The sequence below is a fragment of the Oryza glaberrima genome, chromosome 9 (genome assembly GCF_000147395.1).
Source record: "Oryza glaberrima chromosome 9, OglaRS2, whole genome shotgun sequence".
NCBI classification, from domain to species: Eukaryota; Viridiplantae; Streptophyta; class Magnoliopsida; order Poales; family Poaceae; genus Oryza; species Oryza glaberrima.
Window position 1 is genome coordinate 12506666 of NC_068334.1, and position 144179 is coordinate 12650844.

Consider the following 144179-nt stretch of genomic DNA (forward strand, 5'->3'; position numbering starts at 1 on the left):
ATACCTACGTGGTACATCTAGTGCTTGTTTGCAGTTTGGGAGATCTAGAGATGGACTTGTTGGTTATGTGGATTCAGATTTTACTAGAGATTTGGATAGGAGAAGATCGCTCACGGGTTATGTTTTCACTATTGGAGGATGTGCTGTTAGTTGGAAGGCAAGTTTGCAAGCAACTGTTGCCTTATCTACTACTGAAGCAGAGTATATGGCTATTTCTAAAGCTTGTAAAGAAGCTATTTGGCTTAGAGGTTTGTACACTGAGCTTTGTGGAGTTACGTCTTGCATAAATATATTTTGTGATAGTCAAAGTGCAATATGACTTACAAAGGATCAGATGTTCCATGAGAGAACAAAGCGCATTGCTGTGAGATATCACTTTATTCGAGGTGTGATTGCTGAAGGTGATGTCAAGGTATACAAGATAAGTACTCATGATAACCTAGCTGATATGATGACAAAGCCAGTTCCTGCTACTAAGTTTGAGCTTTGCTCAAACTTGGTTGGTGTTACAGTATAGTCCTAAAGACTATTTGGCGCGCGGTGATTTTACCTACATGAGGTATTTTTGGTGATTGACGTTTTTATGCTACAAGAGGAAATTCGTCTCAAGGTGGAGATTGTTAAATATGTGATCCGAATTTTGGGCCCACAATATATTCGGATTAGTTTCCTAGTAGAAGTTCCTATTAGGTGTCTTTCTATTATCCCCTATATATACTCTTGTAAGCCGTACGGGAAGGGGTGACGTTCCCATTGTGATTCCCCTACGTTTGTAATCATCTCCTCTATAGTGATCATTGCCGGTCGGCGCCCGTGGTTTTTTTCGCAAGGGTTTTCCACATGAATTTTTCATGTCTCCGTTGTGCATCTATTTTCATAACAGGATTTGCTGTGATTTTGGCTGCGTTTCACGGTGGAAAGTACGGGGTGGGGGTGGGGGTGGTGCGCGCCGCGCGTTGGTTCAGCGGCTGGGGTGGCGTTTTTTTGGCCGGAACCCGGAACACCGGTTGCTTGGTTGGTTCAGCGAGTGAGCTCAGACGACGAGTGCGCCGCTTGACACATGGTCTCGTACTCTCGTGCAACGAACGAATGGTGGAATAGAAGAATATATGAATTCGCTGGTTGACCTGATCGTTTTGCGGCGAGTCGTAGCACACAATGCGTCTCCGCCTCGTGCACATCACTATCAGAAAACCGAAAGAAGAGTCAGAAAAAGAATGATCCTATATCGACCGCCCTTTCTAACTGATGAGGGTCTCACCGTCTCAGGGAAGACACGTCAAACATTTTCTTTTTCTCTCTCTCTGAATTCCGGACGGTGCAGAATGCTACTATGCGGCTCGCTGCTGCTGCCCCTCGTTTCACTGTTCGTGCCAGCTAAACTTCCGCAAGGCGCACACCACAACGTGAGATCGTTTTCAGGTCTCGTCTGCGAGCTCGGAAAGACGCTGCGCTGAGCCAATTTGCTTGGCGTCGTGGACGCCGCGGACAAACGGCTCAACGTCCGGCCGCCAGAGAGCGCTGCCCTGCTGCCCCTGCAACAACGGCGAACTCCCCTGCGCACAAGAAGACGATCCCATCGTCCTCAGGAGAGGAATTGGTGCCGCGTGTGAACCGGATAGGCCGGGTCAAAGCAAAGCTCCATCGCTGTCTGCGTCTCGGGGAATCTGACACATGTGAGCAATGACTCGTTATCCCCTCGCAAAATTTTTAGTATTAAATATATAAAAAAATAATTAATTACACAGTTTATGTGTAAATTGTGATATGAATCTTTTAAGGCTACTTGCTCCATGATTTGATAATATTATGCTACAGTAAACATTTGCTAATGATAAATTATTTAGGTTAATTCGTCTCACAGTTTACAAGCGGAATATATAATTTATTTTTTATTAGTTATATTTAATACTTTAAATGTGTGTATGTATATACGATTTGACACGCGAAAGGATCTAAACACCCCCTCGGTGGAGTACCGGAGTAGCTCCCTTTGTTTACATGTGTCCGTCAATCCGTGTGTGGGGGCCGTGTGGGGGATGTGGTTGGCCGCTAGCGAATTGGGCGAGTGCTTTATTTATTTTTTTTAAGAGAAGGATATTTTTACCCGGTCTATACATCCGTAACGTTTTTTAAATTAGAAACTTAGCCTATCGAATAAGAAACTTAGCCTTTAAATAACTTAATCTGAAATTCGCTCATATAAATATTTAAATACTAGACCTTAAAATACTACTTAGGTCACTGCAATTAATAGGCTACATGCCCTTTTACCTGGTAAATGAATTGGGCGAGTGTAGGGGGTGTCCGTGTTTATCTTCGGTGTCTTGCTTCGCCTGGTAAATGCACTGTCACTTTTGTCACTGCCTGAATTCTCACTTGCTCAGTGTCAAATACTGGCTGAGCCGTGGCAGATTGGCCGATCAGTGTCAAAGTGTTGCTATGTGGAGACGGGGAATAATTAATTATTTATCACTCTTATGAGCAGTGATAAAAAATTTGTCACTGAACCTATAATATATTATAGACACATAAGAGCTCACATATCATAAACAGTGAGTGACAAATAATTAATTGCCACATCTTAAAGTGGCAAAAAAAGTTAAATGTCCCGCAAAGGGCATTAAGCAGAATGAAGACCCACCGCATTTCTACCCAAATCGAGACATGGTTGAGCGGATTGTTGCTATCATTATTTATTTAATTATAGAGATAAATTAAATATCGTAATAAATAAACTTAACAAATAATATAAAATAGATATTCTTAGCAATATAATTACAGAAGAAAGTTCTTATAGAAAATGTATTTTTAGAGCGTGAGTAAATAATCCGTTTCAACAATCGATAAATAATTAAAAAAGGTAGGGCATTAGATTAGGATGAAATCCAAGCTTAGGACAACTATATATCACTCAACTTTGGTGCTTAGTGGCCCAAAATATAATATTTGCTTGGAGACAAACGAAAATTTAACCCCATCTGAGGTACAGTTTGGTGGCATTCATGCAAGTATAAGCTTAGTCCATTCCTAATCACCAACCCGCTATTAAACTGTTAGTAGCTTCGATTATTAGGTCACTAACCTGTCATGCCGCGTGGCTACGTTGTAGACTAGTTTAATTTACACAATCTACTTACCAAGTACCAACTGGGTAGCTCTTGTCTCTTGTTGTGAAGTACATTTCTTTTGCCACATTTTATAAAAAAATAATGATGGCGGTTCATGGCATAATGATGAGGCCAGACTGTTGTTAGTATGTTAAGCATTGGGCATTAAGCAAAATGAAATGCTTAAGAGTTAAGACAATGGCTTGAAAGACGAATCAAAATTTAATCGCATCTGAGGTTGTGAGGTGGCATTCATGCAAATATCAAAAATTCAGTCCATCCTATTCACCAACCAGGTATTAAAGTACTGTTACAATCACTATTATTGGTTACTACGACATCAGTAGTACTTAGGTTAGTAACTTGGCATACATAGCACATGGCTATGTGGTAAGATTAGTTTAATTAATCTGGATTGCAAAAGTAGGTTCCCGTCCTGATTCTTTCCCCCGGGTAGCTCTTGTCTCTTGTTGTAAACAACACTAATCACTTGCCATCTTCCCTTAAACAAACAAATGACGGTTTCATAACATAATCCCTTGTGGAGATGTGGGCACTAAGATTATATACACACACATATGCAACAAAGTATTGTTAGCACTGAAGAGTGCAGCAGCAAAGACATCGATCTCTTGCGACTTTAAGCAGCCTAGAGGGTGCCTTGCAGAGAAGGTTTATTCCTTGGGCTCAGTAGAAGTGTAGTAGAACACTAGAACATGTTCTCCTTTTTCTTTCACCAACAAAAGGTCCCCCTCTGGCTCCATATGTTTTCTTTCTCCTTTGTTGAGTACTCCAATACCCCCCTCATGTTCTTCTGTTCAATGCTCTGGTCATTGAAATACGCATATACTTACATTACTAGTCCCTAAATTGAACGTACGTGTGCGGGCCAAGAGAAACATCCGGTATGGTGATCTATTGATCTGGGTGTATTGTAACACTTCAAGCGCCTGCAAAAAAGGATGGCTGATGCATCTATTTATGTTGCAACAATTGCAAGTTGCATCTCCCTCTATTCAAAATTTTAGACAACTAGTCATTGTTTGAAGTAGTTTATCGAGCGGATTATCTATTTAATTGCAATGATAAATTAAATAGTTTAAAAATAAACTTAACAAAGAAATAAGTAGTCTAAGTAATACGATATAATAAAGTTTTTTTTTAGAAAATGTAATTGTAGAAGCTGGATCTATAATAATAATCTAGTGAAGTAGCTAAAAACGTACTATTTTAGAAGTGTGTTTATGTATCTGCATTGTAAATATTCTAAGACGATATGTTCTACAATTTACTAACTATTTGTGATTGTAGCACTGATCAAATTTTACATTTACTCATTAATACTTCCGTTATTTCAGTTCTCAAAAATGAAACAGCATGCTACATACCCCAATTGCAAAGAGTGGCCTCATCTTGATGCATACTCATAATCCGACGTTCTTGGAACAAACGCAAAGGACACAACAATGCATGCTCCCAATCTCCCATATGCCGAGTTGCTAATTCGATCAATCAACGATGTATTACACACATCAACCCAGCAGCACGCCATGGCGAACGCTGAGATTCCCATCATGGCTTCTCTCTGCAACTTGGAACACATGTAGCCATGCAAAACATTGCAACATATGTTTGTGGGTGAAGGGGATCATTCAGATTCCATCAGGCTGAAAGCTAAGCTATATACCTGCATATGATGCACAGATGCAGGATCGTTTGCTTGCTAGATCTATAGCTAGTTCACATCACTGACTGATCGTTATCAGTAACAGAAATCATTTCACGCATTGCCGTTCTGCAGCCGCAAGTGACGATTAATTATTGCATGTGTTGAACTCGACTCTCTCCTGGATGAAGCACTGAGCTGAAGAAAGGCAGGTGCAAAAGCAGGCAGGGAAGAAAAGGCAGGCAAGAGAGCTTTACAAGAGCCAGGTGCACGCTGAATGATATCTGCCTGAAAAGTTTCAGTTGTTCACACCAACATGTGGTAATTACGAATGTAGTAGTTAGTATCAGTTGTTCACACCAACAAGTGTTAATTACTACTTAATTACTAGTAGTTTCCTCTCACAAATCCATCCATAGCATCATTCATTCCTTAACTGCATCATGTGTTATTTTGGACTCAATGAAATGGAATGTTTAACAGTTGAATAGTAGTAATAGAGGAATGATTTGAGGGTGCAAACGAATAAATTGATAGCTACAGTACTATAAAGTATAAAAATATATTTAAAATAATATTAACAAATCTAGACACATATATACATCTATATGAATATGGGAATGTTAGAAAGTCTTACATTGTGAAACGGAGTAAGTACTATAAAGTATAAAAATATATTTAAAATAATATTCTGAAAAATATATGGAGATTTTTTTTTAAATATAGTACTATCTCTGTTTTAAAATGTATCTATTTCTAACACAATAGCTTGTTCCAAAATAAAACTATTTTTTCACTTACCTCATTTCAACTAATCACAACCATTATCTTTTATCTACTTTCTCTTTTTAACTAAGTACAACATTCTTTCAATCATTCACATCTACTTTCTTAATATTCATATTAACTAAAAAATGCTCACATTTTGGGGCGGAGGGAGTAGCGTTTAGAAACTCGTATAGTGTGTGTTTTACTTGTTATGTTCCATCCCATTATAAATGGGGAAAAGAACAAACCAAGCAAGAATCTGACAGGATATACTCTTCTGGCTTCAGAATCTTGACAGATATTGCAGTAGACAGTAGTGCATTAATCTACGACTTTGTTTGCAAAGTGTCATTTTTGCTAGATAATGTAATGCAAAGCGACTTGTACACACCTGCTTTGGATAGGAAGAGGTAAGCTTGTGGAAATGGACACATACAATTTTCTAATTCCAAATTTTCTAAAAAGTATAAGTTTGTAACCACAGAATACGGTTTCTTGGGTTTACTTATACGTCTGTGTATCGGAAAAGCAGAGCAAACTTTAATCATGCAGCTCATAGTGGGTTCACACGTGGCTTCATCTTTCATTGGATCCCCAAAAGTTGATGTTACATTTGCATGAGGAGAATATACGATTGATTGTCATGACAATTTGCTCACGAAACATCTCTCCAGGAAAGCTTTTACCTTGCTAGTACAAAATTCAGAATGAAAATGGCGATGCTTGCCTGAAAACATTCAGAAATAACAAATCATAAGTATATACAAATCTCGGACCCATAACACCTGCATTACTCGTTTTGAATGTAGAGGCTGGGTATTTTAATCCATTTTTCAAGAAAGCTAATGCATGATTAGACAGTCCAAAAGATGCAATGGTTCCTCTCTCGTAGATACTAAAGCAAGCTTGACTGATGCAACAATAAGGCATGAGTTATGTATAAAACCTTTTATGTTGTACATGCTGAATTATCCGTGATTTTCTCGCCATATAATACGGCTTTGTATTAAGATAATTTGCAGGGGAAAATTACGACAAAGACAGAGCACAAAAAGGTGTATTTGTTGAGCCGTGTGAAAGCAAGCACTCGATGAGGTTTTTCATCGAGGCTAAGCTAAGCTGTCTTGGAGCAAGAAGTCTTGGCTCCTCCCCTGCTTTTCTGCTGCTCTGCTTTGTGTTCGATTGGACCCCATGGAGGATTGTGCTGCAGTGCTTGGACAGGCAACGCATGCAGAGAGACAAGCTGCATCTTGCGTGCTTTCCAATTTGGTTTTTGGTTTTTATCCTATCATTGGCTAGTGGCTTTTGCTTCGCGCTTTACAAACAATTTCATTTCGAGCTTTGTGGTTTATTTGTTCTCTTGTTGTTCTGGACTTTAGGTGGTTCAGCAAAAGCTGATCGATAGTTTCTCTTCGTTTTTAAGGAAACACGGCACAAACACAACACTCATATGGATATGTGCACACCCTACAAATACATGCACGCACATCCGACCCTTTGATCATCCCAGCAAACAAATGTCTTGATAAATATGTTGCCATTCATTGAAAACATAATTAGCGTAAATATGATCATGTTAAAAACATCAATACATCTTTTGATGCAGAGACCAAAAGTTAATTCCATTACCTAATTACTACCTCTGTCCTAGAATACTTGTCGCTTTGAGTTTTTGTTTGTAACTTTTGATCTTTCGTCTTATTCAAAAAATTATGGAATTATTATTTATTTTGTTTGTGATTTGCTTTATTATCAAAAGTATTTTAAGTATGATTTCTCCATTTTTATATTTGCACTATTTTTTCAAATAAGACGAATGATCAAATGTTATAAGGAAAAAGTCAAAGCGATTACTAATTTGGGATGGAGGTAGTAGATGTTAGGGATTAATCCTATGTGTTCAGCTTGTGTTCTTCAATGTAACTGAAACAGAAAAAGAAGTGAGCACAGTAAAAGTAAAATCCCGTTGCTAGGTAGGAGTAATAAAAACGCCGTAGACTTGCCAAGTTGCCATGTAGGCCAGCTCAGCTTGTACAGTGTACAACAGATTGTACAGCTGCTTCTCGACGATTCATCTAGTGGTTGATATGGCCAGTGCAGCTGTTGCGGATGGTTCTGATCACGCAATCGTCAATACGGATCGTACATTTGGTACTTTGATACGAAATTTAATGATACGTACACGGTTCATACGACGTATTGGATGGGAGTACATTTTATGTGGCTGATGTACTGATGTGATCCATGCATCTTCCATTGCACTTCACGAGCCATGCGGTATCACATCAGATCAGATCAGATCAGGACCGTTGGATAAAAACGATCATCATCACTCAAACTGATCTGCATGTGTAGATTGAATTGAACACAATGATGTACCAGATACGGTAGAAGATGATGCGCATTGCATTTGTATAGCCAAGAAGCAAGGAATCCTAGATACCTTCATTTCAACCATGATTCAATGAGGAACCCCCCTTGGAGTGCAGAGTTTCGGACTGCAGATAAGTGTCATTTATTACCGTGCGAAATGATCTCTTTGTTACTAGTACAAACACCACTGTTACAATAATACAAATGTTACTGTCAGGCAAGAGTTTTTCAACGTTCTACAAAAACATGTGCCGGATACAACAGAATAGAAGGTTGTTAATTCTTTTCAGGGGCGACTATGAACTAGACAGGCTTCCCATTCAACTTTGGGAAAGGATCTTGTTTGCTGAGGACAAGAACTTTGCTCTTATGAGCAAAGTATCCTTTAATGAGATTCTTGTATATTAGGCACGCCATGATGCACTCCACCTGATAGCAAGGAGTAGACAAGGTTAATATATCACAGAGAAGTAGTAGGTTTCAGTTCGAAAATGAAATGTGTGCGCTGTCAAAGAGAACCTCATCCACGTCCATGTCAATTTCAAGCCATTTCAAAGCTTTTACAACGACTTCTAGCTTAATTTGATGTGCCTTGGCTGGCTCCTTCTGCCTCTGAATGATATGGCTGTAATAGGCATAGCAAATCAAGAAGGGAATTGGTCATCACGGAAAATGAAGTATGACAAGTTGACAACGACCACTTTAAGATTGCACTCACATTTTCTTAACTAATCTCTGATAGACTTGAAGTTCAAGCTTCTCCAATACAAGGTAGACACCAGATTTTAAGAATCTTGCAAAATAAACAAGCAATCAGGGACAGTCGATGGACTGAGAAAAAAAAATCAGCAAACGATACCATGAACTTACTGGTCTTCATGCCTTTCGAGTGCTTGCCTAAGAAGCCTGAGATCTCCTCTCTTAAGTGAGGTCACAACAACTGCATACTGAAAGACTAAATAAACACTTGTACAATCTAAATGGGGTATCTGGGAAAATTTCTATACCAGTACTGATAAGAAGCTGTGATGCCCTAAAAACGAAGTCACATGTTTACAAATCAGACTTAGCTTCTATACCAAAACAGCTTACAAATAGAAATGGAAATTATACCCATGCTAGATATTGTTGTAATTTGAGGAGAAATAATAATGAATACTAATAGCAAAACCAGCATGAGCCGAAATGGAAAAAATGAATGGAAGGTTTATTTTGCTATCTGAGGAGAAACAGAATCAATCATGATTTAGAAGTTCAACTGCCAATCATAAATTCATAACATAGAAGACCCCATGACTAATTAATTATGAGGAAGGTCATAATTAATGGGGATAAGGTTGGAACAGTGAGATGAGAAGAAAGTTGATGGGAGGTGGTATGCTGCGAGTCTAGTGGAGCTTACAGGGATCACAAACTATCATTCTTTAAACTTCGGTGCCTATTCTTTTAACCAGTGTACATTCTTGTAAGTAAATGTGTGCATCATGTCAATACTCACTGCTGTCATCCCAAAGTTACATCATTTCGATGAAATGTGATTATATTGGTAGAAGATAAGAGAATATCCAGTGCATGACTATATTGTTCTTTGCATCTACTGATACGGAAAATATACAATTGCCACTAAATGCCCCTAAATCTTGCTTCTTGCAAAAGAAAAACAACAAGACATATGACAATGGCATCAGAACCTAGTCTTTTGGCTAAGTCATTGACATTGTAATGTCACAAGGGAAATCTAATGAAATATTTCGGTTATGGAATTAACTTGCAGAAAATCAAGATATGTTTTGTAATAGAAAATGAGACAGCTAAGTGCAATTTGCAATTTCCCTCCAAATTAAGCAAGTGTACAAGGATATATACCTCAAGCAGATTGTACCTCTCCAGTAGTGTTATTCTTGGCAAAACACCTATTGAAAGCTTTACTGGGATAAGAAACTTCAAAATTCTCCTATAAAATTGAGCATTGATCAGAGTTCGAACAGGTTGCATCATAAATTATATGCTAGAAAACTTCAAACCCCATGTAATACAAGTACCTCAAATTTGACTCATACTGAGGACTACAGTGCACCAAAGCATAAGTTAGCTTCTGATCTGCCTGATTTCAATTGAACAAAACCAGGAAAAAAAAAACTTTGGTATCAGTGGTCTCATCATTTTGTGTGCAAGTACCACAACCGTGTCGAGAGGGAGAGAGAGCTTACAACAAGAAAGTTCTCATTAAACACCTCTAATCTGCCAGTATAATACATATAAGTGACCTGAAACATTATGCATAATCAATAGTTTATTAGAAATGGCAAGGTAATTTTAAGTCTTTAAGACAGAAAAAGTTACCAGATTTTTGCTATCTTACCTTATCTTTCACTGGAAAATCTTCAAAATCAAAATTCCTGGCAGTTTCAATACTTCTTATGACACTGCGACAAAGGTGAACTGTTCCAAGCTGCATAATTTAAGAATATTGTTATATCGAACTATAGAGTACATACATGTGGTTGTGCATAGTACACTTCACTATATAACAAAAATATATGTATTTGAGAGTACCACTTTACAAGAAAATAATCCTTACTCTGAAGTAAATTTTAAATAGCTGGCAGGTAACATAGAGTGCTCCAATGTGTTTAGGCCCTTTAACCTGTAAATTTGGAAATAAAATAGCTTCAAAACACAATCCAGACAAGCATAAACATAATCCATGAAAGAACAAACACAAAGAAAATTTTCTGTGCAAAACATCATGGTTTAGGTTGCAACCGCTAAATGGTAAGGAACTATGAGCTGGACAATCTCTAATTCTAACATCAATGTTCCAGGCTTCCCGCCATCATAACAAAAACCACAAAACTCCCTTCAATTCAATTATCGTGCTTACGCAGCTACTTATTACCACTCAAGAAAGAAGAATCATTTTAGAGTTTCATACCGCAAGTGCACCGAAAACCTTCATCAGGAAGGACCCAGCAGCCTGCAGCTTGTCAGGGTTCTTCCCACTCGTTGCAAGCTCCCTATCTGCCTATACATCCAAGCAAAACAAACAAGCTTCCATTAGGCATGAGCTGAAAATTTTCACATTAACATAGCCCAACCACACACACACCATGCTCACCTTCTCAGCCAGCAGCCTGATCTCCAGCGCCACCGTGTGCATCGCCTCCATCGCCCATGGCGTCTCCCAGTTCCGGAACTCCTGCAAGAACGCGCTGCAACCAAAACCACATCAATCTTCCACGAATGCGAAAAGAAAAAGGAAAAAAAACATGAATAAATCAGGGGTAAGGTAGTGAGGAGAGAGGGATGGGGAACGAACTTGGCGGCCTTCTCGAAGGGGTAGGCGTCGGCGAAGCGGCGGAGGGAGTGGGAGTGGATGGCGCGGAGGAGCGGGGGGAGGAGGTCGGAGAGGTGCGGGTAGCGGTCGGCGGCGAGGCGCGGGAAGTCCGGGAAGGCGGAGAGCGCGTCGGAGAGCGGGGTGGGTGCCGGCGCGGAGGAGACGGCGAGGAGGGAGGCGAGCGCGGCGCCGTCCGACGAGGAGACGGAGTCCGCCACGCGGGAGAGGTAGTCGGCGATGCGGCGGTGCGCCTCTCCCATGCTCAGGTACGCCGCCATCTCCGGCGCGGCGGCTGCGGCGACGCCGGGGGTTGGGGCTTGGAGGGTTTGTGGTTTCGGCGGCGGCGGCGGCGGCGGCGGCGTCGGAGTCGGACGGACCCGAAGAAGGGCGGTTTCTGATTTCTGAAGGGTGGTGACGATCGCCGATCCTGGCCGTCGAATGGGAAATCGATGCTTGGGGTAGTTTTGGTTTTTGGAAGCGATACCAGATGGATTTGGGATTTGATTTTCAGTAGATAAAAACATTTTGGCCGACATTTGATAATTGAAAGCTTTATTATTGCAAATGTAGTGTACAAGAGGCCAATAGCAGAGAAAAAGGGATTTAAAAAGGCAGATATTTATCAGAAATTTTAGAACTATGACACAAAATAAGAAAAGTTATACGCTAACCGACAAGAAACCGTTGAAGTTAGGATCTGAAGACGTACCACTCCATATGCGATACTCATGTGTATCTCAGAGAAGACAAAAAATAATAAGGTAGTAGTTATAAAAAGCCACTATTGGGATTGGAAATACATCAATAAAAGAACACTTGTTTTTCTCACTACATCATGACACAATAGTGCGAGGGGATGGTTTGTGGCATCTTTTTTATGGTGTACTGTACTCCCTTTCAGTATGTTTTTTTTCTTGTGCAATACTAATTTGATGCACTACACCATGTTCACATCACGAGCAATATTTGTGTGATTTGCCCTCGCCCGTATGGTTGCCTCATATTGATTAAACTATATATTTGACGGTCCCATTATATTTCTTCAGTTTTCATTGGAAGGAAGAAATTTTGTTTGTTGAATCCACGCTCCATTCATTCTTCCATTCCTCTTGTTGTGGCCAATACATTTTCGATTGTTACCTTTTAGTTTCCACTATCAACTTATCGGTCGTATTTTGTTATACGTAGAACGACCTTGTTGTTCTCTTGTGGCCTCCACCAAACATTAGCCGGTTCTTATTGGCGACAAAAGTTTGGCACATCTAATACAATTTTGGTCAATTGTCCGGTCTATCCCATAGTGTTCAGTGTGCGATAGTGTTGCAACTTGCAAGTGATCATCAAGAGGCAAGGGGAGCAAGGATTAATTTGGAAATTGGAGGAACCGGCCACAAGACAACTGTATCGGTAAGAACTCAATGTTAGCTTGACGAATGGCTATGTAGACGTTTGGTCGGCATTGTATCATAATGATTAGAATGAGAATTGAAAAATCAAGATTTATATCAATCGTCCCTTGTCGCTTTGGCTTGGTCAGAGTGTCAAGAAAATACATGTATTTTTTGCTTGATCTTGCTAGATCTCCCTTGTCGCTTGGATTAGCCTTTAATGTACAAAGTCATATGTCAATAGAAAAGACAAGAGAAACTAGATATGCATGCCTTTTTAACACTAACTAAACCAAACAGGATGCTCGTACGGTTTCAAAGGATTTGCAATTTTATCCTAAATCATTGAGATACATTAAATAAGTTCATAGCGCAATATCATGCTAACACATACTGTATAAATATAAAAGACCTTGTATGAGGTCTTCAAATCATGTCTCCATGGAGACAGATGAAATATGAAGAAGAGAAGTCTTGTAGATGCACTAGCACATAAAAGTTATTTGCTATCATACTTTTTCATCTCCCTTTAACCAAATTATAAGAAGCTAACTAAAAATCTTCAATGTTTTTAATTAAAATCAATGATCAAAGTTAAAACTAATAAAATCTATGAAAGCTACTCTGATGTGGTGGCCTCTTAGGTCTAGTTGCTGATGCAGCCGAATAGCTAGACTTTGCAGTGCAGCCTAGAACACTACAAGAAGTTCTACAGAACAATCCCATATGTTAAAAAGATAAATTATTTAAGATGACCCAAACAAATATGAAAAAAATATCAGACACAAAAATGCAGCTTAAGGCCATGTTTAGTTCCCAAACAAAAACTTTTCACCCTATCACATTGAATATTTGGACACATGTATGGAATATTAAATGTAGACAAAAAAAACTAATTACACAGATTGCGTGTAAATTGCAAGATAAATCTTTTAAGCCTAATTGCACCATGATTTGACAATGTGGTGCTACAGTAAACATTTCCTAATGACGGATCAATTAGGCTTAATAAATTTGACTCGCAGTTTACAGGCATAATCTGTAATTTGTTTTGTTATTAGACACGTTTAATATTTCAAATGTGTATCCGTATATCCGATGTGACACGTAAAAACTTTTCGCCCCTAACTAGACATGGCCTAAATAGCGAAAAAAGTTTCTACATGTCTCATCGAGCTTATAAAAAGTCTTTACATTCACACATATTTCTCTCCACCAAAGTCAATCAAATAAATACTCATCAACCATTCCGTGTGGAAAAAAAAACAAGGAACGGCCACCAATCATTCCAACGATATCACATCATGCAACCAAACAAAATCAACAATAGCAGAACGAACATTTCTCATGCATTCACTGTCACAACCCATAAGACCATAATAACCTGCTTAACCACAAAAGAACACTCTTGTCTTTTAGCCTCCTATAATAGCTCATCCCTGCATCATCATCATCATCGGCACGGAGTACAACGAATCAATCACCCGACATCCGTTGCATCGGACGGCGCAGGATCGCCGGACGCCAACCCGGATTCAAAACCTTTTCGCTACATTGAGACTGTGTTTAGTTCCTGAAATTGGAGATAAGTTTGGGGAAAGTTAGTAGTTTGGAAAAAAAAGTTGGGAGTTTATGTAATAAGTAGTAAAGTTTTAGATGTGATGTGATGTGATGAAAAGTCGGGAGTCTGTAAACAGGGCCTGACTGACCGCTCCACCCCTGCGAAATCCCCAAACTACCCCTCTTCTCGTCCTTCCCTTGTCTGGACGGGGGGAGCTGTGGCCACACCTCCTCCCCCGCCTCCTCCTCTAGGGTTTCCTCCCAATCCCCTCCATGGCCAAGACCAAGCAGGGCAAGAAGGACGTCGAATCCTACACCATCAAGGGCACCACCAAGGTCGTCCGAGGTACGGGCCGCTTCTCGCTTTCTTCATTTCCGGCCAAGATTTGGTCTCTTTAGTTTCTTGATGAGGGTTTGTGGGTGTGGAAGTGGGGGATTGCGTGCTGATGCGGGCGTCGGACACGGAGAAGGCGCCGTACGTGGGGAGGGTGGAGAGGCTGGAGACGGACGGGAGGGGGAGCGTGCGGGTGCGGTGGTACTACCGGCCGGAGGAGTCCAAGGGCGGGAGGAGGCAGTTCTATGGCGCCAAGGAGCTGTTCCTCTCCGACCACTTCGACACCCAGAGCGCCCACACCATCGAGGGCAAGTGCGTCGTCCACTCCTTCAAGAACTACACCAAGCTCGACAACGTCGGCCCCGAGGACTTCTTCTGCGCCGCTTCGAGTACAAGGCCGCCACCGGCGCCTTCACCCCCCCCCCCCCTCTTGATCATTGATTGTCTGCTTGCTGTGATGCAATGTGGGCTTTGGTTGTACTGATAATGGTTGGTGGTTTTGGTTTGGGGGTTTGTGTGTGTGTGTGTGTGTGTGTGTGTGTGTGTGTGTGCAGGTACTGCAAGTGCGAGATGCCGTATAACCCGGATGATCTAATGGTGCAGTGCGAGGGATGCAAGGACTGGTAAATCACTTGGGGACATCCTACCTCTCATACTGCATCTGACTGACCGAAGGGTATTTCATGCCCGTCATTTTTAGGAGGAAGTATTGTAGACTCATAGTTCACAGATGAGCTAACTTTCATTTAAATGTTGTCGCCGTGTTGCTTTCTGTCCATATATCTAATTCCTTAAATATTGCATAATGAGAAGTTTATCTTGTCCCCAGTTTCTTCCATTTTACATGTTATAATTGAGCTTTTTCTTCAATATATCTAATTCCTTATTTTGCATAAAAGTTTATCTTTCTTCTTGGCAGACCAAGTATAGGTCTTTGGGGACCATTAAAGATAAGAGCAGGGTGCATGACCATCTGAGGTTTCTTTAGAACTTGATGCTCTGTGCCTAATTATTCTCTGCCTTTCTCAAACATAGAGTATAAAGTGTCAGTTACATGGTTTTCTGCGGATGAGATATATGACTCAAAGAACACTTTAAAGATAATATTGCCGATGGAACGTGCTAGTTTCTTTAGTGATTGTAGCTGCTTTTACATTATTGTCTTGAGCTCTGTTTTGGCAATTGGCAATTTGGCATTTATATTGTTCTTTTGCTTGGATTTTTGAAGTATTGGCTTGGGCTCTGTTTCCTTATGGGATACATTGGGGGTGAAGGTGCCGTTCGTGTTCTACAATATTTGTATATTTTGTCTAAGAAGAGTTTAGAAACTGACATGAGTACATGACCAAGAACTTTTCACAATTCGTGCCCTTTCCTAATCCCCAATAAATGAGTGACGCCTGTTGGTAATGAAACTGCCATCTCGTCCATACATCAGTGGCAAGTATCTAACCTACCTAGGATGATGTCAACAAATACATACACGGTGTATGAAGTTGTAGGCATTTAATACTACACGAATGCACAAAGTAAACATCATTACAAGCATTGATCAATTTACATACTTATTGATGTTTCAATTATATCTGTCCTGATATTATGATAGTTATCTTTCTTTTTTCCTACTTCTGAAAGCAAACCTATTTTAAACGGATGAATGGGTGATTCCTGTGTTGCCCTTCAGAGTGTTTGCTGCAACTAACATGCTGCGTTCTGTCGTATTTCACTGCTCACCAGGTTGTCTGCTGAGCATTTTTTGTGTGTACTTCATTGTTAGATCAATCAACTGTTACTTTTCTTTAATATACAAAATGTTTGGCAACATAAATGCTCTATTCTGTATGCCTATGTGTTGTCATGCACTCATGCTACACAGTTTCCAATTTGCTGCACCATTTCTCCATTTTTTTTCTTGTTTATTATTGAATATTCAACTTTTAACTTGTGCAGGTTCCATCCATCTTGTATGGGAATGACCATTGAGCAGGCCAAAATATTAGATCATTTCCTGTGCGCAGATTGTGTCAAAGAAAATGGTACGAAGAGACCTTCAAATTCATATCCAGCATCATCAAATTCTGATTCTAAGGTTGGTTACTTAAGCTCTATCTCTTGACTGACTGTCTACTGATGTTCTGTTTGAAGATAACTTATCTTTAATTCTTTATAACTTTAAGTGCAGTAGAAATTTGATTTCATTGTAATTACACTTAAAATAACTAGTGTCTTGTTTTTGCTTCTCAATTACTCAGGTCATTATTTGATGTTGACGGAGAAATACTCAACTTCTTTTTCAAACTTTGCTGTCATGAACTCCCTGAACCGATGCATGCATATGTGGGGTCTTATGTTCTTGCATGTCTTATCCTTGTCAAAACTAGTCCACGGTATTGACATCAATTTATCGCTTTCTTCATTATGATTTTTCTTGCACCTTATTTCCCGCACTAGTAAGTTGATGAGCATTATGTTTTCAATTTCCCATGGACATTTGTATTAGGAAGAAAGGCTATTTACATTGCCTTTGCACAACATCAATTTCCCATCGGGCAGGCTGGCTGTTTGGTACGGGTATTTGCCATTAAAAACCATTAAGAGCGGCGGGCTGGGCGGCCGCTCGGCGTGTCCACGTCAGCGATTATGTTTGCAAAAAAGCCCTCCAGTTTTCTGTAATTACATATATGCCCCTCGCGAACAGTTTTTTAGAGAGGAGAATCCGCGGATAAGGACCTATATGTAAAAGTGGAACACGTAGGGCCTTTTTCGCAAAATAGCGCCCACTACCTAACACCCCAAACCCTATCCGTTGCCGCCCGCACCCTCTCCCTCTCCCTCTCTAGCGCCCTCGCCTCCGCCACCCCTCGCGCCGCCACCTCCACCATCGCCGTCGCCTCGCCTCCGCCACCCCTCGCGCCGCCACCTCCACCATCGTCGTCGTCGTCGCTGTCGCCACCCCTCTCCCACCGCCGTCTCCGCCATCGTCGTCGCCGTCGCCTCGCGCCGCCACGGCCGCCGCCGCCTCCGACTTCCCCATCGCCTCGCGTCGTCGTCGCTGTCGCCCGCCCCCGCCACCATCTCCGGCCCCCCAAACCCTAGCTGCCGCCGCCCGCTCGTTCCGACGGGGATTCGGAGGGGGTCGAGGGGAGGCAGAGGCGGTGGCGGTCGGCGAAGAGGACGACGATGGCGACGGCGGCAGCGGCGGAGGAGGCGGACGCGGCGGTGGGAGAGCGAGACGGTGGTGCTGGCGGTCGGCGAAGAGGACGACGATGGTGATGGCGGCGGCAGAGGAGGAGGCGGATGCGGCGGCGGGAGAGCGAGACGGTGGTGATGGCGACGACCCGCGCACTCTCCCATGGCAATCTCAGGGGAGGTGTCGGGGACCACGGCAACGCTGGTGGTCATCAATGGATTCACGGTCACGATGGAGACAGTCGGGGACTCGCGATGCATCCTGGACACGTAGGGTGGTGAGGTGCAGCTGCTGACCGTCGACCACTGCCTGGAGAAGAATGCCGAGGAGCGGGAGCGGGTTACCGCCAGCGGTGGGGAGGTCGGCCGGCTCAATCTCTTCGGTGGTCAGGCGGTACCAATTCGCTCCTGAGATAATGGCCAGATTGAAAAAGAGAGGCTTCCTTTGTGATGCATTGTTGTGTGACGCTTTGTTTTCGGTCGGCCATGTCCTGCTTTGTGATGCATTGTTGTTTGATGCGGTTCTAGGTTGGCCCTCTCCGGTGCTGGACAGGTGGCATGTGCCTTTCAAGATCTATCGGGGACATTGATGTCGGGGAGTTCATTGTGCCGATTCCACATGTGAAGCAAGTGAAGGTGGGTCGCTATTAGAAAGTGGATGTAATTTCTAGCTTCTTTTTCTACGGTGTATTGTACTATAATTTCTTTTTCAAGGTTGTCACTTTCTTACTTCGGTAATTGCAGCTCTCAAACATTGGAGGAAGGTTGATCATCGCATCAGATGGTATATGGGATGCACTACCCTCTGAAGCAGCATCAAAGGTTTACCTGCACAACTGGCTGCAAAGCTTGTGGTTAAGGTAATCCTGCATGTGGCTGTTCCTTTGTAGTACTTATACATGTCGTTGCTGGTGGTATTTGGGATACACTCAATTACAAACTTTAATATCCATTTTTACGTTTACTCATGCAGCAGGCTCTCAAAAAAAGTGGGCTTGGGTAAACTCTTGTTGCATAGCAAAATGCAAAGTCATTGTTTCTGCATCTTCATATATATTAGTGGAACAATAACTATTCTGTACATGTGCATGACCTGTATAATTCTTAGTTTGTCGCACGGGCACATGTGCAGGGACGAGATGGTGGCACGGGTATAATTCTTAGTTTGTCGCACGGGCACATGTACTATTCTGTACATGTGCTGGGACGAGATGGTGGCACGGACATTCCTGGTTTGTTCATTTTGTATACATTCCTAGAAGAATGGAGTGGCGTAGCATGTTGACCTTAACTTTTTAGCTTTCTTTAAGTGTATCATCACTTTAATATGTGTTCAATTTATTGCCATATATATCACCATTTTTTGATGCTTCAGTTTGGAATGTTAGTTTGTTAAACATTGGAAATGATCTTTTATACAGGAAGCTATCTCCGTACCCTGGAAGAGTTTATCAAGGAAAACAACTAAATTGTACTTTGCCATGAGAGGTGAGGATGTCAGACTTTTATGGCAGTTTTATTCATTAGTGCAGTTTTATCTCCCCAAATACTCAAACAAATTAGCCAGCTTTCTAACCTGTTGCTCCCTTCCCCTGTCGAGCTCGTCGCAAATCCTTCGATAATATTCATGGATGAGCCTACATCTGGACTTGATGCAAGGGCGGCAGCAATTGTCATGAGGACGGTGAGGAACACCGTTGACACAGGCAGGACTGTTGTCTGCACCATCCATCAGCCTAGCATTGACATTTTTGAGGCCTTCGATGAGGTTAGCTGCAAGTAAACTGAATGTTCAGAACTCTGATTTTTTTTCTTCATGTTTTCGGGAGTTATCGCGGATTGAAAAAATACTCTTCACTCTGGTGTAGCTGTTCCTGATGAAAAGAGGTGGAGAGGAGATATACGTGGGTCCTCTAGGACACCATTCTTGTGACCTTATTGAATACTTTGAGGTAACTTCGCTTTCTTCTCTGAAGTTTTTTTTTTTTTTTGTGCAGCCACCTGAATGGCCTAATCAGAATTGAAATTCAACCTGGCATTTCTTTCCTCCCCTACCATTTATGACACACTGATCTTGTGTTGTGTGACTGTGATTCACTGATTTTTTTTTTTTTGCTGTTATTGTCAGGGAGTCGAAGGGGTCAGCAAGATTAAGCCAGGTTACAACCTGGCAACATGGATGCTGGAAGTGACCACGCTGGCACAGGAAGACATACTGGGGATCAGCTTTGGAGATGTCTACAAGAACTCAGATCTCTACCAGTAAGCCATGATCCATTCACTCTTTGCTTCTTGTCTCATAATTAACCTGCAGACACAAAGTTGTGACAAAAGCTTGGATTCATGGCATTGTTGCCATTGCAGGAGAAACTAGAGCTTGATCAAGGGCATCAGCAGCAGCGTCGGCGTGGCGTTCTCTGTCAAGGGTGTCCGGCGGGCAGCGCTCGAGCTGCGGCGGTGGTCGGAGAGGGGGGCGGCGTCGGCGGCGGCGGATGAGGACGAGCTCGAGGCCGTGGACGACCGCTGCTCCGTCCTCCGTTGCGTCCCTGCTGTGTCCTTCGCCACCCTCGCCGACGGCCGCTGCTCCGTCCTCCGTTGCTGTTGCCGTTGAAGAAACGACGGTGGTGACGGACCCGGCATTAGTGAAGGCGGTGGTTGCGGCGAGAAGAGGTAAATCACTGAATATTGGTAAATCTCTCTCTCTCTTTTAGAGGTGTGCATCCATAGCTAATTGGCCACTTTGTTGAAATGTAAGTCATATTCTTTGTTCTATTGCATGAACAAGTGAGCAAGAAGAAAGAGATAGTGCATATGTCACAAGTTTGCATCGTAGTAGAGCAGTATGATTTGATTCATCTTTACAAAGTTACAAACAAGTGGTGCTTTCAGATATTTTGGTTCAGATTTATCGTGTGTACTTAATATGAAGGGCAAATCCTTTGTTTATTTTGTGTGGATTGAATGTTCACTGTTTTTTTTCTTTATTTTGTATTGAATTTGCTTGAGTCCCTATCTCTGGAATGATTTATGGGATAACTGTTCTAGGAGCATCACGAGCAAAATGGTCTTGATGTGTTGCATGAAAAGTGTATTTCCTACTGTTTTTCCTTCTCTTTATGCTGCACAGGGTGCATCAGTGATTATTCATAGTGCTCTTGTTGCCCAGATGGGAGGAGGGAATGTGAGCCTCCCCAAAAATAACCTGAAAAGTACTCTATTTCACTGTGTTAGCTTTGGTTCGTTCTGTTTGTTGCCATGTTCATTTGAATATGTCAGAGGACATTTAGCGTGTTACTACTATAATTTTGTGATGGCTTTGCATGTCAAAATTGATGGGCATGGCTTATGTTTTGTTGTCTTGATATCAGGGGGAAAAGGGTCCGGTGATTCAGGCGCTGCTGTTCGTTGGCGGGATTAACAAGCTGTGCCAATTGTTCTTTGGATCTTATCTCCTGGGTCTGATGGAATGGTTGTGCCCTGTTGTCGTACCGAGATTTTGCGTTATAATGCCTGGCCGTTACAGCGATGGAGCAGATCCTCATGCAGCTAGTGTCCAACTTACCTCTCCCTGTGTATTAGGAGTGCTACATCCTCATGAGTTTCATCCTGTTTTTCATGAGGTGCTACATGATTGCATATTTAAATATATGTTTTTATGTTTACTGGTGTTCGTGTGCTGAGGAAATTTTTTATCATAAGGATATAATTTATCTGATAAAATAGATGTGATTTTGGATTCAACTTGCACAACAGACAAGATGGCCGTGATGTAGTGCATGAAAAGTGTATTCCTTACTGGTTTTCGTTGTTTTTATACTTGTCATGTACTTTCTCTGTGCATCCTTATGCCTCTCATCTATAATTGAATGATTCAGGTTTTTGGTCTAGGGATCCCTGCTGTTTTTCCTGTGTTTGGGAAGCTCCATGCTTATACAACATTTGGTTGTACAGTGTCGCGCTGTGTAAGTGGATATGGGTTATATGAGTGCTGTGTGTGTATGTTGTATGAGATGATTAATTCTCTGCTGTTTATTATGCGGCTGACGTATTGCCTGTGTGGTTAACTACTGGTTGCTAGCTAAGGGGTGTAGGTAGAAAATGTGCCTGACATGATGCTTGCCAAAAGTTGTTCCAACCAACGTTCAAATCACACGCTAGGCCTCGCATTCTCTGTTCTTGTTAGGTTTTGTTCAGCAGATTTTAGAGGAATTATATTCGATGATTTTGACAAGAAACTGCTATTTGTTATTGCTAACAGCGAGGTTGTCCCCTTTATTTATCGTATTTGTATTTAGCAGTATTTATTGCATTTTTAATTTATTATGCATTCTGCTCACAACATATGCAGCGTTTTTATGCTCCTAGCTAATTTTGTTCTGTTTGTTTTTGTACTCTTTATTTCCTTTTCCTCTTCGATTTATTGTACATGGTAGATCATTTGCTTGTGGATGCTCTGTTCTTCCCCAAGGTTTTTTCCCGCACCTTCTACCTGTTATTTCATTCATTTATTTTTTTGCCCTTTGTTTTGCTGATACTGTATCAGCCGTGGTTGCTGTGCTCATATAAATTAACTTTTTATTTTTGTTTACCCTATTTCACAGCATCCTACCGTAATCAAGATCAGTAACAAACTAATACTTGATCAGATCTTGGAACAGTTGCATTTTAGGATACAGAGTATGGAACTTCTCGACTTTATGGGGAATTCATTCTATGCTGTTATCACAATAGAACCAGTTCAGCAAATAATCGGCGGTTGTGAAGGCCAGCAAATTTTCTATGGAGGTGTTATGCCAAGCTACCATGCTGCAAGAGAATCTGCATACCCCTCTCTGTCGGCAGCATCAGCTCGTGAAGGAGCCAAGATGCATTCGATGAATGTGCTGCTGGAGGAGCCAATCAGGATGACATCCATCCTCGAGCGATCCAAACTCGTAAGTTCTCTCTCGTGCTTGAATGCTTTTATTTTGCTTCAGTTTTGTTTGAGGTTTTTTTGTCGGATTGGTTGATGAACCCTAAATTCGATTGATCTGCGGAAAAAACACAGAGCTTCTTCCCGGCGATGACCAAGATCGTGGGGACACTAGGGCCCAAGTCGCACTCCGTCGACACCATCTCCTCCTGCCTCAAGGCTGGCATGTCGGGTAATGAACCTGCTTGCGTCGCCATCTCCTCCTCTTAGCAGTGGCTGCTCGAGCTGTTCTAATCCTCTTGCGTGGTGTTGTGTGGTGTGAATTGCAGTGGCCTGATATGATTTCTTGTGGAGAGACGCCGAGTACCACCAGGAAACCCTTGAAATCCTCAAGCTCGCCATCAAGTCCACCAAGAAGCTCTGGGCCGTGAGTCCCCCTCCTCACCACCTTCAGATATACTGCAGTTCGATTTATTCATGGTCATGGTCTCTTAGTGTTGCTTTTGTTGTTTTTGCATACTGACATTTGCGTTCTGTACTCCATTGGCAGGTCATGCTTGACACAGTCGGCCCAGAGTTGCAGGTGGTGAACAAGAGCAAAGCCTCCATCTCCCTGTTATTCTCACCCCTTACCAGGGGCAGGAGGCCTCCTCACATGTACTGCCAATTAACTTCGCTGGGCTTGCTAAGGTAATACCTTTCAGTTCTATTTTTTCCGGAATCTTATTAGGCTGTGCATGAATGATTGCAAGCGGATAGGTAATACCTTTTTGTGCAAAATTTTATTATGCTGTGTACGAATGGTTGCAAGCAGACATGTCCTTCTTTTATAGAACTTACTATTTTGTCACTGTGATTTCCAGCATATGCTCAGTTTGATATAAAAAATGACATTTTTTTTTGTTCTTTGCAGGTTGTGAAGCCAAGTGCCACAATATTTGTTGGGCAACGCTTGTTCACAGGCAATGAGACTACTTCAATTTGGTTAAGACGTAAAAAATATTCGGCATACTGCACTTAGCGTTCTGCATTTTTTTTTTCCTTATGTCATTGTCAGTAGAATTTACTTTCTGCCCAAATTTTCTGATACCAAAACTCTAATTTGCCTTGTTTAGGTTTCAGAAAACAAAGCCGAATTTACATGTCTACACTGGTATCTCCGAAGTGCCTCGTTTTCAACGTCAAGAATCGTCAGATGCTCACCAATCTGAACGGCCATAGCGTTATGTTCCTTAGAGGACTACTCGTTAAGGTGTTCCTACAAGAACTACCTGTTAAGGTGTTTGTTAGCTTTATGGTTCAGTATTTGTGTCCAGTATCCACCATGCAGCTGTTTCATGCAAATCCTTTTGTATAACAAATATTCTATAGACTCTTAGCTTTCTAATATTGCTGCTCTTTCCATCTAATAGATTTGTCAGTTTATAGTCATTCCTATATTACTTACGCTACTGTTCCAGCGTCAGCATCCCACTGCAGATTAAAAGGGTGCATTGTGTTTCTTATTTTACTCTGATTTATATATGTGCATGTGGCGTGGGTTAGACTGAATATTTTGTTTCATTCACTTAGAATGATTTAAGTTAGATTAACAGCTTTGTTTTTACACCTTTCTTTGAATGCCCATTTCGACGTCTGTTTTATTAGTTCTAGCAGTCATTCTACCGTTAATTGAACATCAGTCCAACCAAGATCGGGCTAAAAGCATATGGTTCTGGGCCTAAATACACACTGCAAGGACATATTCTGCTAATCACTCATCAATGCTTGCTAATTACAGCCTATTATTACCCAGGATGACAGCACTCTGATCCGACTGAATTTCTTCCAGGCGGCGCGCCAATGGCGCGCCCCATCGTCTAGTTTGGTAATCCTTTTTTTCTCGCTGAACGATCTAGTGAATGATGCAACTACGGTTACAGATTAATAAAGCGCGTCAAATGGCTTCTCTCAAAAAAAAAATTGATAGGGTGCGGATGCTGATGCAAATAAGATTATTTCGGATATTAAAAATGGCACATACACGATGTGATAATGGATTAAAATTGTGAGGTGTTATGTATATACGCAATCAACACAGTTCATAGGTACTATTGATGTGTAGGGGTAGTGTTGTTGTTGTGGAAGTTGGGGAAGCTACAGCCGTTGTCAATGGAGTCATGTGGGCTACGACTGATTAACGTCACCTCGCTGTCGTCGGTTTTTTTCCTTTTGAAAACTCATGTATTTATTTACATTACTAAGGTTACGTAATACTAATACATTAGCAATTACAATGCATAGAGCACACATATGGACTATGGCACATCCTAGTTTTCCAGAGGACTTTGAAAGATTTGAAAATAGAAACAATCGAGTCCTTAGTAATGTAAATTCAAGAAGCTTGATTCCAATATAGCTTAAAATAAGATGAGTTGCACATGATTGAACCACTGTACTATCCCAAAAGGGATCTCACACAAATGGATTTTTAGGCGATGGCATACAATGTGATATTTCAGCCACATCATAGAAGATTTTTGCCAAAGCATTAGCCAAAGAAGACACAACAGAAGTTGTTCCAAAGGTCTAGCCCCAATCCATGACACCAGCGAAGCAAACATAATAAGCACAGCAAGATGCAAATGAACCCGAAGACCGTACCCAAAAGGGGCCTCCATGCATAGGAGGTCGGGGTCAACTTGGGTTGGCTCGACACCATTAGTCGCCTCATGAAGAACTTCCACCGAAGATGAAAAAGGCCTTCACCCTTGGAATGAGCTCACCAGAGATATAGGTGTAGACCGGTGCAACCTATTCTCGTGCAGATCTGGAGGCATTCTAACCAGTAGAAAGGACCCGTCGACGTAGTGACTCATCGGTGGGATCAAATCCCATAGTGAACTCCATGATGGCAGCACCAATGACCAGCTCTAGAACAACAAGAGCAAGATCGACTAGATTAATCTAGACAAACGGGAGAACCCGACTAAAACAACAACTACTAGTAGGATGGTACCTAACCCCTCTTTCACTCTTCGTTGGTGACAAATCTCCAGAGAGAAGGATGAAGAGGGGTCGGAGGGATGAGAGTGCTACTGTTGGGGAAATTTAGGAGAGACCTTGCATGTTTCCCTTGTGGGTTTACCATCCGGGGACTAAATTGCCCGATGGAAGATCTACTTGTTTTGGCATTGGAACCGTTGTTATCAAGTGACAGAAGCTAAAAGGATGTTGCCTCGCTATATGGCGTCATTGGGAAATACGTTGACATGGGAGTGTGGGACATTGTGTTCCATTTTGTGTTGGGGCGCATCATCGTTTGCCACTCAGCTCGATAGAGAGCAGAGTGTTTTCCTTGGGCGCACGTGTGAGTGGGCGCGCTAACATGAGAAGTTATGTAGAGGTGGGATTGGAGATCATGAGGAGGAGACAGAGAGGAAAGATGAGAGCTAGCTAGGTTGCAAGAGGGCACACGGAGGTGGATCGACTTCTCCCCAGGCGTCGACAGCGACACTTGCAAGAGAGCAAGCCGTCTTGCGTGACGAATCCAACGGCGCTCGAGGCTCTTCTCTAGTGGCGGCAGCGACTCTCGGCACTAGAGGTCATAGGGGACGGTGACCCTAATGACAGTGGTGGCGGCCATAGAGGGCAAATCATGATTTGTTCCTGGGTACATAGGGCCACACATAAGCGTTACATAGGGCAACTCTCAATGACTCAAGTTAGAAGTCATACATAGAGCATCAGGCATCTGAAATTGGCCCATTTGGCTTTCCGCGGACAGCCCATTTGGCGGCCCGACGCAGGATAAGATGGGATCGTCCGATCTAATGGATGGTCTCAATTGATCCCAACCTAGATAAATACCCGGTAGCCAAAACCCTAACCCTAAATTCATTTCTCCCGATCCCCTTGCTCTCTCACTCCCGTCATCGCTGCCGGCAAAGGGAGGGGGGGGGTGCCGCAACAAGGAGAGGAGGACGGAGTGGGGCGAGTGGAGCGTCAAAGGGGATGTCATCGCCGCCGAATCTGCTCGTGGGACATCCCCTTCGATGCTCCACTCGCCCCAATCCGTCCTCCTCTCCTTGTTGCGGCACCCCCCTTCGCTGGCAGCGACGACGGCCTCCTCCTCCTCCCCCATCTTTTGGTGTTGGGCGTAGGAGCAGGCGACGGTTGGAGCGGGTGCTGCGGCGGCGGACACGATGACGACGAGCGCGGTCGAGGGTGGCGGTAGTAGGCCCGCTGGGCCCCAACATCCCCTCCTTCTGATTTTATTTTTTGATGAATGTTTTAAGAGATTTCCTTTTGCTGTTTTTTCCTCTTTTTGATTTTCCCCTTCCTATGATTGAATCTGTGATGAATTGGCTGCCCAATGAGGTGAATCTGCGATGAATTGGCTACGAATCCATGGGTGGTTTATTGGGTTTCTCTCTTTCTTTTACATCGCTAACAAAATCGGATTAAATTTTCATCACTTAAAAAATCAGTAATCATAAATTTTAAACCATTTATTAATTTTTTTATCCTTCTTTATGCGTCGTTGAACTCAATAGAGACTAAATTAGCAACTAAAGACTAATATTAGCTATGTTTTAACTTGTAAAAAATATGTTGTTTTCGGTCCTATCCTGACCTGCATGGCTGCATGTCAACCAAACTGTCAAAAACAAATTTTAAAAAATTTGCAATGCACATTAAAACATCATATATCAATTAGAAAACATAAAGAGTCAAATTATATGTAGAATATTTAAAAAACAAATAAAGACTCTATTTCCAAAATAATATTCCACATGTTTCTCGTAAATTGCAATTCTCACATGTGAACATGGAGATACGAGAAAAGAAAGCACCATGAGCTATTTTTACCGTCTCTTACAATCTTTCTTATTACAAATAATTATCCTGTAATTATGGTCAGCTAGCTAGTACTAAAATCAACCCATATACTATAGTCTACCCTCTCCAATCCCCAAAACTCTCTTGCTTCTTCTTCTTGCCGCCCAATTTCATATGACCAAATATTCATACTAGAGATGATCTTCTTTATGCTAGATGGTGAGTATGACTTTGGTACAAATGCTGCTTCACCATCACGAACAATAAGGTCAAATGGATGGTCTCAGGCCACTCATACAACTTGGGAAGGAAAACCTTGTTTTGCATCGACTTGAACTTAGTCTTCCTCATCATTGTTGTGTATGTTCCCGTGAACAGCGCCCGTCCTTCCCAGGTCTCTAACTTGTCCCACTCCATCGTCGTCTCATTGAGCTTAGTGACATGGATAGGTGCACCATTGTAGCCGACGAGGACAGCCATGAGCTCACCTTGGTCCGACTCAAAGAGGTGGCTGTCAACTTGTTGGTGGTCAATACCAAAGTTGTCAGGTTAACCAAGAAGTCTAAAATTATCGGTGTGGCTACATGGATCATACACCGCCAGCTTCCCATCTCCACCAAGAACGTACAGCAAGCCATCGTGGAGCACTGGGTTGCTGATCGGCGCCGCCGGAATTAGCTGTGTCCCTGCTTCCACGTTGAACTCCGTTCGGTCGAGCGGGTGAGCTGTAGCGCCAGGGTCGTGTTGACGCAGTACACCCTCCGCGAGCCATCGTCGTATACGATGAAGTCGTAGGAGTAATGGGGCGTACACGGCAACTCGTATGCGACGCTCGTCAAGAGATCGATTTGGGAGATGGAGAAAGGTGAGAACAACGTGATGCGTTGTTCGTTGGAGCAGAAGATCCTGGTGGCATCATTGGACGACGCCGCCTTCTGCATAATAACCTCGAAGTAGGGGCTGTAGTACCTGATGGTGGCTCGGCCGACGGGAGCAGCGCTGCTGAGTAGGAGCGGGGTGATCCACGCTGGATAGAAGGGCGACACGGCGGAGCGCCAGTGCCGGCACGTCAGCGCGAAGGAGGGGTGGCTCGACCACCCGAGCCGCTCAAGGACGAGGGCGAGCATATCCGACGGGAGAGACGACCAGTCCCGTTCCGCCGCCATCTCGCTTCCCTTTTTTTTTCTTTTTCTTTTTTCCCGTACGTGGGATGAAGTTCGACGAGTAGACGTGCGTGTCAGCAATGGCCATCATACGTATATATGCAGCGTTTTATTATGCACAAACGCTCGATGTATGGGTCGGTTTCAGCTTGTAACCCGTCGATCGGGTTCTTATTGGTTGCCAAATTAAAAAACGCTGCTGCTTAATTCCTTTTCCTAATTTAATTACCGGTGCAGATTATGGTTGGTTCTAATTGATCTGATGTCGTGTAGGCGTTCATATACTTATATTTTCCAAGGTAATTCGATCGGGTGGAATCTTTTTGAGTGCATATAGGAGTACTTATCTTTATACAATTGCAGTATTTGAAATAGAAATCATGAGACAACACGATCAGGCAGCCGCAAATTAAATTAAACTCTCCTTATATATATCGTGTATAAGTAAGACACGGCACAAATACCGGCCGTCTCTCAAACAAGAAAAGATCGATATATCCACCGGAGTAGTTCGATCGATCCGTCGAATTCATGGAGGAGAAAGACAATAATGAATGTCCGTCGTCGTTGGATCCCAAGCTTGCTCCTCTGCTGTTGTTCGGCGGCGGCGACGGCGACGACGACGACGACGACGATGCCACCTTCATGTACAGCGTGCGGACGAGAGCGCTGCTGCCGAGGAGGTCGACGGACGACGACGACATGGACGCCACGATGAGAGCCCACCGGCGATGGACCACGGCACAGGGCTGGTTGCTCATGGCGCCGCGCCGCGGTAGTTCGCCCTCACCGTGCACGGCGACTTTCCTGTGGGACCCTTTCACCGGCCGCCGGATCGCCCTGCCTCCCGACCACGACGACACCGTTCTCACCCACGGCTGCGACCGGATGTGCCTCCTGTCACGCCGCCGGCCCACGGACCCCGACTGCGTCGTCGTCGTCATCGACCTCGATGACACGGTGCTCTGGTATTGCCGCCCCGGAGACCTCCATTGGGTGGAGCATCACTACCTCCAGCCCGGGACGCCTCACCACGAGCACCGTGACTGCGTCGGCTGGGCGATAGGGAACCTTACGGCGATCGATGGCAAGTTCTACACCGACTTCACCGACCACGTCGCCGTCCTCGAGTTCTCGCCGGAGCCCGTGTTCACCGTGACCGCCGTCGACGGCGACCACAGATGCCCAGCAGGGTATACGCGGTGCACCGGTAACTTGGTAGAATCAAACGGGGACCTGCACCACGTTTTCTTCTCTCACCCCATCGGTTGCAGCCGGATCGTTGCGCGCGTGAGCGTTTACAAACTTAGCGTGGCGACGCAGAAGCAGAGATCGGCGTGGGTGAAGGTGGATTCACTGGATGGCAGAGTATTCTTCGTTGGGATAGACAGCTTGGGAGTTGGAGCGTCACTTGATGCAAAAGAAACCGGCTTGAAAGGGAATTGCATCTATTACTGGGGTATCAATGGCAAAGTGTTGAATGTATACGACATGGAACGAGGAACTACGGTTGTGATCAATCCCGGTGAGAATCTTCCGTATGACCAGTCACCGCAAGTCTTGATGCCTACCCGATGAGTGTTTCTTAGTTACATTCTAAATGTGCAGCAAAAGCAATATTGGTTTGGCTATTCCATATTTAACTTTTACTGAAAATATCCATGCGTTGTACTGTAACGGAAAAAAAACATAATCACCACATTGAATTTAAAGTAGTACTTTTGTCCACCGGCTCCCGCGATAACTAAGGTTTTATAGAAGAATAACTCGCATTGTATTAAACATGTATAGTAAAGTAGCATCTATTGTTATGTGTTTTTATTTGCTACCCATGGACCATGGTCGCCAAATGGGCTAGTGAGGCGATGACGTGAAATAAGATAATGATTGGCCATTTGATGGCAGAGATGCATATTGACACGATTACACGAACCTATAGATCAAGTCCCCCGTGAGAGGAGTGGCCGAGCATGGCGGCGACCTCAAATCCCTTGAGGGGACTTGGTACATCGAACTAAGCCGTCGTTGTCGCCATCGATTCCGGCCACCGCTGCTTGCAACAAGACAACCTATAGCTTCGCTGTAAGCTCCTCTTCATTTTCTCTTTTGGTCGCAGTCGCAACCCAGCCGAGACACCGTTCGCCGCCGGCGATGCCGCAAACCTCAATGCCGCGCCGCTGCTCTGCTCCCAGCCGTCTACACACTGACATGTCGGCCCATGTTCATTAGCGAGTAGAGACCCAGCTTAGCGAATGTTTAAATCATGTAATGTTTTAAATGTAAAATGTGTTAGACTTACATGTGGGGTCATGGATTTGAATGTAAATATGTTAAAACTTGTGGACTATTAGGGCATTAGCAGTGCGTCACTTGTATTTGCCGTTCCTCATGGGCCACATAGACCAGGAACGTTTTAAGCTACATATTCCACAGTGCAAATTAGTACCATCTTATTTTTACTACTACTTTTCAACTCTCCCTCTCTCCTCTTTTTTTTTAATTTCCACATGAGGAAATCCTCCTCTCTCTCCTCCATTTTCTTCCCCCACCAGAGGAACCGAGGCTGCCGGGCGGCGCGAGGCGCTAGCGGCAGATCGAGGGCGGCACGCGGCATGAGCGGCGCCGGATGGCCCGAGTAGCGACGCTGACGCCGGGCGGCCCTAGCGGCGTCAACGGCAGATCGAGGGCGGCGTGCTAAGCTTTCTCTCTCCTCCTTATCGTTTCTTTCTCTCTCTTTCTTTCTTTGTCTTCTCCTCTACTCAGGAGCGCCCGAGGGAGAGGGAGCCGACGGCCGGGCTCGGCTAGCGCTGGGCGACGGCATGTAGCTCGCACGGCCGAGGCGGCGGTGGGCAGCCATGGGGAGAGTCGCGTGGGGTGGTGGCATGGCGCCTCGGCGACGCGCGGCTTGGGCCCAGGCGGCGGCCGGGCGCGACCGAGGTGGACGCGGCGCGGTGGCACAACGAGCACTGTGTGGCAGCATGGAGGAGGCCGGGGGCGTCGCGCCGGGCAGGAGTAGGTCGGGGGCGCCGGTGGCTCATTGAGGCGCGAAGGATCCGCCGGCGTTGGAGATGGGAAGGGCAGATCCGGCGCCCCCTTCCCCTTCCCCGCAGGCCACGGATCCTGTCGCCTCTCCGTCCCCCACGCGCGTGGAATGATCCGGTGCCCGCTCCCACTCCCGCGTGGATCCCGGCCACCGCCTGTCTGCCCTCACGCACGCGGATCCGGCGCCGGCGCCCCTTCCCACCGACAATGTGGGCCCACAAGTCAGCCTGGTGGTCCAGTGTGAACGAACACCACAGTTGCTTTCTTTTTAATATGGTATAAATATTGTACTCGGTGAGTATGAGTTATAATGTAGTTACTCCTTCCGCTCCATAATATATATGATTTTGGGAGAGTATATTATAGCATACTATAGCTGCTTCTAAATATTCTGAGGGATTTTCTAGTTAAAAAACTGTAGATACAAAATTCACTTTCGGATATATAGAAGGAAGAATAAAAAAGATTACGATGAAGCTCCCGTTTTCCATTGGAAGATAAAAAGAAGAGAAGACTACCGCATAAAAGTATGATATATGAGTATATATACGACGTATACGTTGAGTGTAAGTAAAATATAAACAATTCATCACGTGTAAAAACCTAAAAAGTTTCTGAAACATCTCGTCATCTCACAAGAGAAGAGAGAGGAAAGTATCTGGAATTACAGTACCATTTTTTTTCTCGGTAATTTTGTGATTGGTCTACTCTTACAAAACGCGGTAATTTCTCGGAGTACGACGCGTCAGGTAGGTGACAGCTTTATTGCGTAGACCAGGCTCATGGACCACGTCACCCGATCCAACCCGGCCCACTCGCATCGATCCTGTACACCGCGTGCACCGGTGCATGGTGCAGTTGAGGCTCGCAATAAATCGCAAAAGCCTGTGGCCACATCTTATCTTTTCCATCCTTTGCATCAGCGTCGTACGACTCTCTCGGCCTCCCCTTTCTTTCTTCCACCGCCAAACCCTAGATCGCCGCCGCCGCCCCGGGGGCGCACGCAGGGCCGGCCAGCACCGTGTGGGGGAGCGTCCGGCCGCCGCCGGGGTGCCTTGGAGATCGATCACCTCGCCGCCGTCGACGGCTTTTCTTCGCCGGATGCGCTCCGTGGCGGTTATCAGGACTCCTTTTGTCGAGATAGAGAGGAAAAGCTCCCTCTCGATCTGCTGTTGGATCGGAAGAACAGCAGAGAGAGAGAGAGAAAGCTTAGCGGGATGATGGTGCAGATCCCGTGGATCTGTCGCCGGGAGGTGACCTGGATCGGTGTCGTGCTCTCGCCGTGTGGGTGAGATTCACCGGCGCCGGTGCCTCGGATCCTCTTCGCCGGCGGCGTTGGGCCCCCGATCCGGGAAGAGAAAAAAACTCTTCTTTTTCCACCGGCAAACCCTCGATCGGTGCTGGCGCCGCCGCACGGTGGGACGGCTACCACCGTCGAGTCGGCTCCCTGGCAGGCTTGGCACGCCGGATCCGGGGCGGCGCGATGGTGTTGTGCTCTCGCCGTGGCGGGGATATTCACCGGGGCCGGGTGCCTTGGATGCTCTTCGCCGGCGGCGTTGGCCTCCGATCCGCGAAGACCTGGGGTAGATCTTGCAGTCCTCACTTTTCATGTCAGCTTCCTTCCGGCAGAAAAAGCGCCGGAGACCGCCGGTCGCCGGTGGCTATGGATATCTGATTCCTTCTTATGTTTCCGCTGCAGGATATCACTGTTTTTTTTTACCATCCGGAGAAAAGCTCTCTGCTTTGATTTGCTGCTCTTCGGTTCGACCGTGAGCTTTTTCTGCGAGCATCGTGGTCTCTGTGGATCCATTGTAAGATATTCACTAATTCATTATAATTGTTGTGTGCGTCGGGATCTAAGTATTGAATCTAATGACCATTCTGCAACGTTCTTGTAGCTCTGAGGTCATGACGACGACTTTTTGCCCTTTTGGAGTTCACGAGAGATTTGATTACTATGGAGGATGTTGCAGTGCTTAAGTCATGAAGTTTTTTACCACTACTGCCGAGGAACCTCAGTCTCTGTTAATTACGGAAGGGATGAAGTTTTTTACCACTACTGCCGAGGAACCTCAGTCTCTGTTAATTACGGAAGGGGGTTATCTTGTTATGGTGTTGTTTGTATTGGTCAGACATCCATAATTCCGTCGCTTCAGGAAGAACACACATCATTTTGGGTGTCCGGTACCAAATGTTGTTCATTGCACCCTCTGAGTTGGTCTTTCAATGGTGTCAAAGTGATGGTTTTTATCCCTTTAATCACTGGCGACATATAGTGTTACCAACTGAGCTAAAATGCACGGCCTTTCCAGTACTTCAATTGTTCTGAATTTATGCGGATTCACACCAGGATTTGGAAAGACTGTTACTATGTGGATTCACATGAGGATTTTGAAAGACGTTCGTTTCAGAGGTTGGAAAATGTTTACATTCATGTTCATCCAGCTTTCTCTGGATATGGCCGGTAATCACAATGGAGGTTAGTTATCTGTATCTACCTAAGTGATCTGTATGATTCTAATGATGGTACAGGTCATATGCTGCCTCTAGATAAACCTAACTCGAATGGATGGATTTATGAGTGTTGATAGTTACAATATTGTTTGCTCGGTTATATTTTAATGCACATGATGTTTTTTTCCTTTAATATTGTTGAATAGGTTATCTAATTCTATGGTTTGCATGGTTAAATTCTTTGGCACCGGAACTGTATCTACATAGATAGCCTAATCTTGAGAAGGATCACGATTAGTCTACCTTATAGGATCACGGTAGTAATGCTTGATTAACACCATGATTAGTTTACCATTAGGCCTAATCTTAAGAATGAAAATGATTGATCTACCTATCCGCCGCTACTGTATGCTGGATCCTCCGTGATAATGGTCGATGTTAAGTTAATTGGTAAAAGTCTAGCGAGAGAATTATTATTTTTATTTATTTAGTGACTTAAAAGGTGGAAATGATGAAATTATTTACTTTCTCCATGGGTTTATTAAACATTATTATATTATCTCGCAAAAGCTTTATCCTGTCACATCGATTCTCATGAGTAGTATTTAGACTGTGGGGACATGTACCTTCGTTAGGATCACTGTATTAGCCAATCTGAATATCTGATATCCTGATCCCTACTCCGTTCCTATCCCCATATCCAAACCGACCACAAGGGCATATGTCAGCCCAAACCGGCCACAAGGGCATATGTCAGCCAGGGTTTACCTTTTCGATTTCGAAGTAAAAACTGCTTCTCACCGGTTTACCAAAATCCGACCAAAAACTGGAAAAAACCAACGACTTTTAGTCGACACTGTACGGAAACCGGCTAATACCGACCAGTTTTCACAAGCCGAGACCTGGCGGTTTCATAAAATCCTACAGGTTTTCGTGAAATTCCATCGGTTTTATGAACCTTGATGTCAGCAAACCTTCGGTCTTCTATTGAACAGAAGAGGAATTTCATAGAAACCGAACCATTTCTATGTTAAAATTTATGTAAAATTTCTACCCAAAGGTTCTCAGCCCTTCTGATTTCCTTCGATAGACTGCCTTAAATGCCATTTAGTCTGATCTTTGGTTAGTCATACTTCGGATGTCTTTTTTTTTTAACTCTAATAAAGTACAATGTCAATTTTTCTTTGGTTAGTCATACTTCGGATGTCTTTTTTTTAAAAAAACTCTAATAAAGTACAATGTCAATTTTTGTCGTGTGGATGAACATGATCTAATTTTGTTTTTATGTATGAACATCATCTATTGATACATCTTTGCTTACTTTTGCCAGATCATCTAATCATCGTGGAATCCTTGAGAGAGATCGCGTAATGTGATAATCGTAGAGAGAGATCGTGTGATGGGGTTTTTAGTGTATCAAGACAAATATGCAACGAGCAATGATTAGGTATTCCTACTTTCTCATTTGAAATTTAATTGTATTGGCATGTGCTTTTCTGCTAACAATGAGTATAAAAACATGATAAATTTACATTACGAGTACAAACAACTCTTTTAGAAAAGTATATCAAGTGGTCACATTACACCTTTTGGTACGGCCTTGTATGCAACACATTGTTCACAAAGTTCACACATTGTTGAAATTCTATTATATTTGTCAAACTTTCGTAAAATTTTATCAAAATTCTGGTTAGATTTGAGTTGTGAAAACATGGGCAAAGTTGTTATCAAGATCCTAGATATCAAAACAGGGCAAAAAACACGAAAAAAGTTGTACTTGGATTGTTTTGTGGTAGTAGTCTAGTTTTAGTTATTATCATATATTGGCATAAATAGATCGAAGAACACAAATAATCCAATAACAGGACTACTATGCATTCCTTTCCCCTCTATCAGTTGCCTATAACGCCATTTGAGGAATACAACCTATACTTGAAAAGAAGATAAAAAAACAGGCGGATATTCTAGGTCATGCTTCAGTCAAACTATTACGAACCACATCCCTCATTAATCTGCAGGATAGATATCATCTGCGTGTAGTGAACATTGATAAACATTGAGAAGCTATAATAAAGACACTAGTACTTCCCCCCTCCAACTCTGTTTCATTAATGAGAAACTGCTGAGCATCAAAATTTCTAGTGTGTATAGAACAAGAAATAGTATAGAACACATCAAAATTGCTGAGTTATTTGCAGAATACTGTAGAACAAGGACAAAAATATAACAGAGTGCAAAACTTTGAATCATGAGTTATGCTTATGTCCATGTGTAGTCATCCTCGCTTGTACTGAACACCTAAAACCTCCAAGAGTCCTCACTTGTACTATACACCTGAAACCTCCAAGAGTCCTCATACTTCTCACCTCCAAGTGTCTTCATACTACCGTATTGCTATATGAAAACAACAAAATGAGTTATTAAATAGACATCACGATAGCTGGGTCAGCATAATGGATGCAGTATTTTACTACGTCAACATAGTACACAAGGAGTTACCACATTTAACATTTTATTCGAACCTCCAATCATCGAACGGTTGCTAGATCCAACCAGTAAAATCCAATGGCCTAGGCATTGTACTGTAGATTCTACAGGGATATAGTAAAATCCAATGGCCTAGGCATTGTACTGTAGATTCTACAGGGATATGAGTGTGGAAGGTCTTAACGTATCTTCTTATCGTGAAGAAGCCTTACTTCACTAAGAATAAGGATTTTAATAGGATGCACATAACCCACAAATAGGTCAACATAGTAAAATTGACTTCTAAGTAGTAACCATAATGAATGCACAGTATTCACATTTAGACATCAGTTATCATACTTTAAATTTGCATCACATAACTGCATTCAGTTAGTTGACAAAACATGATCAAGCACACATTATTGGAGCAATTAAATCATTGTGCAGGAACATATTTTATCACTCAAAAGTGCAAGGCTCAGACCAGAGCAGTGTAGGATTTGAGCAATTACATCAATGTGTAGGAGATAGCAACATATCTTGTCAAAGTGTGACTACAAGACCAGCTCAATGCAGGATTTGAACCAGATTTGTGCAGGATTTGAGTTGTTTAAATCAAAGTGCAGGAGATTGCAACATGTTTTGTCAATGTGCAGGTTACCATATCAGATCAGTGCAGGATTTGAAACATATTAGTGCAGGATTTGAGCTATTTAAATCAAAGTGCAGGAGATAACATGTATCGTCAAAGTGCAGGCTACCAGATCAGATCAGTGCAGGTCTCAACCAGATTAGTGCAGAATTTGAGCAGTTAAAATCAATTTGCAGGACTTAGTAACAAATTCTATCAAATTGCAGACTACTAGATCAGAGCAGTGCAGGATTTGAGCAGGATTTGAGTAAAATTGTCATGTACCTTCGATAACTTGTTGCCCCTGTGGCCCAGTCCATCAAAACTTCTCTCCCTTCAGTCCAAGGTAGTATGTGGCCGTTTTGCTTAGGTTGAACTTGTCCTCGCAGTCGATGAGGTGGCGCATGCTGGGTTGAACGAATCCTGGCTTGCTGGGCTGTTTAAGCAACTTGCTTAGATCCTTGCCACAAAACCAGCAATACAAGACACCCTGCTGCTTGCGCTTGCCCTTGCCCTTGCCCTTGCCCTTGCCCTTGACCGCGCTGTTCACGCCGACCGCATCCCCGAGCTGGCCCACAACGCCGACGGCCTGGACGCCTCCTCCAGCCGAGATCTGGGCCCCGACGTCTCCCGCCACGAGGCCTCCCTCCGCCGAGATGTGGCCCCCGACGCCGACCGCCACGACGCCTCCCCCCGCCGGCATGTGTCCCCCGCCGCCTCCCTCCACCGAGATGTGGCCCCCGACGCCGACCGCCACGACGCCTCCCCCGGCCGAGATGTGGCCCCCGACGCCGACCGCCACCACGCCTCCCCCCGCCGACATGTGGCCCCCGCCGCCTCCCGCCGCCGAGGTGTGGCCCCCGCCGACTCCCGCCACGAGGCCTCCCTCCGCCGAGATGTGGCCCCCGACGCCGACCGCCACGTCGCCTCCCGCCTCTGTGATCTGCGCCCCCTCGCCGATGGCCATGTCCGCTCCCGCACCGATCTGCTCGCTTCCTACGAGCACCTCCACCTCCACGATTTCTCCGTCCATCTCACTCTCTCTTACCCTAGATGACTCACTTTTTTGTTTTGAACGAAAGAGATCTCACTTTTTTCTGCTCCTCTCTCCAAGAAATTATCCTAAGCGAGAACATTGGGTTGGTGGATTAATATAGCAACGGATTCTAGAGTTAGATTGGTTGGTGACCATCCGATCGAGGAGGTGTGCCCTGTGACCGTCTGATCGCAATCCACCCATTCAGATGCGATAAGAAATTTTGTGGAGTCGATGAATTTACCCTTCCACTGCCAGGTGGGACCACAGGTCGCCTGGCCCGGTTGTCTGTCTAACATAGTAACGTAGGGCCCAAGTAAGCCACCCTCTCCTCTCACAGCTCTACAGCTGTCAGCCCTGGGCCCCACTGCTCTCTCCGCGCCGGACGGTGAGCTTTAGTCACAGAAACGGCGGCGGCCGCCGCGGCGAGCTTTCTGTTCCGTCCATTCTCTTCTCTGATCCCCTGGAATTTTTTTTTATCATTTATACCATCTTATTAAATAATTCTGAATACATACCGTTTCAAATTTTATTTTCAAATCTGAACCATGGCATGACCAAATTATACTCCACGGTGGATTTACCCATCACGTTAAAGTGTTGTCATGTCAGTATCATTGGTGTTGCTGCAGCGCCATTTTGGAATAAGTTTATTTTGGGTCCCTCTATTTATCGCCCAGTCCGATTTTCATCCCTTCATCACAAAAATGGGTTCAACGGGTCCTGCCACTTCAATCCCCAAATCCAAGATCCAGGCAAGCACTTCCGGTTGTTCAAGCCCTTGACAAGCCAGTTGTGGCAGTGGTGGTTTCCGGCGACCACGGCTGGCTCATTTGGTGGCGGATACAGTCGACAATCTTCGGAATTCCTGTGGGGTGGTCATTGCAACGACTTTGCTCGTCAGTTCTCAAAATCCTGAAGGGTCAGCAAGCCATTCTCTTCTCAATCTCCTCCGTTGTGCTACCAAGACAGCAATTAGATCATCATCATCCTAATGCTTCCTGGATTAAGGTTGGTTGGATATTGGGAATGTTTTTCCTATTGTTTCCTTGTGGCAGTAACCATGCAGGGTTTTTCGTTCGGGTTGAGCATAGATCGCCTATTAGTCTCAATCAGCAGGATTGCAGTCAGTGCTCCTCAGATTCAACGGAGAACTATGTGGAATATTTGTGTTAAGCCCGGTGAAGCACACTCCAAAATGTACGGCTCAACAACGAACCTCAAAATTGTGCCGTTCATGTGCAGGCAGCTGAAGAGGATTACTGGTTTGTCAAGCGGAGTGCATGCTAAAAGAGGTCTTTGGATGTAATCGTCGTGGCAATGCCGCAGCTTTCTGTTGATCACATCCTTTACTGTCCCATGGTTCCATTAGAAATTATGTTTCCTTTCTTGAACTACCCTTCATCTTTAGAGGGATAGTTAAGTACTTTATGTTTCATCTTTTGATGATGTACTGTGAATTATTTCTCTAATGCTGTCTCCTTAATAAAAAGTTTGCGTGTTTTAAAAAAAATAAAAATATATGCTTAAGTTAAGACATGCATTGCGAACTACTCCTGCGTGCATATGGATGTATAGGTTCACAATGTCCAGCAGTTCAACTAATGAAGGTGGGTCACATCAGAATTGTTTGTCGTGGTTCCAACTTCGTTAAAGATAACTATGTTAATCACAGCAAATCAACAAAGTACGTGCTACTAGTATGAGTTGATTTTTCTCTTTACCGTCTCTTATCTCTTCAATTCTCAATAGTGTATCTTATTCGAAATTTATTTGAACCGTTAATTTTCATTTGAAACTAGTGTATATATATGGTCGTGCATTACTCTAACCATCTTGTTATATGCTATGTATGTGAAAATATATGAATTATATTAGGTACACGTACTATTTTTTAGAGTGAATTTGATAAAACCCTACCTACTATGATCCAAGTTGAAAAAAAATATATGTACATATAAATTTTGAGACTTGATACATAACCTCACTTTTTATGGTCCTAAAGAGTCATGGTAGCCCCCTCATATTTATATTAGTTGTCTTAGATTTTAAATGTTTTAGAGAATAAAAATAGCCAGGAGTCTAGTTAAAAATATAGATTTATTTTCTATGTGCAATAAACATTTATTGCGAACTTTGCATTCATATGTTAAACTAAATTTACACAATGTTATTATTATTATTTACGCCATCTTCTCTGGTGTTTTTAGCAAGTGTTATTACCTATTGTTAATTTAATCATAGGGACTTAATAAAAAGTACAATAGAATACTCATTTTACTGTTTTTTCATATTATAGCAAAAGTAGGGAGATTAGAAATAATTTTCCTCAAGCCTTTTTGCAATTTATTTTCGAACACCATGACTGTCGGTTTCAGCTGCGATGTGGGTTGCTTGGAAAGATAGGGCCTCACTGGTTTAAAAACTTATTATAAGCTATAACAACTTTTTAGTGATAAAAAATAATTTATGTGTATAAACGGCTTATTATGGAATAAAATTTAATTTGTAGTTAAAACTTTTATATATTTGTTCGCAGCGACTTAATAGCAAACACTAAAAAATACGTTGAAAATGTCTTAAAATCAACATCCAAATCTAGTTTAAAAATTTAAAATTTGGCTTTTGCTTTGACTTAATAGGTCAATCGATGAGGCTTATAATTTTATTCATATGTTCCATTTGCAATTTTCTTTTTCACTTTCTTTGCATACTTACCTAGTAGTCTCCGATCAGGTTCCCATTTTTCTGATTTTTTGAATTTTTTTTCTATTCACTTCGTTGCTTGCCGCGTGTTATATGAATTTTCTTTCTAATTTCCTTCTTGTTGGGTAACCGGTTGGATATTTATTCAGGTGACGTATCCGGTGTCTATGCATGATGGTCGATGCTCCCCGCGTATACGTGCCGGTGATCTCTCATTTTTTTTTTTGGCTGTGTTTTGCTCAACCGGTTCCACCAATGCATGCCCGCTTCCTGGAAAAATTAGCTGCTGTAGTAAGCAAACGCACAGCTAGCTGCTTGTGCTTGCCTCGTGCCGACATGCACTGCCTCGTGCCTGCATGCGTATTATGCGTGCTACCATGCATGGCCACATGTTTTCTCGTAGGCTAGCTTTTCCCCCTACGTGGCTCACTGAACGCCGCTGCGCTTGTGCCATACCGTAGTACATTTCTGTTTCTTGCTTCTTAATTAGTATTTCTTTTTTCTGATTTATCTTCGTAGTGTTTTTTTCTCGCTTTAATACCTATTTCTTTCCCTATTTAAGCCAGCCTCTCGTTCTTTTCTCATCCATGCTTCAAATCAAACTTCCTGTCTTTCTTTAGTTTGTAGTTATTTAGCTGGCCGTACGTGCTCTTTCCTGTGTCGCCGCTACTTCTCCCGTCGCCATAGTTCTCTGAGCCTAGCATCGTCACTACTTAGTTCAGCTAGAACAACGCGAGTGCGAGACGTACGAGCTGCTGTAAGTCGATGATTCAGGCGGTGGCATCTTGGCGCAGGCCTAGCTGGGCGTCGGTGAACCAGACGAGTAGCTCTGGACGCGCCCAACAGGCCAGGAACTCTCGTGTGGTTGTACTTGTGCACCTGAGGCGCTCGGCATGCGTGCGAAGCTCGATAGTCAATTGAGGTGCCTCTGCTTGTGCGAGCGTAACATGCTCGTGGTAGACTCCTGGTTGGAGATTTTCAGGCAGACATGTCGATCGTCAATGTCCGCCGAAGCGTTGGCCTCCATGATGACAGACCTGTTGTGGCTGGTGGGTCCTGTTGTGGGTGAAACTGTGGCCCTAGCGCATCGGCGTCGAACCCGAGCTTAATATATGGTGGCACGAGTGCGAATGAAACTTGCCACATCTTTTACTTGGCCTTCTGCACCATTCGTAGTATCTCCTCTCTTTCTATCTTTCTATCTTTGTAGATATAACAACCATATTGGTTTAGCATGCTATGCATTCTTGCTTTTAGGTGGTAAAATCTCGGATAACTTTTTTAAGTATCTTCGCCAAATGCGGTTGTATTGGTTTGATTCGCTTTGATTAAATTTGAAAACACACCAGTTTCACCAAAAAGCTCATCATAGCTTATTTTCTTTTTCTCTTTTTGCATTCTTTTCACCGTGATTTTCCCAAAATTTACAACAGTGCAGACAAGATAGAATATTATTTGTGCTTTCCTCTTCTATCCCTTTATGCCAAAAAGTCAATTATTTGTTAGCACATTGTTGCTTACACAAAATCTTTTTTTATCTCTTGAACAACATGCAAATGCTGCAACTTGGTAGGAGTAGCTAGAGAATATCATGTCACCTATTTAATCGTAGAAGACTACAATAAAAGTAGTTTAGCGCTCCAAAACGACTTTACAGAATAGCTTTTCGTTTGGAAGATGTAACTTTTCATCCAGTAACCGTCTCCTGTAATGAAACCCTGTAAACCATTATTAAAAAATATGTAATCACTCCTGTTCAAAAGTTTTGAATGAGGTTAAACTTTTATAATTTTAACTATCAATAACTTAAAAATATTTATTTTAAATGCACTAGCTATTTATCTTATAAAGTACTACTTCAGAATATAAGCATTTTTAGAGTTGGACATGGTTATTAAGAAAGTAGGTAGAAGTGAATGGTTGAGGGTTGTGATTGGTTAAGGACTAATGGTGGTAGGTGGGAAAATTGAATGGTGGAGAGTTCTGATTGGTTGGGAAGAGAATGTTGGTGGAGAAGTGGTTATATTTTGGGATAAATCTTGAAGCTAAAAGTTGTTATATATTTTGGGACGGAGGGAGTATAATAAAAGTATATATATATATATATATATATATATATATATATATATTGCATATATTATAATAGAAAAATAATATAGTCAAAAGATATATTTTAAAATCGTGTCATGACCGGAGGAGTAAACTTTTCTCCCATCATAAAATAAGACGGCTCAACTATAGAAATAGTTGCAGCAGAGATGGCTAGTTATGAGTATCTCAGTTATTGGAATGTTAATTGTGAAATTTGAATCCTATGGTTAACCCGTTGCCATCGTACTGTTGTATAGTTTCAATATACCAGGTATTATATAAGTTAAATCATTTCCATAGGATTCCTAAGAGAATCGGTAAGTACGCATGCATATTTGTTCTGTTTTCTTTTTCCAGTTCTGTTGTTCACCACTGGAGAAAGGGTTTTTAACTCCGGTTCACACCCTGTAGTTCCAGTTAACCGGCACTATGAATCGTTTTAGTCCCGGATGAAATAACCGGGTGTAACATCAACCGGGACTAAATATAGTAGCGCCCTCACCAATTTGTTTTCTTTTTTTTCATTTGTTTTTTGTTTGCATATTGATTTCGCGTCAAAATCACAAATCAAATAAACATTCACAGATCTTTGATATCACAAATTCACATCCTCAACAACAAAATTAATCATCCACAAATTCACGAAAAATAATCATAAACAGCACCACGCATTTACACAACAAAAAATCAACATAACACAAATCCGCCGCCGACCCCTCCGGGCCGTCGCCGCCCACCCCTCCGCCCGCCCGCCCACCCGCCACCTACCGCTATCCTCCCCTCCGCCTGCCGCCGCCCTCCACGGCCTTCATGGCGTGCTGCCATGCACCACCGCCCGCCACCACCTGCCACCAAGAGAGAAGGCCGTGAAGAGGAGAAGAAATCGAGAGGAGAAGGGAGATGAGTCTGGAGGGAGGGAGAGCATGTGAAGGGATAAGAAGAGGCGAAGGGATAAGACGCGCGCGGTGGACGAGAAGATAGTGTCTCGAGAGTGGAGGTGTGCGGCTATATTGTTTTTTCAATTATGATCCCAGTTGGTATAAACAACCAGGACTAAATATCTATCTTTAAACCGGACTAAAGATAGTGGGGCCGGATGACTTTTTAAACTGGGACTAAAAATGATCTTTAGTCCCGGTTCTAAAGATGAAAAAGTCTTTTTTGCCAACCCAGCAAAGATAGTTTTCCACTAGTGATTACGTTTCTATAAAATGCATGCTATAGCGGTATATATAGCCCAAGTCTCAGAGCTATGTATTCTTACACGTGTACAACCTAATGTTGAAATGGTGGTTGAATTACCGACTAATTTCTTCCTGTATAGTATGTTGATAGTTCCGTGGATTAGTTTTAAATTACGACTGAAAATTTAAAGAGATACACATCCATATTTGAAGAATTGAAGATAAAAATTATGGTAAAGTCACACGTCTCAGTCTATAAAGTAACTTGTATTACATATGCGATAAATCAATATTATAAAAAAATAAAATAGTATAATTACCCATTCATATTTCTAACCGCGCAGCGTCACACTGCGCGAACCCGTCTAGTTATCTCTCATGCACTTGTGCGGGGAGGAGCTGGAAAGCTCCGGAAGATCAGTTTTGCCCCTTATTTTTTCACTGATACAATCCAACGGCTTCCTTTCTCTTTTCTCCTTCATCCGATGGTCCAGATTATTTTAGCTTACGTGGGTAACTTAGGTGACATTTCAGGGGTCACCATTCACTTATAAAGATTTGTTTCATCCATGCATCCACACCACATGTTCAGATCTTAATCTTAACTACTCTAGAATGTTTTTGGGTTTTAAGTTCTAGATGACCAAAATTTCAAAAACATCCCAACCAAGGCCGAATTGCTTGGTAGCAATTAATGCCCAACTCAAATGGTGAAGTACTCAGGTGATGTTTAAATCTCCTGAAAAGATGAAGATATTCAAATGGTGAAGTACTCAGGTGGTGTTTAAATCTCCTGAAGAGTAAAGATTAAGGTGGTGTTCTTTTCTCAGGAAGATGAAGATGTAGATTAAGTTATTTTTACGCAAAACGATTAATATGATATTTTAGAGTAACTTTCATATAGAAAGTTTTCGCACGAAACGTACCATTTAACCGTTTAAAAACATGCTACGAGTATCCAAAAGTTTGTCCAACTTTTATTGGAGAAAAGAACATGGCCTCACTCCAATCCACACTATAAGGCATCTTAGTTTCTTCATTTATCGCCTAAATTTCCTAAATTCATATATAAGTTTAAATGAAACACATGTAATTCATTTAAAACTCAAAACATTTTACACAGTGAAACGAAGGAATTACCTGCGACTTTGTCCCAGAGCAAGTTCAATAGTATAGCCAACTACCGGCTCCAACTCAGCTATAATTAATCTAATAGCTCATTCATACAATAGTTACATACTACACTATTAATACCTAGTCACACCTGTCATAGACACACTGCGTCTTGGAGTCCGTGCTACAGCTGGCTACAAATCTGTAGCCCGCTGCTCTTCTCTTTCCTGATTTATCTTCTTAAAATATGTTTGCAGCTGGCTTATAGCATACTACTCTACCTGCTCTAACCGATGGATGCAACATGAGTGCAGACGAGACGACCATGGGCCCAGCAGGTTCCTAGTAGTAAACTTCGTCGTAGTGGGACCCGGAACCCACTCAGACTCGGATCGTCCCAAAATCGAAACCAAAATCCACGCGTACTCCTCTCGCGACAACTACCTCCCCCAACCCCAACGCCCCCCTTGAAAGCTCTCGCCACGAACTCCACGTCTCCACCAACGACTCCAAGCCACGCCACCGCAACCCCCCCTTCCCCCACCGCGCAAGCCTCCTCTCGGAAAAAGTCGCGGCGCCCAATCCCCGCGCGACCGCCGCCGCGATGGCGGCCACGCGCCACCGCGGCGGGGGCACCCACGCCGCCCCCCTACTCGTCGTCGTCGTCGTCCTCCTCCTGCTGTACTTGGGGCGGCTGCCGCGTGCCGCGGCGGTGGGGCTTGGGGGTGGCCTGGGGGAGCTGATGACGAAGGTGTCGTTCAGCCCCGGCGACGTGCTCCCGGTCCTGCCGAGGCAGGTGTCGTGGCCCGTGATGAACACGCTCCACAGCGCCGTCGACCTGCTGCCTTCCTTCGTCGCCGCCGTGGCACCCGAGGCGGCACCCTCCGACGCGGCGTGGAGCGGCGCCTGCTTCGCCCGGAACGAGGCCGCGCTCGAGCTCACCCCCGGAGATCGGAACGGGACCGAGCTGGGCGGCGCCGTGCTCCGACTCAAGGTTTTACGCCCCCACCCCTTCTTCTCTTCTGCCCCCAACTCAGAATTGGAATCGCGTCGCAGGGGCGGTTTCCGCCGGATGTCGTGGAATTAGGTGGAATCGGTTGGGAGTGTGGTTGTAAATTGGCTCAGTGTAGGCGTGGGGAGTGATTGGAGCTATTGATGAATAGGGGGGGCTATGGGCGATCACGGATGCTTTAGCCTAAATTAGGCAGAATTGCTTTCACGTGTAGTTGCAGCTTGGTTGTACATTAGGCAGAATTAGCTCAGTTTTGCCGGGTGTCGTGGAATTGGGCAGAATTGATTGGGCGTGTGATTGCAACTTAGCTCAGTGTAGGCGTGGGGAGTGATTGGAACTATTGATGAATATGGGGCTATGGACGATCACGGATGCTTCAGTCTAAGTTAGGCAGGATTGCTTTTGTGTATCATTGCAGCTTGGTTTTATATGAGAATTGGGAGTGGTAGAGGGTATGAATTGATGATGCATAATTGATTGCTAGCTGGTTATGTAAGTAGCAAAAGCTATTTTTGTAGATACAGTTGCATTAGTGCTTGTTGTGGTGAGGATTCAGGGTTACTGGGTTAGAGACCTTTCTGTCGAAGTTGCACTCTAATTAGGCGATTAAAATTAGTATTGTCTTTGGTGGAACGTGCAATTTTGTTTTTGAAATTTCTTTTTGGTTGTATTTATTTTGTTGGGTCAAGAAAAGAGATCTAAGCTTTTGAATGATGTTCTCGGTGTAGTTCTGTTGATGCAAATTATGAAATTTGCTTTATACAACTGTAATGTCAACTTTGGTAGAACATGTAACAATGATTATACATGTTAGGTGATTCATAGAAAAAGGTAGAGTTGCAACATCATGGTTACTTCTGATGACTATTCAAAAGTTTTAATACTTTCTTGTTCATGCAAAGTGCATATCAAATTATCAGCATTGGCAGTTAAGATGATTGTTGTTACTATGAGTTTGTTCTTAACACATTTTATTTGTTATTGTTATATGCAGACTGCTTCAGCTAAGAGTTGGACATGCATGGATCTCTATGTGTTTGCAACACCATATAGGATAACATGGGATTACTATTTTGCTGCTCGGGAACACACTTTGGAGATTAAATCATGGGAAGAAGAAGCGGAACTGGAATATGTGTGTTTTCTTCCCAAAGTTTCTTTCCCTCCTTTTTTTTACCACGCAATATCTTATCAAATTAATCTCAATGATATAATCTTTCGTGTTTGTGATCAGGTGAAGCAACACGGCATCTCTGTTTTTCTCATGCCATCTGGGATGCTTGGAACTTTGTTTTCTTTGATTGATGTCCTACCTTTGTTTTCAAATACTGGTTGGGGTCAACATTCCAACTTGGCCTTTTTGGAGAAGCATATGGGAGCTTCATTTGAGAAACGTTCTCAGCCTTGGATTACTAATATTAGGAAGGAGGATATACATTCTGGTGATTTTTTGGCTCTATCGAAGATACGAGGACGCTGGGGTGCGTTTGAGACACTAGAGAAATGGGTGACTGGTGCGTTTGCTGGGCACACCGCAGTTTGCTTGAAAGATGAGAAGGGTGAAGTTTGGGTTGCGGAATCAGGCTTTGAAAATGAAAAGGTATAGTATGCTGAACTGCCGTGCGTCTTGAAAGTTTGCATGATATTGCCTACATGTGATATATGTGCTAGCATTGAATATTGATCATATCCTATTGCTTTCTCTTTTCTTTTTCTATTCTTTGTGTTGAATATTGATCATGTTAAGCAATTCACTAAACAAGTAAACAGTATTACTTGTTATGCTTCTGCTCTGAAATTGACACTTTTCCTCTTTAAACTCGTCCCTTTGGTAAAAATAATGTTGAGCCTGTAGGCCAGCTAGAGGTTTGAACTTATTGTCTGGGAGGTTCATTTTAGTAGTCAATCTGCAGTTCTTGTGTTAAATCTTGCAGCACATGCATTAATTTTCTTGTTCCCCTTCAAAACTTATACATTCATTTTATTCCTGTGCATAACATTCGCATTTGTGTATTTTTCTTGATGATACTCTGTTACAAATTACAATTATAGGGAGATGAAATTATTGCTATAGTTCCTTGGGATGAATGGTGGGCAATGGCACTCAAGGATTCGTCAAATCCTCAGATAGCCCTTCTACCACTACATCCTGATATACGGGCCAGATTCAATGAAAGTGCAGCATGGGACTATGCTCGAAGCATGGTTGGAAAGCCTTATGGCTATCATAACATGATATTTAGCTGGATTGATACAATCGGAGACAATTATCCACCTCCTCTTGATGCAAACCTGGTAAGTCTCTTTGGTCTTTGAAAAACATGGTTTATCATCTTTGTGTTTGATATTTTAGTTTCAGCATCGCCAGAGTGTACACATGTTCTATTGTGATCTTTTGTATACCTATATGGGTGCACACTATATCTGGATTGTGCTCTTAACATAAACAAAACTACTGAACTATATGGGGTTTGTTGAGTGATGGAGCATCCTGATGCATCCAAATTGATTCAATCTTAATTTCTGTAACAGTACTAGTCTTTTTTGTATATTGCTAAGTTCCATAATACATTGTTTTCAGGTGATGGCTGTAATGTCAATATGGACTAGGTTACAACCGCTTTATGCTGCAAACATGTGGAATGAAGCCCTTAACAAACGACTTGGGACTGAGGTCTGTGAACAACTCTGTGCATTGTAATGGATTCAGCTTTATAAAAAATGGACTGCAGTTCTGTGAAACTACTCTTTACCACAATTCCTACTTTGGGTACTGATATTGCACTAATAAAATCTAGGGTTAATTGGATCCATGCCACTGCAATTTTGCTAAATTGAAAAAATGCCACTACTATTCGTTATATCGGCTACATGCCACTGGAAATTTGTAAAATTGGAACTATGCCACACCCGTCGCTTTTTCCATCCTCCTCTCTCACGCCGTCTGTTCCCGTCCTCGTCCCTCTTCCGCGAGGAGGCGGAGGCCACCTTGCGCACCTTGTCCATCGCGCCGGCGATAACGACGACGACAGCGCCGCGGCGGAGCGCCTCGCCGCGTGCCACCGGGCCTCCCCGCTGGCGGTGTTGCAGGCGGCCATGTCGAAGCGGGGGCTCGACATGCGCGTGTCGGCGCTCATCAACAACACCGTCGGGACGCTCGCCGCGGGCAGCTACTACGACAAGGACGTTGTGGCCGCCGTCATCCTCGGCACAGGCACGAATGCCGCCTACGTCGAGGACGCCACCGTCATCGCCAAGCTACAGCCCACGCAGCTACCAGCATCAAACACCATGTGCTTTGGTGGATCTTGACTGTGTCGTGTGCTGCTTCGCCTTGATTTTTCCGCTCGGGGGGTGGATCGAATCTTTGGGTTGAATTCGGGGTTTTCTTTGAGCGAACGGCTGCTGAGATCTGGGGGATGGGTTGGGGGAGTAGCATATGCTTCGATTCGATGCGAGTTCCTGGTTGCTCGGTGCTTGAATTCACTCAAATCTTGAGTTGATGTTGGGTTTAGAGTCTTATGGACGAGAGGTGTTTGTTGTTTCAGATTTGTTGGGTTGGAGCGGATGATGATGGCGAACGCGAAGCTACCCAAGCAGGCGCTGCTGCCGCCGTGCAGCCCGTTCCCGACGGCGGCGGCGGCGGGGCCGTACGCCGGCGACCACGGCCGGGCCGGCACACCGCCGGTCGTCGAGTGACTCGTTTGCGCTGTTCGACGGAGGAGGAGGGGGAGGAGGGAGCGGGTTGGCGGCGCCGAGCGGGGCGAAGCTACTTCAGATCCTGAACATGCGGGTGGGGGGGGGAGCGGCGAGCGGGTGGTGGCTTCGGGACGGACCAGTCGGCGTGGAGTCGCATCCTGCCGTACCTCACCCGCGACCACCTCGTCGTGCTCTACCACCTCGTCTGCGCCGGCAGCGTCAACCCGAACCACTTCGACTTCCGCTGCTACGAGCCTACGACAACCTCGACACCTACGTCAACGACCTGCTCGCCATTCTCGGCGAGCTCCGCATCCCGCGCTATGCCTTTTTCGGCCACCCGGGCGCACTCCGCGAGGGCCTCACCAGGCCGGCGTGCGTATAGGAGTAGAAGGGCGGCGGCGAGGGTGGCCCGGTGCGAGCCCCGCCCCGCGGCAGAGCGGCGTGACCGCGTTCCCTGCCCGTGCATCGATGCATGGCTGACGACGTGGTGCGCGAGCGGGCAGGCCTGGTGGGACGCGGCGAGGCGCTCCGCCGCGGCGCCGTCGTCGCCGTCGCTATCGCCCACGCCAATGGACATGGAGCGCAGGGTGGCCTCCGCATCCTTGCGAAAGAGGGACGAGGACAGCAACGAAGACGGCGTGAGAGAGAAGGACGGAAAAAGCGACGGGAGTGGCATGGTTCCAATTTTACAAATTTTCAGTGGCATGTAGCTGATATGATGAATAGTAGTGGTATTTTTTTAATTTGGCAAAGTTACAGTGGCATGGATCCAATTAACCCTAAAATCTACACTGTCGAAATTATCTGCTAACCCTACGGTGATGTTGTCACTCCAGTTCAGTTTTGGTTTCTACATACTTGTTTGGACTTTGCCTAGTCTTAGGCAGACTTGAAATAAGTTGGCTTGATTTCCCCTCTTCTTTTTGACCGAAAAACAGTAGGGGAGTTTTCCCCCTTAAACTAAGCTGCTTATTGAGAGGCATAAACAATTGCTTTATTCAATTTGCTCCTGTCGCAGTTTGTTTTTCATTGCTATACTCAGCTACTAATTTCATCTCTGTATTTTTTTTTATATAGGGGTTGGACCTTCACGGGATCATTGTTGAAACTGAAAGACGCGGGATGTCTTTTGATCAGTTGCTCACCATCCCTGAGCAAGATGAATGGGTTTACAGTGATGGTAAATCTACAACATGTGTTGCCTTTATTCTTGCAATGTACAAGGAGGCTGGAATATTCGCGCCTTTTGCAGAGTCGATTCAGGTGACCGAGTTCACTGTAAGTACCTAACTACTAGTCCAAGTTGCAGGAAAACACTGTGTTCTTCACCATATTGAATTCATTTCGTTGCCGTCATTCTTCCATTGGTTGATGCCAAAGGTTCCGAAACTCCCTACACCAATCTGACTGTCTACTTCTGCCTCAGATACGCGACGCGTACATGCTCAAGATTTTCGAAGATAACCAGGCCAGACTTCCAAGCTGGTGCAACACAGAATCTGACAAGCTCCCCTTCTGCCAGATCCTGGGGGAGTACAGGATGGAGCTACCGGAGTACAACACAATAGAACCGTATGCCAAAATGAATGAGAACTGCCCATCTTTACCCCCAACGTACAAGCGGCCAGCGCGTTGCTGACACTGTGCCCCCACAACTGGAAGTAGGATGTTGTTTGAAAGTTTATCATGTAAGTAAATCATATTGTATATAGGTGTTTGATAGATCGCAGTTTTCACACGTAAGAAAGGTGACCCTCAGGTTTCTGCCTATTATGAGCTATTCTTGAGCTCAGGCATCCAATATGAAGGATTGACCTGTCTAAGAATTTGCTCACAACACAGAACTTTGAAATGATATCTACTGAAAAACTGGCTGCTGATAAGTTTTCGGCTTGAGGAATCAAACCGATTCTAGAATAATTTCAGTGGAATAAATGCATTCTCAATTTTCTGTTGGATAATGTGCTTTTGAGGAATCGGGATGACATCCGATCTTACTATGGCTGTGTTTAGATCCAAAGTTTGGATCCAAACTTTAGTACTTTTCCATCACATCAACCTGTCATACACACATAACTTTTCAGTCACATCATCTCTAATTTCAACCAAAATCCAAATTTTGCGCTGAACTAAACACAACCTATGTGATGATGCTGCCTTTTGTTCTCTAGGCTGTGTTTAGATCTAAACTTTGGATCCAAACTTCCAACTTTTTCTATCACATCAACCTGTCGTACACACACCTTTTCAGTCACATCGTACCAATTTCAACCCAAACTTCCAACTTTGGAAGGAACTAAACACAGCCTAGTGCTATATGGTACTGCAAATTGGCTAGTACTTAAAAGTGACTTTTGAAAAACTTAAATGAAGCTGCAAGTACCCTTCTTCATGGAGCACATGGTTTATAAGAACCCCTTATAAGAAATGATTTTGGATCTTCTTATCACTTCCACCATGTATCCAAAAAGGGAAAGAAAACATTCAAATTAAAATTTGCTCCGGTTGAATGCAAAGCCAAAGGTAGTTATAAATCGCAGTCTATTTTTAAATTAAAATTTAAACCTCAAATAACATTGATATAAAATTTTACTCATAAATATATTTTATTGCTTCATTCATTTTTTTTTCACCCTCTATATGTCAAGCGATGATACACATATGTAATTAGATCTGCTTGATATTACTACCTCTGTCCTATAATAGATGTCGTTTTGACTTGTCTGCTTGCAACGTTTGACTATTCATTTTATTTGAAAAATTAGTGTAAATATAAAAAAGGGAAAATTGTAAAACCACCCCACAAGTCACTTAAAGTTTGACATTCCATCCCATAAGTCATTTTGTTGCAAATACCCACCCACTACTAAGTTTTGTTGAAAAACCACCCAATGCTAGGGTTTGAAATTTTGGTTTGAAATTTCTGAAATTTCGGTTATCCCCCCCCCCCCCACCGGCATGCTCAAATCTCGTCCAAAATTTTCGGTTTTTTTTGCATTTTTTTTAAAAAATTTGGTCAAATTTTATTCAAATTCAGTCAAATTTTCAAATACTTTTAGCCAGAAATTTCCGAAATTTCGGAAACCCCCGGCATAAAATCCAATTTCAAAATTAAAAACCCTACCAATGCGCACATGCTTAACCAAATCAATTTGTTACTGCTGATGTAGGGTTACCACATGCTAAGCTAGCCAAGTCAATCTTGTCTAAGTACTTACATTAAACTTATTTTCCATATTTTATTGTTTTTTTTTCATATAGCGAAACTCAGTGCAACAATGTTTAAACTCTCGTCCACAATTTTATTTGTGGAATCTTACAAAAAAACATATCAATAATACTCTAGAAGTATTTAGTTTTGGTTAAGACCATATTGATAGATCACATTTTATAAAAACATGTTGATTAGGTTAAGCATGTGTTTACTGGGGTGGTTGTTTCAACAAAATTGAGTAGGTGGTGGGTATTTGTAACAAAATAACTTATAGGGTGGAATGTCAAACTTCAAGACTTATGGGGTGATTTTTGCAATTTTCCCTATAAAAAAGATAAGTCATACTTAAATTAGTTTTGATAAGAAAGCAATATAAAAATAATAGTAAGTCATACTTAAATTACTTTTGATAATAAAGCAAGTCACAAACAAAACAAATAATAATTTCATTTTTTTAAATAAGACGAATCAAACATTAAAAAAAAACTCAAAGCGACAAGTAATATGGGATGGAGGTAGAACTGTGTTAAAAAAAGAGGTTGGCTACTTGTAAAGTCAAACCATATACTCCTACTAAGATAAGGCGTGTTTAGATTCCATCCCAAAATTTTATAACTTGTCACATCAAATGTTTGAACACCTACATAAAGATTAAATATATGCTTAAAAAAATAACCAATTGAAGCTACTTTACGAGACAAATCTTTTAAGCTTAATTACTCCATGATTTAACAATGTGGTGCTACAGTAAACAGGTACAAATAACGGATTAATTAGACTTAATAAATTCGTCTCGTAGTTTATTGATGGATAATGTAATTAATTTTTTTATTAGTGTCAAACACCCCATGCAACACCCTCCTGATGTGACACGCCAATTCTTTACCTTCGTTGAGCTAAACACCCCCTAAATAATCCAATATCGCTAAACATGAGGGGATTCCTTGTCGCTAGCTATCGTGCCAGCCACGGCGCACGAGTGCGAAGCTGCCCACAGACGCGCTCGCGCTCCCGCTCCCGCTCCCCGACGATGCCGGCGGCGGCGGCGTTGTCCGACGACGACCGCCTGGTCGTCGCCCACTGCGCCGCGCTCTCCTTCCCACCACCCGCCGCCGCCCAACAGCCGCCGCCTCCTCCCTCCACCTCCTCCTCCTCCTCGGGCGCGGGCGCGGGCGCGGGCGCCTCCTTCCAAGTGCACCACGCGTCCCACCCTTACCCCTGCGCCGCCTTCGCGTTCCCGCCCTCCTGGTCCGCGCCCGGCTGGGCCGCGGGGCGCGCGGCGTTCGGGGACGCGGAGGTGGACCCGTCCCTCTTCCCGTCGCTCCGCAGCGTCGGGAGCGGCGTCCCCGCGCGCGCCAACGCCGCGTTCCTCGCCTCCTTCCGCGCCCTCCTCGACGACTCGCCGCTCCAGTCCGAGGTGAGCTCCCCCACCTCCTCCTCCTCGAGATCTCGTTGTCTTCGAGTTCGAGGTCTTTCCGGCGCTTTGCTGTTTCGCTACCTCTGGCCTTCTGTGAAACCTTCCATTTGGGTGAAATGGAGTATATTCATTTTAAAGACGAAGATAACTTCAATTGTTCCTTTCGTATCGCTGTTTCGCGCTCTAGTTCTATGTAGGATTTTGATTTCTACGCGATTTAGAGATCAAGCAGAAACTTATAACTGTGGTTGCTGTTGGCTTGTTTCTCTGTATCTGAGTCAAATTGCAGTGATTAATTGGGCTAATCACCTGGGTTACTGGGTATGAGATGTGTACAATATCATTGCGTGAACACGCGTGGATTAAACTGTGCTTATTCAGCCAACTAGGGAGCTCGTAATTGTGGATTGGGGTGTTTGGAGATCAGTACAGTTCTCTTGAATTGTGGTTAGGGGTTATAGAATTAGATAACCTCCTTTTGTGATCTGTGTTGTCCGCAGTGGCTGTTCTAAGGAGTTTTTCTTTTGGTTTCGATGCTGTTTCTTTCAGCACATTTTCGACTTGCAAAGTTCTTGTTAATACTCTGTTTTAATTTGAGTCTATTAAAAAGAGTAGGAGATGATATTCATGGTTTACAACAGTTCTAGTGTGCTAGTAGCTATATCCTACACCTTGGTTGCTAATCGGTACTAAAAGTAGTTTGGTTATAGTACCTCTTTGTACTCTATGAAAAGAGTCGAAATGATCTAGAGCACCTTATTTGACCAAAAGAGACCATCTTGAATTCAACATTAATGTCAGGCAAGATTGTTTCTTCTTGTTGTCGGCATAAAACTTGTCTTAGCTTCATCCGATACCATCTTTGATAAAAAGAATGATGATATTTTTTTTGAAGGAAAAAAGATAATCTTGACATGGTATGTTTTTATTTGAATTTATTTCACCTGATACAAATAAGTGATTGTTTGTTTTGAACTACAGGTATCTAGAGCTGTGGCAGAAGAGAAGCGTATTGTATTCACAGGCCATTCATCAGGGGGTTCAATAGCTACCCTCGCTGCCATATGGTTTCTTGAGACCTGCACCAGGAGAGGCAGTGTTAATCAGGCACACCCATTTTGTGTAACCTTTGGGGCTCCTCTTGTTGGAGACAATACCTTTAACCATGCTGTTCGAAGGGAGGGCTGGTCACAGTGTATTTTGAATTTTGTCGTGCCAGTAGACATCATCCCCCGCATACCACTTACTCCGCTTGCATCTGCCACAGAAGGAATTCAAGCTGTTCTGGATTGGTTATCCCCTCAAACTCCGAACTTCTTGCCTTCTGGGATGCCACTCATCATAAGTCAGTTTTATGAAAATTTACTGAGAAGCACACTTTCTATTGCGAGCTATGAGGCCTGTTCTTTCATGGGATGCACTAGCTCGATCTTAGGAACATTGACTTCCTTCATTGAGCTCTCCCCTTACAGACCCTGTGGGACTTATCTTTTCTTGACAAGCAGTGAACAGCTGGCTGTTCTGACAAATTCAGATGCTGTATTGCAGTTGCTATTTTACTGCCTTCAGTTGGATCCCCAGCAACAATTGCGTGATGCTGCTGAGAGAAGTTTAAGTGCTCACTGGCAATATGAACCAATTAAGCAAAGCATGATGCAAGAGATAGTTTGCGTGGATTACTTGGGAGTGGTTTCATCAACACTTCCTGGTAGGCAGATGAGTAGCACAATAGTTGGAGGCCTTGAACTGGTAAGCAACACTTACATTTCTTCAATAAAGAACTGCGGGTTGCATATGTAAAAATCTGAATTTCCTAGTGAAATGTTATGTGTCAATGCAACCTTACTTTGAAAATCATTGATGTTGCTTTTAGCGTCAGGTGTGCCATTTATTACATAACCAAATTCAGGACCACGATATTTTGGTCTAGGTTAAATGCCAATGGACAAATCAAATTGATATAAGTGACCATGTTCACGTTCAATCAAAATCCTCAGCTACCACCTCAACATTCTAATAATTGATTAGCGTTTTCCTTTCAACAATAAAACTGAAGTCTATCTGTTGTATTTTGATAAAATGAGTTGTTTATTGCAGAGCAAGGAAGCTATGTTGAGCCTTTCTGCAGCTGGACAATGGGAGAAGCAAAGGGAGACAAACCAGGCAAAAATAGATGGTGCAAACTGCACCAAAATTAGGGAAGCCCTCAAGTCCCTGAACGAGTACAAAAGGACATGTGAGCTCCATGAAGTGAGCTACTATGATTCATTTAAGCTTCAGCGTGAAGTACACGATTTCAATGCAAATGTTAGGAGATTGGAACTAGCTGGACTTTGGGATGAGATAGTTGAAATGCTGCGAAGGCGTGAGCTGCCAGATGGTTTCGAAGGCCGACAAGATTGGGTGAATCTAGGAACCTTGTACCGCCGGTTGGTTGAGCCCTTAGACATTGCAAACTACTACAGGCATTCCAAGAACGAGGACACTGGCTCCTACCTCTCCAAGGGAAGGCCGAGGCGTTACAAATACACCCAGGAGTGGCACGAGCAGTTGCAGCGCATCTCCTTCGGTTCTAGCCTTGAATCTTGCTTCTGGGCAATGGCTGAGGAACTCCAGGCTGAGATTGCCAACGGCAAAACATTCGAGGATGTGAGAGATAGAGTAGTTAAGCTTGAGAGTGATGCTCACGGATGGTTCATGTCTGAAAGTTTAGGGAAGGACATATTCCTGAGCCGCTCATCCTTTGTGATTTGGTGGAAGACGCTCCCGGAGAACCACAGATCTGCATCATGCATCGCGAAACTTGTGCCTTAAGAAAGATTTTGCATTATATGGACAGAATTATTTGCTTTCACAATGATGAGGCATGCATTCGTGGCATGTTGCAACTACTGCCACTGTAACTGTATACCATATGCATGAACTTTGTAAATATGCTACTAATGTTTTTTTTTATCCTACACGAATAGCAATCAGTTAAGTTGAACCTGTTGTTTCTTGCGTCATTGTTCATGGCCAATTCGATCAGCAAGGTGGTAGCCGCAAGCGATTGCCTGGGAGTTAGTTCAGGCAAATTTTGTGAGCCTGAATTGCTGCTGAATGAGTTAACGAAAAAAAATGCCTCCTACAGTTTTTTTGGGTCTAGAATTCCGTATTGATGTTGAAGATGAGGTTTAAGCTGCTACGCTTGCTTGATAAAAGGAGGGTCGTAAATACATGCATGATGCTCCCTTCAGATAAAAAAAATATCAAACTTCAAAAATTTTGACTATAAATATATTCTAAAATATTTGCTTTAGAAAATTGAGATCATTTGTATAGATTGATCTTAAAGTACATTTCAATAAAATCATTATATCATATATACACATATATGTGTGTTTGTGTGGCAAAAGTTATAACTTTGGGAAACCGTCTCCTTATCCAAAACAACGTTTATTTTCAATCTAGAGGGAGCACTCTATAAATGGATACATATTCCCTCCGTCCCAAAATATACCAAGTCTTATACGGAATCATACCTCGTATATAAAAGAAGTTCCCGATAAGAAAAGACAAATAGAGTTCTATATAAAAACGACAAGGACTATTCGAATTGTATCCATATTGGTCTCCCTAATTCTATATAGAAACGACAAGGGGACATCTATGAGTATAAAAAAACACCCCCTAGGATGGGAGGCAAGACAGATAACACACAACAGACAAAAAAAAAAATCAACACACAAGCCAAGACAAGCCAAACATCGACATCATATATTAGCCTAGACGACAGACCCAATCTGGTGCCTGTGGAGGCCGATAAGAGGGATCTATCGACACACTGATCTTGATGAGTTCGTATTCGAGGAGAAAGACTACCCTGTCATCGACTACGTGTTGGTTATCTATGCCACCAAGTCGACGACAGCTAGATAGGTTATCCTAAGTATTATACTTTTGTGATCCAGATGAATAAAGAGCAACACCGGCTTCGGCCATTAGGAGTATAGCTATTACCTATTAGATAAGGGGCCTAAACCTGTATAAAATCCTTATCTCCATCTCTTTTACCTCAATCTCACATATCCCTCTTTTACCTCAATCTCGCATATACCCTGATACCGATGATCTCCATACCATTCAAATACCGTAGTCGTGACCTCAAACGTCGACAAGAAGGTCTCTCAGATTCCAGGAAATGGAACCCGCGGTCCAAACACATGTTGAATGGAACTTCTATTAATAGTCCACAAGTTTTAACATATTTACATTCAAATCCATGACCCCACATGTAAGTCTAACACATTTTACATTTAAAACATTACATGATTTAAACATTCGCTAAGCTGGGTCTCTACTCGCTAATGAACATGGGCCGACATGTCAGTGTGTAGACGGCTGGGAGCAGAGCAGCGGCGCGGCATTGAGGTTTGCGGCATCGCCGGCGGCGAACGGTGTCTCGGCTGGGTTGCGACTGCGACCAAAAGAGAAAATGAAGAGGAGCTTACAGCGAAGCTATAGGTTGTCTTGTTGCAAGCAGCGGTGGCCGGAATCGATGGCGACAACGACGGCTTAGTTCGATGTACCAAGTCCCCTCAAGGGATTTGAGGTCGCCGCCATGCTCGGCCACTCCTCTCACGGGGGACTTGATCTATAGGTTCGTGTAATCGTGTCAATATGCATCTCTGCCATCAAATGGCCAATCATTATCTTATTTCACGTCATCGCCTCACTAGCCCATTTGGCGACCATGGTCCATGGGTAGCAAATAAAAACACATAACAATAGATGCTACTTTACTATACATGTTTAATACAATGCGAGTTATTCTTCTATAAAACCTTAGTTATCGCGGGAGCCGGTGGACAAAAGTACTACTTTAAATTCAATGTGGTGATTATGTTTTTTTTCCGTTACAGTACAACGCATGGATATTTTCAGTAAAAGTTAAATATGGAATAGCCAAACCAATATTGCTTTTGCTGCACATTTAGAATGTAACTAAGAAACACTCATCGGGTAGGCATCAAGACTTGCGGTGACTGGTCATACGGAAGATTCTCACCGGGATTGATCACAACCGTAGTTCCTCGTTCCATGTCGTATACATTCAACACTTTGCCATTGATACCCCAGTAATAGATGCAATTCCCTTTCAAGCCGGTTTCTTTTGCATCAAGTGACGCTCCAACTCCCAAGCTGTCTATCCCAACGAAGAATACTCTGCCATCCAGTGAATCCACCTTCACCCACGCCGATCTCTGCTTCTGCGTCGCCACGCTAAGTTTGTAAACGCTCACGCGCGCAACGATCCGGCTGCAACCGATGGGGTGAGAGAAGAAAACGTGGTGCAGGTCCCCGTTTGATTCTACCAAGTTACCGGTGCACCGCGTATACCCTGCTGGGCATCTGTGGTCGCCGTCGACGGCGGTCACGGTGAACACGGGCTCCGGCGAGAACTCGAGGACGGCGACGTGGTCGGTGAAGTCGGTGTAGAACTTGCCATCGATCGCCGTAAGGTTCCCTATCGCCCAGCCGACGCAGTCACGGTGCTCGTGGTGAGGCGTCCCGGGCTGGAGGTAGTGATGCTCCACCCAATGGAGGTCTCCGGGGCGGCAATACCAGAGCACCGTGTCATCGAGGTCGATGACGACGACGACGCAGTCGGGGTCCGTGGGCCGGCGGCGTGACAGGAGGCACATCCGGTCGCAGCCGTGGGTGAGAACGGTGTCGTCGTGGTCGGGAGGCAGGGCGATCCGGCGGCCGGTGAAAGGGTCCCACAGGAAAGTCGCCGTGCACGGTGAGGGCGAACTACCGCGGCGCGGCGCCATGAGCAACCAGCCCTGTGCCGTGGTCCATCGCCGGTGGGCTCTCATCGTGGCGTCCATGTCGTCGTCGTCCGTCGACCTCCTCGGCAGCAGCGCTCTCGTCCGCACGCTGTACATGAAGGTGGCATCGTCGTCGTCGTCGTCGTCGCCGTCGCCGCCGCCGAACAACAGCAGAGGAGCAAGCTTGGGATCCAACGACGACGGACATTCATTATTGTCTTTCTCCTCCATGAATTCGACGGATCGATCGAACTACTCCGGTGGATATATCGATCTTTTCTTGTTTGAGAGACGGCCGGTATTTGTGCCGTGTCTTACTTATACACGATATATATAAGGAGAGTTTAATTTAATTTGCGGCTGCCTGATCGTGTTGTCTCATGATTTCTATTTCAAATACTGCAATTGTATAAAGATAAGTACTCCTATATGCACTCAAAAAGATTCCACCCGATCGAATTACCTTGGAAAATATAAGTATATGAACGCCTACACGACATCAGATCAATTAGAACCAACCATAATCTGCACCGGTAATTAAATTAGGAAAAGGAATTAAGCAGCAGCGTTTTTTAATTTGGCAACCAATAAGAACCCGATCGACGGGTTACAAGCTGAAACCGACCCATACATCGAGCGTTTGTGCATAATAAAACGCTGCATATATACGTATGATGGCCATTGCTGACACGCACGTCTACTCGTCGAACTTCATCCCACGTACGGGAAAAAAGAAAAAGAAAAAAAAAGGGAAGCGAGATGGCGGCGGAACGGGACTGGTCGTCTCTCCCGTCGGATATGCTCGCCCTCGTCCTTGAGCGGCTCGGGTGGTCGAGCCACCCCTCCTTCGCGCTGACGTGCCGGCACTGGCGCTCCGCCGTGTCGCCCTTCTATCCAGCGTGGATCACCCCGCTCCTACTCAGCAGCGCTGCTCCCGTCGGCCGAGCCACCATCAGGTACTACAGCCCCTACTACAACAGAAACTTCGAGGTTATTATGCAGAAGGCGGCGTCGTCGTCCAATGATGCCAGGATCTGCTGCTCCAACGGGCAACGCCTCACGTTGTTCTCACCTTTCTCCATCTCCCAAATCGATCTCCTGACGAGCGTCGTCCACGAGCTGCCGCGTACGCCCCATTACTCCTACGACTTCATCGTGTACGACGATGGCTCACGGAGGGTGTACTGCGTCAACACGACCTTTGCGCTACAGCTCACCCGCGCGACACGAGATGGCGACGACGGCGAGTGGGGGCCTTGGGACCGAACGGAGTTCAACGTGGAAGCAAGGCAGCTAATTCTGGCGGCGCCGATCAGCAACCCGGTGCTCCACGATGGCTTGCTGTACGTTCTTGGTGGAGATGGGAAGCTGGCGGTGTATGATCCATGTAACCACGCCGATAATTTTAGACTTCTTGGTAAGCCTGACAACTTTGGTATTGACCACCAAGAAGTTGACAGCCACCTCTTCGAGTCGGACCAAGGTGAGCTCATGGCTGTCCTCGTCGGCTACAATGGCGCACCCGTCCATGTCACCAAGCTCAATGAGGTGACGATGGAATGGGACAAGTTGGAGACCTTGGAAGGACGGACGCTGTTCACAGGAACATACACAACAATGATGAGGAAGACTAAGTTTAAGTCGATGCAAAACAAGGTTTTCCTTCCAAGGTTGTATGAGTGGCCTGAGACCATACATGTTGACCTTATTATTCGTGATGGTGAAGTAGCATTTGTACCAAAGTCATACTCACCGTCTAGCATAAAGAAGATCACCTCTAGTATGAATATTTGGTCATATGAAATTGGACAGCAAGAAGAAGAAGCAAGAGAGTTTTGGGGATTGGAGAGGGTAGACTATGTTATATGGGTTGATTTTAGTACTAGCTAGCTGACCATAATTACAGGATAATTATTTGTAAGAAGGTTTATAAGAGACGGTAAAAAGCTCATGGTGCTTTCTTTTCTCGTCTTCTCCAAACATGTTAACATGTGAGAATTGCAATTTACGAGCACCATATGGAATATTATTATTTTGGAACGTTAAGTCACAAATAGAGTTTTTATTTTGTTTTTTAAATATTCTACATATAATTTCACTCTTTATGTTTTCTAAGTGATATATGATGTTATAATGTGCATTGTAAAATTGTCTAAATTTGTTTTTGACAGTTTGGTTGATATGCAGCCATGCAGGTCAGGGGACTAGCTATGTCTTTGTCGACAAATTCTTGGGTCAAAATCACCCAGATTTTTTCCTACCGTTAGATTAAGATCCAGAGGACACAAAAAATGCTACATATTTTTTTTCTCTGACTAGTCAGATCACAAAACTACATGGGCTCGAATTCTAGCCCATAGAACAATACAAAAAATTATACAGGCCATAACTGCAAATACATCACGGCCCATTATGATCAACTTCACATCTAATAAAGGTCAGAAAAAAACAAAATAACACAGGGAGACCACACCAGTTCGCACAAATCCCCCAGATCGAGCAAAACAAATCGAGCACGCCATAGACAGTGAGGAGAACGAGAAAAAGAAGAAGGAGCAAATTCTTACCAAGAACATTGAGGTCAAGAAGTTGAAATCAACAAGACATAATCTTCCAGGTAACAAATTACCTAGCACAAAATCCACCTTTACCTTTCCCCCATTGACTTCACCATATTCTGCCAGTCATCTTTTAAATCAAACAAAAACAACTCAGTTCTGTAAAAATATTGGAGAAAAGCACTTGGAATAGGAAATTTCTTTAGATCAAGTAGTTAAAAGTATGTAACTTTTCCAGAAAAACTCGTAACAAAAACTATCAATCTATAGTCAGTTACAGTTACAAATAACAAAAGTTACATATATAACTACAGTACATCTAAACTGTAACTGGGCTGTAAATGGAATCATTCTTAAATTTCTTAAAAAATTCAGTACTTATACTGCGACATTAAAACATTTCCCCAATTATAACAAACTCTAAATTATGTTACAAATATATAAAGAGCTATCAATCTATAGTCAGTTACAGTTACAAATAACAAAAGTTACAGATGTAACTACTGTACATCTAACTGTAACTGGGCTGTAAATGGAATCATTCTTAAATTTCTTAAAAAATTCAGTATTCATGCAGCAACATTAAAACACTTTCCCCTAGTATAACAAGCTCTAAATTATGTTACAAATATATAAAGAGCTATCTATCTATAGTCAGTTACAGTGAGAAATAACAAAAGTTACAGATGTAACTACTGTACATCTAACTGTACCTGGGCTGTAAATGGAATCATTCTTAAATTTCTTAAAAAATTCAGTATTCATGCAGCAACATTAAAACACTTTCCCCTAGTATAACAAGCTCTAAATTATGTTACAAATATATAAAGAACTATCTATCTACGGTCAGTTACAGTGAGAAATAACAAAAGTTACAGATGTAACTACAGTACATTTGAACAGTAACTGGGTTATAACTGGAATCATCCTTTGATTTTTTTTTAAAAAAAATTCAGTACTCATGCACTAACTTTTTTTTTGCCTATGACAAAATGTTCTAAATTATATTACAAATAACCTAATCATGTAGGGTCAGGTACATTGCAATCTCAAAAATCAGGAGATACACAATCAGATGGATATGAAATGAGAAGCAAAATTGTGTCTGAAGAAATGAGAAGCAAGAAGACAGTTAAAGGTGAGAATCATTCTCACCTAGCATTATGGACCATTTTTTATCTTGTCAGAAAATGTCATCTAGCAAAAATTTATATACAACAAATTAGAGATAGTAGCATGATAAATTTTTAAAGAACTATATATCTATATCCAGTTACAGTGAGAAATAACAGAAATTACATATGTAACTACAGTACATATTGACTGTAACTGGGCTTTAACTGCAATCATGCTTGAATTTCTTCAAAAAATTCAGTACTCATGCAACAGCATTAACATTTTTTACTATTATGACTTGTTCTAAATTGTACTACAAATGATTGAAACATGCAACGCCTGTTAGATTAGAAGCTCAAGCAACAGTGAATACAGAGTCAAATAGATGTCAAAGTGACAAAATTTTCTCAGAAGAATTAATAAGCAAGAAGACACTTGAAGGTCAGAACAATGGACAGATAGCATTATGCACCAAATTTGATCTTGTCAGTCAATAAAATCTAGCACAATTTTGTATACCTGAAAGCATGATTTTTTTTTTTTGAAAAACTATCTATCTCCAGTTACAGTGAGAAGTAACAGAAGTTACATATGTAACTACAGTACATATTGACTGTAACTGGGATGTAACTACAATCATGCTTGAATTTCTTCAAAAAAAATTTGTCTAATATACATTATCTAAATTATATTACAAACAACCTATCTATGCAGGTTCTGTTACAATTCGATCTTAAGTAACAGTGGATACATAATCAGAGAGATATGAAAGAGATAACATTAATTTCGTCTGATGAAAAAAGAAGCAAGAAGACAACTAAAGGTCATAATCATGCTAACCTAGCATTATGGTCCATATTTGACCTTGACAGACAATTTAATCTAGCACATATTAGAGATGGCGGCTTTGAAAAATCTAAAGAGCTATCTATCTATAGTCAGTTACAGTGAGAAATAAGAAAAGTTACATATGTAACTACATTACATCTGAACTGTAACTAGGCTATAACAGCTTTCATGCTTGAATTTCTTCAAAAAAATTCAGTACTCATGCAGCAGCATTAAATATTTTCCCCTATTATAACAAGTTCTAAATTATGTTACAAAATAATATAAACATGCAGGGTCTGATGGGTTACAGTCTGAAAAATCAGGGGATATGCAATCGGAGAGATATGAAAATGACAAAATTTTGTCCGGAGAAATAAGAAGCAAGAAAACATTGAAAGGTCAGTTATCATGCTCACCTAGGATTATGCACCATAAAATGATCTTGGCAGACAATATAATCTAGCATAAAATTATATACAATAAATTAGAGATTGTAGCGTTGATAAATTTTCAAGGACTATATATCTATAGTTAGTTACAGTGAGAAATAACAAAAGTTACATATGTAACTACAGTACATATAGACTGTAACTGGGCTAAAACTGCAAGCATGCTTGAATTTCTTCAAAAAATAAAGAATTTGTTCAGAAAAGGAGTCACTTTGTCACAATGGACTGAAGATTTTCCTCAAGTGAAAATCATCTTCAGACAGTGGTGTTTAACAAAGCACAACAATTAGATTAGAGCCTAGGATAAAAAAAAATAGAGCATTGTGGTCCAAATGGTCATATCTCCAGTTGTGTACAAATTTGCCCATATATTAAATTTTGTACATAATTTGCACATATCACAAACTTCTGTGCACAGATATTAAAATCACTCGACAAAGAACTAGCAAAATCGTATATCACTATTTGTCGACAGATTTTTTGGCCAAAATCACCCAGATTTTGGCCACCCTTGGATGACCATCTAAGGTACAAAAAAAAGCAAGAAAAATAAACTTTTCTCGCTGGGCCGGAATCCAAAACAACAAACAACACGGGCTGTAAAAACTGGCCCAAAATAAATATAAAACACCAATCAAAATGGAAAAATTAAGAACAAAGCCAAAAACTAAAAGTTGACAGCCCAATATGAAGAAATCACTTTTGGCAGAAATGCAACTTTTTGTAGCCCAATTATACAGCACGAGTCATTATGATGGACTTGGCATCCAAGAAATCTCACAAAAAGACAAGAAAAAAAAGATCACGCATTAGTCAACGAATCCCCAGATCGATCGCAACCAAATCAAGCACGCCATGGACAGCTAAATTTACATGTATAACTGGGGGCTATTTCCATTGTAACTGCACTGTAAGTGGTGATGCATTGTACTGTAAATCAATTTAAAATTTATATTTATCCTAATTTTAGACTATGAATATAATTGTTTAAGTTAAGAAGACAAAAACCTAGAAACTATAACTACTAGTCACATGTTGTACTAATGTTTTGAAATACATTTTGCAGGTATGATGTCAATTACAGATTGTACGAAGGACAACAACTTGCGGACCATGGGAATGAATATATCAAACTTAACATTGGGCAATCAGGTATGTATATTCAAATAAACAGAGAGTACTATATTGTGCCTACTTAACTGCAAATACATATCATGCTATGCTGGTTTCAGTACTAAAAAAAAATCAAATATAGAAGAGAAACATCGCACATAACACATTCATGCAGTCTTGTGCAAATGCATAAAAATTCTTCAATATAAAATTCAGTCCTCCAAGCACATAACTTATTAATATGATACAATCTTAAATCATAACTGAACTTTCATAACCTCAATTAGATGTTGACTTAATGGCAACTAGAACTACAAGAAAGCAATAGTTACAACACATCATCACTAAAGTTACAAATGTATCTATGGTATATTTACACTGTAAATGCATTGTAAGTGGTGATTGCTCACACTGCAAGTGTACAAAAAGCATATTTATGCTATTTTTATACTGCATGGAAACTAAATATTTAATTTAAGAAGTCAAGCACCTAAGATCAATACACTAGTTGATTTGCATAACCAAAATTAGCAATATATTCACAAAAATCATGTTTCCTCATATTAGCTCAATATAACAAAAAACCTAAAAGTTACAATGCATCAAGGCTAAATTTACAACTGTAACTGAGGGCATTTTGCACTGTAAGTGGTGTTGAATTGTAATGTAACTGAAAATGAGGTTAGATATATCATATGTTCTATGCATAAAACCTAACCATTTAATTTAAGAAGTGAAATACCTAAGAAAAGATACGCTAGTAGATATGCAAAAATATTAAATAAGGTATAGAAGCATAATATTGGAAAATAGTAAAGTTAAGATCATCCAGTTGCTACAAAATCTAACATTAAATACTAGTAAACCCCAAGGAATAATACGAGTAGAAAAAACTGTGTTATTTTGGTCAACAAATCAATCACAGTTATAACCATAATAGATTTAGTCAACAAATTTAAAAACATGAAAAGAGAAATGAGCAAATGAACAACCAATATAGTCACAATCATGTTTTCCTCAGATTCAGTCAATATAGCATAAAAACAAAATTGTTTAACATAGAAAACTAAAAGTTACAATGCATCAAGGCTAAATTTACAACTGTAACTGAGGGCGTTTTGCACTTTAAGTGCACTGTAAGTCATGTAGAATTGTACTGTAACTGGAGTTAAGGTTAGATTTATTAAATGTTTGATGCATATAAACTAAAAAAATATTAATTTAAGAAGTCAAATACCTAAGAAAGAATGCACTAGTAGATATGCAAAAATATTTGTGGTAGATGCTACAAAGGAAGAAAAGTTCAAGTTTACATTGGTTTTTTGCAGGTACAGGGGAGCATCAAATGGAGGATGAAGGAAATTGAACCATACAATACAAAAAAAAAATAGTTCAATCAGTAAATATATATGCACATATCATCTTTCTAAGTATATCAAATAGGAAATCATACTATACCCTGTTCACAAACTCGGAAATAGTGCAAAATTTGTTCCCAAATTCAGAAATAGTGCCAATTCAAATAGATTTACAATTGTGTATCGATTAACATAGAAAAAGAACACAATGAAAGGCCAGAAATACTGGAATTTTATAATGTTTTGTTGCTAAATCATTTGGATCAGCACCGAACAATATTGGGATGCATTCAGAATTGAAAAAACAACTGATGCACTGAGCAAACCTGAAATGCTATCGATACAATTATTATATGCTCATAAAATGCTCGAGAACACACAAGGAAATTGGCAAGATGCCCTGACAGATTTACTTGGCATCATTCAGAAATATAAAACACACATGCTATATACCATTAAGCATGTAGGTGCATCATTAAAAACTATGGAAACAGAATCAGGGAAAAGCACATGCTAGCTAATAGTACATGGAATACACCATTAACCATAAAAGCAGCATCAATCAGAAGTTCAGAACTATGGAAGCAGGTAAAAAAATACATGCTAGAACCATGGAAACTGGTAAAAAATACATATGCAATATATACTATTAAGCATTAAGACTTGCAGCCTTACACATGTTCCAAGCAGGCCGATTACAACAGATGTATCATTACAACAGCCTTGAACATATGTGTGATTACTAGTGCCAAATTAGTGCTTTCATATTATGTGTTAAATGTCATTACTTCCGTGCAGCTAATATTTTAGAAATGAATAGAAGCATAGATTTGTCGTTTTAAAATATAAAAGACATTTATGCTTAAATATATATATATAAATCAGTGACAAGTTTATTTCCTCTGATTAAAAGGACCAACTTTCAAAATTATGCAGTTCAATATAACTCAAGCAAAAGCAGATCGAGAAAAAGCATCTCCGAATAAATGACACAACTGCAGGGTGAGACAAAAATACAAACTGATCGATTAATTACAGCAGCCCAAAGCAAGAGCAGGGGAAAACTGAGATTAATTTACTCACATGACAACAAGATGTGACAAGTTAGCTGATGCAGAAGGGAATGGACCAGACAGGGTGTTGTTGTTGAGCCTCCCGATTAAATTTCACAGCAAATGAGTTAACTGACTAACAAGCTCCACACATAATTAACATGGGAACAATATTGGGATGGGACGATGGGTCATTCAGAATAAAGAAGAAAAAAAATCATAGAGATATTTCAGGCATGTGAATACCTCCAGGCACCCAAGTGACCTTGGTTTTGCTACCATTGAAATGCATTAGATCAACATTAGACTGAAACCCTCCAAATTATTTTTCAGTTTGCTGAAGTATGAGATTTTAAAAAGCTCATGTCGACTGAAACTGTGCAATAGCCTGCTCCAAGATTCAAAAAATACTGACAATTCAAATAGATTTACGAGCGTGCTATCCCCTGTTCCCAATTCAGAAATAGTGCCAATTATGTTCCCAAGTTCAGAAATAGCGCCAATTCAAACAGATTTACGATTTACGAGCGATTGACAATGAACAAAAACACAGAAGAGAAGAAAGAGCAGGTGCAACCAATAGCCCATAATTTCTCAAAGCAACAGGGACCAAGTAACAGGGACCAAGTTCAGGTATTGGCTTGTTGCTAACTCATTTAGATCAGCACCGAAAAGTTCAGAACATGTACAGGAATTTTATAAACCAAATAGTACAGTAGAATACAATCTGAAGAAAGCAGAACGCATGTAGGGGTTTGGGTTTAATTTAACCAAGCAACTCAGCATACTGGGAAATCAAACCGTACATCTCTGAAACGAAATGATTCATATGCTGCAGAAGGCAACACAAAACATACTTGGGGATCAGTTAGCATGCATATGTAAAACAAAATTCTTCAGATGCATAAGAATTCAGAAGATATATGCAGGGAGTTGACAGATCAATCATCTCTGAAACGAAATGCTTCACATGCAGAAAAATTCAGACACATGCAAGAGTTTAACAGATCAGTCAACTAATCACTGAAAGTGAAATGCAACATTCAGATAAAGTTGCAATGATGCTTCCCTACTATATTCAAATCACACATAAATCAAAGCAAAAATAATCAACTCATGAATCTGACCCCCTCCCCGAAGAAAATTTATGCAGGGATCCAAAAAATGATCAACTATCTGGGTGATTAGAAAAAAACCCCCTAAATCCACCTCGAATTAAACCTTTAACTCCATCAAATACCCCTGAATCCAACCCCCAACATGAACACCCCTGAAGAAAAATCGAACCAAAAATACAAAAACCCTCGTGGATTAGAAAAAAAAACATAGAACACCATCGAATCTGGTCGTTTGCAAACAATGGACCAGTAACAAAACACCCTGGACTGAACTGAACCAAACTATAACTAAAAACTTAGGGAATCCAAAACCTAAACGGATTCCAAAACTAAAACAAGTGATTCTGAATCAGATCCATACGTTGAGAGCAAAAAAAATCGTCATATATTGACCCGAATCTTCTAAACCTAGCCCTATTGACATTGAAAAAACCAAAACACAAGCTAATGATGCCAGCAAATCAGGGAAGAAACTCAAAAAAAACTCTCTCTCGAGTTGTCTCCCCCAGCGAGCGCGCGCGCTCTCTCTCTCTCCCGCCGGGGAGCTGCTCGTGCTCTCTCTCGCCGCGAGCTCTCTCTCTCTCTCGACGGAGAAAACGAGAAGAGAAAAGAAAGAGGAGAAAGAGAGGTAGAGAAAGAGAGAGAATAAGGCTGTGTTTGAAGAGAGGAGACAGAGGAGATTAAGAAGATATGTAAAACGAGGTGAGCTATTAGCACATAATTAATTGATTATTAAGTATTTTAAACTTTAGAAATGGATTAATATGATTTTTTAAAGCAACTTTTCTATAATGTTTTTTTATAAAAAAACGCACCGTTTAATAGTTTAAGAAACGTACACGCGGAAAACAAAGCAAAACTCACTCACAATCACCCACCCAGATCACCAGGAAACAACACAGCCTAAAGAAATAGAGCTGAGGAAACAACCAACGGTTACGGACATAATAGCGCGGAATCCAAAATTTAACATGGGTTGGCCCACATTGACTCCCAGGCCATCTACTCACACGCCACACGGTCTCATCCACACACGGAAATACACGAATCATAGCGCAAATCCTACGGATAGAAAAACGATAAATATTAGGGGTGAAAATCTGTTGACAAAGATCTAGCAAAATCGTAATTAATTACCTGCGGGCGGCTGCAGCCGTGTTGATAGGCAATCTAAAAGGAACGCATAAAGGTATTCTAGAGAATGTTATTATTACTATGTTCTTTTTGCGACAGAAAATTTAATTTAATTATTACTCTCAGTTACTATTATCATGTGATCATGCCAACTAGACCATTGTATATGAAACTGTTATAGATTTTTTTTCTTACATGTTTCTCTCTCTTTTTTTTTAATAAAACGGAGACTTAAATGTGTCTTTCTCTCTCTTTTTTGCTATATATAATAATGCTTCACACGATATATACCTATATATATAGGGTCCTTTTTCTTGTTATTTAATTATTACTATCTCCACATTGCTAGCTCTAACGCTTAGAGTTCAGAAATTATAGAACCACCTCTTTGTACACAGCATCGTCGACATTAATTTGAATAAATTTCAATTTCTTTAGAGTACTCATTTCTGTATGCAGCTTGAGTATGCAGATCGGGATTAAAGAGAACAAACAATCAATTTTATTGGATCCTAAATTAGCTCCAATGTTATGGTTTCATTACAACTATTATATGCCTATGGAAGAAAGCGACAACGAGGACAATGAAGAAAGTGGTGATGATGACGATGTGAGCGACGAAGATGAGTTTAGTGAGACAAGTGATGCAGATGAATCTACAGAGGAAACTGATGATGATGGAATAAGTGAGGATAATGAAATTGATGTAAATGGTGATGATGATGATAACACTACTGATGAGGCTAAGGAGGTAAATGACACTTTGCTCCTTTACAACATCTCTAGCAAACAATTGGTAGCTCACGACAAGCCAGATGATTTGAAAGACCACTTTTATTGGATAACACCGCAAGGTTGGTTGCTCATGCTGCACCGTGACTCACATGAGATCTTTTTGTGGAACCCATCTACATCTCAGAGAATTAGCCTACCCTTCGATCAAGATAGATTCCTCAGAAAGAATTACACGAGGTGTTTGTTATCGCATAGTCCCACTGATCCAAACTACATCGTGCTCGTACTAAGCCTTCATGACACAATAATTTGGTATTGTCATATTGGAGGAACCTAGTGGTCTATGCATAAGTATCATGCTAGGAGGTTTCATCATCACCGTTTCACTGTTATTAAATCTATGTCCCTTCTCACTGCAGTGGGGGGGGGAAGTTCTACACGACATTTGGTGATCGTATCGTGACACTAGAATTCTTCCCTTATCCAACATTTGATATTATTCCTATTAAATCGACACATAATATAGTGTATCACTATGCGGAAATCTGTTTGTTAGAATCAAGCGGAGATTTGTTCATCTTGTTCTTTTACCATCCAATGAGATGTTCTCAAAAAACAGTGGAGATCGATGTTCACAAGCTGGACATAACAAGAAGAGCTTAGGTGAAGATGGACACACTTGAGGACAGAGCATTTGTAGTTAATACCATTAAGAACTCCGGAGTATCGGTTAATGCAAAAGAAGTTTATATGGATGGAAACTGCATTTATTTTTTAATGCGTGGTGACAAAGGATTATATGTGCACGACATGGAACGAGGAACAACTATGGCCCTCAATCCTGGTGCAGATGTTAATGTGGCAGCTCAAATATTGATGCCTGCATTTTGATTTTGTCTTGCTTAGATATGCTGTGTTCTCTTTTCAGTGAGGATGTATAAAACCAATAGTTGTCCAATTGCTCTATTTCGTAGTGATAAGTGTAATGTAAGTGTGCACTCAATTAAGAGCATGGTTCTTCGATCTTGAGAAAAAGGGAGAGATTAATCTAATTCCTCGTTTTCTGAAGAATTTTTTTTTAAAAAATAAGGGTTTGTACATTGAATTAGGCAAAATTTGCTACAGGAAACTTAAAATAAACATCGTACAAGCATGCCACGGCTAAAAAACTGGTAATTTGCTGGATGACACTTTCGACTCAATCGGATAGAGATTTTTTTTAAAAGACAAGAATGCCCCTATTATCAAAATATTTTGAGCTCAGGCTGGAGTGAAGATGAAATATGATGTATACTAGTGATGTACCTGGGGTGATGGTAAATTTAGAGTTGTATAAATTTCTAATGTTTTACTCTAACATTTTGTTCGAAGCATGTGATTCTAGGGGCATTCATGTCTTTCACAAGAATTTATCTCTTCAATTGAGTCAAAAGTGTTCTCAGCAAATTACTAGTTTTTAGAATGTCTTTAAGCCATGACATGTTTTTTCGATGTCTATCAGCAAATTACACAAATTTTGGATGTCCTACAACAAAATTTGCTATTAAATTAAACAGCTTGACCTTTTATTTAGTCTAACATATAGACAAAATATTTCACCTTAATAATTTTAGTGATTTGCTGAAAAACGGTGGGGTAAAAGCATTTCTGTTTTTAATCATTTTGGGTAAAACACACATGACAGATTCATCCCTTTTTTCGCATGTACTGGCTGGTCTAAAAGATGGATTCACAAGAGTTCTATCTAGACCCTCACATAGAAATTTATAGAATCCACACGCCCATATCTATTCTTGTGTTGGGCAATGGCCAGTCCTGACCTAAAGTTCTGAATGCTATAGCTATAGAGTATATATTATGTAAAATTTTGTAGTACATCATCCATTTGTAGGCTATGTAACATACTCAGAAATTTCAAATTTAAGAGAATTTTTTTGAAAAGTTTTACATTTAGTTCTTATTGAATTTCACTTAAATTCGTTGTTTTTCCTTTTTAAACCTCTGCCTCAAAATAAATCCCTTAAATTTTTATTCCAAAAATATTTCCAAATCCTCCTAGTACCTTAGAAACCCTATTCAAATTTACCCTAAAAATCCAAATTGTCCATAATTCTTTAGATTTTATTTCCTTTGAATCCTATTCAATTTATCCATGCAAAATTCTTAAAAGTTCCTATTTACTTGGGCCTGAATTTCCTTTCATTTGGCCCATCTGGAGCTTTGTTGAGCGACAATGGTAAGGAATGATGAGGGGATGAAAATGGTTGGAATCAGTAGCATCTATTTAGATGCTCGATCGGTCGGTAATTGACCATATTTACAATTTAAACTAATCAGTAACGATATTATTATGGTGCAGAAAAAAACAGAAAAAAATAAAATTTATATATAGCCAAAAAGGGTAATGGTTGGAAACGGTAATCTTTATACGGAAACGACGCTCGGTCGATTAGGAATTTTCATGACCATTTTCACCCCCTACCATGCTTGGAACGAAGTAGTCCTCTTTGCTAATAGATCTAAGGATTGCAAGGTACCTATGAATCTTGGTTATATTCTTGGAGAGGTCAGAACTAACCTTTTGGGCAGCTCTCCTCAAACCCTCTTCTTCCAGAATCGCTCTCTTCACCATTTCCATGCGGCCAGGCCCCCATGTTTACTACCACTGGCACCGTCATTCAGCATGCGCCTTCTTCTTCTTCCGTGGTTGACATAACTCTTCTTCTTATTCTTATTCTTTTTTTTTCTTTTTAAGACGATGGAAGTAAATCCTGCACCAACTAGCTAGCAATGAAAGAAATAAATGGCATGTCCATTTGTAGAGCATATATGTAACTTGATGATTGTAAGTTCGGAAGCATGGATGCATGAATCCTATATGAATGATTTAATCTAACCTACTTAAACAATTGGTAATTTTCCATTCGTCACACCAAAATTTTCATCTGTTACTCAAGTATCCACATGAAAGGCCCACGCACCGTCCGATCCACTCGCGCAGACAGCTAGGATCAGCTCTCACACCACCGCACACTCGCGCAATGCCTTGCCTCTCCAACCCCTGCACCCCCACCTCGAAGAAACCAACTACCTACCTTCTCGGCTTCCCTCTGTAGAATCAAGAAGTTGATTTAGATTTTGTGATGAAAATATTGGTGGTTTGCTAATGTTAATTTGGAGATTTTATAGGATGGTTGATTTTGTGAGGTGTGCTGTTTCAGTTGACCCTGGCGGTCAGACCGGCTGAGTGCCGCCGGTTAGACCGTAGGTGTTGCGGCGGTCAGACCGGCCGGCCAGACGGTCTGACCGGCAGGATACTGATCGATGTCGGTTTCAGGTTGTTTTTTTGGATCTGGATATTTCCTTTGGGGATTTGGCTTCTAGATGGTTTCTATGTGTATGGATATTGTTGTTATACTAATGTGTGTCAAGTTGGGACGAACTTAGGCTCGGATATGGTTTCTTGGTTGTTGCATATGCAGGTGTTGCTTAAGGCCTCGGGAGAGTGTTGCCGGTGATAGATCGGAGTCAACTTGGGAGAAGTTGATGTCCAGGGATCAAGAGATCATGCGGGATACTAAAGGCTAGAGGACAATGCACGTGGTGATGAAGAAATCCATATGGTATACAAGAGGGATAGTGTACGTATGGAAAGAGGAGTCGAATTTGGAAGGGAGTTCGAATTTGGGAAGTTTGATTGAGATAAGGAAAAAGATAAGATGTTTACTTGCAAGAGAGGGTTTCCTACGTGGTTAGGAGTCCTAAGTTGTGTTAGATTCGTGGGCTTTGCACAGCCTACCTCATGTATAAATAGAGAGGGAGGGTGAGGCCTCCCGGTGTCGGTTTTAGAGAGACTAGAGTTGAGAGAAAGTTAGGGTTTCGAATTTAGTTTGAGATTTTGGCGAGGAGTGCTGTTGATGCACTTTGTAAACACTAGTTGATGCAATAAAGTCGAAAAGTTTCAACCTACATCTTCGAGTGTGTCATCTACCAGTGTTTCTGGGTCCCAACGGTCTAACCGCAGGTGTACGCGTGGTCTGACCGGTGGGATAGCGGCGGTCTGACCGCAGGTGTTCGGGCAGTCTGACCGGCAATGCTTCGACGGTCCGACCAGCGGCAGGCAGGCCGTGTGACTGGCGGTGACAGGGCTTCGACGTCTACTTCGTTCGAGGATAATCTTTAATTCCGCAAAAAAATTTTGGGTTTTTGGTTTTCGCTACCATTCACCCCCCCTCTTGTAGGTTTGTTTATTCTCGTGCGATCCTATACCCTCTATGGTGATTACCGTCAGGCTCTAGCCCGCCTCCTCTTCTCTCTCAGCATCACCATGGGATAAGTCGGATCCGGCCATGCCGAGCTGTGATGGAGCTAGATCTGGCTTCCCCTGACCACGGGAGGCACCAAATCCAGCCCTATGCTGACAATACAAGGACTGGAGGACCGAGCAGCAGCAAGTCCACCGCTGTGAGTGCCCCATGCCACGACTTCTTGCCCTTCGCCACATGCGCAAGACATACTCCATCATAGCAGCCGTGATGGCGGTGAAGGAGGTGGTAGCAGGGAAAATGCAAGAAGCCATCAAATTGGAATAGGAGGAAGTGCTGGAAGCAGAGGAAGAGGAGAAGGAGGAGGTGCCAAACCAAGATCACATGGCAATTGACGATGCTGAACCTGTGAAATCAACAACTCCGTATCAAGGAAAGACTCAATTCTTGCAAATAGTTCCAATGTTGATTCTAGTGTTGATTCTTTGTTTCTTTTCACATATTGTTGCAGTGGATGACCATGGATCTTGAGCCACCGTCAAAAAGTGAGAGCGAATTCAACCAAATTCCCCAATTTCTTTTTGCTGGTTACTGTATTGCCCTCTAATTTATTGATTTGCAGGAAAATTAAGAAGTATTAAGATTGTCCCAGCTGCTGTAGAGGATGAGAGAGCGGTAAATCCATACCCATTCAAGCCTCCTACGAGTAGAAACTCAGCTTTGTTCCTGGCTCGCTGTACTCCTCCTTGTATTTTGTATTTTCATTTGTTTCATGGCACCAAGAATTACTCTATATATGAGAGATCATATTCACCTATACTTCAAATAAAATTTTCTCTTAAATAGGGAAGAACCCTAACAGATTGTTGTGACAGATTGAGCAAATGCATATTTTTCGCGCGTGTATTGCATCGATTAGGAAAGGTTCCCATAAACAAACTTGCCAATGTCAAAGTCTCAACCTGAACCTGCCACGGTTGAGACAGGATGCGCTCGACACCTCCCACTGCCATGTGGACCCACCGAACAAAAACGGCTCTAGGGATAAAAATGGTCGGAAACGTGTCATTATTTTATTATTTTTTAAAAAATGAACAGAAACGATCGGGAAATTTCCATATTTATGAATTCAGTTCATCTATTTAGTGTCAACTTCAATGTCACGCTGACAGAAATTAAAAAAACAAAATTTTAAAAACAATAACCATCGATAAAAATATTATTATTATCTTAATTTTGCGGAATAGTATCGATACGGTTGGAAAATTTCTATACCGTTTTCACCCCTAAACGACCCCCACCCGTCAGCCTCACCGCCGTCGCGTCCCATCGCCGCACGACACGAGGGGAGAGAGAGAGAGCCTGAGGCTGATCGACTCGGACGCAGGCACGCAGCTAGCGTGATGAGTCAAAAAAATCTCAACCGACCCAACCAACCAACCCAACCGAAACCATGCGCGCCACGGTAAAAACCAAAACCAGCGGAGGAGGAGGAGGAGGCCGAGGACGCGAGCGACGCGTGGGTCTCCTCCCCTCTCCCGCCCCGCCGCGCGCGCGCTCCACGTGCTCGCCTCGCTCGCTCGCTCCTCGATCAGCACCCAATCCGAAGCAGAAATAAATCCCAATCCGATCCCCCCCTGCCCGATCGATCGATCGATCGAATCCGGATTCCGGAGAGGAGTTGTGAGCTCGGATCTCCCCCCGGTATCGTCGTCGTCGTTGCGAGGAGAGCGAGCTGCGTGCGATGGCGGCGGTGGATTGCGGGGCGCCGCCGGTGCTCGTGGGCTGGGCGTACGGCCGCAGCGGCGTGGAGGAGGAGGAGGAGTGGGGGGTGGAGATGGAGAGGGGGAGGGGGAGAGGGAGAGGGAGAGGGAGAGGGAGAGGGAGGGGGAGGGGGAGGGGGAGGAGGGGGGGACCGGTGCGGGGGAGGGGGCGGGGCCGGGGCCGGGGGCGTGGGCGGAGCCGGCCGGCGCCATCGCCGCCGGCCAAACGGCGGCGCGTGGAGGAGCCGGAGGAGGAGGTGGTGGTCGCGGGGGAGGAGGAGGAGGAGGAGGAGGAGGTGGAAACATGTGAAACCGATGGCGACGGCAGCAGCAGCAGCGACGAGATGAGGACGGTGGCGGCGATGGGGAGCGCGCCCCTGCTCGGCACCACCGTCGACGAGGAGGATTTCTCGCCGCCGAGCACCAGCGGGCGCGGCCGCGGCGGCAGGAAGCAGGGACGCGGGAGGGGTGGGAATTCGTGCCACCAATGCAAGAGGGTGAAGCCGCGGCCGGAGGAGATGGTCAGGTGCCAGCTCTGCGGCGACAAGGTCTTCTGCGCCGCATGCATCAAGAACAAGTATCACATCCATCTTTTTTCCCCCATCTGCAGTTAGATATGTGGAAAGGTGACGTGGAGTTCTCACCAAAGCTTGTGTGCTTTACAGGTACCCGGAGATGCAGCAGGCCGAGGTTAGAGATAAGTGCCCTTTCTGTCGAAATATCTGCAACTGCACTCGCTGCAATCCCAGTGACAAGTCGGATGGACCCAGGGTAATGGACATTGTGGCTTTGTTGATGTTTTAGAGATTTTTAAGATTCATTGCGACATGAAGCAGTTAGATTTCTTAGCTTCATATGATTTAGATTCATTGCTAGAAAATTGTGTTCTTCTTGTACCAGTGATGCATTGGTAGTGTTATTTTTTTCTGTTAGATCGTGAATTTCATAGGGAGTAGACGAAATTTGGCTAAACATGTTCTTTTTTAGATTGACAAGAAGGACCCCAATTTCATTTCATTAAGGACTCATAAGCCTGTTTAGTAATAGATTACTGATACAACTTGTTTAAAATCACAACTGTAAAGATATTTCGCAGTTTGCTGTGTTTCTAACATGTGTTTCTTTTTCTCCTCTTGTAGAACCCATTTGTCAGGAGATGTAACAGCAGTAGTTCAGTAAAACGGAGAGTGAAGACTGCTGCCTCAGGTTTAAGATGCAGGGTTGATACTGCGGCACTACAGGCAAAAGCAATTGATAAATTAGAAGCTAACAGTAGGATAAACAATGAATCTGCCATGTTAGATAAGGCAGATACACTAGATGTCAGGACTGATGAGGTTGACACTGAAACTAAAAGCAAATATGCCAACTACATGCTACACTACTTGGCGCCACATTTGACAAAGCTGAACAAGGACCAGATGAGTGAGATAGAAAAGGAGGCTAAAATTCAAAGTAAGCTTAGTTCTTTAGAACATCTTGAGTAATTTACTTGCTAGCTTGCAACTATTTCTTAGTACATCTCTTTCCCTGCACAGGATTGGAATTGTCTCAGTTGAGTGTGGAGCAGGCTGCCTGCCGGCATGATGAGAGAGTATTCTGGTGCTGGTTGCCTCCCACTCATCAAATACTTTTTTTTTTCATTTTAAATGTGTCCTGATTTCTTTTCCATGTGATCCAGTGACCATTGCAAAACTTCAATCTTTGATCTGCATAGAAGCTGTCCAGGCTGCTCCTATGAATTATGCATCGTCTGTTGTAAGGAGCTCCGCGAAGGCAAACTTATGGGCTCTTGTAAGGAAGAACTGTTCTCTTATCCTAATAGAGGACCTGACTACATGCATGGTGGTGATGGTGATTCAGTACCAGAGTTGATAAACTACAAACAAGGAGACCTGTCTAGCAACCAATCTAAGGACATACAGTGGCGTGTTGATTCTGACAAGATTTATTGTCCTCCAACTGAACTTGGTGGGTGTGGTAATCATATTCTTCAGTTGAGACGAATATTTTCAAAAGACTGGTTGAGTAAACTCGAAGTGGATGCTTTCCAAATGCGTAAACAATTAGAACCATCTGATATTATCGGTAGAGACACTTGTGAGTGCTCATGTTCTACTGATCATGCAAGTTCAAGGAAAGCTGCCAGCAGAGAGGATTCGACTGATAACTACATATACTGCCCTACATTGGATAATGGAAAGCCAGAAGATCTCACACACTTCCAGAAGCATTGGGTGAAAGGCGAACCCGTAATTGTTCAACAGGTTCTCAAGAAAATGTCATGTTTGAGTTGGGAGCCACCAGATATGTGGTCTAAAGTACATGGCACCGGCACTAGTCCTGAGATGAAAAACGTGAAGGCTATTGATTGTTTATCTTGCTGTGAGGTCAGTATAACATTCCTACATCTACAATACATGTTACAGTAGTTTTTCCTTGATTGATACTGACTGTAGTTTGTTTATGAGAGCGATCAGTGCTGCTATTCTAGTGAAATTGTATTTGTAGTAATGCCCTTTTTTTTGTAAATGAGTTGTCAACCTGAAAGCTGTGCCACATTTTTCTTGTGTTACATTGGCATAACACGCTGAGAGCAAACAGCTAATAGTTACATAAAAAAGGACCCACTTTGTAGTATATGAAACAAGACATCAGAATTGCTCCCAAGGGTGTCTGCAGTTGGTTGCGTCGCACACAAGCCAAATCCAGATACTTGTATTAATTAACATTCTTTACTTCATTATTGACTCAACATAATTAAATCCTGGGTGCCATCGATTCCACACTGTAGATCACTACTTCTCTTGTCAACACGCAGAACTTATGTATGAATTGAAGATTTAAAGACTGAGTTGTTCCTGAGTACAGAGGGTGTCTGTTAGCATGAAGGACCCCCTTCTTTTTGTATCCATTGACCATGCGAAAAATAAGTAAATAACACACATCACATTCAGCATCACACTAGAAATTTATGCAGTCTAGTCTCATGTGTTCTTCATTTGCCAGAAAGATTTTTACTGTATTGAGCTATAATTTTCTTTTCTTATAGTTGTCTATCTGATAATATGAAATTTTATACAGTAAACACATTTTGAAGGGAGCATGTATTTTACTAGGGGATTGCCTTCAAACAGTTTTGTTTAAACTCTATCTTAATAGTGGTTAAGGATGATGCATGAAAACATATGACCCCCATCAGTGCACCTATTGTAATTTTCATTTATCATAAACTAGAAAAGAAAAAAACGTAATATTCTGTGTCTGTGTAATCCAGGTCGAGATATGCACTCAAGACTTCTTCAATGGGTATTATGAAGGTCGGATGTATCAAAATCTATGGCCTGAAATGCTTAAATTGAAGGACTGGCCTACATCAAATCATTTTGAAGAGCTTTTGCCTTCCCATGGAGTTAAATACATGAATTCTTTACCTTTTCAACCATACACAAACTTGAAGTCTGGTTTGCTGAATGTCTCAACCTTGCTTCCTGATGACATCTTAAAGCTTGACATGGGCCCAAAATCATATATAGCTTATGGCTATGCACAGGAACTTGGTAGAGGAGATTCTGTTACAAAGCTTCACTGCGATTTGTCTGATGCAGTAAGTTGTTATAATACTATGGCCATTTATGGTTCATATAGTTCATGAAGAGTCCTTGGGCAAGTTCATTTTCTTCTTTGAAGACTTAAAGTTACTCTTTTTTTTTTTTTAAAAAATAACTGTGGTATATAAAATGAGATCCTGCTTCCTTATTTACCTGAGACCATTTTTTGCTTGTAATTCAAGACACTGAGACAACAGTGCTCTTGACACAGCTAGTTGATTATGCAAACTACTGACTATTCTTCTCCCACAGTGAAATTGTTAGCTTATAACACTGACATCTTGTTCTGTTTATTCATCTAAACCTATGATGGCTTTTTATTAGGTTAACGTTTTGATGCATACTGCTGAAGTTGACCCTTCCGAGGAACAAATAGATGCAATAAAAAGTTTGAAAAGAAGACATACAGCGCAAAATGAAAAGGAGTGTTCTGGGAATGCAGACGGAAATTATACATCTCCTAAAATCTGTGGGGATGCAAATGAGTTGTCCTGTCCTATAAACAGTGAGACCAACAAGGGAGGTGCTTTATGGGATATTTTTAGGAGGGAAGATGTTCCAAAACTGAAATTGTATCTCGACAAGCATTCTAAGGAATTTCGCCATATATACTGTTCTGCAGTTCAAAAGGTAAGTATGGGCGTGATTTATGAACAACCTTGCACTTGTGACCATCATGCTTAATGCCACCTTATGTTTTTTGAAGGTATGTAACCCTGTACATGATGAAACATTTTATCTAACAGAAGAACACAAGAGAAAACTCAAGGAGGAGCATGGTGAGTTCCTTTATCTGCTAATGTGATGTTGTGGATTTGTAGTAATTATTTGTAATAGCAAATGGTTGCGTTGAAAGGTTATTTGAAATCCTGAGATGCTCATTTAGGAATCGAGCCTTGGACATTTGTACAAAAACTTGGGGAGGCAGTATTCATTCCTGCTGGGTGTCCTCATCAAGTACGGAATCTTAAGGTAATTTTTTCAGTGTACTCTTTCAGTACCGTGACTTCTTGCAGCACTGCATACTTGAGAACTGGGTTGAAATACTTGCCAAGTTTCACATGTTTTTGTAGCTAATTTCTTATTAATGCTATGTTGCAGTCCTGCACCAAGATTGCCTTGGATTTTGTATCACCCGAGAATGTTAAGGAGTGTCTCAGCTTAACCGAGGACTTCCGAAGACTTCCTAAGAACCACAGGGCCAAAGAAGACAAATTAGAGGTAAGTAACACATTTCCAATGCGTACCCATTTTGAACCATTTGGCACGAAGTATGTTAGTATGTGTAGTCCTAGGCTTAAGCTTATCACCCCATATATCCAGAAAGATGAAGCAACACTTTTAATTGGATTACTCACAAAAAACAAATGGCAGACATTTTAAACAATAATTGAACTCTAGGTCTCCTTTCTAATTGCAACTTCATAACTAGGCTAAAGGACATCAACAAATATATATTGTTTGGTTGAAAGTTGAAACATAACCACAAAATTAAGAACTAAACCAGCAAATGAAATATCTCATCAAAACGATCTGATTGTATTTCCTTATACATATGGAACTGGTCATTGTACGGGCATACAAATCTCTATGGCCGAATGGCTGATATACCAAGGTGCCAACTTGTAGCCATTCGGCCTTTTTTTTTTTCATTTCATCTGCACACCTCTTCCCTCCTCGTGGAGTTCTCTCCATTTTATCTTGATTCGTGAGTAGTCTTGTTGCGTGGTGTTGGTGAATATGTCCCTGTTGCTGTGTGCCTTGGGTCGCTGTTGTTCATTTTTGTGCCTCTGGTTGCTGCCGTTTGCAAGCGGCTCATTCCTATGGCATTGCGAACCCACTTGGCAGGAGTCTGTACACTCCTTTTGCTACGGACGCTGCATCGATGAGATGATCACTCCTTTGCGGAAGCCTGTCACGATGTTAAGTCAGAGCGAAATGGGTCATTGACATGTGGGGCCCAGCCTTATGGGCAGGGAAACACACCTTCCTATGAAGGAGCCCCATTGCTCTGTTGCTACGGACGCTGGATCGGCGAGATGATCGAGAATCGCCGGTAATTTCATGAATGCACTTCTCTTGTTTGCTGGTTTTGGTGAGATCATGTCCTCAGAGTTTTCTAAATCTCTTATTGTTTAGAAGTCTAGCATGTAGTAGATGCTAGTTGGGTGCTCTACTGCTCTTGTTAATGGAGGATTGGTCTACGTAGATGGCAGGGTGGTGGGGGTGGTCGGCGCGGTGGCGGGCGCGGGCGTCTTGTTGGAGGAGATCGACGGCGCGGTGGTCAGCGCTGCCGCGAGGTCCTGCACCAGCCGCATCCCCGTCCTTAGTACCGCCGCCGTCGAACTCCATCTTCTTGAGCGTGACGACGATGGAGGGCGGCGCCTTCTTGGCGCGCGCGGTGGTGATGGCACCGGAGTGGTCGTCCTCGTTGTCGGAGCCCGCGGTCGAGCCTCTCCGACTCCTGCGCCGACCACCCTCGCCACCCTGGCCCCCGCCGCGGCACCCACCACCCTGGCTCCGGCCACTACGATGCTTCCTCTCCCTCGGTCGAGGCTCCCGTCGCAAGCGCCGTTGTCCACCGTCTTGGGGATCCCCGTCGTGGCGCTCGCCAAGCCGCCGCCGCCAGAGCTTGGATAGCCCGCCTCGCTCGCCTGCTCCGCCGCCCACCCGCTCGTCCGCTCCGGCACTCCCGGGACCGCCAGAGCTTGGACAGCCTGCCTCGCTCGCCTGCTCCGCCGCCCACCCACTCGTCCGCTCCGGCACTCCCGGGAAGAAAAGAGAGAGGGGAGAGGGAAGAAGAGGAGTGAGGATGAGGAAGAAGAGAGAGAAAGGAGAGGGATGAAGGGAGGAGTGAGGGTGACATGTGGGGCCCATGTGGGCCCTACCATTTTTAAATTATTTTTTGTGTAACTGACATGTGGGTCCCATGGGTTTTATTATTTTTTCAGATCGAATTGCCACGTAAGCGCTATGTCAGTTGAAGACCGAGTTAAATTAGCCACGTAGACGCCACATCCTGCCCCGCCGCCCACCCGCCCGTCCGCTCCGGTACACCCAGGAAGGAGAGAGGGAGAGGGAGAGGGAGAGGGGAGAGGGAAGAAGAGGAGTGAGGATGAGGAAGAAGAGAGAAGGGAGAGGGATGAAGGGAGGAGTGAGGCTGACATGTGGGGCCCACGTGGGCCCCACCATTTTTAAATTGTTATATTTTGTGTAACTGACATGTGGGTTCCACGAGTTTTATTATTTTTTCGGATCGAATTGTCACGTAAGCGCCACGTCAGTTGAAGACCGAGTCAAATTAGCCACGTAGGCGCCACATCAGCCAAAACCGCCAAGGGATCTTATCTGCACTGGTTTTGATAGTTGAGGGACCATTTGTATGTGGTTTTACGGTTGAAAGACGAAAATCGGATTTGTTGACAAGTTAAGGGACCTCAGATGAACTTATTCCTTTCATATTCCTTCACTAGAGCCACTACATTCGCGAGGCCCATTCAAAAACACAAGACCACCCTTTTGTCGGGTTGATGCTTGGGTCACAAATGATCTATTTGTTTTTTTTAACTTAAAAATGATCTATTTGTTGCTGCTAGAGCTGACTTTAGCTGACTTTAATGTGAAGTCGGCTTGTTGATCTGCCAGAGAAACGACAACTTTAGGGTTCGAGTTACCGACTTTATGTGAGGTCGACTTGCTGGTCTGTGGGAGGAACGAAGATACGTTTGTGGCTATGCTCGTCTACTCGTATCTCTCTTAGGTGGTCCAACATACGAAGCTCTATATCTGTTGTCAGTTCATCTTTCTTGTAACGAGAGTGTTGTAATCCTTTTTCTTATTTAATACAACAACCTGACTTAATTTTGGGAGAAAAAAGAAGAGTAGATGACAGGATGAGATAATGCCTAGTCAGCCTTCAGAGCAATGTCGTACTCTCCATAAGTATAAGGAAAAGATGAAGCTCCTATTTGGAGAGAGTTTTAGTTGGCTGCAGCTTTCCCAAACAATCTAGTTTTTCTTTCAGATTCTGAGAAGCTAGTTGTAGAATCCAAACAAATGAACTATAAGTTAGAAGCTAGGAAACCTAGCTTTTTCAGATTCTTACAACTGGTTACCAAATATCCGCTTCTCAAAATCTTAAGCTCTGTAAGAGGCTGATTCGGTAAGATCTGCTTCTCAGAATCAGGATCTTAAGCTGCCCAGATTGAAGGCACAACTACAATATCGAACATTAGATTTATACGGCGGCAGTTGCAGCAGCTAGGGCAGCGAAACAACCGGTTAAATGAATGGTATCAAGGGAGTGGATGGTTGGGGGTAAGATGGTGAAAACTAAACGATGTGATTGTGCAAACATCACAGAACTAATTGGTAAAATTAGCTGCAGGACACTGGAAGTTTGTTGCTGGACACCTGGAACCATGACATGGTTGACTAACTAGTAATTTGCTAGGTGGCACTGCATCTATTTATTATTTCTGAGTCAAATGGAGAGAAAAATCGTGAAAAAAAAAGACAATTCAGGTCCTGTTTAGATCCCACTCCAAAATTTTTCACCCTGTTACATCGAACGCTTGAACACCTGCATGAAATATTAAATATAGGCTAAAAAATAATTAATTGCACAGATTGCAACTAATTTGCGAGATAAATCTTTTAAGCTTAATTGCACAATGATTTGACAATGTGGTGCTACATTAAACATTTGCTAATGACAATTAATTAGGCTTAATAAATTCGTCTTGCGCTTTGCTGACGGATTATGTAATTAGTTTTTTATTAGTGCTCGAATACCTCTTGCGACACCCTATATAATATCTGATGTGACACACCAAAACTTTACATATGTGGATGTTGTAACGCAGCTAGGTGTGGTTCAAAATGGACCCAAGCCCACATACCCTCGAGAAACTATTCTAAACTCTCAATGGGACATCTTGTTGTTTGCATATCATCCAAATAGTTATGACAAAGTTTCAAGAAGATAGATTAATATGTGATAATCACTCTTCAAACATACGTGGTCAAATTTAACTTTTACAAGTTACAACGAAAAAAAAAATTGATTGCAAATATACGTTACCTACCCATAGTTTAATTTTTTTTAGCAACTTGTAGAAGTTAAATTTAACTTGCATGTTTGTGAAGTGATTTATCACATATTAATCTATTTGTTGTTTTTTTTCAACTTTTTTTACATAACCATTTGAATGACATGCATATAATGAGGTGATGCCCCTCGAGAGTTTACGAGTCCACTTACACATTCCCTCTCCAATCTCCTCTAAAAACCTATAAAGCGGCAACAACGTTAATGGCGCGGTCACTACTACAGAAAGGGCTATTGGTGCTGGTTTGGAACACGGCATAGGTGTCGGTTCTCCGAACCCACACCACGGAGGCGGCACTGATTGTGAAACCAAATAGGTGCCGGTTCCTGTGTCGATTTAGAACCGACACCTATAAGGATGAACGAGCCAAAAAAAAAAAAATACCGGATCGGCTCAAATCAAGTCAACCCAAGCACGGATCAAGAACACACATCAAGAACTTCAAGAACATGTCAAGAATACACATCAAGAACTTCAAGAGCAACAGAGCACGAATCAAGCCGGCCGACCTCAAGAACACATAACACAGAACATATCAAGCACACGTTAACACAAGAAGCATCGCCCTTTGTGTCGCCGGCCGTCACATCGCCCTCCGCGTCGGCCTTCTCCTCCACCGCACCGTTGTCAGATGGAGAGGAGGGCGCCACTGTCTTCAGCACCACCGTCGCCGCTGCTGTGGGCAGGCGCCAAGCCGCCACTACCTCCCTCTAGATCTAATGGAGGGAGGGTGCCGTCGACATGCTGCCGGACCGCCGCTGCCTCCCATCCCGCCAGATCTGGCGGAGGGAAGGGCGCGCCACCGGGCCGCCGCCGCCACCTTCGCCAAACCGTTGAGAGAGGGAGAGAGCGGTGGAGAGAGAGAGCGGAGGGGAGGGTGGCGCTGTCGGCGTTTATTGGTTTTTTTATAATAAATTATGGGTGTCGCTTTTAAAAAAAAACATCATTTATTGTATTGATGTCGGTTTTAGTTAAGAACCGGCACCTATTTCTTCACAAAGTTGCTGGTTCTAGCTGACACGCGCTTATGTGGGCTGGAAAAATATTATAGGTGTCGGTTTTACCGCTTCTAGCACTTATAGTGTCGTGTTCTATTTGCTTTTATGTAGTAGTGGGTGGCCATTACAAGCTATTGTCACGGACAAACGCGTCTTTTCTAAATATCTCTTTCTATTTAGCTTGGAAATGATAAAATAATAGTTGTGGTGTCCTATAGTCATGTCACGTTATTTAGGTGTCTAGCACAAAGACCGTAAATTTTTTCATGTGATGTACTGGTAAATTTGCTTTTACGACCAAATCTCCACGGAACAAATTTGCGTAGAACTTCCGTGAGACGACCTAGAAAAATGCCCACCTTAAATGAACGGTACGTAGGGAGTGAGAGGATGGTCTTTAGATAAGATGTCAAAATTAAACGACATCACATACATAATTCTCATGGATCTACTTTCGTAAGACTACGGACCAAATTCTCAGGAAAAATGCTTTGTCCCGAGCGTCTGATTCTGCGACTCGCGTCGGACCCTAAGGGGCACCAACATCCACCGTCCATCTCTTTATCCATTTTACCACTTGTTCTCAGCCACTCCTTTTCTCATTTCTCTCTCGCAATGGAGGAACTCTTCACCACGCGTATGAGGAAGCACATATAAACTCGATCATGAGAAAGACTGTCACTGGAGGAGCGGAGGTTAGGGCCCTAAGCTCGCCGGGCGACAGCGGCAGCTCACCGCGGGCAGCAGCGGCAATGCCGCTAGGAGATGCAGCCATCGCCGGTTAGGGTCCTGATCTCGCCGGTGGCAGCAGGGCCACGAGGAGGTGGGGGTGGAGCTTGAGGCGCCGCCGACGAAGGTGAGGATGGTGGGAGCATCGAGTTAGCAAGGATTTGTTGCAATTTTCATTTCTATATGCTGCAGTTCATTTCTTTGGATGTTGCGTATGTTTTTTGTTGTTGAAGACTGCATTCTTTAAGTGTTGCATCCGATTGAAACATCTTCGGTAAAACAACGGAACATTCTTCCATGAAGGATGAAACATCAAGGAAACAACTCATGTTGACACATTTTTTCTAGAACAGTGAAACATTACAACATCTCTTTTCAGCGGCGGAGACTGCTCCTGGGCAGGTTGGGTGGCCGCCCGGGCTCTGCCGCTGTCGTCTCCATTGCTGTTAGCCATTGACGTATATAAAAATTAGCCGGCCATCAAAAACAGTACTAATCGTCCGGGCTTCACGGCAATGCTGGCTCCGCCACCGATCTCTTTAACACATAGTGAAACAGTGCCCGGAGTTTTACAAATCTCTGACGTCCGACGCGGAGTCCTCTCCAAATTCTCATGGAATAAATTTGCGTAGAACTTCTCCGAGAGCCTAGAAACCTCCTACGTCGTACAGTACAGAACTCATGAATTAGCCCATACATTGGCCCAGCATAAGCCCGTAACTACAGCCCAAAAACCTCATGATTTGGCTCAACATCAGCCCAATCAGCCTAGCTATGTGCATGCAAGCCGATAAATTATTACGTGGGCCAGTTCATTTTTGTCACGTCCAAACGCCACATCAATCAGAAACCCAAACATCAGCGAGAAACAAGTTTGTCCTAACTTGTACGCATTAGTTCAAACAATAATATTTTTTTAATTATTTTTCTGGTTACACATCACACGTTTTACACGTGATCTAACCAATGTTTGAAAATTTCTTAAAAGATCATAGTCGATGCTAATAATTGCCAAATAGATTACTCCAGTTTACTGGGTAAAATCTAATGGTTATATTTTTATTTTACATGCAATATATTATTTATCTCAAGAAGAGTATCTATGAACTTACTAACCTCTTGTGTGAATACAGGTGAATAAGATGATAATCTATGCTATCGACCACAGCTTGAGGATTCTGAAAGAGCGTTTCCCCTCTCCGTCCGATTGATGACGATGGTTGCATTGACGTCGTCTTCAAATGGGGTTCCTACGAGAAAGCGGATTAGATTATATGCAGGCATGTAGAGTTAGAGATATTTGAGCTCAATAAATAAAGACTTTGTTGAGCAGTTTATGTTTTGTACTATGGGGGGATTTCGAATTAATTGTTCAATCCCTTAATGTGCTATAGTAGTGATCTAATGTGATGATGGTAACATTAATCCGTATGTGTTTGATAACGTGCGTTGACATCAAGTTTTTTTAGATCTCATCAAGAGTGTTATACATACTCCATACCTAAATAATGAAGTGGTAAAGGAAAAGGAAAACGTTACTGCGATTAATAAAGTGATAATTAAGACTAGCCCTAGCTAATCTTAGTAAAATATGGGTTAAAGCCCCTAATTATAAACCAAGCAATCTAACCCCTATTGATTCCCTACGCATACTAACTTCTATCGGCATACAACATAGATATATTGGAACTAAATTCATACAACAAAGATATATTGGAACTAAATTTTATCCTCCTAGGAGGGAATCACTTCAAAAGGAGTGTAAGGGAAAAATTCACAATTATGTGTACTCATCAAAGAACTACTCAGTGAAAATTTTATAAGAGAAAAACAAAGTCAAAGATAAATTTTAAAGACCGTGTCATCATCCAAAACGTTAAAAATTAAGAAACCGGAGGGAGTAGCATTTAGAAAGACTCAATATAAAATGTATTTATTTATATATTTATAATAGAAAAATATAGTTAAAGATATATATTTTAGAGATCGTGTCAATGTCCAAAACGCCAAAATTTATGGGACCGAAGGGAGTACTTCCTCCATCCCAAAATATAACAACTTTTGGACTATGACACGGTCTCCAAAATGCTACTTTGACCAACAATGTCTATAAAAATAAAATGTTTTAAATAAAAAGAGTTGCATATTTTGATAGTTTGTTTAATGATAAATCTAGTAACATCAATTCTACATGATTGATCTTTTTTTATGTTTTTTCTATAAATAGTCAAAGTTAAAAATGTTTGACTTATTACTATGCTAAAAATCCTTATATTTTAGGATGGAGGGAGTAACATTTTGAAAGACCCAACATATCTGGTGGTTATGTTCCTTAAAATTCCAATTTGAGTATTTTGAAAGACTCAACATTTTGAAAGACTCAACATATCTGATGCTAAAGGATGCATTAATATATGCATCATGATGAAGCTCTCTATCATGGCCCGATCTTCCTATACACTCCTATCATTATCAGTAGCAAATAAGAAAAACATACAGATGTATGTAACTTCTTATTGACAACAATTTTTTTTTCTTGTGGGGTTGCAAGTCGCTCAACACAATAGCATATATCAAGTTCTTATAATATTCTCAAATAATGCAAAAACAAGTCAATCACCGTGGCTGGTTCGTGGCACAATGACACGCTTGATGAGTGGAGCGATTGCAAAGCCAGACCTGTAAAAGTTAGTAGTATGTGGATCTTAATAGGCTTAACTATATCACAAGGAATAGCAAAAATCAAACAGATTACGAAATTGAATAATAGTCCAAAATACTAGTCAAAATTACTGGCCCAGCCTAGACTCAATTCTAACTCAAGCAAACAAATGATCAACACTCGGAATAGAAACAAGTCGACTTGATTATATCGAACAACTCTCTCCAAAAAGTCCAACCAAAAAAATGCCACACTTTCTCTGTTTTTTTTCTCTGATTTTTTATTTGTTTTTATTTCTCTTTTTTTTTCTTTTACTGATTTTTTTGGTGCGGCTCTTTTTTTTTGCACCTTCTACCTTTTTCTATTTCTTTTCTTTTCCTTTTTTTTTAACAAGGGGCAAGTGCGTGTGGGCATGCACAAATATAAGAGCATGTACAATAGCAGACTATAAGCTAACTATAAACATATTTCGAGGAGATAAACGAGGAGAGAGAAGAGCAACGGACTGCAGATTTGTAGCCAGCTGCAGCACGGACTCCAATATGCATGTGTGTATGACAGGTGGACCAAATATTAATTGTGTAGTATATGTTTATAAATAACTATTGTATGAATTGGCTATTAAGTTGACTATAGATGATTTTAGAGTCAACACTTGCTATTAAGCAGCTAGTTATTACTGGGAGAGAAGTTCACGTGCATGTATGGAACTTGCATACACGGCTAAAAAAGGATCACCTATACATTATACATTTGTCGAAAAAGTTTCTCCTAAGAATTTAACATATGTAATTATAGTACAATCGTAGTGTAATTATACTATAACTCGTATGTAATTACACTGTAACTTGCATGCAACTATAATGTAACTTGTATGTAAGTTTCACGTAATTTGAATTGTTAGATATATCTTTGGTGAGCAAGAAAAAAAATCACAACACACATATGAGAGGATTTGTTCCCACAACCTCCATTTTACTGAAATAACATGTTACGGAGAAATTTTTGAAAGTTACATACAAGTTACATTATAGTTACAGTGTAATTACATATAAGTTATAGTGTAATTACACTATGATTGTACTATAATTACATCTGTCAAATTTTTAGAAGAAAATTTATCGATAAATATATAGCAAAATTGCTAAAAAAAAAGATATACTCCAAGGTGGTTAGGGTGTTTACCTACTCAAACAAAGAAACCGAAAAGCAAGGAGATTGAACTTGCATGCACGAGATAAGCAAGGGGTCCACCCAATTTATGCGTTGCGCACGTACAGTAGGAGGAAACAATGGAGATAATCCCCAACTAAAAATGAAACTGACTGAAAAATTTAGAGGAAACAGATCCCTACAATTTCTTGCGCAAGTAACCAACCATATCATGAATCGATCAATCAGTTGATTTTTTTTTTCAATCTGACGCAAAAGCAGCACAAAAGAGTCGCATGCAAGCACTCGCAAGAGAGCAACAAGACTTCTAGCGACGGTATATATGCTAAGACTCAAAACTAAGACTGAGTTACAACTAACACCAGCACTTTTGACACGACGATGATCTAAAACTCAACAAAGCAAAATTGAATGAAAATTGCACGGCCCAAAACTAGGGTTCGGTGAAGGAAAAATAAAAGCGTTGTATTGCTGTGTCTGTATGGTAGATGATGGGTAAGAAAAATAAATCTATAAAACTATAATCCTCACCAGGCAACCGAAGCTCTAATATCAACCGATGACTCTCTCTCTCGTGGCCCGATCTTCTGGTGAGGGGATAACTCGCTTTGATCGAGTGTGACGTTTGCGACGTGGCTACCAACAGAACAAGTCTAGAACGTTGTGCAATCGCTACACCACAGGTGATGTCGTACCAATCGTGACACGCCGATGATCCCTGCAATGCAATGCAAGAACAAGATAAGGTGCAATCAAATATTGCAAATAGGGGATTAAGCACAAAGGAATAGTTACAATTGAAGTGGTAGATCTAATCAACCCGGCAAATCAAGACACCAACTATTGGGGTCTGAATCTATAGTCATCGACTAATCGAGCGAGGACTAGAGACAATGTGAATGGCACTTGGCAAGATTCAACTAAACAAAATCTAATTGTTCTAAAGGGTGTACATAGACATTTATAGAGAAAAATAGATCTAGGGTTAAGTGCTAATTCGTGGAGGTGGAGGGAGACGCTTCCGAGATGGGCCTAGTCTATTACAAGGCCCAAGGTCTAAGGCCCAAGTTCGGTTTCAGCAACAACACTATCTTGTTTTGACGATTTCCTTTGACTCGGAATGAATTTGGATGTGATACCGGATGCGTTTGAAAGGTGGTGATATAAGCTTTCCATTAAGTCTAAGATCACCCAAATCGGACTTAACATGAAGACGATAGGTCCGTTTGAAGTCAGTGCTGTTTCTGGAGGTCGAACTGTATTCCAAAACTCATTGGACTTGAATATCTTGTACAATGTACATTCTTCATTCATCCGAGGTATTATTTGGCAATGTTTTATATTTCTCATACTTGGTTGTACGCATATACTTGATGATCATATCACATCGGTATTTATATTCTTTTTATGGTTACATAAAGACATAAAAGTGCACGCCACCGTAAATATGTATCTTTAAGCCACCCTCAATAAACAAAAACTGAATGAGGATTTATTTTGCTAGTGTGTAGACATATCTTGCACTAATGGCATGTTAACTACAGCCCGATTGAGAAACTTTTGGGAGGAGGAGAGGAGATTAGTTTTTTTTTTTTGAAGGCAATGGGCATACCTTTTTGCACCCGTCATAGGGGTGATGGGCTGTACATAAACATGTTTCTTTCCTTCCTTAATTGAATAGGCAGAGCTCCTTCTGTCTTGCGTCTTTAAAAAAATAAAATAAAATTATTAGTGTTGATTGCATAAAATTATTAGGCAGGGACCGATGTGCCCTGTTTACTGTCAGTAGCCAAACCATCTTGTGGATAAGGATAATGTTACTTTTCCTCCTACCGTCCAGGGCCAAATAAATTTCTCTTTGACAAGCATGAGATATGTAACGCTATTTATCATCGCATCAAACGGGTATGAAGACTGGGATATTGAAACTATTTCCCATGGAATACATATATACATCTTGGCTGTTATTATCTCCCCATGACGAGTTCTGCATTTCGCAAATGAACTGCAAGTATGGTATTTCTTTGTAAGTGAGCTCGGCAGAGGACTGCCTTGTAATGGCTCTAATGTACTTGTCTTGATCATTTGGAAATTTTTTACCTGACAGTTAGACTAATGAAACATGAATTCGCTTGTTATTTAAATGGGAGGAGCAATTCTACGGTCCTTAAGGAGGTACCACGAGGTACCAAAAATTTAGTATAAAATTTGGTACCTCATGGTACCTAGGTACCAAGAGATACTAAATTTATAATAGAAAAAATGGTAACTCATGGTACCTCCTCAATGACTGTAATATTGCTCAAATGGGAGAGATCAGGCTTACCACAGGTGTTATTAAAAGCTTTCTTCTTTCTTACGTACATAGCTTTTGCTATCTATCTAAGTATAACGTAGTATCTAGGTGCATAACAAAAGCTATGTATCTTGAAATGCCAAAACGAGTTATAATTTCGAACAGAGGGAGTAATTGTTTGCAGCAGTCCTAGCATTAACGCATTCATATTTAATTTGACTTTCAACAAAAGCTTGATGTGATCCGAGTTTGCGACGAATTAATTAATAATTAAGAAGCACAAGACTGTCGCGACCGAGAAAATTGCCTTTTCCCGAACGCTAGTGTATTAATCCCCGTCCTAGGAAAAGCCGGGGTACACCAAACAAACATGATACAAAAGGAACATCTTTATTATATCGATAATATTTACATTATTACAAAGGCACTTCAGGCCTGACAAACAAAAATAAATAGCAGCGGACTAGCGGGCCTACGGCTCCATCTTCACAGGCGCTCAACTGGGGTATAAGCCAGGACTCCACCTAGAACTTCTTCTCCAAAGCTTCTCTTACTGAGGGGGGGGGGGGGGGAAGATAGAGCAAGAATGAGTACAACCACCGTACTCAGCAAGTCCCACCGGGAGATGCATGATTAATGCAAGGGAGGTACAAGGGGTAATAATAATAGGCGTTAAGTTTTGCAGTAAACGGCATTTAAAAGACACTTAGTTACTCAAAGCTATTTTGTAAACACGATCCTAGAGCTACACAATATTATTAATCAAGGCCGTGGACCCACACGAACCTGCCTTAACCCAAGGCCTACGATGATTCAGACCGAACTGGCAACCTGACCTGGGTCCCAGCTCGTCCCAAGCCAACCCAGGCCAACCATTCCATATTTTAGTTGTTAAGCAAATTTTAAGAATTAAACCACTAACTTGGGTACATTGCTAGGCTTGCCCATATCCGAGGGCTCGGCTATTCGAATAGATTTACTCTGATCAGAGGTGTACGTCTTTACCCACAAGACACATCTTTACTCCGCATTCCATGGCCTTGGAACCCGTCGTAAACATGTGACATAACCCTTCACCCATCCTAGCCGTGAACAAATGTACCGACCGAACCCTGCCTACGGCCGGTATCCCGGGACAGGCAGGCCAGGATTGAGCCCCTAGCAACAAGATCTAGACCGGGTGCGCCACACACATAGGGGTGAGACCACCCGCGTACTAGTCCAGTGCCATGGCATCTCGACTAACGGGCACCGACCCGTGTAGTCTTCATTTGCCTAGACATCTCGATTACCGAGCCTCAGCTCGTGTAGCCTTCATTTGCCTCAGAGATATCCATCGTCGCAACGACTTCATCCATCTCTATCCGTGTCCTTTTGTTCAGGACAAGACTGAGCACCGAGTTAAGCCTTACCCATTAGACATGTGGTTAGTATGGTAGTGCTTTGCAACAGAGGCCCGAAGACCGGTCCTTATAGTGGCCGAGGTGCTACTAGCAAAACCCTGCACCTCGAGCCCAGCCTAAAACCATTTTGGGAGTTTTGAATAGAGGGGGGAGGTGTGTGTTCAATTCCATCACAAGCCAACCATTCCACAGTGTCCAAATGATATGAGCATCCCCAAAGTCTAAAGTTATAAAACCACCTAATGTTGCCTAATTATTCAGCGAAGCATCTACCTAAATTCATACTAGTGGAACCATGAATAGAGTACCCACTAGTTGGGGTTTTATTTTCCTAGGGTGAACAAGGTAATAATAAACAATAGCAATAATAATAAGGTCATAACAAAGGTAAATAGGCATGGCTAAATGAAACAGTGATAACGCGGGAATTTAAATAAAGCGATAATGCATTAATTTAAATCAAAATAATTTTATAAACTGGGATTCAATATGCTCAAGGATGATGTGACTTGCCTTGCTCAGAGAGAACGGCCTTCCGAACCTTTGGCGACGACCACGAACCACGCTTCGGGAACCTCCGGAACGACAGAAGCTACGCGAAGCACACAAGCAAAGCTACAAGCCTATAAAGAAGTAATAACAATACATAAAAAGAAAGCACACGGTTCTTTAGGTTATAACAAACATTAGGAGACTTGAACGGGTCGATTCAGAGTTCGTATGACCAAGATATGATCATCCGAAGTTTAATGCTGTTACATGGAGATTTACGGATTATTATAATTAGGTTTTGCAATTATAAAACATGTGGAAGCGCTAGCCTGGAAAAGACAGGAAGGCTGCGCCGTTGACATGCGGACCCCACATGTCAACCTAAAGGACCGCGGTAGACCGAGTACATAGAGACGGTCCACGGGTCGACGGAAGCGGACGCCGTGTGTCAACCGAGGCGAGAAGCCGACAAACGGACTCCACCAGACACCACGCGGGCTGCACACGTGGAAACCACGTGGCTACCGAGCGGGCACACTAACACGGTCACCACACGTGCAAGCGAACGACTACCGACACCGGTACACGGGTACCGGGGTCGACAACCGCACAACGGGTACGGGGCGACACCAAAAGGACGAGGACGAGGGCGACGAGGGAGAGATCCTTACCACCACGCGACGAGGCGTGGGAACGACGACGACGAACGAGCGCGGCGGAGACGGCTCGGGGACGACGGAGGCGAACGGCGAGGGAACGACTTCGGCGGCGATCCTTGGACAAAGGCGAGACGCAGCCGGCGCAGGGCTTGACGACGCGGAGGCGAGGACGAAGACGACGACGGGGCTGCAGCGGCACACTTGACGGACGCGGACGATGGACGAGAACGACTTGACGGAGGGACGAACGCCATGACGACCGGGAACGACGAGAGGACGACAACGATGACGACCGGGGCCGGCGAGGAGACGACGATGGTAGCCGGCGGCAGCTGCACAGAGGTGAGGCCGGCGTGGGACACGCCGTAGCGATGCCCACGACGGTGGCGGCACAACGAGACGAGGAGCCGGCGAGGAGGAGCGGCCGACCGAAGGGACGTCGGCGATGACGAGGATGGAGAGGAGGCGATGCCGAGGACGACGTCACCGGCTCGCCGCTGCGATGCCGGAGGAGACGGCGACGTCGGCCGGCGCACGGGCACGGCGGAAGGGGTTGCCGAAGGAACTCCGGCGAGGAGGAGGGCGAGACCGGCGCGGGCGACGGCGTTCCGGCAAAACCGAGGGTAGGCCGGGGTGGAGGGCGACGCGGCGACGTCGAGGGAGGATGGCGACGACGACGGCTGCCGCACCGACGAGGGACAGTAGCCGGCTGGAGGGAGTACAGTGGCACCAATGCCACTGGTTGCCGGCGGGGGCACCGTTCCGGCGAGTTTCCGGCGAGGAGACGGTGAGACCGGTGAAGGGGACGGTGTTGCAGAGCCGAGGGAGGCGACGGCACGGCCGGACGGCGCGCGGGCGAGGCGGGAGAGGCAGCTGGAGGAAGGCCGGCGCCGGAGGGAGAGAAGGAGAAGGCGGGGAGAGGTGGTGAGGCCACGGGGGGGCTCGGGAGGAGGCTAAAACGGTAGAACGCAAAGAGGGGGTTCCATTTTATAGGATGGGGGAGGGAGCCGGGCATGGGAGAGGGCGGAACGGCGACGAGAAACACGGCCGGCGGCCATGGTTGGTAGCCGGGAAAGTCGCGGCCGTTCCCGACGATTGGGGGCGCCATTCAAGGGGGAAAACGGGGGAAATCAAAGAGGATGGAAAGGGGATTAAAAGCCCCCACTTAATTTGGAAATAAGGGAATTGATTCGCGCGGATTTGAGGGAGGAAGAAACTAGGGTTTTTCGGGAGAGAGAGAGAGGAGCTGGGCGGGAGGAGGACGACGACCGGGCGCGTGGGCCCCACGCGGTCGCACGGTCAGCGCGCGCACGTGCGTGGCACGGGAGGGTTGGCGCGGCTCGGCTTGGGCCGGGCGACCGGCCCAGGAGGAGAGGAGGGAGGGGAGGCCCGGGAGAGAGAGGGGAGGGGAGGGTGTGGGCCGGGAGGAGAGGAGGCCCAAGAGGAGGAGGGAGAGAAGGAGAGGGAAAGAAAGAGAGGGAGGAAGGGAGGACTTTGGCCGCGGGCCGAGAGAGAGAGAGAGAGAGGACTTTGGGCCAGACTTGGCCCAAAGGAGGAAGGAGGATTTATTTTTAGTTTTTCTTTTTAGTAAACTCCGATAATTGTTTTTGTTGCTTAATAATTATTTCCGGTGCTCTGAAAATTCAAGTAAAATTTGAGGGCTCATTTTAGACCAAGGAGAATTTAACAAAAATTCTCCGGGCCACATTCGAATTTTTCTTGTACGTATTTTAGTGTTTGCCAATTTCTTTTCGAATTTTAATTAATTCTATTATTCCTTTTAGAAAATGATTTTTATTTTGGGATGAATTTATCAGGACGTGACAAAGACCGTGGCTCTATTTTAGGCTTACTACCGACTAAGCCCGAAATGAGGAAACGAATTCAATACTTAGTCATTAATTAAACATTACATCCCAAATTACGGAATTGCTAAAGTTTTATCGATAGAAAATCCAACCTCAAATCTTGCAAATTTTGTTATGGATCACCAGATGTGCTCCACGATTCATGCTCTTCTTCTCCAATTCCGGCGACCACCTCTTCTTCTCCGGCACCGGCGAACCCAAACTCTGGTAGAGGGCCGACGAATTAGGGTCCCGGGGTAGGGTGGTGGTGGGAGGAGGGGGAGGGGAAGAGGGGGGAATTCACCGGCTTTAGAGGGATGGACGTGGGAGGCGGCAGCCTGGCGGTAGGCGGCGGATCGGATGGGCGGCGAGGTGGCGGTGGCGCCGCCAAAGCCGTAGGGTCGAAAGCTGGCCGTGGGCCGGTGTAGGAGGCGGGGGCAAAGCGGAAGATGTGTTAGTAGGAGGCGGCCGGTGGTGGCGCCCCGCCGCTGGAGACGTCTCCAGACGGCCACCATCGGCTCGAGGGAAGAAGAGGACAGGGAGGGGGAGGGGGAGGGGAGGGGGCCGGCCGGGGGGACCTCGCCGGCGCCGTTGACTCCCTTCGGCTAGCCGACGAGGCTGGCTGCGGCGCGTTGGGGCGGTTGCGGTGGCGAGATGGGCGCGCGAGGGGAGCGGTGGCGGCGGAATGCACGAGGGGGAGAGGAACGGGAGGAAAAAGTTAGGGTTAAGGCTGTGCACGAATCTCAAAGCATATCCAACAATCCGAAATTTGAATGATTGGTGGTGGGATTTTCAGTCAACAGATATATAGACAACCCCTAAAAATTATATGTAATAAATAAAGGGATGTTCCCTAATGCATGCATACCATTTTCCTCAGTAGCTCCATCGTCTCTGGGACCCCTTCAATGAGCTTATCTCCTTTCCAAATTCCAAATGATCCGTAAGACAAATTCACAGAGGCAACTAATAAATACACGGCCAGTGCGAAGCAGGGATGAAAATCTCAAGCAAAAAGAAAGAAACCCAAACAAATTGGAGAAAGATGAAGAATCAGATACCATCGCATGCAGTGGAAGAGGAAGACGTCGACGGAATCGACGAGGGATCGAACAGCGAGGAGGACGCAGGGAGGGTTCAGAAGCCCATTGGCCATGGCTAGTGGAGGATTACCTATAGATTATATGCAAAGACTATCAGTTGCAACTAATATATACTCTAAAAATACACAGAAGTAGTGATGCTACTGGATACCTTGCACTCAAACGCATCAGAGGAGATTTCAGTGCAGAAGATAATTTGTCAGATTTTACTCACTGACTTGATTTCAGTATATCTTGCAGTAGTTCGATTCCACTTTTTCCACCAGCATGTTCACTGGAGCAAAAGTAGCAGCGCAGATGATTATAAATCACAAAGCAGACCTTTACTCCTCTATTGACAGATCAAAATTTCACATGAACATGTAATGGAGTTAACTACAAAAGAAAAAGAGACAGCATGTCCAGAACTAAGAGACTGGTTTTTTTAGAAAACCAAAGTCTACATATGAAGGAAAATGAAAATTACACTGCAAGAAATTGTGGTGAATAAATTGGATAATATAATGAAGTGCAATTTGTGTAGCTTCCCTTAGTTGATAATATGCCTTTTTTTCTGTTGCTGGAGTGTCGTTGTTTATTATATTACAGGAAGTTGGAGATTTTCAGAAGATGGACATCATGGATTTTGCATATTTTGATTGTAAAAGTATAAATGCAGTCACCCCTAACATTTATCAATCCTGAATCCCTTACTCTACCTGTGACTATGATGTAGGAAGATTTTATTTCGTCATAATTTTTCATTCCAATATTGCTCATCCTCTAAGTTTGATATATTCATTGTCTCTGGCAATGTTTCGTATAAATATACCTTATGGACAGCGATAGTTATCGCTTAATAAGCAACTTCTAATGAAGGAACAATCTTCTAATGTCTTGCTACCAGCACAACAAATGTCTGGATAAGCAACTTCTAATGTCTTGCTACCAGCACAACAAATTAGTTTTATTTTCTTCTATGTGGTTGGTCACAGTTTCCATCAATTTCAAAATAAGTTATATGCAGGTGGCACGCCCCAACATCTAGTCTTTCTTATACTTCAACACCTTGGAAGATGAATTTGATAACAAAAAAAAAAAGGCGAGTACCAATTTAAGTAGATGTTTAATCCATTTTCAGTTCGATCCAATCCATCGTACCATTTTATGGCTCCCAACATTTCTGCCGGTTACTATTTGTGCAGTGCAATTGTAGAGAATTCTATTGGGTCTTCTTGTATGATGACGATTCATGATTGAATCCGTGTATAACCATGACCACTCACTACAGATGCAAAATCGTCAAATGCCATCGATCTGCAACTATTGTGACATTTTGTATCATGGGCTTTCTACCCGTACTCAAATCTCTGATCTTGTTCCTCTATTTCAGGAGCTGTATCATGGAGTACTATCATATCATAGAGCATCATGGTTGTTGAGGATTTTCCCTATGAGGCTATGATGATGGAAGATGTTGTCATCAGCACTGAGGATGGGCCTCAACTCATGCTGTGTTTAGTTCCTGAAATTGGAAAGAAGTTTAGAGAAAGTTGGTAGTTTGGAAAACAAGTTGGGAGTTTATGTGTGTAGAAAAGTTTTGGATGTGATGTGATGTGATGGAAAGTTGGAAGTTCATGGGAAGTTTGGTGTGAATGCCTCAATGCAGATTTTGGGGGCTCAACAGCCTGCTGGACGGCTGGACCACCCATTCCATCGGCAAAAGGCAAATATTCCTCACATGAAAAGCCTACAGAGAGAAGAGAGAAGGTCTGGACTACCCCTCCTATTGGCAAAAAGCAAAGACCTGTTTATCTCTCTTTTTATGCGTGCCTTGCACTGTGTAAGGCCTGATTTTTGGGGCCAGATCTCAATTTCCAGCCACACAAAACATGCGTGTAATATCCGATGGAAGTTGGCATGCCAAGAATACAATGCGGGTGATGGCCATTTTCAGAAGGCAAAGCATAGCCGGCCTAGCTAATTCTTGTGTCAACTGATTTTCTTGTTTAAATGCTCGATTGAAACCTCCTGGAATCCGCCCCAAACCAAAACACATTCATCATAAATTGCAGCAGCAGAATTAGGCCCGGTTTAATTCTTTTCCAAAAACATCACATCGAATCTTTAGATACATGCATGGAGTATTAAATATAGATGAAAAAAACCTAATTGCACAGTTACGATGGAAACCGCGAGACGAATCTTTTGAGCCTAATTAGTCCATGATTAGCCATAAGTGCTACAGTAACCCACATGTGCTAATGACGGATTAATTAGGCTCAAAAGATTCGTCTCGCGGTTTCCAGGCGAGCTATGAAATTAGTTTTTTTCATTCGTGTCCGAAAACCCCTTCCTACATCTGGTCAAATATCTGATGTGACACCAAAAAATTTTCTTTTTCACGAACTAAACAAGACCTTAGCTGTAAAACCACCATTAATTGCCCATGATCTCGACAACCTCCACGCAGTCAGACTGAACAATCAAGCGGTTGCCAGCTAACATCAACCCTTCCTTAATTTAGAGCAGAAGCTTCAGCCGAGAGAGAGAGAGCTCTTACCATGTCTTGTGCATCGATCGAGCCAGCTGAGAGGATCATGATCACAGTATAGTTGGCCATATCTCACCTGTTGAGTCCGTCGAGTCGAGAGCTAGCTAGCTAGGGAGAGACATGGCGCACCAGAGAGACGAGAGCAGCGAGCTAGGAGGAGGCCATGGCCGGCGGCGAGCTCCGACGCGAGCCGTGGACGTCGGACGCCTGCTCGTCAACAACGTACCCGCGCGCGCATGGCAGCGAGCTCCGACGCGAGACGAAGGACGACGTCCCGCTCTCTCGTCAAGCCGCGCACGGCGATCGCGAGGGCAGTTGGTTGGAACTCGCTCCCCGGATCAGCAGGTACACTTCTCTCTCTCGATCTCTCGTTTCCACCTGCATATGCATATGCACTGGAAAAAATATTGTTGAATACCCAATTTATTTCTTTTTATCGGCCGTATATATATGCATATGTACTAATAACGGCCGTATGTATACCTAAGGAATATTATATTTGGAGTATGCATATATCTATATACTCCCTCCGTTTCTAAATGTTTGACACCGTTGACTTTTTACCATATGTTTGACTATTCGTCTTATTAAAAATTTTTTTATGAAATATGTAAAAGTGTATGTATATGTAAAAGTATATTTAACAATAAATCAAATGATAGGAAAAGAATTAATAATTTCTTTTTTAACAAGACGAATGGTCAAACATGTTTAAAAAAGTCAACAACGTTAAATATTTAGAAACGGAGGAAGTATATACCTAATGAGTATGAAGACGTACATATATAAATTTTTATCGGCCGGCCGTATGAGCACATATTAGTGAAACTGCGAGTATGCATGCATAGGTTCATACTACTATATGGGCGTATGTACTAGAGTATGTTCTCTTAGAGTATGTACTAGAGTATGTTCTCTTAGAGTATGTACTAGAGTATGTTCTCTAAGTAAAATAAAAAAGATATACTCCAAGGTGGTTAGGGTGTTTACCTACTCAAACAAAGAAACCGAAAAGCAAGGAGATTGAACTTGCATGCACGAGATAAGCAAGGGGTCCACCCAATTTATGCGTTGCGCACGTACAGTAGGAGGAAACAATGGAGATAATCCCCAACTAAAAAGGAAACTGACTGAAAAATTTAGAGGAAACAGATCCCTACAATTCCTTGCGCAAGTAACCAACCATATCATGAATCGATCAATCAGTTGATTTTTTTTTTCAATCTGATGCAAAAGCAGCACAAAAGAGTCGCATGCAAGCACTCGCAAGAGAGCAACAAGACTTCTAGCGATGGTATATATGCTAAGACTCAAAACTAAGACTGAGTTACAACTAACACCAGCGCTTTTGACACGACGATGATCTAAAACTCAACAAAGCAAAACTGAATGAAAATTGCACGGCCCAAAACTAGGGTTCGGTGAAGGAAAAATAAAAGCGTTGTATTGCTGTGTCTGTATGGTAGATGATGGGTAAGAAAAATAAATCTATAAAACTATAATCCTCACCAGGCAACCGAAGCTCTAATATCAACTGATGACTCTCTCTCGTGGCCCGATCTTCTGGTGAGGGGATAACTCGCATTGATCGAGTGTGACGTTTGCGACGTGGCTACCAACAGAACAAGTCTAGAACGTTGTGCAATCGCTACACCACAGGTGATGTCGTACCAATCGTGACACGCCGATGATCCCTGCAATGCAATGCAAGAACAAGATAAGGTGCAATCAAATATTGCAAATAGGGGATTAAGCACAGAGGAATAGTTGCAATTGAAGTGGTAGATCTAATCAACCCGGCAAATCAAGACACCAACTATTGGGGTCTGAATCTATAGTCATCGACTAATCGAGCGAGGACTAGAGACAATGTGAATGGCACTTGGCAAGATTCAACTAAACAAAATCCAATTGTTCTAAAGGGTGTACATAGACATTTATAGAGAAAAATAGATCTAGGGTTAAGTGCTAATTCGTGGAGGTGGAGGGAGACGCTTCCGAGATGGGCCTAGTCTATTACAAGGCCCAAGGTCTAAGGCCCAAGTTCGGTTTCAGCAACAACACTATCTTGTTTTCACGATTTACTTTGACTCGGAATGAATTTGGATATGATACCGGATGCGTTTGAAAGGTGGTGATATAAGCTTTCCATTAAGTCTAAGATCACCTAAATCGGACTTAACATGAAGACGATAGGTCCGTTTGAAGTCAGTGCTGTTTCTGGAGGTCGAACTGTATTCCAAAGCTCATTGGACTTGAATATCTTGTACAATGTACATTCTTCATTCATCCGAGGTATTATTTGGCAATGTTTTATATTTCTCATACTTGGTTGTACGCATATACTTGATGATCATATCACATCGGTATTTATATTCTTTTTATGGTTACATAAAGACATAAAAGTGCACGCCACCGTAAATATGTATCTTTAAGCCACCCTCAATAAACAAAAACTGAATGAGGATTTATTTTGCTAGTGTGTAGACATATCTTGCACTAATGGCATGTTAACTACAGCCCGATTGAGAAACTTTTGGGAGGAGGAGAGGAGATTAGTTTTTTTTTTTGAAGGCAATGGGCATACCTTTTTGCACCCGTCATAGGGGTGATGGGCTGTACATAAACATGTTTCTTTCCTTCCTTAATTGAATAGGCAGAGCTCCTTCTGCCTTGCGTCTTTAAAAAAATAAAATAAAATTATTAGTGTTGATTGCATAAAATTATTAGGCAGGGACCGATGTGCCCTGTTTACTGTCAGTAGCCAAACCATCTTGTGGATAGGGATAATGTTACTTTTCCTCCTACCGTCCAGGGCCAAATAAATTTCTCTTTGACAAGCATGAGATATGTAACGCTATTTATCATCGCATCAAACGGGTATGAAGACTGGGATATTGAAACTATTTCCCATGGAATACATATATACATCTTGGCTGTTATTATCTCCCCATGACGAGTTCTGCATTTCGCAAATGAACTGCAAGTATGGTATTTCTTTGTAAGTGAGCTCGGCAGAGACTGCCTTGTAATGGCTCTAATGTACTTGTCTTGATCATTTGGAAATTTTTTACCTGACAGTTAGACTAATGAAACATGAATTCGCTTGTTATTTAAATGGGAGGAGCAATTCTACGGTCCTTAAGGAGGTACCACGAGGTACCAAAAATTTAGTATAAAATTTGGTACCTCATGGTACCTAGGTACCAAGAGATACTAAATTTATAATAGAAAAAATGGTAACTCATGGTACCTCCTCAATGACTGTAATATTGCTCAAATGGGAGAGATCAGGCTTACCACAGGTGTTATTAAAAGCTTTCTTCTTTCTTACGTACATAGCTTTTGCTATCTATCTAAGTATAACGTAGTATCTAGGTGCATAACAAAAGCTATGTATGTATCTTGAAATGCCAAAACGAGTTATAATTTCGAACAGAGGGAGTAATTGTTTGCAGCAGTCCTAGCATTAACGCATTCATATTTAATTTGACTTTCAACAAAAGCTTGATGTGATCCGAGTTTGCGACGAATTAATTAATAATTAAGAAGCACAAGACTGTCGCGACCGAGAAAATTGCCTTTTCCCGAACGCTAGTGTATTAATCCCCGTCCTAGGAAAAGCCGGGGTACACCAAACAAACATGATACAAAAGGAACATCTTTATTATATCGATAATATTTACATTATTACAAAGGCACTTCAGGCCTGACAAACAAAAATAAATAGCAGCGGACTAGCGGGCCTACGGCTCCATCTTCACAGGCGCTCAACTGGGGTATAAGCCAGGACTCCACCTAGAACTTCTTCTCCAAAGCTTCTCTTACTGAGGGGGGGGGGGGGGAAGATAGAGCAAGAATGAGTACAACCACCGTACTCAGCAAGTCCCACCGGGAGATGCATGATTAATGCAAGGGAGGTACAAGGGGTAATAATAATAGGCGTTAAGTTTTGCAGTAAACGGCATTTAAAAGACACTTAGTTACTCAAAGCTATTTTGTAAACACGATCCTAGAGCTACACAATATTATTAATCAAGGCCGTGGACCCACACGAACCTGCCTTAACCCAAGGCCTACGATGATTCAGACCGAACTGGCAACCCGACCTGGGTCCCAGCTCGTCCCAAGCCAACCCAGGCCAACCATTCCATATTTTAGTTGTTAAGCAAATTTTAAGAATTAAACCACTAACTTGGGTACATTGCTAGGCTTGCCCATATCCGAGGGCTCGACTATTCGAATAGATTTACTCTGATCAGAGGTGTACGTCTTTACCCACAAGACACATCTTTACTCCGCATTCCATGGCCTTGGAACCCGTCGTAAACATGTGACATAACCCTTCACCCATCCTAGCCGTGAACAAATGTACCGACCGAACCCTGCCTACGGCCGGTATCCCGGGACAGGCAGGCCAGGATTGAGCCCCTAGCAACAAGATCTAGACCGGGTGCGCCACACACATAGGGGTGAGACCACCCGCGTACTAGTCCAGTGCCATGGCATCTCGACTAACGGGCACCGACCCGTGTAGTCTTCATTTGCCTAGACATCTCGATTACCGAGCCGCAGCTCGCGTAGCCTTCATTTGCCTCAGAGATATCCATCGTCGCAACGACTTCATCCATCTCTATCCGTGTTCTTTTGTTCAGGACAAGACTGAGCACCGAGTTAAGCCTTACCCATTAGACATGTGGTTAGTACGGTAGTGCTTTGCAACAGAGGCCCGAAGACCGGTCCTTATAGTGGCCGAGGTGCTACTAGCAAAACCCTGCACCTCGAGCCCAGCCTAAAACCATTTTGGGAGTTTTGAATAGAGGGGGGAGGTGTGTGTTCAATTCCATCACAAGCCAACCATTCCACAGTGTCCAAATGATATGAGCATCCCCAAAGTCTAAAGTTATAAAACCACCTAATGTTGCCTAATTATTCAGCGAAGCATCTATCTAAATTCATACTAGTGGAACCATGAATAGAGTACCCACTAGTTGGGGTTTTATTTTCCTAGGGTGAACAAGGTAATAATAAACAATAGCAATAATAATAAGGTCATAACAAAGGTAAATAGGCATGGCTAAATGAAACAGTGATAACGCGGGAATTTAGAACGCAAAGAGGGGGTTCCATTTTATAGGATGGGGGAGGGAGCCGGGCATGGGAGAGGGCGGAATGGCGACGAGAAACACGGCCGGCGGCCATGGTTGGTGGCCGGGAAAGTCGCGGCCGTTCCCGACGATTGGGGGTGCCATTCAAGGGGGAAAACGGGGGAAATCAAAGAGGATGGAAAGGGGATTAAAAGCCCCCACTTAATTTGGAAATAAGGGAATTGATTCGCGCGGATTTGAGGGAGGAAGAAACTAGGGTTTTTCGGGAGAGAGAGAGAGGAGCTGGGCGGGAGGAGGACGACGACCGGGCGCGTGGGCCCCACGCGGTCGCGCGGTCAGCGCGCGCACGTGCGTGGCACGAGAGGGTTGGCGCGGCTCGGCTTGGGCCGGGCGACCGGCCCAGGAGGAGAGGAGGGAGGGGAGGCCCGGGAGAGAGAGGGGAGGGGAGGGTGTGGGCCGGGAGGAGAGGAGGCCCACGAGGAGGAGGGAGAGAAGGAGAGGGAAAGAAAGAGAGGGAGGAAGGGAGGACTTTGGCCGCGGGCCGAGAGAGAGAGAGAGAGAGAGAGAGAGGACTTTGGGCCAGACTTGGCCCAAAGGAGGAAGGAGGATTTATTTTTAGTTTTTCTTTTTAGTAAACTCCGATAATTGTTTTTGTTGCTTAATAATTATTTCCGGTGCTCTGAAAATTCAAGTAAAATTTGAGGGCTCATTTTAGACCAAGGAGAATTTAACAAAAATTCTCCGGGCCACATTCGAATTTTTCTTGTACGTATTTTAGTGTTTGCCAATTTCTTTTCGAATTTTAATTAATTCTATTATTCCTTTTAGAAAATGATTTTTATTTTGGGATGAATTTATCAGGACGTGACAAAGACCGTGGCTCTATTTTAGGCTTACTACCGACTAAGCCCGAAATGAGGAAACGAATTCAATACTTAGTCATTAATTAAACATTACATCCCAAATTACGGAATTGCTAAAGTTTTATCGATAGAAAATCCAACCTCAAATCTTGCAAATTTTGTTATGGATCACCAGATGTGCTCCACGATTCATGCTCTTCTTCTCCAATTCCGGCGACCACCTCTTCTTCTCCGGCACCGGCGAACCCAAACTCTGGTAGAGGGCCGACGAATTAGGGTCCCGGGGTGGGGTGGTGGTGGGAGGGGGGGGAGGGGAAGAGGGGGGAATTCACCGGCTTTAGAGGGATGGACGTGGGAGGCGGCAGCCTGGCGGTAGGCGGCGGATCGGATGGGCGGCGAGGTGGCGGTGGCGCCGCCGAAGCCGTAGGGTCGAAAGCTGGCCGTGGGCCGGTGTAGGAGGCGGGGGCAAAGCGGAAGATGTGTTAGTAGGAGGCGGCCGGTGGTGGCGCCCCGCCGCTGGAGACGTCTCCAGACGGCCACCATCGGCTCGAGGGAAGAAGAGGACAGGGAGGGGGAGGGGGAGGGGAGGGGGCCGGCCGGGGGGACCTCGCCGGCGCCGTTGACTCCCTTCGGCTAGCCGACGAGGCTGGCTGCGGCGCGTTGGGGCGGTTGCGGTGGCGAGATGGGCGCGCGAGGGGAGCGGTGGCGGCGGAATGCACGAGGGGGAGAGGAACGGGAGGAAAAAGTTAGGGTTAAGGCTGTGCACGAATCTCAAAGCATATCCAACAATCCGAAATTTGAATGATTGGTGGTGGGATTTTCAGTCAACAGATATATAGACAACCCCTAAAAATTATATGTAATAAATAAAGGGATGTTCCCTAATGCATGCATACCATTTTCCTCAGTAGCTCCATCGTCTCTGGGACCCCTTCAATGAGCTTATCTCCTTTCCAAATTCCAAATGATCCCTAAGACAAATTCACAGAGGCAACTAATAAATACACGGCCAGTGCGAAGCAGGGATGAAAATCTCAAGCAAAAAGAAAGAAACCCAAACAAATTGGAGAAAGATGAAGAATCAGATACCATCGCATGCAGTGGAAGAGGAAGACGTCGACGGAATCGACGAGGGATCGGGCAGCGAGGAGGACGCAGGGAGGGTTCAGAAGATCATTGGCCATGGCTAGTGGAGGATTACCTATAGATTATATGCAAAGACTATCAGTTGCAACTAATATATACTCTAAAAATACACAGAAGTAGTGATGCTACTGGATACCTTGCACTCAAACGCATCAGAGGAGATTTCAGTGCAGAAGATAATTTGTCAGATTTTACTCACTGACTTGATTTCAGTATATCTTGCAGTAGTTCGATTCCACTTTTTCCACCAGCATGTTCACTGGAGCAAAAGTAGCAGCGCAGATGATTATAAATCACAAAGCAGACCTTTACTCCTCTATTGACAGATCAAAATTTCACATGAACATGTAATGGAGTTAACTACAAAAGAAAAAGAGACAGCATGTCCAGAACTAAGAGACTGGTTTTTTTAGAAAACCAAAGTCTACATATGAAGGAAAATGAAAATTACACTGCAAGAAATTGTGGTGAATAAATTGGATAATATAATGAAGTGCAATTTGTGTAGCTTCCCTTAGTTGATAATATGCCTTTTTTTCTGTTGCTGGAGTGTCGTTGTTTATTATATTACAGGAAGTTGGAGATTTTCAGAAGATGGACATCATGGATTTTGCATATTTTGATTGTAAAAGTATAAATGCAGTCACCCCTAACATTTATCAATCCTGAATCCCTTACTCTACCTGTGACTATGATGTAGGAAGATTTTATTTCGTCATAATTTTTCATTCCAATATTGCTCATCCTCTAAGTTTGATATATTCATTGTCTCTGGCAATGTTTCGTATAAATATACCTTATGGACAGCGATAGTTATCGCTTAATAAGCAACTTCTAATGAAGGAACAATCTTCTAATGTCTTGCTACCAGCACAACAAATGTCTGGATAAGCAACTTCTAATGTCTTGCTACCAGCACAACAAATTAGTTTTATTTTCTTCTATGTGGTTGGTCACAGTTTCCATCAATTTCAAAATAAGTTATATGCAGGTGGCACGCCCCAACATCTAGTCTTTCTTATACTTCAACACCTTGGAAGATGAATTTGATAACAAAAAAAAAAAGGCGAGTACCAATTTAAGTAGATGTTTAATCCATTTTCAGTTCGATCCAATCCATCGTACCATTTTATGGCTCCCAACATTTCTGCCGGTTACTATTTGTGCAGTGCAATTGTAGAGAATTCTATTGGGTCTTCTTGTATGATGACGATTCATGATTGAATCCGTGTATAACCATGACCACTCACTACAGATGCAAAATCGTCAAATGCCATCGATCTGCAACTATTGTGACATTTTGTATCATGGGCTTTCTACCCGTACTCAAATCTCTGATCTTGTTCCTCTATTTCAGGAGCTGTATCATGGAGTACTATCATATCATAGAGCATCATGGTTGTTGAGGATTTTCCCTATGAGGCTATGATGATGGAAGATGTTGTCATCAGCACTGAGGATGGGCCTCAACTCATGCTGTGTTTAGTTCCTGAAATTGGAAAGAAGTTTAGAGAAAGTTGGTAGTTTGGAAAACAAGTTGGGAGTTTATGTGTGTAGAAAAGTTTTGGATGTGATGTGATGTGATGGAAAGTTGGAAGTTCATGGGAAGTTTGGTGTGAATGCCTCAATGCAGATTTTGGGGGCTCAACAGCCTGCTGGACGGCTGGACCACCCATTCCATCGGCAAAAGGCAAATATTCCTCACATGAAAAGCCTACAGAGAGAAGAGAGAAGGTCTGGACTACCCCTCCTATTGGCAAAAAGCAAAGACCTGTTTATCTCTCTTTTTATGCGTGCCTTGCACTGTGTAAGGCCTGATTTTTGGGGCCAGATCTCAATTTCCAGCCACACAAAACATGCGTGTAATATCCGATGGAAGTTGGCATGCCAAGAATACAATGCGGGTGATGGCCATTTTCAGAAGGCAAAGCATAGCCGGCCTAGCTAATTCTTGTGTCAACTGATTTTCTTGTTTAAATGCTCGATTGAAACCTCCTGGAATCCGCCCCAAACCAAAACACATTCATCATAAATTGCAGCAGCAGAATTAGGCCCGGTTTAATTCTTTTCCAAAAACATCACATCGAATCTTTAGATACATGCATGGAGTATTAAATATAGATGAAAAAAACCTAATTGCACAGTTACGATGGAAACCGCGAGACGAATCTTTTGAGCCTAATTAGTCCATGATTAGCCATAAGTGCTACAGTAACCCACATGTGCTAATGACGGATTAATTAGGCTCAAAAGATTCGTCTCGCGGTTTCCAGGCGAGCTATGAAATTAGTTTTTTTCATTCGTGTCCGAAAACCCCTTCCTACATCTGGTCAAATATCTGATGTGACACCAAAAAATTTTCTTTTTCACGAACTAAACAAGACCTTAGCTGTAAAACCACCATTAATTGCCCATGATCTCGACAACCTCCACGCAGTCAGACTGAACAATCAAGCGGTTGCCAGCTAACATCAACCCTTCCTTAATTTAGAGCAGAAGCATCAGCCGAGAGAGAGAGAGCTCTTACCATGTCTTGTGCATCGATCGAGCCAGCTGAGAGGATCATGATCACAGTATAGTTGGCCATATCTCACCTGTTGAGTCCGTCGAGTCGAGAGCTAGCTAGCTAGGGAGAGACATGGTGCACCAGAGAGACGAGAGCAGCGAGCTAGGAGGAGGCCATGGCCGGCGGCGAGCTCCGACGCGAGCCGTGGACGTCGGCCGCCTGCTCGTCAACAACGTACCCACGCGCGCATGGCATCGAGCTCCGACGCGAGACGAAGGACGACGTCCCGCTCTCTCGTCAAGCCGCGCACGGCGATCGCGAGGGCAGTTGGTTGGAACTCGCTCCCCGGATCAGCAGGTACACTTATCTCTCTCGATCTCTTGTTTCCACCTGCATATGCATATGCATTGGAAAAAATATTGTTGAATACCCAATTTATTTCTTTTTGTCGGCCGTATATATATGCATATGTACTAATACCGGCCGTATGTATACCTAAGGAATATTATATTTGGAGTATGCATATATCTATATACTCCCTCCGTTTCTAAATATTTGACACCGTTGACTTTTTACCCTATGTTTGACTATTCGTCTTATTAAATTATTTTTTATGAAATATGTAAAAGTGTATGTAAATATAAAAGTATATTTAACAATAAATCAAATGATAGGAAAAGAATTAATAATTGCTTTTTTTAATAAGACGAATGGTCAAACATATTTAAAAAAGTCAACAACGTTAAATATTTAGAAACGGAGGGAGTATATACCTAATGAGTATGAAGACGTACATACATAAATTTTTATCGGCCGGCCGTATGAGCCCATATTAGTGAAACTGCGAGTATGCATGCATAGGTTCATACTACTATATGGGCGTATGTACTAGAGTATGTTCTCTTAGCATATGTACTAGAGTATGTTCTCTAAGCAAAATAAAAAAGATATACTCCAAGGTGGTTAGGGTGTTTACCTACTCAAACAAAGAAACCGAAAAGCAAGGAGATTGAACTTGGATGCACGAGATAAGCAAGGGGTCCACCCAATTTATGCGTTGCGCACGTACAGTAGGAGGAAACAATGGAGATAATCCCCAACTAAAAAAGGAAACTGACTGAAAAATTTAGAGGAAACAGATCCCTACAATTCCTTGCGCAAGTAACCAACCATATCATGAATCGATCAATCAGTTGATTTTTTTTTCAATCTGACGCAAAAGCAGCACAAAAGAGTCGCATGCAAGCACACGCAAGAGAGCAACAAGACTTCTAGCGATGGTATATATGCTAAGACTCAAAACTAAGACTGAGTTACAACTAACACCAGCACTTTAGACACGACGATGATCTAAAACTCAACAAAGCAAAACTGAATGAAAATTGCACGGCCCAAAACTAGGGTTCGGTGAAGGAAAAATAAAAGCGTTGTATTGCTGTGTCTGTATGGTAGATGATGGGTAAGAAAAATAAATCTATAAAACTATAGTCCTCACCAGGCAAGCGAAGCTCTAATATCAACCGATGACTCTCTCTCTCTCTCGTGGCCCGATCTTCTGGTGAGGGGATAACTCGCTTTGATCGAGTGTGACGTTTGCGACGTGGCTACCAACAGAACAAGTCTAGAACATTGTGCAATCGCTACACCACAGGTGATGTCGTACCAATCGTGACACGCCGATGATCCCTGCAATGCAATGCAAGAACAAGATAAGGTGCAATCAAATATTGCAAATAGGGGATTAAGCACAAAGGAATAGTTGCAATTGAAGTGGTAGATCTAATCAACCCGGCAAATCAAGACACCAACTATTGGGGTCTGAATCTATAGTCATCGACTAATCGAGCGAGGACTAGAGACAATGTGAATGGCATTTGGCAAGATTCAACTAAACAAAATCTAATTGTTCTAAAGGGTGTACATAGACATTTATAGAGAAAAATAGATCTAGGGTTAAGTGCTAATTCGTGGAGGTGGAGGGAGACGCTTCCGAGATGGGACTAGTCTATTACAAGGCCCAAGGTCTAAGGCCCAAGTTCGGTTTCAGCAACAACACTATCTTGTTTTCACGATTTCCTTTGACTCGGAATGAATTTGGATATGATACCGGATGCGTTTGAAAGGTGGTGATATAAGCTTTCCATTAAGTCTAAGATCACCCAAATCGGACTTAACATGAAGACGATAGGTCCGTTTGAAGTCAGTGCTGTTTCTGGAGGTCGAACTGTATTCCAAAACTCATCGGACTTGAATATCTTGTACAATGTACATTCTTCATTCATCCGAGGTATTATTTGGCAATGTTTTATATTTCTCATACTTGGTTGTACGCATATACTTGATGATCATATCACATCGGTATTTATATTCTTTTTATGGTTACATAAAGACACAAAAGTGCACGCCACCGTAAATATGTATCTTTAAGCCACCCTCAATAAACAAAAACTGAATGAGGATTTATTTTGCTAGTGTGTAGACATATCTTGCACTAATGGCATGTTAACTACAGCCCGATTGAGAAACTTTTGGGAGGAGGAGAGGAGATTAGTTTTTTTTTTTTGAAGGCAATAGGCATACCTTTTTGCACCCGTCATAGGGGTGATGGGCTGTACATAAACATGTTTCTTTCCTTCCTTAATTGAATAGGCAGAGCTCCTTCTGCCTTGCGTCTTTAAAAAAATAAAATAAAATTATTAGTCTTGATTGCATAAAATTATTAGGCAGGGACCGATGTGCCCTGTTTACTGTCAGTAGCCAAACCATCTTGTGGATAAGGATAATGTTACTTTTCCTCCTACCGTCCAGGGCCAAATAAATTTCTCTTTGACAAGCATGAGATATGTAACGCTATTTATCATCGCATCAAACGGGTATGAAGACTGGGATATTGAAACTATTTCCCATGGAATACATATATACATCTTGGCTGTTATTATCTCCCCATGACGAGTTCTGCATTTCGCAAATGAACTGCAAGTATGGTATTTCTTTGTAAGTGAGCTCGGCAGAGACTGCCTTGTAATGGCTCTAATGTACTTGTCTTGATCATTTGGAAATTTTTTACCTGACAGTTAGACTAATGAAACATGAATTCGCTTGTTATTTAAATGGGAGGAGCAATTCTACGGTCCTTAAGGAGGTACCACGAGGTACCAAAAATTTAGTATAAAATTTGGTACCTCATGGTACCTAGGTACCAAGAGATACTAAATTTATAATAGAAAAAATGGTAACTCACGGTACCTCCTCAATGACTGTAATATTGCTCAAATGGGAGAGATCAGGCTTACCACAGGTGTTATTAAAAGCTTTCTTCTTTCTTACGTACATAGCTTTTGCTATCTATCTAAGTATAACGTAGTATCTAGGTGCATAACAAAAGCTATGTATGTATCTTGAAATGCCAAAACGAGTTATAATTTCGAACAGAGGGAGTAATTGTTAGCAGCAGTCCTAGCATTAACGCATTCATATTTAATTTGTCTTTCAACAAAAGCTTGATGTGATCCGAGTTTGCGACGAATTAATTAATAATTAAGAAGCACAAGACCGTGGCTCTATTTTAGGCTTACTACCGACTAAGCCCGAAATGAGGAAACGAATTCAATACTTAGTCATTAACTAAACATTACATCCCAAATTACGGAATTGCTAAAGTTTTATCGATAGAAAATCCAACCTCAAATCTTGCAAATTTTGTTATGGATCACCAGATGTGCTTCACGATTCATGCTCTTCTTCTCCAATTCCGCCGACCACCTCTTCATCTCCGGCACCGGCGAACCCAAACTCTGGTAGAGGGCCGACGAATTAGGGTCCCGGGGTGGGGTGGTGGTGGGTGGGGGGGGGGAGGGGAAGAGGGGGGAATTCACCGGCTTTAGAGGGATGGACGTGGGAGGCGGCAGCCTGGCGGTAGGCGGCGGATCGGATGGGCGGCGAGGTGGCGGTGGCACCGCCGAAGCCGTAGGGTCGGAAGCTGGCCGTGGGCCGGTGTAGGAGGCGGGGGCAAAGCGGAAGATGTGTTAGTAGGAGGCGGCCGGTGGTGGCGCCCCGCCGCTGGAGACGTCTCCAGACGGCCGCCATCGGCTCGAGGGAAGAAGAGGACAGGGATGGGGAGGGGGAGGGGAGGGGGCCGGCCTGGGGGACCTCGCCGGCGCCGTTGACTCCCTTCGGCTAGCCGACGAGGCTGGCTGCGGCGCGTTGGGGCGGTTGCGGTGGCGAGATGGGCGCGCGAGGGGAGCGGTGGCGGCGGAATGCACGAGGGGGAGAGGAACGGGAGGAAAAAGTTAGGGTTAAGGCTGTGCACGAATCTCAAAGCATATCGAACGGTCCGAAATATTCCTCACATGAAAAGCCTGCAGAGAGAAGAGAGAAGGTCTGGACTACCCCTCCTATTGGCAAAAAGCAAAGACCTGTTTATCTCTCTTTTTATGCGTGCCTTGTACTGTGTAAGGCCTGATTTTTGGGGCCAGATCTCAATTTCCAGCCACACAAAACATGCGTGTAATATCCGATGGAAGTTGGCATGCCAAGAATACAATGCGGGTGATGGCCATTTTCAGAAGGCAAAGCATAGCCGGCCTAGCTAATTCATGTGTTAACTGATTTTCTTGTTTAAATGCTCGATTGAAACCTCATGGAATCCGCCCCAAACCAAGACACATTCATCATAAATTGCAGCAGCAGAATTAGGCCCGGTTTAGTTACCCAAAATTCTTTTCCAAAAACATCACATCGAATCTTTAGATACATGCATGGAGTATTAAATATAGATGAAAAAGACCTAATTGCACAGTTACGATGGGAACCGCGAGACGAATCTTTTGAGCCTAATTAGTCCATGATTAGCCATAAGTGCTACAGTAACCCACATGTTCTAATGACGGATTAATTAGGCTCCAAAGATTCGTCTCGCGGTTTCCAGGCGAGCTATGAAATTAGTTTTTTCATTCGTGTCCGAAAACCCCTTCCTACATCTGGTCAAATATCTGATGTGACACCAAAAAATTTTCTTTTTCACGAACTAAACAAGACCTTAGCTGTAAAACCACCATTAATTGCCCATGATCTCGACAACCTCCACGCAGTCAGACTGAACAATCAAGCGGTTGCCAGCTAACATCAACCCTTCCTTAATTTAGAGCAGAAGCTTCAGCCGAGAGAGAGAGAGCTCTTACCATGTCTTGTGCATCGATCGAGCCAGTTGAGAGGATCATGATCACAGTATAGTTGGCCATATCTCACCTGTTGAGTCCGTCGAGTCGAGAGCTAGCTAGCTAGGGAGAGACATGGCGCACCAGAGAGACGAGAGCAGCGAGCTAGGAGGAGGCCATGGCCGGCGGCGAGCTCCGACGCGAGCCGTGGACGTCGGACGCCTGCTCGTCAACAACGTACCCGCGCGCGCATGGCAGCGAGCTCCGACGCAAGACGAAGGACGACGTCCCGCTCTCTCGTCAAGCCGCGCACGGCGATCGCGAGGGCAGTTGGTTGGAACTCGCTCCCCGGATCAGCAGGTACACTTCTCTCTCTCGATCTCTCGTTTCCACCTGCATATGCATATGCACTGGAAAAAATATTGTTGAATACCCAATTTATTTCTTTTTATCGGCCGTATATATGCATATGTACTAATAACGGCCGTATGTATACCTAAGGAATATTATATTTGGAGTATGCATATATCTATATACTCCCTCCGTTTCTAAATGTTTGACACCGTTGACTTTTTACCATATGTTTGACTATTCGTCTTATTAAAATTTTTTTTATGAAATATGTAAAAGTGTATGTATATGTAAAAGTATATTTAACAATAAATCAAATGATAGGAAAAGAATTAATAATTTCTTTTTTAACAAGACGAATGGTCAAACATGTTTAAAAAAGTCAACAACGTTAAATATTTAGAAACGGAGGAAGTATATACCTAATGAGTATGAAGACGTACATATATAAATTTTTATCGGCCGGCCGTATGAGCACATATTAGTGAAACTGCGAGTATGCATGCATAGGTTCATACTACTATATGGGCGTATGTACTAGAGTATGTTCTCTTAGAGTATGTACTAGAGTATGTTCTCTAAGTAAAATAAAAAAGATATACTCCAAGGTGGTTAGGGTGTTTACCTACTCAAACAAAGAAACCGAAAAGCAAGGAGATTGAACTTGCATGCACGAGATAAGCAAGGGGTCCACCCAATTTATGCGTTGCGCACGTACAGTAGGAGGAAACAATGGAGATAATCCCCAACTAAAAAGGAAACTGACTGAAAAATTTAGAGGAAACAGATCCCTACAATTCCTTGCGCAAGTAACCAACCATATCATGAATCGATCAATCAGTTGATTTTTTTTTTCAATCTGATGCAAAAGCAGCACAAAAGAGTCGCATGCAAGCACTCGCAAGAGAGCAACAAGACTTCTAGCGATGGTATATATGCTAAGACTCAAAACTAAGACTGAGTTACAACTAACACCAGCGCTTTTGACACGACGATGATCTAAAACTCAACAAAGCAAAACTGAATGAAAATTGCACGGCCCAAAACTAGGGTTCGGTGAAGGAAAAATAAAAGCGTTGTATTGCTGTGTCTGTATGGTAGATGATGGGTAAGAAAAATAAATCTATAAAACTATAATCCTCACCAGGCAACCGAAGCTCTAATATCAACTGATGACTCTCTCTCGTGGCCCGATCTTCTGGTGAGGGGATAACTCGCATTGATCGAGTGTGACGTTTGCGACGTGGCTACCAACAGAACAAGTCTAGAACGTTGTGCAATCGCTACACCACAGGTGATGTCGTACCAATCGTGACACGCCGATGATCCCTGCAATGCAATGCAAGAACAAGATAAGGTGCAATCAAATATTGCAAATAGGGGATTAAGCACAGAGGAATAGTTGCAATTGAAGTGGTAGATCTAATCAACCCGGCAAATCAAGACACCAACTATTGGGGTCTGAATCTATAGTCATCGACTAATCGAGCGAGGACTAGAGACAATGTGAATGGCACTTGGCAAGATTCAACTAAACAAAATCCAATTGTTCTAAAGGGTGTACATAGACATTTATAGAGAAAAATAGATCTAGGGTTAAGTGCTAATTCGTGGAGGTGGAGGGAGACGCTTCCGAGATGGGCCTAGTCTATTACAAGGCCCAAGGTCTAAGGCCCAAGTTCGGTTTCAGCAACAACACTATCTTGTTTTCACGATTTACTTTGACTCGGAATGAATTTGGATATGATACCGGATGCGTTTGAAAGGTGGTGATATAAGCTTTCCATTAAGTCTAAGATCACCTAAATCGGACTTAACATGAAGACGATAGGTCCGTTTGAAGTCAGTGCTGTTTCTGGAGGTCGAACTGTATTCCAAAGCTCATTGGACTTGAATATCTTGTACAATGTACATTCTTCATTCATCCGAGGTATTATTTGGCAATGTTTTATATTTCTCATACTTGGTTGTACGCATATACTTGATGATCATATCACATCGGTATTTATATTCTTTTTATGGTTACATAAAGACATAAAAGTGCACGCCACCGTAAATATGTATCTTTAAGCCACCCTCAATAAACAAAAACTGAATGAGGATTTATTTTGCTAGTGTGTAGACATATCTTGCACTAATGGCATGTTAACTACAGCCCGATTGAGAAACTTTTGGGAGGAGGAGAGGAGATTAGTTTTTTTTTTTTGAAGGCAATGGGCATACCTTTTTGCACCCGTCATAGGGGTGATGGGCTGTACATAAACATGTTTCTTTCCTTCCTTAATTGAATAGGCAGAGCTCCTTCTGCCTTGCGTCTTTAAAAAAATAAAATAAAATTATTAGTGTTGATTGCATAAAATTATTAGGCAGGGACCGATGTGCCCTGTTTACTGTCAGTAGCCAAACCATCTTGTGGATAGGGATAATGTTACTTTTCCTCCTACCGTCCAGGGCCAAATAAATTTCTCTTTGACAAGCATGAGATATGTAACGCTATTTATCATCGCATCAAACGGGTATGAAGACTGGGATATTGAAACTATTTCCCATGGAATACATATATACATCTTGGCTGTTATTATCTCCCCATGACGAGTTCTGCATTTCGCAAATGAACTGCAAGTATGGTATTTCTTTGTAAGTGAGCTCGGCAGAGACTGCCTTGTAATGGCTCTAATGTACTTGTCTTGATCATTTGGAAATTTTTTACCTGACAGTTAGACTAATGAAACATGAATTCGCTTGTTATTTAAATGGGAGGAGCAATTCTACGGTCCTTAAGGAGGTACCACGAGGTACCAAAAATTTAGTATAAAATTTGGTACCTCATGGTACCTAGGTACCAAGAGATACTAAATTTATAATAGAAAAAATGGTAACTCATGGTACCTCCTCAATGACTGTAATATTGCTCAAATGGGAGAGATCAGGCTTACCACAGGTGTTATTAAAAGCTTTCTTCTTTCTTACGTACATAGCTTTTGCTATCTATCTAAGTATAACGTAGTATCTAGGTGCATAACAAAAGCTATGTATGTATCTTGAAATGCCAAAACGAGTTATAATTTCGAACAGAGGGAGTAATTGTTTGCAGCAGTCCTAGCATTAACGCATTCATAGTTAATTTGACTTTCAACAAAAGCTTGATGTGATCCGAGTTTGCGACGAATTAATTAATAATTAAGAAGCACAAGACTGTCGCGACCGAGAAAATTGCCTTTTCCCGAACGCTAGTGTATTAATCCCCGTCCTAGGAAAAGCCGGGGTACACCAAACAAACATGATACAAAAGGAACATCTTTATTATATCGATAATATTTACATTATTACAAAGGCACTTCAGGCCTGACAAACAAAAATAAATAGCAGCGGACTAGCGGGCCTACGGCTCCATCTTCACAGGCGCTCAACTGGGGTATAAGCCAGGACTCCACCTAGAACTTCTTCTCCAAAGCTTCTCTTACTGAGGGGGGGGGGAAGATAGAGCAAGAATGAGTACAACCACCGTACTCAGCAAGTCCCACCGGGAGATGCATGATTAATGCAAGGGAGGTACAAGGGGTAATAATAATAGGCGTTAAGTTTTGCAGTAAACGGCATTTAAAAGACACTTAGTTACTCAAAGCTATTTTGTAAACACGATCCTAGAGCTACACAATATTATTAATCAAGGCCGTGGACCCACACGAACCTGCCTTAACCCAAGGCCTACGATGATTCAGACCGAACTGGCAACCCGACCTGGGTCCCAGCTCGTCCCAAGCCAACCCAGGCCAACCATTCCATATTTTAGTTGTTAAGCAAATTTTAAGAATTAAACCACTAACTTGGGTACATTGCTAGGCTTGCCCATATCCGAGGGCTCGACTATTCGAATAGATTTACTCTGATCAGAGGTGTACGTCTTTACCCACAAGACACATCTTTACTCCGCATTCCATGGCCTTGGAACCCGTCGTAAACATGTGACATAACCCTTCACCCATCCTAGCCGTGAACAAATGTACCGACCGAACCCTGCCTACGGCCGGTATCCCGGGACAGGCAGGCCAGGATTGAGCCCCTAGCAACAAGATCTAGACCGGGTGCGCCACACACATAGGGGTGAGACCACCCGCGTACTAGTCCAGTGCCATGGCATCTCGACTAACGGGCACCGACCCGTGTAGTCTTCATTTGCCTAGACATCTCGATTACCGAGCCGCAGCTCGCGTAGCCTTCATTTGCCTCAGAGATATCCATCGTCGCAACGACTTCATCCATCTCTATCCGTGTTCTTTTGTTCAGGACAAGACTGAGCACCGAGTTAAGCCTTACCCATTAGACATGTGGTTAGTACGGTAGTGCTTTGCAACAGAGGCCCGAAGACCGGTCCTTATAGTGGCCGAGGTGCTACTAGCAAAACCCTGCACCTCGAGCCCAGCCTAAAACCATTTTGGGAGTTTTGAATAGAGGGGGGAGGTGTGTGTTCAATTCCATCACAAGCCAACCATTCCACAGTGTCCAAATGATATGAGCATCCCCAAAGTCTAAAGTTATAAAACCACCTAATGTTGCCTAATTATTCAGCGAAGCATCTATCTAAATTCATACTAGTGGAACCATGAATAGAGTACCCACTAGTTGGGGTTTTATTTTCCTAGGGTGAACAAGGTAATAATAAACAATAGCAATAATAATAAGGTCATAACAAAGGTAAATAGGCATGGCTAAATGAAACAGTGATAACGCGGGAATTTAGAACGCAAAGAGGGGGTTCCATTTTATAGGATGGGGGAGGGAGCCGGGCATGGGAGAGGGCGGAACGGCGACGAGAAACACGGCCGGCGGCCATGGTTGGTGGCCGGGAAAGTCGCGGCCGTTCCCGACGATTGGGGGTGCCATTCAAGGGGGAAAACGGGGGAAATCAAAGAGGATGGAAAGGGGATTAAAAGCCCCCACTTAATTTGGAAATAAGGGAATTGATTCGCGCGGATTTGAGGGAGGAAGAAACTAGGGTTTTTCGGGAGAGAGAGAGAGGAGCTGGGCGGGAGGAGGACGACGACCGGGCGCGTGGGCCCCACGCGGTCGCGCGGTCAGCGCGCGCACGTGCGTGGCACGAGAGGGTTGGCGCGGCTCGGCTTGGGCCGGGCGACCGGCCCAGGAGGAGAGGAGGGAGGGGAGGCCCGGGAGAGAGAGGGGAGGGGAGGGTGTGGGCCGGGAGGAGAGGAGGCCCACGAGGAGGAGGGAGAGAAGGAGAGGGAAAGAAAGAGAGGGAGGAAGGGAGGACTTTGGCCGCGGGCCGAGAGAGAGAGAGAGAGAGAGAGAGGACTTTGGGCCAGACTTGGCCCAAAGGAGGAAGGAGGATTTATTTTTAGTTTTTCTTTTTAGTAAACTCCGATAATTGTTTTTGTTGCTTAATAATTATTTCCGGTGCTCTGAAAATTCAAGTAAAATTTGAGGGCTCATTTTAGACCAAGGAGAATTTAACAAAAATTCTCCGGGCCACATTCGAATTTTTCTTGTACGTATTTTAGTGTTTGCCAATTTCTTTTCGAATTTTAATTAATTCTATTATTCCTTTTAGAAAATGATTTTTATTTTGGGATGAATTTATCAGGACGTGACAAAGACCGTGGCTCTATTTTAGGCTTACTACCGACTAAGCCCGAAATGAGGAAACGAATTCAATACTTAGTCATTAATTAAACATTACATCCCAAATTACGGAATTGCTAAAGTTTTATCGATAGAAAATCCAACCTCAAATCTTGCAAATTTTGTTATGGATCACCAGATGTGCTCCACGATTCATGCTCTTCTTCTCCAATTCCGGCGACCACCTCTTCTTCTCCGGCACCGGCGAACCCAAACTCTGGTAGAGGGCCGACGAATTAGGGTCCCGGGGTGGGGTGGTGGTGGGAGGGGGGGAGGGGAAGAGGGGGGAATTCACCGGCTTTAGAGGGATGGACGTGGGAGGCGGCAGCCTGGCGGTAGGCGGCGGATCGGATGGGCGGCGAGGTGGCGGTGGCGCCGCCGAAGCCGTAGGGTCGAAAGCTGGCCGTGGGCCGGTGTAGGAGGCGGGGGCAAAGCGGAAGATGTGTTAGTAGGAGGCGGCCGGTGGTGGCGCCCCGCCGCTGGAGACGTCTCCAGACGGCCACCATCGGCTCGAGGGAAGAAGAGGACAGGGAGGGGGAGGGGGAGGGGAGGGGGCCGGCCGGGGGGACCTCGCCGGCGCCGTTGACTCCCTTCGGCTAGCCGACGAGGCTGGCTGCGGCGCGTTGGGGCGGTTGCGGTGGCGAGATGGGCGCGCGAGGGGAGCGGTGGCGGCGGAATGCACGAGGGGGAGAGGAACGGGAGGAAAAAGTTAGGGTTAAGGCTGTGCACGAATCTCAAAGCATATCCAACAATCCGAAATTTGAATGATTGGTGGTGGGATTTTCAGTCAACAGATATATAGACAACCCCTAAAAATTATATGTAATAAATAAAGGGATGTTCCCTAATGCATGCATACCATTTTCCTCAGTAGCTCCATCGTCTCTGGGACCCCTTCAATGAGCTTATCTCCTTTCCAAATTCCAAATGATCCCTAAGACAAATTCACAGAGGCAACTAATAAATACACGGCCAGTGCGAAGCAGGGATGAAAATCTCAAGCAAAAAGAAAGAAACCCAAACAAATTGGAGAAAGATGAAGAATCAGATACCATCGCATGCAGTGGAAGAGGAAGACGTCGACGGAATCGACGAGGGATCGGGCAGCGAGGAGGACGCAGGGAGGGTTCAGAAGATCATTGGCCATGGCTAGTGGAGGATTACCTATAGATTATATGCAAAGACTATCAGTTGCAACTAATATATACTCTAAAAATACACAGAAGTAGTGATGCTACTGGATACCTTGCACTCAAACGCATCAGAGGAGATTTCAGTGCAGAAGATAATTTGTCAGATTTTACTCACTGACTTGATTTCAGTATATCTTGCAGTAGTTCGATTCCACTTTTTCCACCAGCATGTTCACTGGAGCAAAAGTAGCAGCGCAGATGATTATAAATCACAAAGCAGACCTTTACTCCTCTATTGACAGATCAAAATTTCACATGAACATGTAATGGAGTTAACTACAAAAGAAAAAGAGACAGCATGTCCAGAACTAAGAGACTGGTTTTTTTAGAAAACCAAAGTCTACATATGAAGGAAAATGAAAATTACACTGCAAGAAATTGTGGTGAATAAATTGGATAATATAATGAAGTGCAATTTGTGTAGCTTCCCTTAGTTGATAATATGCCTTTTTTTCTGTTGCTGGAGTGTCGTTGTTTATTATATTACAGGAAGTTGGAGATTTTCAGAAGATGGACATCATGGATTTTGCATATTTTGATTGTAAAAGTATAAATGCAGTCACCCCTAACATTTATCAATCCTGAATCCCTTACTCTACCTGTGACTATGATGTAGGAAGATTTTATTTCGTCATAATTTTTCATTCCAATATTGCTCATCCTCTAAGTTTGATATATTCATTGTCTCTGGCAATGTTTCGTATAAATATACCTTATGGACAGCGATAGTTATCGCTTAATAAGCAACTTCTAATGAAGGAACAATCTTCTAATGTCTTGCTACCAGCACAACAAATGTCTGGATAAGCAACTTCTAATGTCTTGCTACCAGCACAACAAATTAGTTTTATTTTCTTCTATGTGGTTGGTCACAGTTTCCATCAATTTCAAAATAAGTTATATGCAGGTGGCACGCCCCAACATCTAGTCTTTCTTATACTTCAACACCTTGGAAGATGAATTTGATAACAAAAAAAAAAAGGCGAGTACCAATTTAAGTAGATGTTTAATCCATTTTCAGTTCGATCCAATCCATCGTACCATTTTATGGCTCCCAACATTTCTGCCGGTTACTATTTGTGCAGTGCAATTGTAGAGAATTCTATTGGGTCTTCTTGTATGATGACGATTCATGATTGAATCCGTGTATAACCATGACCACTCACTACAGATGCAAAATCGTCAAATGCCATCGATCTGCAACTATTGTGACATTTTGTATCATGGGCTTTCTACCCGTACTCAAATCTCTGATCTTGTTCCTCTATTTCAGGAGCTGTATCATGGAGTACTATCATATCATAGAGCATCATGGTTGTTGAGGATTTTCCCTATGAGGCTATGATGATGGAAGATGTTGTCATCAGCACTGAGGATGGGCCTCAACTCATGCTGTGTTTAGTTCCTGAAATTGGAAAGAAGTTTAGAGAAAGTTGGTAGTTTGGAAAACAAGTTGGGAGTTTATGTGTGTAGAAAAGTTTTGGATGTGATGTGATGTGATGGAAAGTTGGAAGTTCATGGGAAGTTTGGTGTGAATGCCTCAATGCAGATTTTGGGGGCTCAACAGCCTGCTGGACGGCTGGACCACCCATTCCATCGGCAAAAGGCAAATATTCCTCACATGAAAAGCCTACAGAGAGAAGAGAGAAGGTCTGGACTACCCCTCCTATTGGCAAAAAGCAAAGACCTGTTTATCTCTCTTTTTATGCGTGCCTTGCACTGTGTAAGGCCTGATTTTTGGGGCCAGATCTCAATTTCCAGCCACACAAAACATGCGTGTAATATCCGATGGAAGTTGGCATGCCAAGAATACAATGCGGGTGATGGCCATTTTCAGAAGGCAAAGCATAGCCGGCCTAGCTAATTCTTGTGTCAACTGATTTTCTTGTTTAAATGCTCGATTGAAACCTCCTGGAATCCGCCCCAAACCAAAACACATTCATCATAAATTGCAGCAGCAGAATTAGGCCCGGTTTAATTCTTTTCCAAAAACATCACATCGAATCTTTAGATACATGCATGGAGTATTAAATATAGATGAAAAAAACCTAATTGCACAGTTACGATGGAAACCGCGAGACGAATCTTTTGAGCCTAATTAGTCCATGATTAGCCATAAGTGCTACAGTAACCCACATGTGCTAATGACGGATTAATTAGGCTCAAAAGATTCGTCTCGCGGTTTCCAGGCGAGCTATGAAATTAGTTTTTTTCATTCGTGTCCGAAAACCCCTTCCTACATCTGGTCAAATATCTGATGTGACACCAAAAAATTTTCTTTTTCACGAACTAAACAAGACCTTAGCTGTAAAACCACCATTAATTGCCCATGATCTCGACAACCTCCACGCAGTCAGACTGAACAATCAAGCGGTTGCCAGCTAACATCAACCCTTCCTTAATTTAGAGCAGAAGCTTCAGCCGAGAGAGAGAGAGCTCTTACCATGTCTTGTGCATCGATCGAGCCAGCTGAGAGGATCATGATCACAGTATAGTTGGCCATATCTCACCTGTTGAGTCCGTCGAGTCGAGAGCTAGCTAGCTAGGGAGAGACATGGCGCACCAGAGAGACGAGAGCAGCGAGCTAGGAGGAGGCCATGGCCGGCGGCGAGCTCCGACGCGAGCCGTGGACGTCGGACGCCTGCTCGTCAACAACGTACCCGCGCGCGCATGGCAGCGAGCTCCGACGCGAGACGAAGGACGACGTCCCGCTCTCTCGTCAAGCCGCGCACGGCGATCGCGAGGGCAGTTGGTTGGAACTCGCTCCCCGGATCAGCAGGTACACTTCTCTCTCTCGATCTCTCGTTTCCACCTGCATATGCATATGCACTGGAAAAAATATTGTTGAATACCCAATTTATTTCTTTTTATCGGCCGTATATATATGCATATGTACTAATAACGGCCGTATGTATACCTAAGGAATATTATATTTGGAGTATGCATATATCTATATACTCCCTCCGTTTCTAAATGTTTGACACCGTTGACTTTTTACCATATGTTTGACTATTCGTCTTATTAAAATTTTTTTTATGAAATATGTAAAAGTGTATGTATATGTAAAAGTATATTTAACAATAAATCAAATGATAGGAAAAGAATTAATAATTTCTTTTTTAACAAGACGAATGGTCAAACATGTTTAAAAAAGTCAACAACGTTAAATATTTAGAAACGGAGGAAGTATATACCTAATGAGTATGAAGACGTACATATATAAATTTTTATCGGCCGGCCGTATGAGCACATATTAGTGAAACTGCGAGTATGCATGCATAGGTTCATACTACTATATGGGCGTATGTACTAGAGTATGTTCTCTTAGAGTATGTACTAGAGTATGTTCTCTTAGAGTATGTACTAGAGTATGTTCTCTAAGTAAAATAAAAAAGATATACTCCAAGGTGGTTAGGGTGTTTACCTACTCAAACAAAGAAACCGAAAAGCAAGGAGATTGAACTTGCATGCACGAGATAAGCAAGGGGTCCACCCAATTTATGCGTTGCGCACGTACAGTAGGAGGAAACAATGGAGATAATCCCCAACTAAAAAGGAAACTGACTGAAAAATTTAGAGGAAACAGATCCCTACAATTCCTTGCGCAAGTAACCAACCATATCATGAATCGATCAATCAGTTGATTTTTTTTTTCAATCTGATGCAAAAGCAGCACAAAAGAGTCGCATGCAAGCACTCGCAAGAGAGCAACAAGACTTCTAGCGATGGTATATATGCTAAGACTCAAAACTAAGACTGAGTTACAACTAACACCAGCGCTTTTGACACGACGATGATCTAAAACTCAACAAAGCAAAACTGAATGAAAATTGCACGGCCCAAAACTAGGGTTCGGTGAAGGAAAAATAAAAGCGTTGTATTGCTGTGTCTGTATGGTAGATGATGGGTAAGAAAAATAAATCTATAAAACTATAATCCTCACCAGGCAACCGAAGCTCTAATATCAACTGATGACTCTCTCTCGTGGCCCGATCTTCTGGTGAGGGGATAACTCGCATTGATCGAGTGTGACGTTTGCGACGTGGCTACCAACAGAACAAGTCTAGAACGTTGTGCAATCGCTACACCACAGGTGATGTCGTACCAATCGTGACACGCCGATGATCCCTGCAATGCAATGCAAGAACAAGATAAGGTGCAATCAAATATTGCAAATAGGGGATTAAGCACAGAGGAATAGTTGCAATTGAAGTGGTAGATCTAATCAACCCGGCAAATCAAGACACCAACTATTGGGGTCTGAATCTATAGTCATCGACTAATCGAGCGAGGACTAGAGACAATGTGAATGGCACTTGGCAAGATTCAACTAAACAAAATCCAATTGTTCTAAAGGGTGTACATAGACATTTATAGAGAAAAATAGATCTAGGGTTAAGTGCTAATTCGTGGAGGTGGAGGGAGACGCTTCCGAGATGGGCCTAGTCTATTACAAGGCCCAAGGTCTAAGGCCCAAGTTCGGTTTCAGCAACAACACTATCTTGTTTTCACGATTTACTTTGACTCGGAATGAATTTGGATATGATACCGGATGCGTTTGAAAGGTGGTGATATAAGCTTTCCATTAAGTCTAAGATCACCTAAATCGGACTTAACATGAAGACGATAGGTCCGTTTGAAGTCAGTGCTGTTTCTGGAGGTCGAACTGTATTCCAAAGCTCATTGGACTTGAATATCTTGTACAATGTACATTCTTCATTCATCCGAGGTATTATTTGGCAATGTTTTATATTTCTCATACTTGGTTGTACGCATATACTTGATGATCATATCACATCGGTATTTATATTCTTTTTATGGTTACATAAAGACATAAAAGTGCACGCCACCGTAAATATGTATCTTTAAGCCACCCTCAATAAACAAAAACTGAATGAGGATTTATTTTGCTAGTGTGTAGACATATCTTGCACTAATGGCATGTTAACTACAGCCCGATTGAGAAACTTTTGGGAGGAGGAGAGGAGATTAGTTTTTTTTTTTTGAAGGCAATGGGCATACCTTTTTGCACCCGTCATAGGGGTGATGGGCTGTACATAAACATGTTTCTTTCCTTCCTTAATTGAATAGGCAGAGCTCCTTCTGCCTTGCGTCTTTAAAAAAATAAAATAAAATTATTAGTGTTGATTGCATAAAATTATTAGGCAGGGACCGATGTGCCCTGTTTACTGTCAGTAGCCAAACCATCTTGTGGATAGGGATAATGTTACTTTTCCTCCTACCGTCCAGGGCCAAATAAATTTCTCTTTGACAAGCATGAGATATGTAACGCTATTTATCATCGCATCAAACGGGTATGAAGACTGGGATATTGAAACTATTTCCCATGGAATACATATATACATCTTGGCTGTTATTATCTCCCCATGACGAGTTCTGCATTTCGCAAATGAACTGCAAGTATGGTATTTCTTTGTAAGTGAGCTCGGCAGAGACTGCCTTGTAATGGCTCTAATGTACTTGTCTTGATCATTTGGAAATTTTTTACCTGACAGTTAGACTAATGAAACATGAATTCGCTTGTTATTTAAATGGGAGGAGCAATTCTACGGTCCTTAAGGAGGTACCACGAGGTACCAAAAATTTAGTATAAAATTTGGTACCTCATGGTACCTAGGTACCAAGAGATACTAAATTTATAATAGAAAAAATGGTAACTCATGGTACCTCCTCAATGACTGTAATATTGCTCAAATGGGAGAGATCAGGCTTACCACAGGTGTTATTAAAAGCTTTCTTCTTTCTTACGTACATAGCTTTTGCTATCTATCTAAGTATAACGTAGTATCTAGGTGCATAACAAAAGCTATGTATGTATCTTGAAATGCCAAAACGAGTTATAATTTCGAACAGAGGGAGTAATTGTTTGCAGCAGTCCTAGCATTAACGCATTCATAGTTAATTTGACTTTCAACAAAAGCTTGATGTGATCCGAGTTTGCGACGAATTAATTAATAATTAAGAAGCACAAGACTGTCGCGACCGAGAAAATTGCCTTTTCCCGAACGCTAGTGTATTAATCCCCGTCCTAGGAAAAGCCGGGGTACACCAAACAAACATGATACAAAAGGAACATCTTTATTATATCGATAATATTTACATTATTACAAAGGCACTTCAGGCCTGACAAACAAAAATAAATAGCAGCGGACTAGCGGGCCTACGGCTCCATCTTCACAGCCGCTCAACTGGGGTATAAGCCAGGACTCCACCTAGAACTTCTTCTCCAAAGCTTCTCTTACTGAGGGGGGGGGGGAAGATAGAGCAAGAATGAGTACAACCACCGTACTCAGCAAGTCCCACCGGGAGATGCATGATTAATGCAAGGGAGGTACAAGGGGTAATAATAATAGGCGTTAAGTTTTGCAGTAAACGGCATTTAAAAGACACTTAGTTACTCAAAGCTATTTTGTAAACACGATCCTAGAGCTACACAATATTATTAATCAAGGCCGTGGACCCACACGAACCTGCCTTAACCCAAGGCCTACGATGATTCAGACCGAACTGGCAACCCGACCTGGGTCCCAGCTCGTCCCAAGCCAACCCAGGCCAACCATTCCATATTTTAGTTGTTAAGCAAATTTTAAGAATTAAACCACTAACTTGGGTACATTGCTAGGCTTGCCCATATCCGAGGGCTCGACTATTCGAATAGATTTACTCTGATCAGAGGTGTACGTCTTTACCCACAAGACACATCTTTACTCCGCATTCCATGGCCTTGGAACCCGTCGTAAACATGTGACATAACCCTTCACCCATCCTAGCCGTGAACAAATGTACCGACCGAACCCTGCCTACGGCCGGTATCCCGGGACAGGCAGGCCAGGATTGAGCCCCTAGCAACAAGATCTAGACCGGGTGCGCCACACACATAGGGGTGAGACCACCCGCGTACTAGTCCAGTGCCATGGCATCTCGACTAACGGGCACCGACCCGTGTAGTCTTCATTTGCCTAGACATCTCGATTACCGAGCCGCAGCTCGCGTAGCCTTCATTTGCCTCAGAGATATCCATCGTCGCAACGACTTCATCCATCTCTATCCGTGTTCTTTTGTTCAGGACAAGACTGAGCACCGAGTTAAGCCTTACCCATTAGACATGTGGTTAGTACGGTAGTGCTTTGCAACAGAGGCCCGAAGACCGGTCCTTATAGTGGCCGAGGTGCTACTAGCAAAACCCTGCACCTCGAGCCCAGCCTAAAACCATTTTGGGAGTTTTGAATAGAGGGGGGAGGTGTGTGTTCAATTCCATCACAAGCCAACCATTCCACAGTGTCCAAATGATATGAGCATCCCCAAAGTCTAAAGTTATAAAACCACCTAATGTTGCCTAATTATTCAGCGAAGCATCTATCTAAATTCATACTAGTGGAACCATGAATAGAGTACCCACTAGTTGGGGTTTTATTTTCCTAGGGTGAACAAGGTAATAATAAACAATAGCAATAATAATAAGGTCATAACAAAGGTAAATAGGCATGGCTAAATGAAACAGTGATAACGCGGGAATTTAGAACGCAAAGAGGGGGTTCCATTTTATAGGATGGGGGAGGGAGCCGGGCATGGGAGAGGGCGGAACGGCGACGAGAAACACGGCCGGCGGCCATGGTTGGTGGCCGGGAAAGTCGCGGCCGTTCCCGACGATTGGGGGTGCCATTCAAGGGGGAAAACGGGGGAAATCAAAGAGGATGGAAAGGGGATTAAAAGCCCCCACTTAATTTGGAAATAAGGGAATTGATTCGCGCGGATTTGAGGGAGGAAGAAACTAGGGTTTTTCGGGAGAGAGAGAGAGGAGCTGGGCGGGAGGAGGACGACGACCGGGCGCGTGGGCCCCACGCGGTCGCGCGGTCAGCGCGCGCACGTGCGTGGCACGAGAGGGTTGGCGCGGCTCGGCTTGGGCCGGGCGACCGGCCCAGGAGGAGAGGAGGGAGGGGAGGCCCGGGAGAGAGAGGGGAGGGGAGGGTGTGGGCCGGGAGGAGAGGAGGCCCAAGAGGAGGAGGGAGAGAAGGAGAGGGAAAGAAAGAGAGGGAGGAAGGGAGGACTTTGGCCGCGGGCCGAGAGAGAGAGAGAGAGAGAGAGAGGACTTTGGGCCAGACTTGGCCCAAAGGAGGAAGGAGGATTTATTTTTAGTTTTTCTTTTTAGTAAACTCCGATAATTGTTTTTGTTGCTTAATAATTATTTCCGGTGCTCTGAAAATTCAAGTAAAATTTGAGGGCTCATTTTAGACCAAGGAGAATTTAACAAAAATTCTCCGGGCCACATTCGAATTTTTCTTGTACGTATTTTAGTGTTTGCCAATTTCTTTTCGAATTTTAATTAATTCTATTATTCCTTTTAGAAAATGATTTTTATTTTGGGATGAATTTATCAGGACGTGACAAAGACCGTGGCTCTATTTTAGGCTTACTACCGACTAAGCCCGAAATGAGGAAACGAATTCAATACTTAGTCATTAATTAAACATTACATCCCAAATTACGGAATTGCTAAAGTTTTATCGATAGAAAATCTAACCTCAAATCTTGCAAATTTTGTTATGGATCACCAGATGTGCTCCACGATTCATGCTCTTCTTCTCCAATTCCGGCGACCACCTCTTCTTCTCCGGCACCGGCGAACCCAAACTCTGGTAGAGGGCCGACGAATTAGGGTCCCGGGGTGGGGTGGTGGTGGGAGGGGGGGAGGGGAAGAGGGGGGAATTCACCGGCTTTAGAGGGATGGACGTGGGAGGCGGCAGCCTGGCGGTAGGCGGCGGATCGGATGGGCGGCGAGGTGGCGGTGGCGCCGCCGAAGCCGTAGGGTCGAAAGCTGGCCGTGGGCCGGTGTAGGAGGCGGGGGCAAAGCGGAAGATGTGTTAGTAGGAGGCGGCCGGTGGTGGCGCCCCGCCGCTGGAGACGTCTCCAGACGGCCACCATCGGCTCGAGGGAAGAAGAGGACAGGGAGGGGGAGGGGGAGGGGAGGGGGCCGGCCGGGGGGACCTCGCCGGCGCCGTTGACTCCCTTCGGCTAGCCGACGAGGCTGGCTGCGGCGCGTTGGGGCGGTTGCGGTGGCGAGATGGGCGCGCGAGGGGAGCGGTGGCGGCGGAATGCACGAGGGGGAGAGGAACGGGAGGAAAAAGTTAGGGTTAAGGCTGTGCACGAATCTCAAAGCATATCCAACAATCCGAAATTTGAATGATTGGTGGTGGGATTTTCAGTCAACAGATATATAGACAACCCCTAAAAATTATATGTAATAAATAAAGGGATGTTCCCTAATGCATGCATACCATTTTCCTCAGTAGCTCCATCGTCTCTGGGACCCCTTCAATGAGCTTATCTCCTTTCCAAATTCCAAATGATCCCTAAGACAAATTCACAGAGGCAACTAATAAATACACGGCCAGTGCGAAGCAGGGATGAAAATCTCAAGCAAAAAGAAAGAAACCCAAACAAATTGGAGAAAGATGAAGAATCAGATACCATCGCATGCAGTGGAAGAGGAAGACGTCGACGGAATCGACGAGGGATCGGGCAGCGAGGAGGACGCAGGGAGGGTTCAGAAGATCATTGGCCATGGCTAGTGGAGGATTACCTATAGATTATATGCAAAGACTATCAGTTGCAACTAATATATACTCTAAAAATACACAGAAGTAGTGATGCTACTGGATACCTTGCACTCAAACGCATCAGAGGAGATTTCAGTGCAGAAGATAATTTGTCAGATTTTACTCACTGACTTGATTTCAGTATATCTTGCAGTAGTTCGATTCCACTTTTTCCACCAGCATGTTCACTGGAGCAAAAGTAGCAGCGCAGATGATTATAAATCACAAAGCAGACCTTTACTCCTCTATTGACAGATCAAAATTTCACATGAACATGTAATGGAGTTAACTACAAAAGAAAAAGAGACAGCATGTCCAGAACTAAGAGACTGGTTTTTTTAGAAAACCAAAGTCTACATATGAAGGAAAATGAAAATTACACTGCAAGAAATTGTGGTGAATAAATTGGATAATATAATGAAGTGCAATTTGTGTAGCTTCCCTTAGTTGATAATATGCCTTTTTTTCTGTTGCTGGAGTGTCGTTGTTTATTATATTACAGGAAGTTGGAGATTTTCAGAAGATGGACATCATGGATTTTGCATATTTTGATTGTAAAAGTATAAATGCAGTCACCCCTAACATTTATCAATCCTGAATCCCTTACTCTACCTGTGACTATGATGTAGGAAGATTTTATTTCGTCATAATTTTTCATTCCAATATTGCTCATCCTCTAAGTTTGATATATTCATTGTCTCTGGCAATGTTTCGTATAAATATACCTTATGGACAGCGATAGTTATCGCTTAATAAGCAACTTCTAATGAAGGAACAATCTTCTAATGTCTTGCTACCAGCACAACAAATGTCTGGATAAGCAACTTCTAATGTCTTGCTACCAGCACAACAAATTAGTTTTATTTTCTTCTATGTGGTTGGTCACAGTTTCCATCAATTTCAAAATAAGTTATATGCAGGTGGCACGCCCCAACATCTAGTCTTTCTTATACTTCAACACCTTGGAAGATGAATTTGATAACAAAAAAAAAAAGGCGAGTACCAATTTAAGTAGATGTTTAATCCATTTTCAGTTCGATCCAATCCATCGTACCATTTTATGGCTCCCAACATTTCTGCCGGTTACTATTTGTGCAGTGCAATTGTAGAGAATTCTATTGGGTCTTCTTGTATGATGACGATTCATGATTGAATCCGTGTATAACCATGACCACTCACTACAGATGCAAAATCGTCAAATGCCATCGATCTGCAACTATTGTGACATTTTGTATCATGGGCTTTCTACCCGTACTCAAATCTCTGATCTTGTTCCTCTATTTCAGGAGCTGTATCATGGAGTACTATCATATCATAGAGCATCATGGTTGTTGAGGATTTTCCCTATGAGGCTATGATGATGGAAGATGTTGTCATCAGCACTGAGGATGGGCCTCAACTCATGCTGTGTTTAGTTCCTGAAATTGGAAAGAAGTTTAGAGAAAGTTGGTAGTTTGGAAAACAAGTTGGGAGTTTATGTGTGTAGAAAAGTTTTGGATGTGATGTGATGTGATGGAAAGTTGGAAGTTCATGGGAAGTTTGGTGTGAATGCCTCAATGCAGATTTTGGGGGCTCAACAGCCTGCTGGACGGCTGGACCACCCATTCCATCGGCAAAAGGCAAATATTCCTCACATGAAAAGCCTACAGAGAGAAGAGAGAAGGTCTGGACTACCCCTCCTATTGGCAAAAAGCAAAGACCTGTTTATCTCTCTTTTTATGCGTGCCTTGCACTGTGTAAGGCCTGATTTTTGGGGCCAGATCTCAATTTCCAGCCACACAAAACATGCGTGTAATATCCGATGGAAGTTGGCATGCCAAGAATACAATGCGGGTGATGGCCATTTTCAGAAGGCAAAGCATAGCCGGCCTAGCTAATTCTTGTGTCAACTGATTTTCTTGTTTAAATGCTCGATTGAAACCTCCTGGAATCCGCCCCAAACCAAAACACATTCATCATAAATTGCAGCAGCAGAATTAGGCCCGGTTTAATTCTTTTCCAAAAACATCACATCGAATCTTTAGATACATGCATGGAGTATTAAATATAGATGAAAAAAACCTAATTGCACAGTTACGATGGAAACCGCGAGACGAATCTTTTGAGCCTAATTAGTCCATGATTAGCCATAAGTGCTACAGTAACCCACATGTGCTAATGTCACGTCCTGATAAATTCATCCCAAAATTAAAAATCATTCTCTAAAAGGAATAATAGAATTAATTAAAATTCGAAAAGAAATTGGCAAACACTAAAATACGTACCAGAAAAATTCGAATGTGGTCCGGAGAATTTTTGTTAAATTCTCCTTGGTCTAAAAGGAGCCCTCAAATTTTACTTAAATTCTCAGAGCACCGAAAATATTTATTAAACAACAACAACAATTAACAAAGTTTACTAAAAAGAAAAACTAAAAAAAATAATAAATCCCCCTCCTCCCTTTGGGCCCCAAAGCCTCCCTCCCTTCCTCTCAGCCCGGCCGAAAGTCTGTTTTACCTCCCCCGCGCTACAGTGCTCCTTCTTCCAGCTCAGGCAGAGCCCGAGCTCTCCAGCCGTGCCGCGCACAGTGCCGCCGCCTCCTCCTTCCAAATCTCGCCTCCCCGTTGCTCCTTTTTCCAAATTAGTTGCGGGAATGGAATCCTCTCAATCTCCTCTTCCTTTTCCCCAAGAAATCCTCAAAAGTTTATATGGAAATTCTTTCCAATTTCGCGGATCAAATCCTTTCCTTTTTCCGGCGAAGATAAACTTTCCCGAGTTTTTCCGGTCGATGTGGGCTCGATCCCGGCCTCCCATGGCTATATAAAGGACCCCCTAGTCGTCCTCTACCCATCCCCCTCAAGTCCCGTCCGCCGCCGTCGCCGGAAACGCTCTCCCCGCGCTCACCTCTCTCTCCCGTGCCGCCGGCCGTCTTCAGCCGCCCCTGCCGCCGCGTCAGCACGCCGGCCGGCCGTGCCGTCGCCTCCTCCAGCGTCGCAGCCGCCTCCTCTTCGCCGGCCTGCCCTCTGTTTCCCGCGAAGACCTCCGGAAGTGCATCCCCGCCGGCAACAGTGGCGTTGCCGCCACTGTTCCGCCTCCGGCCGCCTCTGCCGCGTCCCCTGTGCGCCGGCCGACGTCGCCACCACCTCTCCCGGCACCGGAACGCCATCCTCTTCCCCGGCCAAGCCACGGCGTCGCCCGTATTTCGCCGGAACGCCGTCGCCCGCGCCGCCTCTCCCTCGGTCTCGTCGGCACCCACTCCGGCAGCCCCTTCCGCCGTGCCAGTGCGCCGGCCGACGTCGCCATCTCCACCTCCGGCATCGCAGCGGCAAGGTCGTCCTCGTCATCGCTTCCCCTCCATCCAAACCCCTCCGCGGTCCATCGTCGTCGTCTCCGTTCGTTCTCGTCGTCGACGTCCCGTCGGTCGCCCGGCTCGTCGTCTCGCGGCGCCGCCTCCGTCGTCGTCATCGCAGCGGCGTGTTCCGCGCCGTCCTCGTCTCCGTGCAGCCACTGCCGGCTGCCCTCGTCGCCTCCTCGCCGGCCCCGGTCATCGTCGTCGTCGTCGTCCTCTCGTTGTCCTCATTGTCGTGGCGTTCGTCCCTCCGTCAAGCCGTTCGCGTTCGTCGTCCGCGTTCCGTCAAGTGAGCCGCTGCAGCCCCGTCATCGTCTTCGTCCTCGGCTCCGCGTCGTCAAGCCTTGTGCCGGCCGCGTCTCGCCTTCGTCCAAGGATCGCCGCCGAAGTCGACCCCTCGCCGTTCGTCTCCGTCGTTCCCGGCCGTCTCCGCCGCACCCGTTCGTCGTTGTCGTTCCCACGCCTCGTCGCGTGGTGGTAAGGGTCCGTCCTCTCGCTGCCCCCGTCCTCGTCCTTTCGGTGTCGCCCGTGCCCGTTGTGCGGTTGTCGACCCTGGTACCCGTGTACCGGTGCCGGTAGTCGTTCGCTTGTGCGTGTGGTGACCGTGTTAGTGTGCCCGCCCGGTAGCCGCGTGGTTTCCACGAGTGCAGCCCGCGTGGTGTCTAGTGGAGTCCGCTTGTCGGCCACTCGCCTCGGTTGACACACGGGGTCCGCTTCCGTCGACCCGTGGACCGTCTCTGTGTACTCGATCTACCGCGGTCCTTTAGGTTGACATGTGGGGTCCGCATGTCAACAGCGCAGCCTTCCTGTCTTTTCCAGGCTAGCGCTTCCACATGTTTTATAGTTGCAAAGCTTAATTATAATAATCCGCAAATCTCCATATAACAGCATTAAACTTCGGATGATCATATCTTGGTCATACGAACTCTGAATCGACCCGTTCAAGTCTCCTAATGTTTGTTATAACCTAAAGAACCCTGTGCTTTCTTTTTATGTATTGTTACTGCTTCTTTATAGGCTTGTAGCTTTGCTTGTGTGCTTCGCGTAGCTTCTGTCGTTCCGGAGGTTCCCGAAGCGTGGTCGCGGTCGTCGCCGAAGGTTCAGCAGGCCGTTCTCTCTGAGCAAGACAAGTCACATCATCCTTGAGCATATTGAATCCCAGTTTATAAAATTATTTTGATTTAAATTAATGCATTATCGCTTTATTTAAATTCCCGCGTTATCAATGTTTTATTTAGCCATGCCTATTTACCTTTGTTATGACCTTATTATTATTGCTATTGTTATTATTACCTTGTTCACCCTAGATTAAACAAAACCCCAACTAGTGGGTACTCTATTCATGGTTCCACTAGTAAGAATTTAGGTAGATGCTTCGCTGATTAATTAGGCAACATTAGGTGGTTTTATAACTCTAGACTTTGGGAATATTCATATCACTTGGACATTATGGAATGGTTGGATTATTGTGGAATTGGACGCACACCTCCCCCTCTATTCAAAACCCTCAAAATGGTTTTAGGCTGGGCTCGGGGTGCATGGTTTTGTTAGTAGCACCTCGGCCACATAAGGACCGGTCTTCGGGCCTCTGTTGCAAAGCACTACCGTACTTCCACATGTCTAGTGGGTAAGGCTTAGTTTGTGGCTCAGTCTGGTTATAAACAAAAGTACACGGATGGAGATGGACGAAGTCGGGGGTCGATGGACATCTCTAGGACAAATGAAGGCTACACGAGCTGCGGCCCGGTAGTCGAGATGTCGTGGCACAGGGCTGGTGTCCTGCTGCTAGGGGCTCAGTCCTGCCTACCTGTCCCGGAGGTTCCGGCCGTAGGTGGGGTTGGGTCGGTACTCTTGTCTATGGCTAGGATGGGTTGGGAACTATGTCACGTCTTTTGTCCGTATGCCGTGGTGGTATGTGGCACGTGGTTACACGTGAGGAAGATGTGTCTTGTGGGTAAAGATGTACACCTCTGATCAGAGTATAATCTATTCGAATAGCCGCGCCCTTGGTTATGGGCAAGCCTAGCAATGTACCCAAGTTAGTGTTTTAAATTCTTAAAACCTGCTTAACAACTAAAATATGGAATGGTTGGCCTGGGTTGGCTTGGGACGAGCTGGGACCCAGGGTCGGGTTGCCAGTTCGGTCTGAATCATCGTAGGCCTTGGGTTAAGGCAGGTTCATGTGGGTCCACGGCCTTGAGTAATAATATTGTATAGTGCTAGGATCGTGTTTACAAAATAGCTTTGGGCAACTAAGTGACTTTTAAATGTTGTTTACTGCAAAACTTAACCCCTATTATTATCCCCTTGTACTCCCTCGCATTAATCATGCATCTCCCTGTGTGACTTGCTGAGTACTGTGGTTGTACTTATTCTTGCTCAATCTTTCCCCCCTTCAGTAAGAGAAGCTTCGGAGAAGATGTCTTAGGTGGAGTCCTGGCTTGTACCCCAGTTGAGCGCCTGTGAAGATGGAGCCGTAGGCCCGCTAGTCCGCTGCTGTTTATTTTTGATTGTCAGGCCTGAAGTGCCTTTGTAATAATGTAAATATTATCGATATAATAAAGATGTGTCTTTTGTATCATGTTTGTTTGGTGTACCCCGGCTTTTCCTAGGACGGGGATTAATACACTAGCGTTCGGCAAAAGGCAATTTTCTCGGTCGCGACAGCTAATGACGGATTAATTAGGCTCAAAAGATTCGTCTCGCGGTTTCCAGGCGAGCTATGAAATTAGTTTTTTCATTCGTGTCCGAAAACCCCTTCCTACATCTGGTCAAATATCTGATGTGACACCAAAAAATTTTCTTTTTCACGAACTAAACAAGACCTTAGCTGTAAAACCACCATTAATTGCCCATGATCTCGACAACCTCCACGCAGTCAGACTGAACAATGAAGCGGTTGCCAGCTAACATCAACCCTTCCTTAATTTAGAGCAGAAGCTTCAGCCGAGAGAGAGAGAGCTCTTACCATGTCTTGTGCATCGATCGAGCCAGCTGAGAGGATCATGATCACAGTATAAATGGCCATATCTCACCTGTTGAGTCCGTCGAGTCGAGAGCTAGCTAGCTAGGGAGAGACATGGCGCACCAGAGAGACGAGAGCAGCGAGCTAGGAGGAGGCCATGGCCGGAGGCGAGCTCCGACGCGAGCCGTGGACGTCGGCCGCCTGCTCGTCAACAACGTACCCGCGCGCGCATGGCAGCGAGCTCCATTAAGTCTAAGATCACCCAAATCGGACTTAACATGAAGACGATAGGTCCGTTTGAAGTCAGTGCTGTTTCTGGGGGTCGAATTGTATTCCAAAACTCATTGGACTTGAATATCTTGTACAATGTACATTCTTCATTCATCCGAGGTATTATTTGGCAATGTTTTATATTTCTCATACTTGGTTGTACGCATATACTTTATGATCATATCACATCAGTATTTATATTCTTTTTATGATTACATAAAGACATAAAAGTGCACGCCACCGTTAATATGTATCTTTACGCCACCCTCAATAAACAAAAACTGAATGAGGATTTATTTTGCTAGTATGTAGACATATCTTGCACTAATGGCATGTTAACTACAGCCCGATTGAGAAACTTTTGGGAGGAGGAGAGGAGATTAGTTTTTTTTTTTGAAGGCAATGGGCATACCTTTTTGCACCCGTCATAGGGGTGATGGGCTGTACATAAACATGTTTCTTTCCTTCCTTAATTGAATAGGCAGAGCTCCTTCTGCCTTGCGTCTTTAAAAGAATAAAATAAAATTATTAGTGTTGATTGCATAAAATTATTAGGCAGGGACCGATGTGCCCTGTTTACTGTCAGTAGCCAAACCATCTTGTGGATAAGGATAATGTTACTTTTCCTCCTACCGTCCAGGGCGAAATAAATTTCTCTTTGACAAGCATGAGATATGTAACACTATTTATTATCGCATCAAACGGGTATGAAGACTGCGATATTGAAACTATTTCCCATGGAATACATATATACATCTTGGCTGTTATTATCTCCCCATGACGAGTTCTGCATTTCGCAAATGAACTGCAAGTATGGTATTTCTTTGTAAGTGAGCTTGGCAGAGACTGCCTTGTAATGGCTCTAATGTACTTGTCTTGATCATTTGGAAATTTTTTACCTGACAGTTAGACTAATGAAACATGAATTCGCTTGTTATTTAAATGGGAGGAGCAATTCTACGGTCCTTAAGGAGGTACCACGAGGTACCAAAAATTTAGTATAAAATTTGGTACCTCATGGTACCTAGGTACCAAGAGATACTAAATTTATAATAGAAAAAATGGTAACTCATGGTACCTCCTCAATGACTGTAATATTGCTCAAATGGGAGAGATCAGGCTTACCACAGGTGTTATTAAAAGCTTTCTTCTTTCTTACGTACATAGCTTTTGCTATCTATCTAAGTATAACGTAGTATCTAGGTGCATAACAAAAGCTATGTATGTATCTTGAAATTCCAAAACGAGTTATAATTTCTAACAGAGGGAGTAATTGTTAGCAGCTGTCCTAGCATTAACGCATTCATATTTAATTTGTCTTTCAACAAAAGCTTGATGTGATCCGAGTTTGCGACGAATTAATTAATAATTAAGAAGCACAAGACCGTGGCTCTATTTTAGGCTTACTACCGACTAAGCCCGAAATGAGGAAACGAATTCAATACTTAGTCATTAATTAAACATTACATCCCAAATTACGGAATTGCTAAAGTTTTATCGATAGAAAATCCAACCTCAAATCTTGCAAATTTTGTTATGGATCACCAGATGTGCTTCACGATTCATGCTCTTCTTCTCCAATTCCGGCGACCACCTCTTCTTCTCCGGCACCGGCGAACCCAAACTCTGGTAGAGGGCCGACGAATTAGGGTCCCGGGGTGGGGTGGTGGTGGGAGGGGGGGGGGAGGGGAAGGGGGGGAATTCACCGGCTTTAGAGGGATGGACGTGGGAGGCGGCAGCCTGGCGGTAGGCGGCGGATCGGATGGGCGGCGAGGTGGCGGTGGCACCGCCGAAGCCGTAGGGTCGGAAGCTGGCCGTGGGCCGGTGTAGGAGGCGGGGGCAAAGCGGAAGATGTGTTAGTAGGAGGCGGCCGGTGGTGGCGCCCCGCCGCTGGAGACGTCTCCAGACGGCCGCCATCGGCTCGAGGGAAGAAGAGGATAGGGATGGGGAGGGGGAGGGGAGGGGGCCGGCCTGGGGGACCTCGCCGGTGCCGTTGACTCCCTTCGGCTAGCCGACGAGGCTGGCTGCGGTGCGTTGGGGCGGTTGCGGTGGCGAGATGGGCGCGCGAGGGGAGCGGTGGTGGCGGAATGCACGAGGGGGAGAGGAACGGGAGGAAAAAGTTAGGGTTAAGGCTGTGCACGAATCTCAAAGCATATCCAACGGTCCAAAATTTGAATGATTGGTGGTGGGATTTTCAGTCAACAGATATATAGACAACCCCTAAAAATTATATGTAATAAATAAAGGGATGTTCCCTAATGCATGCATACCATTTTCCTCAGTAGCTCCATCGTCTCTGGGACACCTTCAATGAGCTTATCTCCTTACCAAATTCCAAATGATCCCTAAGACAAATTCACAGAGGCAACTAATAAATACACGGTCTGTGCGAAGCAGGGATGAAAATCTCAAGCAAAAAGAAAGAAACCAAAACAAATTGGAGAAAGATGAAGAATCAGATACCATCGCATGCAGTGGAAGAGGAAGACGTCGACGGAATCGACGAGGGATCGAGCAGCGAGGAGGACGCAGGGAGGGTTCAGAAGCCCATTGGCCATGGCTAGTGGTGGATTACCAATAGATTATATGCAAAGACTATCAGTTGCAACTAATATATACTCTAAAAATACACAGAAGTAGTGATGCTACTGGATACCTTGCACTCAAACGCATCAGAGGAGATTTCAGTGCAGAAGATAATTTGTCAGATTTTACTCACTGACTTGATTTCAGTATATCTTGCAGTAGTTCGATTCCACTTTTTCCACCAGCATGTTCACTGGAGCAAAAGTAGCAGCGCAGATGATTATAAATCACAAAGCAGACCTTTACTCCTCTATTGACAGATCAAAATTTCACATGAACATGTAATGGAGTTAACTACAAAAGAAAAAGAGACAGCATGTCCAGAACTAAGAGACTGGTTTTTTTTAGAAAACCAAAGTCTATATATGAAGGAAAATGAAAACAAAGGCCAAGATAAAAAAAAAACAAAAATACATTTTTTAGTATAAGTGCAGAGAATATGAAAAAACTTGAAAAATTACTTGAAGTACAATTTGCTATTTTATTATGAAAGGAACATACCAGCTTAATTAGCAAGAAGCCATTGCATGAAACCAGGGATTGGACATTGATGCATATTTTGCATATGTAACTCATTTGTGACTAATAGTCTAAACCTGCTTTGCACCTTCATATATATTCCAGATTCTAAAATGAAAATTACACTGCAAGAAATTGTGGTGAATAAATTGGATAATATAATGAAGTGCAATTTGTGTAGCTTCCCTTAGTTGATAATATGCCTTTTTTTCTATTGCTGGAGTGTCGTTGTTTATTAAATTACAGGAAGTTGGAGATTTTCAGAAGATGGACATCATGGATTTTGCATATTTTGATTGTAAAAGTATAAATGCAGTCACCCCTAA

General features: G+C 43.3%; 8 protein-coding genes, 2 long non-coding RNA genes and 3 pseudogenes across 13 annotated transcripts; 10 read left to right on the top strand and 3 right to left on the bottom strand.

Moving 5' to 3' along the window:
• Positions 1-7970: 7970 nt before the first annotated feature.
• Positions 7971-11687, bottom strand: LOC127783954 (enhanced ethylene response protein 5-like). Its single transcript, XM_052311110.1, has 12 exons — positions 11237-11687; positions 11036-11129; positions 10853-10942; positions 10499-10564; positions 10280-10369; positions 10128-10184; positions 9960-10021; positions 9784-9871; positions 8788-8864; positions 8636-8710; positions 8437-8542; positions 7971-8346 (listed from the first exon to the last, which is right to left on the bottom strand). Exons 1-12 carry the CDS (start codon positions 11530-11532, stop codon positions 8221-8223), a joined length of 1227 nt encoding a protein of 408 aa, XP_052167070.1. The 5' UTR covers positions 11533-11687; the 3' UTR covers positions 7971-8220.
• Positions 11688-14394: 2707 nt separating this feature from the next.
• LOC127784278 (chromatin remodeling protein EBS-like) lies at positions 14395-19468 on the top strand (annotated as a pseudogene).
• A 627-nt stretch (positions 19469-20095) lies between these two features.
• On the top strand, positions 20096-24161 carry LOC127784279 (uncharacterized). Its single transcript, XR_008019475.1, has 7 exons — positions 20096-20395; positions 21094-22659; positions 22773-22869; positions 22967-23064; positions 23188-23327; positions 23551-23629; positions 23753-24161. It is a non-coding gene; the product is annotated as an uncharacterized LOC127784279 (long non-coding RNA).
• A 3379-nt stretch (positions 24162-27540) lies between these two features.
• Positions 27541-29015, bottom strand: LOC127785343 (uncharacterized; annotated as a pseudogene).
• A 65-nt stretch (positions 29016-29080) lies between these two features.
• Positions 29081-30270, top strand: LOC127785413 (uncharacterized). The gene has a single exon (XM_052312853.1). It carries the CDS (start codon positions 29153-29155, stop codon positions 30197-30199), a length of 1047 nt encoding a protein of 348 aa, XP_052168813.1. The 5' UTR covers positions 29081-29152; the 3' UTR covers positions 30200-30270.
• Positions 30271-32558: 2288 nt separating this feature from the next.
• LOC127784152 (uncharacterized) lies at positions 32559-37559 on the top strand. The gene is made up of 5 exons (XR_008019448.1): positions 32559-33246; positions 33363-33474; positions 33562-34142; positions 35448-35564; positions 37031-37559. It is a non-coding gene; the product is annotated as an uncharacterized LOC127784152 (long non-coding RNA).
• Positions 37560-43131: 5572 nt separating this feature from the next.
• Positions 43132-52013, top strand: LOC127784454 (uncharacterized). 2 transcript variants are annotated; one of them, XM_052311770.1, is made up of 8 exons: positions 43140-45043; positions 45602-46338; positions 47351-47491; positions 47591-47956; positions 48409-48651; positions 48938-49030; positions 51136-51336; positions 51485-52013. In XM_052311770.1, the coding sequence occupies exons 2-8, from the start codon at positions 45949-45951 to the stop codon at positions 51695-51697; spliced, it is 1647 nt and encodes a 548-aa protein (XP_052167730.1). In that variant the 5' UTR covers positions 43140-45043; positions 45602-45948; the 3' UTR covers positions 51698-52013. The 2 variants fall into 2 exon arrangements, with proteins under 2 accessions (XP_052167731.1, XP_052167730.1); XM_052311771.1 differs by lacking the exons at positions 51136-51336; positions 51485-52013 and adding an exon at positions 49905-51104 and having other exon boundaries at positions 43132-46338.
• A 2210-nt stretch (positions 52014-54223) lies between these two features.
• Positions 54224-57519, top strand: LOC127783626 (protein EDS1L-like). The gene is made up of 3 exons (XM_052310815.1): positions 54224-54689; positions 55671-56438; positions 56787-57519. The coding sequence occupies exons 1-3, from the start codon at positions 54303-54305 to the stop codon at positions 57501-57503; spliced, it is 1872 nt and encodes a 623-aa protein (XP_052166775.1). The 5' UTR covers positions 54224-54302; the 3' UTR covers positions 57504-57519.
• A 2093-nt stretch (positions 57520-59612) lies between these two features.
• Positions 59613-60802, bottom strand: LOC127785414 (uncharacterized). Its single transcript, XM_052312854.1, has one exon. It carries the CDS (start codon positions 60728-60730, stop codon positions 59684-59686), a length of 1047 nt encoding a protein of 348 aa, XP_052168814.1. The 5' UTR covers positions 60731-60802; the 3' UTR covers positions 59613-59683.
• A 65-nt stretch (positions 60803-60867) lies between these two features.
• LOC127784390 (uncharacterized) lies at positions 60868-62826 on the top strand. Its single transcript, XM_052311679.1, has one exon. The coding sequence runs from the start codon at positions 61259-61261 to the stop codon at positions 62387-62389; it is 1131 nt and encodes a 376-aa protein (XP_052167639.1). The 5' UTR covers positions 60868-61258; the 3' UTR covers positions 62390-62826.
• Positions 62827-62976: 150 nt separating this feature from the next.
• Positions 62977-72854, top strand: LOC127784389 (uncharacterized; annotated as a pseudogene).
• Positions 72855-77690: 4836 nt separating this feature from the next.
• On the top strand, positions 77691-89865 carry LOC127784002 (lysine-specific demethylase JMJ26-like). 3 transcript variants are annotated; one of them, XM_052311172.1, is made up of 11 exons: positions 77691-78568; positions 78657-78762; positions 79131-79446; positions 79530-79593; positions 79673-80381; positions 81269-81598; positions 81927-82232; positions 82309-82381; positions 82489-82574; positions 82704-82823; positions 88333-89308. In XM_052311172.1, the coding sequence occupies exons 1-11, from the start codon at positions 77973-77975 to the stop codon at positions 88366-88368; spliced, it is 2742 nt and encodes a 913-aa protein (XP_052167132.1). In that variant the 5' UTR covers positions 77691-77972; the 3' UTR covers positions 88369-89308. The 3 variants fall into 3 exon arrangements, with proteins under 3 accessions (XP_052167132.1, XP_052167131.1, XP_052167130.1); XM_052311171.1 differs by lacking the exon at positions 88333-89308 and adding an exon at positions 85248-85481; XM_052311170.1 differs by lacking the exon at positions 88333-89308 and adding an exon at positions 89574-89865 and having other exon boundaries at positions 77692-78568.
• Positions 82830-85241, top strand: LOC127784003 (formin-like protein 20). Its single transcript, XM_052311173.1, has one exon. It carries the CDS (start codon positions 83812-83814, stop codon positions 84445-84447), a length of 636 nt encoding a protein of 211 aa, XP_052167133.1. The 5' UTR covers positions 82830-83811; the 3' UTR covers positions 84448-85241.
• Positions 89866-144179: the final 54314 nt, after the last annotated feature.

Excerpts from the sequence above, each read along its gene's own strand:
- LOC127783954 (XM_052311110.1), bottom strand. The coding sequence starts at position 11,532 with ATGGCGGCGTACCTGAGCATGGGAGAGGCGCACCGCCGCATCGCCGAC. Across the intron at positions 10,022-10,127 it reads TTAATGAGAACTTTCTTGTT|GCAGATCAGAAGCTAACTTA; the intron begins GTAAGCTCTCTC and ends AATTGAAATCAG. Across the intron at positions 8,711-8,787 it reads CTCGAAAGGCATGAAGACCA|ATTCTTAAAATCTGGTGTCT; the intron begins GTAAGTTCATGG and ends TTATTTTGCAAG.
- LOC127785413 (XM_052312853.1), top strand. The coding sequence starts at position 29,153 with ATGGAGGAGAAAGACAATAATGAATGTCCGTCGTCGTTGGATCCCAAG.
- LOC127784454 (XM_052311770.1), top strand. The coding sequence starts at position 45,949 with ATGGCGGCCACGCGCCACCGCGGCGGGGGCACCCACGCCGCCCCCCTA. Across the intron at positions 48,652-48,937 it reads CTCCTCTTGATGCAAACCTG|GTGATGGCTGTAATGTCAAT; the intron begins GTAAGTCTCTTT and ends CATTGTTTTCAG. Across the intron at positions 49,031-51,135 it reads ACAAACGACTTGGGACTGAG|GGGTTGGACCTTCACGGGAT; the intron begins GTCTGTGAACAA and ends TTTTTTATATAG.
- LOC127783626 (XM_052310815.1), top strand. The coding sequence starts at position 54,303 with ATGCCGGCGGCGGCGGCGTTGTCCGACGACGACCGCCTGGTCGTCGCC. Across the intron at positions 54,690-55,670 it reads ACTCGCCGCTCCAGTCCGAG|GTATCTAGAGCTGTGGCAGA; the intron begins GTGAGCTCCCCC and ends TTTGAACTACAG. Across the intron at positions 56,439-56,786 it reads TAGTTGGAGGCCTTGAACTG|AGCAAGGAAGCTATGTTGAG; the intron begins GTAAGCAACACT and ends TGTTTATTGCAG.
- LOC127785414 (XM_052312854.1), bottom strand. The coding sequence starts at position 60,730 with ATGGAGGAGAAAGACAATAATGAATGTCCGTCGTCGTTGGATCCCAAG.
- LOC127784390 (XM_052311679.1), top strand. The coding sequence starts at position 61,259 with ATGGCGGCGGAACGGGACTGGTCGTCTCTCCCGTCGGATATGCTCGCC.
- LOC127784002 (XM_052311170.1), top strand. The coding sequence starts at position 77,973 with ATGGCGGCGGTGGATTGCGGGGCGCCGCCGGTGCTCGTGGGCTGGGCG. Across the intron at positions 79,447-79,529 it reads AAAGGAGGCTAAAATTCAAA|GATTGGAATTGTCTCAGTTG; the intron begins GTAAGCTTAGTT and ends TTCCCTGCACAG. Across the intron at positions 82,233-82,308 it reads ACTGTTCTGCAGTTCAAAAG|GTATGTAACCCTGTACATGA; the intron begins GTAAGTATGGGC and ends TGTTTTTTGAAG.
- LOC127784003 (XM_052311173.1), top strand. The coding sequence starts at position 83,812 with ATGGCAGGGTGGTGGGGGTGGTCGGCGCGGTGGCGGGCGCGGGCGTCT.